Here is a 144179-nt window from a genome sequence, read left to right on the forward strand (position 1 = left end):
AACTTGGTACCTATTAACCATTTCATGCTCAGTCATCCATTCATCTATCAGTTCTCCGTGCATCAGATATGCACGAGTTTAGTATGTTTAGCATGTCAGTCATGAGATCAAGTTTCAGTTTTTCATCTTCAGTTCAGGTTCTATTGTCTTTTATCCCTTCTCAGTAAATTCTCATTCGAGGACAAATGTTCTCAAAGGGGAGATATTATAATACCCTGCATGTTTCTAAGCTAGGAAGTGAATAATTATTCCTACATATGAAATCTCCTATCCTGTGATTCATACTTGAGTACATGACTTATAATGAATACCATAGTAATAGGATAGCTTATGATGCATTAAGCATGTTCATATGCGTCACTTAAGGTAATACAAGCTAAGAGTTTTTGAATCCATCAAGTTGTAGTGTTTGATTTTACAACGGTCATCTTTGAATGAGTATAACTCGATGTTAATGTTGTATTTTGGCTGATTTAAACCACAAAATTTTAGAGAATCTAATTAGCTTTCCAACGATACCAATTTCGCCTTAATCCAATACCCGAGAAAAAAGTTGTGCCCATTTTCGCGAGAGACAGTAAGAATAGGCGATTGGTTAGGCGTCGCCCAACCTAGCTTAGGAAATCATTTGGGAGCCGCCTAAGTCAGTTCCAGGTGCCTAAAACACTCCATTTTGAGTTATTTTAAGGGTAATTAAGTCTTTTAACACTCCTTACAGGTCACTAAACTTAACCCTACGAAATATATAGCTTCTAAACATATTAAAACCCTATTATCATCTCAAAGTGCATCATCCAAAGTCACTAAAAGAGAAAAACAACTAGGGTTGCGTAACTAAGCTTGAAGATCCGATTTTAAGGAAATTCCTCCATCAATCATGAAGAATCTTCCTTCTAATGTATGCATGAGTTGATTTATGGACTCCTTTCATCAATGAAGCTCAAGAACCATCTTCTAAATTTTTTATTATGATGTTTATGTTATTGGTGGTTGATGTTCTTGTGGTTGGAGTTTGATGATGCCTAAGATGGGATCTTTGTATGTTTATTGTAAGGATATGGTGGTATTTAATGTATAAATATGTGAAATTGGTGGTTGAATATTTGTAATCTTGATGAATCTACGTATACCTAAGATGTGTATATAAGGGGTTTGTGAAAATACCTAAGGGAATAGAAATCATGCTTTTATGACATAATAAGTCCTAAATGACTATTCCATGTTCTAAGTTTATGTTGAACGTGATCCTCGTGCTATTGTCTTGAATTGAAGAAGTTGTACGAGATTCTCATGATATTGTTGCGGTATGGAATAACCATATTATTGAAGTCATGCAGGTATATACATGTTGTGTGCATTCCCGATTATGTGATAGTTTGTTGAGAATCATTCTTATTATGAAAGCCTTACTTATGATATTGTGAATTGTGGACTCAAATCTTGTGATCAACTCATGCCATGTGTGTCAGTTTCCTCCTATCGAGTACTAGAGGTACTTGTACCCGAAAACTATATTTGTGTGCCTAGAGCCATGTCATGTTTCACGATATCCGAACTCAAGCTATGATTCCACAGACTTCAGTCAGTCATGTGACTTAGGAAAACCTCATGATCTTAGTCAGTTGTCATATATCTATAACATTTTGGCAGTCAATGGAATTCAATAAGATTAAGTCATGCACAGTCAGTTATTCATGCCTAGTCCCTCTAGATGGGAGTAGAGGTTAGCACCGTGTGAACCCAAGGATGGGAACTCACCCGCCAGTTTAGGGTGTGATTCTTTGTATTCATCCTTATGTTCCAGAACTACGTAGCCAGCGAAAGTTAAGACATCTTAACTTGTCATATTAGGGTTGATAAGGTGGCTTAACCCGACAGTTTAGGGTTCCCACCATTCTCATTGAGTACCTGCCAGATAAGGGTCACCCACAGGCTGTCCTTACCAGTGGCACGGTATTGATATCCCTCCAGTCGGGCTAGAGATTGGATCCAAGCTTAGCCATAATAACATACATTGGTCATGTTGGTTAAACATTACTTCCCACAGTTTTAGTAACAGTCATGACTGTTATCAGTATACCGTGTATTAGCTTACAGGTCATGCTATCATGTATTTATGGTCCCAGTTTGTATATATGCATAAAACCCTTTATGTTCAGCCTACCTTTCTCGTATACTCAGTACTTTAGTTGTACTGACGCATTTGCACTATGGTTCTTTCTTTTCATATTACATCATAGGTTTCGAGACATGAGCTCCAGCCTAGCAGTAGCGATAGTATTCCATTCGCAGAGACACAGTGAGTCCTCATTGATTCGAGGATAATATGATTTGATACATTTATTTATTTCTTTAGTTCACTTTGACGGAGTTAGTTGGAGACATGTTCCTTTAACTCCTTATTCAAATAGTTTAGAGGCTTTCAAATTTATGTTCAGATTTACTTTCAGACTTAGCTTTTAGATTGAGTTGTTTTGGGTATTTTCACCCACATAATTTTATTCAATTTAACCTTATGGCCTTATAGTTCTATGTATTACGCATTATTATCTCATGATTTGCAGTATACAGGTTCAGATATCAGTCATGGGTTAGCTTGTGGTCCCTCGGGGTCATGACCACCAAGTAGCATTCTAGTTCAGCGAATTGGGGTGTTACACCATAACAGAGTAAGATTTTTAGATTTTGATTTCAAGGAAAGCATATCTTAAAGAGTTAAAAATTAGCTAAAAAAGAGTTAGGTGGTTACCTAAAGAAGGAATTTGAGTGCAAGGGCTCATTGCTGGAAACTATGTTTTGTCGATACGGGTTTATTATGTCCCCAAGAGGTACCATATGCAAGCCTAGTGCGCCTTGGCTTATTAGAGATAGAGACTCCAACCACTAAATCAAACTCAGGTAGGGGTCTTGGCTGCAAATTTAAGGGCGAACTCCATATAGCCCGTGGGATTGTAGAGTTGTAGGTTGTACAACCTAACTCAGAAGTAAGAAAAATAGTAGAGTCCTGATTTAGAGAAAGTGTTTTGAAATTTATCTAATTATGCCCATATGTTTTCAAATATTTTATGATGACATGCTTTTATGAAATGCTCTTACCTATGTTTTATAAAAATGTATTTTGTTTTTGGTTTGCTTTACATACCAGTACATTGGTATTGACCCCCTATATTTCAGTATGTTAGGATCAGTCTTGGGGTTTCGCTAACAAGTAGATTATTGTCAGACAATTGGAGTTGGTGACCCTCACTTATTTCAGAAGGCCTTGTATAATGTGATAATTTATTTGTTTTTAGTTCATGGTCTGACCAGGGGCCTTGTCCCGATTTTAGATAGATTTTGCTTTCAGTTGTCAGTAGAGATTTTGCAGACTTGTATAGATGGTTTTGAGTTTTTTTTAACTTATTTCATATTATTAGTTAATAAAATCAAATGACCATGTTTCTATCTGTGTTGTTTCTGCATTGTATAGTTTCTAAATTATGCATTTGATTGCCAGTTAGAAGGCCTCACGGACCCTCATGGTTCGGGATGCTCTTCGCGGCCAGAGCCTCAGTTTAGGTCATAACAAACATGGTATCAGAGCACAGTTCATGGTCTTAAGGTTTTTGTGAAGTCGTGTCTAGTAGAGTATTACTTATGGTTGTGTTATGTACCATACTTATAATCAAGAGGTTACTAGGCATTTAGGAGTTGTTTCTATTTCTTTCATACTCGAGTTCATTCTATAGCATGGTCCATAAGAAAGTTATCCAAATTTCCATAAGAAAGTTATCCAAATTTCCTTTCTTTTTCTAATTTCATGGGTCATGCCTCATTGTCGAGGCAATACAAGTCTAAGAGTCTAGATCTCCAACGATGTGGTTCTCTCTAATTGAGTTATCCATAAGATTATGAGATAGAACAAGGACTTAAAAGGAGTCCATTAGTGGTTCCAGTGGTATTGTTTTGAGTGTATACCTTTATCCTGATGAAATCATACTTTTTAGCTTGAGGTACGAAGTGTATTCAGTTCTACTTTCAAAATTCTTGATGCAGATAACTTGCATAAGGGTAATGATATGTAGCAGAATATTGAAACTGTATTTCCACCTGAGTAGTAGTATATGTGAAAGTGTTATGACCTATTAGTAGTGAGATCGTCCAAAAGTTGGTAACATGAAGTCACAAGGTTAGAAGGCAGAGTAAGGGTGACTTTTGCATAAATAAGTAGTTTTAGTGTTATAACCTTTTGATTGAGGGGTGGTTTTTCCTTTTATGGTGGTTGGCTAATGTTATGGAGAGATTTATAAATTGTATAGTAGTATGTGAAGGAACTGTTTGGCTATGATTATTATTTATTCAAATTGAGGAAAGAGCCTAGAGTGGATAGTTATGGTGATTATAGAAATTAGTTATAGTTTGTGAATAGAATTGGGTAGAGACTAATTGGTTTTTATGGAATTTGGTAATAGTGAGAATGTATAGATGGGTAAGTACACTTTAATACCCATACTTCTTTCCTAGCTTAAAATCATCTCAAGGATGTTACAACTTTCTTTGAAATACAAATGAAATTTTGTACAGGTGGTATTTTTAAGATTGTCACTTTTTATCACGTCGGAAATTGAATAAGCATACATCGATACCAAATTCATCAAAATCTTGTGTTCGATAAGGAAATTATGGCAAAAATACAGCCCAGGTGCAACGGTGCAGGGAGATGGACCACCGACCGAGTGAAGAACCGTCGTACGCCACCTTTGCTCCATGGTAGAATGTCTCATTTCTATCTCATTCCAATGGAGAGGTTCAATGGTCCGTTGCTGGGTCGACGGTCTATGACCCACTCAATATTTTAAGTCATTTTAATAGGGGTATTTTTGTCTTTTACCAACCTCTTATATATACCCAGTTATATCCAACCTCAGCCCATTTATTCACTATTATTTCACAACAACAAAAGTAGGGCTTTTCTCTCTATGATTAATCCCATGAACAAAATTCAAATCTTCTTTAAGAACTAAGAGATTCAAATCCCTCAAGTTCAAAATCATCAAGAAACTCAACCCAGGTATGCATAGTGTTCATTCATGGACTCCTTTCATCCATGAAGCCCCAAGAATCCCTTTTCTAAGTTCAAGTTTATGAATTTCCTTTATCTATTTTCATGATTGGGTTGCTCTTGTTCATGTTGATAATGAGTAATTGAATTCTATTCCACGTTGGGTGATAAAATTATATATGGGTTTGAGTAGTATAGATATAGATTCATGCAAACATGTCACTAAACTCTTGAATGGTGTAAATAGAATTGAATCATGATGTTTGATTATTGTATAATATTGTTTACACATACTATGCCTACCATGGGTTTTATTAAATTTCTAGAGGAAGGAAAATGCCCAACTAACATGATACCATGAAATCCCCATGTATGTGCAATTTTTGCATATCGCATGTTTTATGAAATTCATCAATAAATGTAATATGGATTATGATGTTAGGTAAGTGTTCAAGTAAGTCATGCTTGTCAGTTTCCTTCTGTCGAGTCTTGGGGTTATTTGTACCCGAAATATTAGTTGTGTGCTTAGAGCCATGTCATGTTTTTATGATACTCTCAGTCAAGCTATTCTCCCTAGATTTCAGACAGTCTTATGACTCAGGAAATCTCGATGATCTCATAAACTCATTCAGTTGTCTGATATCAGTAGTATTCCGTCAGTCAACAAAATTCTATAAGTCAGTTCTTGTCTAGTTCAGTAAATCATGTTCAGTTTCTATTCAAATGGGAGTTGAAATTAGCACCGAGTGAACCCAATGATGGAACTCACCTATTATTTAAGGGTGTGATTCTTAGAAGCAATCCTTGCATTCCAGAACTATGTAGTCAGCTAGGTTGAGACATCATATCCTGCTCTATGAAGGTAAATGAGGTGGCTTAACCTGGTATATGAGAGTTCTCACCATTCTCAATAAAGTTAGCTATTATATTAGGGTTACTCACTTATCGTCTTTACTAGTGGCACGGTATTGACACCTTTCCAATCAGGGCACAGATTGGACCCCAGTTCAGCTATTATAGCATATATGGGGCAGGTCGGTTAGATGACTAATTCCCACAGTTTCAGTATGTCTTAGTAAAAGAACTTAGATAGTTCTTTAGATTTCAGGAATGTTAGACATAGTAAACTGAGCTTAGTACAAAACTTAAAAAGTTCCATTAGAATTAGGACTGTCAGATACAGTCACTCATGTTATCAGTTGCCAGTATATCATGTTATCAGTATTCAGATTCAATAATCATGTTATCGCACTATCAGTATTAGTTATTACGTATCATGCATGTATTCTCACGTTCATGATAGTTAGTCTATTATTATTGTTCACGCATATAAATCCCATGCATTTAGCCTACCTCACGTACCTACTAGTACATTAAATCATACTAACGCATTCATGCTATGGTATTTTTAGACCATAGATTCAGAGACACGAGCTCTAGAGCATCAGTAGCATCCCAGTTCAGCAATCACAGTTAGAAGTGTGTCCTCATCTTTTGAGGACATGATCATTACTTTTGTGTCATTAATTAATTTATTAGTTGGAGTTAGTTAAGGACCTGTCCCATCAAATCCTCATTCAGATAGTTCAGTTATTTTTTACAGGCTTTCCAGACTATTATGTTCAGATAGTTATTACAGTTGTTTTGGGTATTTCATACCCTATTCAGATGTTATGTTTTTACTTTAGTTATTTGAACTTTATGGCCTTTAAGTTCATGTTTCTATATTTTACAATATATTATTGAGTATACAGGTACTAATATTAGTCATGGGTTAGCTTGTAGTCCTTCAGGGTCATGAGTCACCATGTAGCATTTCGGGTACCAGATTCGAGGCGTTACAAACTTGGATCAGAGCCGAAGATTCAATAGAGTCCTAGTAAATCTGAAAGACGCATCTAGTAGTTTTGTACATGGGTATGTTGCGCTCCACATTTTTGTGCATGAGGCTATGAGATGTGCTAGGAACAGTTTCTCATTCTTTCAGTATTCATGTCGTGCCAGTAAGCATAATCTCAAGTCAATCTCTTAGTCTAATTCGTCTCTTCTCCTTATTTTAGAATATGCCTCCCAAGAGAAAAATCAAGCTTGTCCAAGAATATCCCTTTGACAAACATGTTTTTGATGTGGAGTTTAGGGCCGTATTAACTACTCTTTCTCAGTCAGTTGCTACTTAGAATGAATGACCAAATGTCATTCCGACCAACCCAGTACCAATTTAGCTGTAGCCAGAATTTGGGACTTTACCCGAATGAATCCTCCATCTTTTCTCGGGTCTAAGGTAGATGAGGACCCTCAGGGATTCCTAGATTAGGTCCAGAATGTTATAGACATAATGGTGGTTACTTCTAGTGAGAGTGCTGAGCTAGTTGTATATCAGTTGCAGGATGTTGCTCATACTTAGTTCAAGTGGTAGAAATCAGAAAGGGCAGATGATGCAGGATTAGTTCAGTGGGAAGAGTTTTCTTTTGAATTCCTTAATAGGTTCTTTCCCCTAGAGCTTAGAGAAGCTAAGGTGCTAGAATTCATTAAGCTCAGGCAGGGAAATATGACGGTGAAAGAGTATTCTCTTAAGTTTACTCAATTAGGTATATATTCCCCTTATGTGGTTGCAGATAGCAGGGCAAAAAAGAGTAAGTTCATTTCAGGGGTGAATGATAGAATGGTTAATGAGTGCAGATCCGCCATGCTGAATAATGACATAACTTTTTCCAGGCTTATGACTCATGCTCAGCAGATAAAAGACCAAAAGATTAAGAAGAGGGAGAAGCAGAATAAGAGAGCTAGGACAAGTAGCTTTAATTTTAATCATTCCATGTCAGATGGGGGAAATCGTTCTTAGTTTCATACTAAGCCATCTATTCCAGCTCCTTCTTTAGCCAGTGCTCTAGTTTTTATGTTCAGAGATGGCAACAGAGATAAAGCGCCAGGATCTAAGTGGCAGGGAAGTGTTAGCAGTGCCCACACCTATCATCTTTGTTAGACTTGCATTTAGCACCATTAAGGTATTTGTAGAGCGGGTAGTGGTATCTGTTTTGGATATAGTAAGCTAGGCCACAGAGTTAGAGATTGTCCTCAGCCAGGTCCTTAGGGTTAGCAAAATCATCTCGCAGCTCAGTACAGTCTCCCAAACCAGCAGGGTGCCACCTCCAGTGCTACTAGTAAGAAATTCCTAAATCGTCTCTATGTTCTTCAATCCCAACAAGATCAAGAAAATTCTCCATATGTAGTTACTGCTATGTTATAGATCTTTTATGTTCATGTTTATGCTTTGCTAGATCTAGGTGTTTCCTTGTCTTTTGGTACTCCCTATATAGCAGGCAATTTTGGAACTAGTCCCAAAATTCTAATAGAGCTCTTTTTAGTTTCTACCCTAGTGGGTAAAACCATCATAGCCCGGCAGGTATATAGAAACTGCCCGATTATGATATTTCAGAAAGTCACTTCTGCAAACTTAGTCAAATTAGAGATGACTAATTCTTATATCATTCTCGACATGGATTGGATTCATTCCTGTTATGCCATAGTCAACTATAGAAATAGAATAGTCTAGTTTTAGTTTCCGAATGAACCCGTCCTTGAGTAGAAGAGTAGTGTATCCGCTTTCAGAGGTCAGTTTATTTCCTACCTTCGGGCAAGGAAAATGATATCTAAGGGATATGTCTATCATCTTGTGCGAGTTAAGGACTCTTATTCCAAAACTCCCAGTCTTGAGTTAGTTCTATTTACGAATGAATATTTAGATGTCTTTCCCGAAGATCTTCTAGGAATTCCCTCTGAAAGGGAAATAAACTTTGGTAGTGATCTTCTTCTAGATACTCAGCCTATAATTATTAAGCCATACAAAATGGCACCAGCAGAACTCAGAGAATTGATAGAACATTTAAAGGATCTCTTAGATAAAGGGTTCATTTGGACCAGTGTGCCCCCGTAGGGCGTACCAATCTTATTCATGCATAAGAAAGATGGTTCTCTTAAGATGTGCATTGATTACCGTCAACTCAATAATGTTACGGTCACGAATAGTATCCTCTTCCCAAAATCAATGACTTGTTTGACCAACTTTAGGGTGCCATTTATTTGTCCAAGATAGACCTCAGTTCTGGCAATCATCAACTCAGAGTTCAGAGAATGCGACATTCTTAAAATAGTTATCCATACTCGGTATGGTCACTTTGAATTGTTAGTTATGTCCTTTGGTCTTCCCAATGCCCCAGCCATTTTTATTGACTTGATGAACTGTGTGTTTAAGCAGTACTTAGACATGTTTGTCATAGTCTTCATAGATTATATTCTTGTCTATTTCCACAGTGATCGAGACCATGTAGACCATCTCAAAATAGTACTTTAGACTCTCAGAGATCATCAGCTATTCACTAAATAGTACTTTATTGATCTTATCATTTCTGATGATGGCATTAGAGTAGATCCTCAAAAGACCAAAGTAGTAAGAAACTAGCCTCGCCCTATCTCTCTATCAGATATTAGGATTTTCTTGGATCTGGCTGGCAATTACAGGCTATTTTTTGAAGGAATTTCTTTTATTGCATACCCTATGTCAAAATTGTATTAGAAGAAGGTTCGGTTTTACTGGTCAGATCCTTACGAGAAGAGTTTTCAGGAATTGAAGACTCAACTCACCTCAGCTCTAGTTCTAGCATTATCAGATGGTTTAGATGGGTTCGTAGTGTCTTATGATGCATCCAGAGTGGGCTTAGGTTGTGTCCTCATGCATCATGGTAAGGTCATATCCTACGCATCCAGACAGCTTAAACCCCATGAGAAGAATTATCCGACTCATGATCTTGAGCTAGCATTCGTAGTCTTTGCCTTGAATATTTGGAGGCATTATCTATATAGCATTCATGTAGGTGTGTTCACAGACAATAAGAGCCTTTAGTATGTCTTTTCTCAGAAAGATCTCAATCTTTGTTAGAGAAGGTGGTTAGAGCTCCAAAAGATTATGACATAAGTGTCCTTTATTATCTGGGCAAGGCCAATGTAGTGGCCGATGCTCTCGGTAGACTATCTATGGGTAGTGTTGCTCATGTTGAGGACAGTAAGAAGAAGTTATCCCAGGAAGTCCATCAGTTTTTCGACTACGCATTCACTTAGTCAATGTAGAGGAGGGTGACATATTGGTTTAGAGTAGTTCAGAATCATTTCTAGTTTCTAGGGTAAAAGAAAAACAAGATAGAGATCCCAGCCTTGTCAAGTTGAAAGAGTCAGTCTAGAATCAGAAGATAGAGGTTTTCACTCTAGGGGGAGATGGTGCTTTGCCTTGTCAGGGTTTTTTTTATGTTCGAGATATAGATGACTTAAGGCAGTGAATTCTTATAGAAGTGCATGGTCCGCATTACGCTATTCATCTAGGGGCCACTAAGATGTACTGCAACTTTTGGGAGGTCTATTAGTGGAGTGGGATAAAGAAAGATGTTGCAAAGTTTGTGGCTAAGTGCTCTATATGTCAGTAGGTTAAGATAGAGCATCAGAAGCCTAGTGGGCCTATGCAGGAGTTTATTATTCCTACCTGGAAGTGGAAAGAAGTGAATATGGACTTTATGATGGGTTTTCCTCGATCTCTTCAGCAACATGATTCAAATTGGGTCATCATAGATAGAATGACCAAATCATCTCATTTCCTTCCAGCACCTCTTTTTCAGCCGAGGATTATGCCAAACTTTATATCAAGGAGTTGGTTAGATTGCATTGTGTTCCATCATCTATTATCTCAAATAGAGGTACCCAGTACATCTCTTACTTCTGGAAAGCATTCAAAAAAGGTCTTGGTACCAAAGTTCATCTTAGTATAACCATCCATCCCCAGTTAGATAGTTAAGCAGAAAGGACCATTCAGACTTTAGAAGATATGCTAAGGGTGTATGCAATTGATTTCAAGGATAGTTGGGATGACCACTTTCCTTTGATTGAGTTTGTATACATCAACAACTATTATTCTAGTATTAAGATGGCTCCATTTGAAGCTCTCTATGGTAGGAGATGTAGATCTCTGATTGGTTGGTTCAAAGTTAGTGAGGCATCAGTCATAGGGCCTGACTTAGTATTCAACGCCTTATAAAAAGTCCAGTTGATTAGAGAAAGACACTGGGATGGTCTGAGCCGAAAGAAGTCTTATGAAGATATTCGTACAAAAGATCTCGAGTTGAATATTGGTGACTATGTCTATCTAAAGATCTCTCCTATGAAGGGAGTGAAGAGATTCGGCAAGAAGGGAAAGATCAGTCCTCGATACATGGGTCTCTTTATGATTCTCAGTCACTTTGGCAAAGTAGCTTATGAGCTCGAATTGCCTTCAGATCTAGCCTCAGTTCATCCAGTTTTCCATGTCTGTTTGCTCAAGAAGTGTATAGGTGACCCAACAGTTGTAGTCCCTATTTAGAGTATAGATGTTTAAAATAGCCTCTTTTACGAAGAGATCCCATTTGAAATCCTAGACTATCAAACTCGTAGACTATGGAACACAGAAGTCCCTAGAGTCAAAGTTCTTTGGCAAAATCAGTCTGTTGAGGGAGCTACTTGGGAAGCATAAGCAGACATGTGTACCAAGTATCCTCACCTCTTCTCCGCCAACTCAGATCAAGCTCAAGGTAATAGTTCTCCTTAAGCTTACTCAGTTTCACTTTAAGTATTCGTCACAAACTTGGTATCAAGTACTATTGCATTTTAGTCATGCATTCTTGTATCAGTTCAGTTATATAATTATGCATCAAACATTCATTCACATTGTGAGAAACTTAGCTCCTCAGAACACCCAGTCATGCATTCATGAACCAGTTACATATGCATCAGATAGGCATGTTAAGTATGATAAGTTCAGCTTATCAGTTGTGTCAGTCATGAGATTATGTTCCATTTATTTATGTTCAGTATGTACATCATTTTATGTTCTTCTCCTCACCCTCAGTCTCATTTGGGGATGAATGTTCTCAAGGGGGAGATATTAAAATACCCGTACCTTTTTCCTAGCTTGAAATCATCTTAAGGATGTTAGAACTTTCTTTGAAATAAGAATCCATTTTTATACACGTGGTATTTTTAATATTCTCACCTTCTATCATATGGAAAATAGAATAAGCTTTCCATTAATACTAATATAATCAAAATCCAGTTTTAGATGAGAAAGTTATGGCCTAAATACAACAGACAATAAAACCGCCCAAGAGCGATGTTGCAGGTCAATGAATAGTTAACGACAACCATCGCATCGAGGTAGTAAGTCAAATTTTCAGCTAAGTACGATAGAGAGGTCTGACAGACCATCGACCCAGCGACGGACTGTCGCACCCCATCGTTTCTCCAAGGTAGTAGGTACAGTTCTATCTCAGTTCGACGAAGAGGTCCGATGGACCATCGACCCAGCGATGGACCATTGTACCCTATCATCACATGACCTATTGAGTATTTCAAGTCATTTTAATAGGGTTATTTTGGTATTTTACCACCCACTTATATATACCTAGTTATATTCGACCTCAGGTCATTTATTCACTATTATTTCATAACAACAAGACTAGGGTTTTTCTCTCTAAGATTAATCTAAATAACAAAATCCAAATCTTCTTTAAGAACTAAGAGATTCAAATCCCTCAAGTTCAAAATCATCAAGAAACTCAACCCAGGTATGCATATTGTTCATTCGTGGACTTCTTTCATCCATGAAGCCCAAGAATCCCTTTTCTAAGTTCAAGTTTATGAATTTCCTTTATAAATTTTCATGGTTGGGCTGCTATTGTTCATGTTGATAATGAATAATTGAATTCTATTCCATGTTAGGTGATAAAATTATATCTGGGTTTGAGTAGTATAGATATAGATTCATGCAAACGTATGACTAAACCCTTGAATGGTGAAAATATAATTTAATTGTGATGTTTAATTGTTGTATAATGTTGTTTATACATACTATGCACACCGTGTGTTTTATTAAATGTCTAGAGAAAGGAAAATTCCCAACTAGCATGATACCATGATACGTGAACTTAGCTGAACAAGAGTGCATAAATATACTAACTTATCTGATTAACTGAATAACTGATAGCTGAATACTAGATTTGCAAAGCTAAACTATACTTAGTCTGAATAGCTGGGCTAAGATTTTTAAGTTTTATGTATAGGAGATAAGGACTAACTGAGTAGAATGAGGTATATGAGCATGGATTCATGAAGTCTGTATTATTTTTGAATGCGAGACTAAGAGTACGACATAGCTTTGAGGTATTCTATAAACTGGGGTACTGAAACACTGATAACTGAGTACTGACAACCTGAATGCTATAGTAAAGCATGTCTGGAACTAAACTGAGTTTCAAATCTAGTTACTGAACTAAAAATGACATTATAACTAAGCCTATAGCTAGTACAGAAGTACTGAATTCTAAGGCTAAGTAACTGGTAACTGAAGCCATAGTTCTATAGGACTATTTGAGTCCTTTACTGAATATTGATTTCTGAACTATCGCTATAACTGAGTTATAGACTGATACTAAAGTACTGAATTCAAGTACTGAACACTGATCACTGAGTTCTGGATACTGAAACTATAATTGAGTTGGAAACTGAGTTTTTGTTCACTACATGCTGGGGACTTACATAAGTCAAGGATCTAAATGTACACTTACACTTTGTACCTTCCCAACTTCTAAATACGACCCCTTGCTAGAGTTTACTTGAAAATTTATCATGAGATTCAAGCCTGTCTTCACAACTACACCCTCGTGCAAAGTAAGCATCAAAAATAATCTGCTCTTATCTAAACAATTGCTTATCACTACACTATTCCATAAGGAGAGCTAACTGGAGTAGTAAATCAGGAGGACCTAAAACATGAATAAATACAAATTAAACTTGACACATGACTGAAACTTGAGGGATAAAATATCAATAGTTTGGATTTACCAATAAGGTCTGAACTAAGGATATACATGACGTAGTCTAAATGTATCTAATCTGTAGGGGCATAGCATCAGTCATGAAAGCTAAGTACAATGGAAAGCATGATATGCGTACATGAGTCGTTAGCTGCATGACCTGAGTCTAGAGTTTCTGTACTTGTGGGATATGATTCGTAATACTGAGAGAGCTGGAACTTAACCGCTTATACAGGGAACTGAAGGCGAACATGATCCCATGGAAAGTATGTGAAAGTAGATTATTATTATGGAACATGACTCATACTATAGAGTAAAAGGGACTCCTTATGCTGGAAATTGAATTCATACATGATTATGGAAAAAAAGATACATGAGCATGATTCGTGACCATAGAGTTGGTATGCAATGCCTGAGTTGGATTCATGATAGCTGAAGTGAAAAACTCTTCACTGAGAAGAGAATGGGTCTGGAATTGTCTTCCCTTACCGCTTTCTACACATACTGGCTCTACTACTGGACTACTTAGATTACTGAGATTGATAATGAATACTGAGGTTGCTGAAGTTACTGAGCACTGAGATTACTGAGATTATTGGACTACTGAGATTACTGAGGTTGACTGTGAATACTGAGGTTGCCGAAGTTACTGAGCACTGAGATTACTTAGATTACTGGATTATTGAGATTACTGAGACTGACTGTGAATACTGAGGTTGCTGAAGTTACTGAGCACTGAGATTACTGAGATTACAGGACAATTGAGATTACTGAGATTGACTGTGAATACTGAGGTTGCTGATGTTAATGAGCACTGAGATTACTGAGATTACTAGACTACTGAGATTACTGAGATTGATTGAGTTTTCCTGAGTCACATGACTGTCTAAATTCTATAGATCATGGCTTGTCTGAGAGTATCATGAAAACATGACATGGCTCTAAGCACACAGCTATATTTTTTGGGTACAAGTACCCCCAGGACTCAATGGAAGAAACTGACACAACTTGAATTTCTTGAGTACACGACCATCAATAAAAATCCATAATACGTGAGTGGGGGATTTCATGAATTACATGGTCATCATAATATCTATCATGAATAGGAATGCTTATAATCAAGTCATAAATCTCATATTCTTATATCATGTGCATTCCGACAACATATACAATTCATAGCAATCGCATGGAAACCATTCAAGTGTAAGGGAATGGCAACATGTAACGTTTAGTTCATATTGTAATGATATGGGGATATAATACTTCATGTATTTATTAAACATCTCAGACATGGTAGGGAAAGCATGGATATATCTTGTGTACATAATTTATATCTCCATTATCATACATGCTTTATAGCACAACAATAACAACACATAATTTTCATGGAAATTCATATTGGAGTGTCTGACTAACATGAACTTGTTATTTAGATATCATGAAATCATGTAAATATGAAGTTCTAACATACTAGGCATTTTATCGAACACCTTGCATGCATTCTTTAAGCGATAGGTGGATTTCATTAAATTATACATCATGAACAACCAAATTTACATGTTTCCAACTCATATGATATCATGAAATTCAAAAAAACATATAAAGATTCTGTCTTGGGAATTACCCAATATCAACAACATGATCATCAACACCCAACAATATAGAAATCATACTTTTATAATGAAAAAGGGGAAAACAAACAAGCATCAACATGGGTATGATCATATAACCACAATCAACCATGCTTTCTTATTTTAAAGATTGATTCTTGAACTCAATGAACGAATTGAATCCATAGATGAACACTATGCACACCTTCGAAGGAAGATTCTTGGTGATTGACAAAGAAATTTTCTTGGAATCAGATCTTCAAGCTTGATTGTGCAACCCTAGTTGTTTTTATCCTATGGTGCTCTTGGATGATGAGCTTTGAGATGTTAATAGGGTTGTAATGTGTTTAGAAGCTATGTATTTGGTAGGGTTAAGTTTAGGGATGTGTAAGGAGTATTTAAAGACTTAATTAACTTTAAAATAATTCAATACGAAGTGTTTTTGACACTTGAAATTGGCTTAGGCAGTGCCCAAGTGATTGCCTGAGCTAGGTTAGGCGGCGCCTAACCAATCGCCTATGCTTACTGCCTCTCATGAAAATGGGCATAACTTTTCGCTTGGGTATTGGATTAAGGCAAAATTAGTATCGTTGGAAAGCTAATTCAATCATCCATAATTTGGTGGGTAGAAATATGCAGATATGCCACATTAACTTCAAGTTATACTCATTCAAATATGACCCTTGCAAAATCAAATACTAAAACTTGATGGATCCAAAAACTCTTAGCTTGTATTACCTTAAGTGACTCATATGAACAAGCTTAATGTATCATAAGCTATCTTATCACTAGGATACTCATTGTAAGTCATGCACTAAAATGCTACTCACAGGATAGGAGGTTTCATATGTAGGAAAAATAGTTCATCTCCTAGCTTAAAAACATACGGGGTATTACAGTTTGAAGGTCTATTAAAATTAGTTTTGACATTGAGAAAATTGTCAAAGTAAAGTTTTACCTTTTTCTTGAAGCTGTCAGAGTCATTAGTGTCATAAGAACGCTTACCAAAATATAACCAAAAGAATCTAATGAGACTTGAGGGTTTGATCAGTGATATCATAGTTAAAATGAGCAAGAGAGAAGGTCTTTTCTTTTCCCTTGAAATAAGAGATTTTTTTATTACCAGATAGGGGTTTTTAAAAGACTTAGCCATAAGAGAAGAGATCTAAAGAAGTGAGTTAAAGAGATGGAGGATTCAAGAGAAATATAAGTATGAGAAAAGAGAAGATAGAAATGAAGACACGCCTCAAAAAGTGAAAAGTTTCCAAAATTATTTTCCATACACAAAATCTGCGCCAGGCAGCAAAAGAGTAGAAGTAAGAAAGGATGCATACATCAATAAAATAAGATTTAACTAAATACACTTTTACACATAATCGAGAAGGGAAGGGAATAAGTTTAAAATGTTTTACAAAACTACCAGGATATTTTCTTATAAAGAAAAATCTTTCTTGTGACAATAGTTTCACAAAAAAATTTGCTAATTTAAATTCAGTGCTAAAAAAATTTATATCAATATCACCTTTTAAAATATGATCTCTAATAAAATAATACTTAATATCAATATGCTTTACTATAGTGTGATGCACTAGATGTTTAGCTAAACAAATAGCACTATAAATATCACACAAAATTTTCTTAGGTTGGAGAAAAATATCATAATCACTAATCTGATAAATCATCCAAAGAATTTGAGAACAACATATGCCAATTGAAATATTTTTAGACTCAGTAGTAGAGAGGAAAACACAGTTTTATTTTGTACTACTTAAAGATATGAGGGAACTTCCTATAAGTTGGCATGAGTCACTAGTACTTTTTCTATCATTGTTTTCACCTATATAATCTACATCTAAAAAAGCCTTTGGATCAAAAGTATTTAATTTAGGATCCCAAAGTCCAAGGGAAATTGTTTCAAATCTAATAATTCTTTTAATAGAAGTCAAATGATACTCCTTAGGAGCTGATTAGAATCTAGCACATTTGCAAATACTACACAAAATATCTTGTCAACTAGTAGTAAGATTGAGAAGAGATTCAATCATACCATGATATTAAGTTTTATCAATAGTTTTAAAATCATAATCAGATCCAAGCATAATGTAAACTCATAAGAGTGTTAGAGAATTTGTCAAACCTTATTCCAAATTTCTCAATAAGTTATTTGGTGTATTTACTTTGACAAATTACGGTTCCTTCAATTGACCGGTGTCTTTGCAATCTCAAGAACAAAGTTAACTCATCCATCATACTCATCTCAAATTTGCTTTGCATTGACTTAGAAAATTCCTTGCATAAGATAGCATTAGTACTTCTAAATATACATCAAAATAAATTTGAATAATTAGATTTCTAGTGGAGGTTCTTTTGATAAAAAAGGTGGTGTAAATTTTTCCTCTTGAAAAGTTTTGATCAATTAGTAAATTTCTCAGTCTATTGTACCAAGCCCGAGGAGTTTATTTTAGACCACAGAGAGGTTTTGAGAGTTTGAAAATAGGATATGGAACATTTGGATTTTCGAAACCTAAGGGTTGCTTTTCAAAAACTTATTTATCAATGAACCCATTTAAAAAGGCACTTTTGACATCCATTTGAAATAATTTAAAACCTTTGTAAGAATGGTAGGCAATTAAAATTCAAATTGATTCTAAACTTGCAACATGTGCGAAGGTTTCATCATAGTTGACATTTTTTTGTTGTGTGTAGCCTTGATCGACCAGATGGGCTTTATTTTACATAATTTACCTTATTTGTCCATTTTGGTTTTGAAAAACCACTTAGTTCCAATGATTGAAGCATTATTTGGTTTTGGAACAAGAGTACACCATTGTTGTTGTCAAATTGCTCAAGCTCTTCCAATGTTTTGACCCAATTGTCTTCTTGTAAAGCCTCATTGACTTTCTTTGGTTCAAATTGATATATAAGGACTACATTTGCATTTATTTACTGAAGCCCATATTTTCATACCTTTTTTTGTGTCACCAATGATAAACGTCTTTAAATAATTAGGTTTGCTTCTCTATTTATTTGGAACTGTTTATGTTAGAAATTAATCATTTGTAGCAGTAGTTGGCTGATCAGTCTTAGTGTCAATTGACTTTAAGGAATAGTCAGTTTCAGTGGATGTAGATTTACCTCTATTACCTATTTAATCTCAACATCTACAGACCTAACATTCTTTACAACATGGTTAGTATTATAAAAAATAACATGCACACACTCGTCAATGAAAAGAGTACGTTTATTGAAAACATAAAGAATAGTTTTATCACTTCGTGGATAAAACATTTGGTTAAAGTCCCTAATGTTGAGTCTCTTGTTGTTCTAAAGATCATAAGAAGGTTTTTTCAGGATCTGATGAGACACCTATTCAAAATGTTGTAGGTAGTACTAATAGCTTCTGCCCAAAATATTTGGGTAGAGAATAGTCACAGATCATAATTTGAGCCATGTCTTGTAAAAAACTATTTTTGTGTTCAACTATACCATTTTGTTGAGAGGATCATATATCAGAGAAGTTGTTAATGTAACCTTTATTGTTACAAAAGATTTCAAAATCTTTGTTCTCAAATTCTCCTCCCTGATCACTGATCACTTCTAATAGTAGAGATATAGTAACCTTTGTCTCGTTGAACATTTTCATAGAAAAATTCAAAATTCTTTAAAGTATCATCTTTGTTAGAAAGAAACATAACCCAAGTAAATCAAAAGTAGTCATCAATAATTATAAAGGCATACTTTTTATCGTTAATGCTAGCAGTTCCAGTAGGACAAGACAAATCCATATGGAGTGGCTGTAATAGTTTAGTAGTAGAGATAATATCTTTAATAAGAAATGAATTTTCAGTTTTCTTACCATGTTGATAAGCATCACAGATGTGAGTTTTTTTTTAAATCAACCTTTAGAAAACCAGTAACAAGTTCATGTTTGGCTAGTTTTTCAATTTGGCTCATGCTTGTGTGACCAAGCTTTATATGCCAAACCCAAGGATCTTCACGGTTGAAGGCAAGACTTATATGTACTTTTGTACTTTTTATAGTGTCTAGGATAATTTTTGAAAAGAATTTTCCTTCTATATCTTTCAATTATACATTTATCTTTTTTGAATCTCACCTCCAAACCATATCACATAACTAACATATGCAAGATGATGACTTATGCTCATCAGATTATACTTTAAGCTCTTAACCAAATAAAAATTAGTGATATCACATGATTCAATAAAAGAGATTGAACCAATATGTATTACTTTGTGTTTGGAGATGTCTTCAAAAACTGTATCTCCTCTATCAAAGTCAGCTACCGTTTTAAATAGACCTTTGTTTCCCGCCATATGATTTGAACATCAATTATTAAAATGCAATTTCCCTTTAGACTTTTAGTAGAGTTCTTGCAAAATAGATATATCACTTATTTTTTGGTATCCAAGTATTGTTCAATCCCTTTGGGTTAGTTCATGGATCTATAGACTCAATTTGGTCTCTAATTCCATTTGCTAGAATTTTTAGAATGAAATTTGCAATTATAGTATTTATTACTAGATTTGTGATAGTAGTAGAAAAATTAGAATACCATTTAGTGGTTGAGAAAGTATGATAGCTATTATGATTGAGATTGTTTCCTTAATTTGAATAACTAGAGTTAGTTTACCATAGAGCTCTTTCACATTTATAATATCTCTTATAATAGGTATTGTGACTGTGACTACTTTCTTTGGTCGACTTATTGGAGTTAGTTGTCCATTGAGATCTTTCTCGGCTATAATGTCTACTATCATTCTTGAATGACCACTATTAGATTTTTCATCTCAATTAGAGGAACAAGTCGACTGATTTGATCTTCAAATACTATGACCAGAAGATTTGTCAAAACTATTAATTTTGACTTTAATTCATCAACTTCTTCTTGCAAAAAGTCTTTTTTTAAAATTCACAAACTTCAAGTTTAAGTTCCCAGTATCTTTTTTCCCTAAGTAAATCCTTTTTTTCATCATGAGCTTTATTTAGATTAGCTATGACAAGATCTAGCAAGTTTTGTAATTAAGAGAATTCATTACTAGAATTAGTTCTTACCTGACTTGAATTCCTTAGAGGTTTCTCTCCTAGCTTCCGGGAAATCACAAGCAATATGATCATACCTGCCATAGTTATGGCACTTACCTTTATTCCTGTTGAAGTCAGTATTTTTCTTTCCTTTTGAGTAATTTCGTTTTACCCTTCTTTGATTTATGGATCTTCTATAATTATCAATAACAGTTCTGGTGATGAGTGAATGTTCATCTTCGTTGAAGTCACTTGCTTCATCATCGATAGCTTTAAAGGCCGCAATGATTTCTTATCGTCATGATATTGATCCTTCTTATTTAATGGTCCTTTACAAAGGGAATGAGATATCCTCTAACTTCATCATAGGTCATTTTATTTAGTTTTATACTTTCAAGAACCGCAACTTTAGAAAGACATTGAGGAGGCAAGCTTTTGATATTCTTGGTGATTTGATCCACTAAAAGGTAAGTTTTTCCTGCATACTCGAGTTCTCCAATCATTTTCCAAAATTGGAAAGTGTTTCTTCAATGGAGTCCCCATCTTTCATATTGAAGAATTCATATACAAAGACCAATAAACTTACAAGTGTTTGTTTGATCTTCTCAGTTTCTTCATATGTAACTTCAAATTTATCCAACATTTCCTTCGCAGTTTCACAGAAATAGATATTTTCATACTTTTCACTATTGAGAGCACTGTATAACATATTTTTGGCCTTTGAGTTGACCTGAATGATTTCCTTTTGTTCATCAGTATAGTCCTCCATAGTAGGAATGTTGTTAGTAGAAGCTTCTCCATTCTAAAGTTTCTTTTGATCCTTGTCTTTGTTTGTAGAGAAATGTAAATGATTACCAAGTTTGATAACCTTCTAGACTTTGACATCATAATATTTTGTAATGGTTTCCATCCTTATCTTTTAATGAGAAAAATGTATTCCTTTAAAGTAAGTAACTCTGATTTGAGAGGTTCCTTCTGAGAATAGAGCTCCAGTAACTGTTTGAGCCATCATTTTTCCTCACTTTTCTATTAAGCAAATAAATATGAGTCTATCTCTTTTACCAACTAGAAGTGGTAGGGGGTGAATTACTCTATTTTTAATTTATAGTTGAGTCACTTAGACTGATAGTCAACTATAGAAGCAGTAAAGTAAAGTTTAGAAAATAAAGTGTTGAAAAGGAATGACATCAAATATTTTATATTGGTTGATACCTCTAATAGGCCTTACTTGATATAAGCCAAATGGGCATCAATGCGTTTGATCACACAACTCTAGGCTGACATAAGGAGGTCTAAGCCATGATCACTCTAAGGATTCAATAATGTGCTTGGAGGACCTTCTTTGAACTCCCAATTAAATAATTCATATTTGGAAGATAGCGTGCAGCCGATTAAAGCCATGGCACAAGGAATAAAGAAAGTCCTTGTGGGTTATTACCAAAATAGCCACTTGATATCTATTTTTGTAATAGGTTATTTTTGCAAAGGCAAATACTATAAATAGGTGCCTTAGACATTTTATTTTCGTAGACTTTGATGAATTATAAATGATCACTCCTTTGTTAGTGATTCGTAAGCTTGGATTTGCTTGTGGAAAGTGTGGGATCGCTTGTGTTGATATTTCATTTAGAAACATGGGTTGCTTAAAAATTCAATTACCCTAAGGTCTACGTAAGATTTATGTGAGTTATTTGATATTGAATAGTGGATTAAGGGTTTGACATGCCCTATGTTTCCTATCCATTCTCTTCTTGTGTATATCCTATTGTTTTATCTATTTACATCTTTTTTTTATTTATTTCTTAGCTTAAGATCAATTTTTAGTTTGTTTTTGTATTATTTGGCATCATAGCAGAGATTGATTTCATTCCTAAAAAATCATTCTTGGGTTTGTTATTTTTAAAATCAACAAAAAAGGTCTCAAAAAATCCCCAAAAAGTCACTATTAATGTTTTTGTTCTTGGGTCAAATTTTGAGTTTTTAATTTTGTATTTTTCTAGTGTTTTTAGTGTTATATTTGTGTTCTCTAACACTATAGGAGTCTATGTTTCAAATTTGAGCTTAGTCGGAGTCATATCGAGTGAGCTACCATTATTGAAAACTTAGACTTGAAGAGAAGTAAAGTGGGTTGAAAAATCTCAAGAATTTGTGAATAATTTGAGATAAATGATGTTTGGGATGATTTCATAATGTTGCAAAAGTGCCTACAATAAAAATTTCAACTTATTCCGAGCTCCGGAGAAGAAGTTAGGAAAATTGGTGTTCTTAGTGTTCTCGGTCTTCATGGAGAAGCTTCTTTATCTTCAAGTTGAACTTTTCAGAAATTTTCTTGCTTGATCCAAAAACAAGGAAGAAAACAGAATTAAAAGTGTTTTTACAGAAACATCTAAGAATATTCCAAGGGTATTCCAAGAGAAAGGTACAAAAGGGGGACATTGGAGGGCAAAATTGCCTATTCACCTAAAAGAGGCAGCCAACTTGCTTTGCAAGTGCATCCCAGCTGCGTTGCAAGTGACCCAGACCTGCTCAATATTTTCAAACCACTAGAATAAGATCCTAACTGCGTCAAGGGTGTGCTACACCTGCTGGATCAGGTCCTAACGCATCCCCAGCGGAGATCAAGCATAGTTCAATGCAAATCAATCTTCCAAACACTTAAGGCTTTTTTATTCCATTTTGCTCAATGTTTGGTTCCTACATTTCATATTTTTTATTCTTAAATTCTTTTCTTTATTCTTAAACTACACATCAACTTGTAATTCATCTACTAAGTTGATTGATTAGTTCTTGAGTCCTATTTCTTTCATTGTTCAATTCCTTTCAAGTTTTTCTCTTTTCAATTCATTATGATTTCTTCCTTCAAGTCCTTAATTAATTTATATTTTGCATCTTTGAAACAAGAATTAATTCTAACCTCAAGCCACAACTGGTACCAAGCATTGTCATTGGAGTATAAATAGACTATCCATGTTTGCGACACTAATGGAGAGACAACACAAAGGTGTGAACTTTGAGAGGATATGAGGTTGATTTCCTAACATTCACTTATTTGTTGTTTTTGTTTGGTTTAGTATTTTTTTTATTAGGTACCATGATTGTGAACACCTCAAATGCTATCTTAGCGGCCCTTGAATCTCTTAACCATAAGATAGATAACATGTGTGGGAGGATGGATAACATGATAGAGTGTCTAAATTATCGTAACTCCAGTCTTCAAGCTCCCTTGAGTGGACATGCTCTAAATGAACTTCAAGGTAACCAAGCTAACTCGTACACTCTAGTAAATATGAAAGATCATGGTGGGTCTAGTAGAAAACAAAATATGAGTTATAGTTTATCTTTAGATGAGCCTAATGTCTCCTTACTTCATGATGATAATGTACAAGTTAAGAGCATGGATACACTAGTTGATCCTTATAATGACCTAATTGAATCTTCTAGTAAGATTAATTTGTGTCTACCTAGTGTTGAAGCCATTGTATTGAGTGATAGTACATTGTCTTGTGAAAATTATATGGACTAACTTGTGTGTGAACCTATTCCACTACTTGAGGATGTTTTTCATGTGGTAAATAAACCTTAAGTGAGTGATGATTTTTAAAATATTAGTCGATCGAACATGAGTGACCCTCTATTTGCCTTTGATGATGCTTATTCTCGTATAAAGAGTATAAATCTGTATATTGATGGTTCTCTTAGGGGGGGAGAGTGTTGCCTAAACCCATGTCTATGGTCACTCTACCCATTTGACCTCGGTGACCATGTGGAATGTGTCTGTTCTTATTCATCCCACTTGGTCCTTGTTTAAGATAATAGCAAACCATGGTTGAGGTTGTTGGAACTCATTCTTATGCTGAAGAGTCTTTCTTAAAGATTTCTAATCTACTTGAGAGATCAGAGTTGTGTAAGGGAACAATCTCCAACAATGATAAGTGTTATAGACGGGTTATATACTTATTGAGACATGGAACCTATGTGAGCCTTCATGAGTAGTTAATTGATTAGATGGTCCCTCTAGCCTTCTCGGTTGTCCAACTCTCTTGACTGGACAAGTAGCTTGTATATTATGGGGTTACACACCCTTGATTCATCATTCTGATGCTTGGTTATATCTTAAGTATGTGTAACCTCGGTATGGTGTTATGCTTGATTGTTCTAACTCTAAACCTCATGCCATAAAGATATTGTGTTTGTTTGTCCTTCCTTTGTTTTTTAAATATTCAGGTTGAAGGTTGAATCCTTTTCAAGAAGAGCAAGATGATATAAGACAAATGAGCATCAACATATTTGATTACACAACTCGAGGCCAACAAAAGAAGGTCCAAGCCATGATCACCCTAAGGATTCACGAATGTTCTTGGAGGACCTTCTTTGAACTACTTATTGAACAAAGCCTTATTTTGAAGATATCTTGTCGCCGAGGAAAGCCATGGTACTAGGAATAAATAGAGCCCTTATGGGTTATTTCCAAAATAGCCACTTTTGGGCTATTTTGTAATAGGTTATTTGTGCAAAGACGAATACTATAAATAGGTTCCTTAGACATTTCATTTTCTTAACTTTGATGAATTATGATGATTACTCCTTTGTGAGTGAGTGGCAAGCTTGGATTAGCTAGTGGCAAGTGTGGGATCGCTTGTGTTGATCTTTCGTTTAGAAATAAGGGTTTCTCGAGAATCCAATTCTCTTGTGGTGTATGTTAGATTTAGGTGCATAATTGAATATTTAATAGAGGATTAAGGGTTTTATATACCCTTTGTTTACTATCCATTCACTTCTTGTGTCTATCTTATTTTTTTATCGTTCTATATTTTTTTCTACATTTCTTAGCTTAGTTTTAATATCATAGGTTATTTGCGTATCATTACACAAGTACCCTTGTGTTACAAGGGATTCTACTAGTTCATTATGAATCTAATCAAAGTACATTGATTGAGTCAAGCTTTTTGGCTGTGACTCACACTCTTTTTCTTTCTTTCTCAATTTTTATACAATGTCTCACCAACTATGTGTTTTTCTCTTCTCTTATTAAATACACAGTAAGCATCATGGGAAAATAATGTTTATGTAAACTAGAGTAAGTAACTAGAGAAGTTTGAGACAAAAGTTCATCTCTTCTTTAATCTTTCAATGCTTATTAGTGATTGGACTACTATTGGCCATTAGAAAACCTACATTAAAAGGCAACCCAAGAGATTCACTCCTTTGAAAGGGATATGAGAATTTTACTTTCAAGAATAATATTGGATCAAATTACTCATCTTAAACTACCTGAAATACCTTTTCCTTTGGAGCAGTGACACATGTAATGCATAGTAAAAGGCTTGGTACTCCTTTCCTTGGATGAAAAATGTTGTAATTAATTCTTGAAGGAGAAAATATTTCTTTTTCTTTTTGGCTGAATCTTGATAGATCTTCCTTTTTTATTATTATCAAAGAATCCTTGATTAGTTCTTTTACCATATTCCTGTAAATAAGTCATTTATTAAACCAAACACTATCAAATTTGGAATTGGTTTTAAGAAAACATTGGTCCAAATCAGACCATGAACACCCAGAACTCAATATTTTACAACAAAGTTAATTTTAGAAGAATAAAATCAAATCCTTCTTGAAATTCTGAAACACCACTTCTTTTGAAACAAAATAAAAACACTAAAGCACCATTTATTTAGGAATTGAAGATATGCCATTCATAATATTACTTCCATCAGTGTCAACCATAATCCAGTTAAGCTCACTTTTCCTTTGAATCATAATGCATTCGATTCTTAGGGACATGCTAGTATTGGGGGTTGGGGAGAATTGAAACTTGTACCCAGGTTGATTTTCGGTAGTGTTAGAAACCTTGGGGGTTGCACCACACAATTTTTCCCCTTTTTGATGATGACAAACCAACCATGCAGTTTTGATAATAAATGCACATTCATCACATTTAATTAGTGTGATTACCGTCTGCAGATAAATGTTCTCCCTATCATCATGCTTTCTTCATCATTATATAATAGAGGGACGTGGTCCCTTGTAATAATTTGTAGCCAAAACAACCTTTGACTTCTTCCCTCTATCATCGTGTACATCAATTATATCATCATGTAACACAGTACTTAGTGCATTAGCACATGTCCCCCTATCAACATAAATCTCTTCAATCATCTATTGAGCATATCTTTTTCCATTATCATCATAAAATCATGCAACATAACATTTAGTGCATTAGCATACTTCCCCTATCAGCATGACTCTCTTCAATTATCCATTAAGCATATGTATTCCCCTTCTCATCATGCCATTCACATTCATCTGGTACCTGTCCTCCTACTATATGTTACTCAATATTCCCTATTTTAGCATAATTGAAAAGTAAGTACAGTAAACCAAGAGTAAATTAAGTACAAATTAGTTAAATCAGGCCACTAGGGCAATACTAACATAAAATAGCCAGAAAAAAGAACAAATGTAACACACAGAACAAGATTCATCCATTCATAATAGTCAGTACCAATAAAGTAAGCTAAAATAATCACCATAAAAGTAACTATCTTAAAAAGCCACATGATAACAAAGAGTTGAACTGATACGGGATTTTGTAAGAGAATAGAGATAGTAAGACTAGAGAGGAAAAAAGACTTGGGGAAAGGAACTTGAGCATCATCTCCATTCTTGCATTTCAGTAATATGGGCATCTAGCAACTTTTTGGTAACATTCTTCACTTTAGCATTCAATCCTTTAGATTACCAGTTAGTTTTGCAATGTTTGCTTATTGTTTTGCATTTACATCTGTAAGTTCATCAGTGACACCTGATTCCTTAGAAGATTATTTTTTATTCTAAAATTTTAGGTGCACTACTTCAGTATCTTTGATAGTCAACTTTATCCTTAACTTCTCTATTTCTATTTCCAACTTCTTTTGAACTACTGCTACCAACTCAGATACTTAAGCACTAATCTAGCCTTGCCCTTTATGCATTCATTCTCCACAAGTGTTGATTCTTTATCCAGATTGATAAGTTTCTATTGCACCTGGGCATTAAGACTTACACTATCTTTTGAGAATTCTTTGGTGTGATAAAATTGCCTTACCTTTAGCCATCCTTGGTGCCTGACATACTCTACTAACTCTTTAATTCCATGCTTCTCAAAAATCTCAGTATCATGAGTTCTTCCTGACAGAACCTTCTGAGTCATCAACATTTTATTAATTCTTTAATTTAAGACACATCTATACTTTGGTCTCATTACTTTCCTCTTACTTTCTAGTCCTAACTTTTCTCTTCTTGGGACTAGGTCCCTTAGAATTTCTTCCTTTAGTTGGCAGCTATGTGTTTCTTCCTTATTTAAACAAGGTTACTTTGAATTAGAGAACCTAAGGTAAAGTTTTCTATGTCTTTGGTTGTTGAAGGATCAGGTATTTGATGAGGGCATTACAATTAGATTTTTTTGGAGTTCTATCTACTTTAGGGTCCTTGGTTGGGTTTAAGAAAGTAGTAATGTTAGTCAATTAGTTTTATGAGAGAAGGAGAGTGAGAAGGAATAGTTTGGTTTAGGGGACACAAAGAGTGATGAGTTGTGACTAAGAATGAGAAGCATCTTGATTTAGCAACTTAAAGAGGTGACCATTGTCATAAACATATGTTCCTTTTGAAATGACATGTCTGATACTAATAAGAGTAACTCTTCGTTTTGCAAAATAACTTGACAAATTTTATTTAGATAGGAAAACACATAGATTTCTAGGCCATATTTTGTGATTATTAAAGAATACTATAGAGATACTAACTTGAGATATGACACCAGGTCCATCTCCTTTGAGTGAATCTTCAAGTTTGTGTTTTATCACATTTATTCACTTCCTAAGCTCTTCTCATGAGTTTATACCTGCAAGGGTATAGTACTGAGTTAGACTCACATTCACCTATTTTACCAAGAATACTTCTCTCCTAAGCAGAGCCAATTGAGTAGAAACACTGAATCACAAGATAGGTCAGTTTGATGAGATCAATCCTGCTTTAGCCTTTTGCCTCTTCACATTCTTTTTATTCCACATTCTATTGTTAATGTATGTCTAAGGATCAGATCCCAGACTTGAATTTGTTCACACTACTAAAGTTTTTTCATCTGAGATTAGTTTCCTAGGAACCAGGCCCCTGAGTATTTTGACATGACCCCTTCTTATTGATCTTTAACTTAATGTTAAGATTAATGAATGGAACTTTGAATCATTCTCATTCTCATTTGAAGTCTTTAGCCTTTTTCCTATTCATCTTCATCAGTATCACCCATCTTTCTTTAACTCAAAAAGTTTTCCTTTTTGTCATAGAGATTTTTAGATATATTCTACGATGTAATCGATGCTTTGAAATCTATTATTTTACCTGATACACTTCCATCTTAGAGTGTCTTGAGAGAGAAAATACAGTCAAACCTTTAAACATTAAGCTTTATGATCACATATAACTATAATTCTTTTCCTCATACCTGGGACCATGGTCACTTGTCATATTTGGGAACCCACTTGAGCCTAGGGTTCTATTAGTAGGACAATGGAGTGATCAAATCCTTCTTGGTCAATCTAGATAGAAAGTTCTTATTAATACTTTTCAAGGACATAAAATTCCTTAGATAGAAGTTCTCTTGATTGATATATCTATTATTGAACAATCTTGTTTTATTCCAACTCTGACAGTGTTCCTTCAGGTGTCCATCTCATCCACAATGCGTACAAAGAGGCTTGTGGACCTTGTTCTTAGTATCAGGAACAACCTTCTCTTGAGACCCACCAACTTTGGCTCTTTCTTGATAACTAATACCCTTCCCATTATTAGCACCTTGACTAGTTACATTAAAAATGATCGATGAGGATGTAGTCCATTGTAGGGATTTTTTAAGTTCTTCCTGCAGATGGACCAGCTCCTTCTCAAATTCCTTATTCTTCTCAAGTGTGGAAATAAGATGCTTTTAGGAATCTTTTTAGCTTCTCTTCAAGCTCAATTTGAAGCTGTAAGGTTTTATTTTTCCCTTTATTATCAAAAGAATCTACCTTCTTAGGTTGGCTTACCAAACTCAGATTGTTAGATTTTAACGTAGCACACTGTTCTTCTATTTAAAAAATCTGGAGGGTTAAGGCAATTAATTCATGCTCCTAGTTCTCTACCTTTTCTTGTAGGCCATTTTTCTCAGTACTCAATTTGTACACTATATCAATTAATACATTTTCTAGCATTTTTAACTTTCTATCAGAATAATTTTCAAGATTTCTTTTAATGTCAGAGATAGTTACCTTATTTTCTTCTTTATTTTCAATGTCTTCTATAAAGGCAAACAAGAAATCAAAGGTCACTTTCACATCTTCTACTGCAAGCATGGAAATATTCACATTCTTCTTACCTTCACCAGATTCACTGGAAGAGTCTCCCCACATTGCTAGAACATTCCTTATTTCATCCTCTGCTACAGCTTTTTTACTTAATTTTACAAGGATTGGGTCCTTATTCTTTCCTTTGTCACTACCGATCTTGAGATATTCCTGATAGTCCAATTTGCGCATTTGATAATCTTTAATGAACTGCTCAGGACTTCTACTTTTATGAAAGACTTCCATACTGACTCATTTTCTACTGTTGTTTCCACTTTCCTAGAACCGCCCACTTTTTCTCATAGCATTAACAATTCTTTTTCCAATTAGGTAACATCAGTGTCCTCTTCATTTGGGTCATATTTTAAAGCTTTCAATGCTAGATATTTTTTTCTTTTAACATCCTTCTTATCAAGCTATTGTTGTTTTTTGAGATCTTGAGTCTTCAGATTCCCATTGTGTTCATCCATGGTGAGAGTTTTCAAGTTTCTAGCCCCAGTTATAACATCCACATTCTTTCTTAGGATTTTGGAAAAACCCTAAGAATTTTTCTTCACGTGTTTGTATAAAGGAATTACTTCTCCTAAGCAGTGCAACTCATTATTGATAGAAGTAACCCTAGTATGCATCTCTTAAATGGTTTCTCACTCTTTCATTGCAAAGGTTTCATACTATGTGATCAGCATGTCAACTTTGGAATCCTTTACATCAGTGTTTCCTTTATAAACAGTCATCAAGCAATCCCAGATATCCCTAGCAATTTCACAAAATGAAATCTTGTTATATTCATTTGGTCCTATGCCACAGACAAGCTGTTTCTTTGCCTTGTAGTTCTTCTCAATTTTTTTCCTGTCTTCTTTACTGAATTCCCTCCAGCTTTTGATAAAAAAAGTTGTTACTTCTCATTCTTTGACTTCTTTAACAGGAACATGAGGACCATCAATGATTATCTCAATCAGTTCTCTATCTTCATCCATAATGAAGTAAATCATCCTGCTTTTCCACTAGCCATAATATTACCTATTGAATCTTGGTGGTCTAGTGGTGGATTTCCCTTTTTCTAGATTAGTTGGAGTAGTTATATTAACCCGGATACTCTAGGTGTGAATTTTTTAGAATCACCTGGCTTTGATACCAATTATTCAAATCATTGGTGGTTTCATAACACAGTGAGGGAACAGGTCGATCAAAGTCAATTAAAGGCAAACTACATACAAATAACCTGGAAGTAAGAGACAGTGCAGCAAGAGTAAAAACATAAGATTTCTACTTGGAAACCTAAGATGGGAAAACCCATGGCTTTCCTACACAAGCACCAATGAAATCTACTATAATCAACCTCCTGAGTACAGTCTAGATATTAGCCTACCTCTAGTCTTCTTTTGCTTATAGCAACTGTACTATAAGCTCATCTTGGTAACTCTACCATGGACCCTTTCAACACTGATTAACTTTAATCGGTCTCAAATCTTAGGCAACTGTACCTAAGCAACTCCCTTAACAAAATAAAATACTACTCTTATAACATGAGTTGTTCAGTCACAAATCATTACTCACTTAAGAAAAATTTCAGCTTAAGCACTCATACAGATAAGAACTTGAGTAGTGTTAAAATGGGGGTTTATTGGCCTTTTTTCAATCTTTCTAATTGCAAAAAAATAATTGAAGTAGAGTTGTCTCTTTAATTTTATAGTTGTATGATGATCAGGGCTTAAAAGATCATTGGTTCAACTGTCTAAATCAGTACAAAATAGCACTTGCAGGTTTGTTATACAAGAGGAAAAAAAATTGTAGACACTGCATGCCAGCTGTACCTTGAAAATCCAGGGTCCTGGTCCCTAACAGTTAGCTTCTCATCATTAAAACAAGATATAACAAGTAAAAGACAGTCAATTTTCTTACAGATTAGTGAAGTTTAGAATAAACATAGTCACTAGGATTTTTATATTAGTAGTGATCACCAATATGGTGCCTATTTCAATCCCCTTGAGTTGCAAGATTTCCTTTAGAGATTCTTGAAGATCTTGTGGGTATAGAGTTATTGTTTCTTGATTTCGACTAATTTGAAATTAGATTTATAGCTTGACACAGCCTCTACCTGTATAATCTATACTGACTGTTAGAGTTGTGACCCAAATTTTTTTTTATTTGATCCTGAAAGTTTCATGGTGCTACCCATGTTAAAGATTTTCAAGGAGGTCTATGGTGGTAACATATGGATCAAGCTGATTAGCCCGATCCTAGATCCTACCACTAATCCTAATGGGGTATGGGGGCGAAGCCTCCGTGGAATAGACCCTTATAGTTTTAGGCCTAGGACCTGTTTGTATGCACATACTATATGAGTGCGATTTAGTGGTTTATTTTCATTATTTAGGAAAATCATCCTTCTCCACTTTGTATTCTCTCTCCATTATAGTGAAATCTCCTCTGCCTCTGCTCATGGATTTTCCTACAAGGGTTTCTACGTATATCTGTGTGTTGTTTTTATTTTTCTTTTACTTGTGGTTTGCTTAATCTTTCTGAATCATAACAAACTGGTATCATATCCTATTCAATTATTTTCTCAGGGATGGCAACCATGAAGTATGATATTTTACTATTGGATTGGAACACTAAATTTTTGTTTTGGAAGGTTAAGATGCGGGCTATGATCATGTAGATGGAGTTGGATGATGCTCTATTAGGGTTTAATATGATACTCTTATCATGGACAGATGAGGACAAGATGAAGTATCTTAGGAATAAGCCGAGGAATCAAGGAGACGGTCTCATTGTTCAAGGAAGGAATCTTGAGAGAAACTCTAGGGGTGATGATAGAGACAAATCAAAATCCAAAAATCGAAACAAAACCTATAATTACTACAGAAGAAGGGTTATATCAAATTCGAGTGTTGGAAATTATAGAATATAGAGAATAGAGAAACTCCAAAACCAAAAGAAAACAAATCAGAGAAATCTAGTGAATCAAGTTTTGTTAAAGACGGTGATAGTGATAAAGAAATCTTGGTAGATTCTGATGGTAACTCCAAAACCTGTGATTATTGGATTCTCTATTCAGCTTGAACATTTCATATGTGTCGCAATTGGGATTAGTTTACAACATATGAAACAACCTCTAAAGGTGCTTTGTTGAGGGAAAATAACACACCTTGTAAGATAGTTGGTATTAGAATAATAAGAATTAAGATGTTTGATAAGGTTGTGAGGACACTAGGTGATGTGTGGTATGTCCAATACTTGAAGAGAAATTTTATTTCCTAGAGTACCCTTGATTTGAACGGATATAGGTACATTAGTGAAGGTGGAGAAAAGGTTACTAAAGGGGATCATGTTGTAATGAAGGGATAGAGAAAGTCTACAAATTTGTATGCCTTACATGGCTCTATAGTTATAGGCGATGCAACTGTTTATACCTCCTCTCTATCTGAATATGACATTGCTACAGAATTTCCTATATGCCTGGGGTATATAAGTGAAAATGAGATAGGATTAACTAAGAAACAAAGGACTTCTTGATGGCCAGAGTATTACCAAATTCAAGTTCTATGAGCACTGCATTTTTGTGAAGTAGAAGAGAGTCAAATTCATTAAAGGCATCCACTTAACTAAAGGAACACCTGATTACATTCATTCTAATCTCTGGGGTCCTACTAGAGTACCTTCTAGAGGAGGTGTGAAGTACCTTTTAACTAATATTGATGATTATTCCTGAAAGGTTTAGGTGTTCTTCTTGAAGCAACATAATGAAGTGTTGCCTATTTTCAAGGAGTGAAAGATTATGATTGAAAATCAAATAGGGAAATAGGTAAAATTCCTTTGGACTGATAATGGTTTAGAGTTATGTTGTAACAAATTTAATGCTCTGTGTAAGTAAAAAGGAATTGTAAGAAACTTGACAGTTCATCATACTCCACAGCAGAATGGTATGGTCGAATGAATGAATAGAACTATAATGGAAAAGGTGCATTCTATGCTCTCTAATCCTGGTTTACCTTAGTATTTTTGGGTTGAAGCTGCGTCCACAACTTGCCTTTTTATTAACCGCCCTTCCTCAGTCACGATTGATAAAAAGACTCCATAAGAGGTATGGTCTTGTACTTCTCCTAGTTATTCTGATTTGAGGATATTTGAATGTCATGCTTATGCTTATATTTAAATTGGAAAGTTGGAACCTAGATCTTTCAAGTGCTTATTTATGGGTTATAAGCCTAGTGTTAAAGGTTATAAGCTTTTGTGTCTAGAAAACAAAATGGTTAATTAGCAGGGATGTTGTTTTTGATTAAACTGCCATGCTTCAGGATCCCTCCAAATCTAGTGCTTTTCCCTCATATAAGCTTTGTCACATGAATCAGCCAAAGTCAAGCACCCACGTTGAACTGCAGATTAAAGCAGAGTCTTCACTAGTGCATATTTCTCAGTCTATCCTGGAGATACGGAGTGGTATTATTTTTTCTTCACCACCAGCGACACCATAATATTTTGTTACTAAAGACAGGCCTAGAATAAATATTAGACCTCCTCAAAAGTATGTTGAAGATGATTTGGTTTCTTATGCATTGAATGTAGTAGCAGGTATTGATTCCAGTGAAGAACCTTCTTCTTACTCAGAGGCAGTTAGCTGTGATGATTTTGGCTGATGGATGATTGCTATGCTTGAGGATACAGAATCACTTTATTAGAATAACAGATGGGATTTGGTGAGATTGACTAAAGATAAGAAAGTTATCCATTGCAAGTGGGGATTTAAAAAGAAAGAAGGAATATTAGGAGCTGAAAATGCTAGATACAAAGCAAGACTAGTTATTGAAGACTACAGTCAGGTTCTAGGTATTGACTTCACAAATGTGTTTTCTCCATTTTTTAAGTATAGCTCGATTCGAGCTTTTCTTGATATTATAGCCATGCATAATATTGAGCTTGAGCAGTTGGATGTCAAAACTACATTCTTACATGGAGAACTTGAGGAGCACATTTATATGGAGCAACCATAGGGCTTTGTAGTTTCAAGAAGGAGGACTATGTATGCCTGTTGAAAAAGTCTCTTTATGGCTTAAAATAGTCTCCCAGAAAATAGTATAACAGGTTTGACTCCTTTATGACATCTTATATGTTTCAGAGGAGTGTTTATAATAGTTGTATCTACTTCAATGAGGTAAGTGATGGTTCGTTCGTGTATCTTCTCTTGTATATTGATGATATGTTGATTACAACAAAGGATATGAGAGAGATAATAAAATTCAAAGCCCAGCTTAGCAAGGAGTTTGATATAAAGGATTTAGGAGAAACAAAGAAGATTCTTGGTATTAAAATTATGAGGGATAGAGAGAAGTGTAAGTTGTACTAAAGTCAAAAAAGGTATATTGAGAAAGTGCTTCACAAGTTTAATATGCAAAATGCCAAGTCTGTCAGTCTCCATTGGTAGCTTACTTCAAACTCTCGTCCACTTTATCTCCAAAAATATATGTTGAGCGTGACTATATGTCTCGAGTTCCATACTCTAGTGTCATCGGTTCTCTTATGTATGCATTGGTGTGTTCCGACCCAGATTTATCATATGTCGTTAGTGCAGTTAGTAGATACATAGAAAATACTAGAAAAGAACATTAGAAAGCAGTTTAGTGGATATTTAGATACTTGCATGGATCTGCTAATATTTATTTACCGTTTGGACGGAATATAGATGGAGTAATCGTGTATGTTTATTCTGATTTTGCAGGAGACCATGATAAAAGGAGATCCCTTATAGGCTATGTTTTAACCATTGGTTGTTGTTCTTTAAGTTGGAAAGATACCTTACAGACTATGGTTGCTTTGTCAACTACTGAAGCAGAGTACATGACTATTGCAGAGGCTTTTAAGGAGGGTTTTTTGTTAAAGGGTCTGTTCAGTGAACATAGCAAAGCCTTATAGGTTATTACGGTTTTTTACGATAGTCAGAGTGCTATGTTCCTTACATAAGATCAGATGTTTCTCGAGAGAACAAAGCACATCGATGTTCGGTATCATTTTATGCGTGAAATTATTGCTCGTGGTGATAGTGTGGCAAGGAATATTAGTACCCATGATAACCCCACTAATATGATGACCAAGACACTACCAAGTGCCAAGTTTGAGCAATGGTTGGACTTGGTTGGTGTTAACTGTTAAGATATGCTCTTAGGGGCTTTTGTGGAAGAGGTGGAGAGTTTTTTAAAAATAGATTTGAGTTCTAAATTAGAATTTGAGACAAGGTGGAGATTGTTAGAGTTGTGACACAAATTTTGTTGCTTCGGCCCTGAAAGTTTTGGGTGCTACCCATGTTTCTGATTTTCAATGGGGTATGTGGTGGTAGGGTAGGGATCGGCTCAATACCAGATCCCACCACTGATTCCAATTAGGTTCGGGTGCGAAGCCTCGCGGTATAGACCTTTATGTTTTTAGTCCTAGGACCTATTTGTAAGAACGTACTATATAAGTGCGATTTAGTGGGTTATTTTCATTAGTCAGAACATTCAGCCTTCTCCGCTTTGTACTCTCTCTCCATTATAGTGAAACCTCCTCTTCCTCTGCCCATGATTTTTTTGACAAGCGTTTTCACGTAAATCTGTGTGTTGTTCTTGTTTTTCTTTTACTTGTGGTTTGCTTAATCTTTCTGAATCATAACACTGACTTTTTTCTCACAATTGTAGACTCGAAAGAATATAGAGTTTTATGAACAATAAAATTTGGACAATATATGATATGGTAAGAACTTGAAAGACATGTAATTGGCTCAAAACATACCAAACATATTCCAAAAATAGTCCACTAATTCAAAGAACTGAGGACCCTTTTAGAGAACACTCTCGAATTCAAGAATACAATACAAGAACAACAATATTACTAGGTGTTTGACACCTTTTCAGCCAACAAAAATCTAAGTTAAAAACACAAGATTAAATCACATTGAGAAAAACATCAACAACAACAAAAATGGTTTCACAATACAAGATACAAAATGGAGACAACATGAAGGTATAATGTTAAGAATCCAAGAATGGTAAATCTTGGACCCTTAACACTACATACAAAAATAATTCTCTCTTACAAAGACACAAGATCAAAATCCACCTCTCTAGCATCAATATTTCCAAGCAATCAACAACAAAGAGAATCCACCCTATTGTTGTCTCCTAGTTTTGGTTTTGCCTCATTAAGAGAACAGAGGACTTTGTATTTTTGCAAGTGTTTCTCACTTCAAAATCAATAATAATCTAAGTAAATAAAACCCTACATTGTTCTTTATATAACTATTACAAGAAATAAGTTAAAATGAATAAAAGGGCCTTCAAAGAGTGGGCTGCCCATCAGGTGTAAGTTATGGGCTGATTTTTGTGTGTTTTGGGCCTCTTCTACACTTAAATTGCATACACCAAGTATCAAGACCAACGCGCACCCTTATAAGTCCATATCCGTTATTAATCTTATATCATCCTCTCAATCTTGAGAGGAATTTGCCCATAAATTCACGGGTTCATCTCGTTAAATTGGCTACTTCAAAAGAAACCACTCAAAACACTCTACAAAACATGAAGAGACCGAAATATCAACAATAACAAGGGATGTATCAAAAACATCCCATAATAGATACAAAAAAAATAGTCCATAAGCTAACCAAACCCGAGAGCATAATGACAAAAAGTCTCGGATCCAACATCTTCATTTTGACCCTCGGCTTCCTCTCCTTCTTGTATTGGCCTTCAATATTATCTGACTCAAGTCTCCTTATATCATATAAGCATCATCGTAGACTCCATATCCTTCATGTATTTCTCTACCATGTTCCTCTACTTGGATATGTCAGTTTTGGGAAAGGGAAGCTTCGGTTGAGAGGCTCGATTTAGTAACATGGAGCTTCGGTTGTGGAGCTTGGATGGGAGGACATTGGCTTCCAAGTCCTCCTTGTTGGAATTTATCAACTTGCGGGGGAAGTGGTCTATCTTGTTCTTGGTTTTAAGGGTTATTTGGAGCTTGTCTTGTGGCATTATGTTGTGGTCTTGGAGGATTGGTCATGGGAAGTAATGTTTTGGGAGTAAAAGCACGGGAGTTCATTTCACTCTCTATTTGATCCAACCTCTCATTCATAGTTACCACATCCGAGTTAATTTTTTCAAGACCACACTTGCCCTAGCAAGGTCTTGGGACAAAGCATCAAGGAGGGATAATATGGTTTTAATTATGCCCAAGAAGTTACCTACAAAAAAACAAACAAGTTAGATGTGCAAGAATGGTCCTCACACTCCCTCTCTATTGTTTTGTCGCTCGGATTTTTTGTTTTACTTTGATCTCACAAGTGTCGTAACCTTGCTTGCACTCTGTGAGGAATTTAGGGGTGGACCACGTATTAAAATGACTCAAAAGAATAAGACACACAAAGAAACGTATACACGAAGGACAGTTTCAAAACTAACTTACAATCCAGTACTAGCTTGTAAGTTAGTAATGGAATCAACAAAAGAAACTCATGGAACAACACAATGAAATAAAAAGATCAAAATTTGAGCCAAAATTGATGCGTGAACAGTGTATATGGTGATGTGGTTGTCCATGTGGCAGTCCACTAGTGGTTCGGTTCTTGACCAATTTTAATTTTTATGGAAAAAGGTTGAGATGTGATGTAAAGTCTTTTTGGTGGTTGGGGGTCTTTCAAGATTTAACAAATACTACACCTTGTCTTTCACCTTTTAAAGATCTAAGTTCACTTTAATATTAACGAGGTGATGAATATGGTGAAGAACTTCAAGAACACAACAACCACAACAATAACAACCAACAACAATCTCCTAAGAACAACAAGTCTAGCACAACAAGGTCAACAATCTCACGGCCAAGACCACAAGTATAGCAACAACAATTGGCTAAGTCCACTTTGAGTTGTGTTTTCGATTTTACAAAAGGTGAAGGTTATGGTGAAAAAAAAAGAACACAACAACAATATTTCAAGATCTACAACAACACCACAACACAAGGACTTCAAATCGGTCAAGGCTAGAACAAAAACAACATCCAATCGGCCACACTTTGTTCACAACAACAATATTAACAATTTAAGCTCAAGTTTGGATCGGCTCAATGTGTTAGTGAGGAAAAAAATAACACTACAAACACACAAGTCAAGTAAAAGACTCCTAGACCTATGCTCAAAAACAAATCTCGGCCAAGACAATAATAATGGACAGATTGCAATTTTTTGAAAATTTTCAGCTTTTCAACAATTTTTTTTTCTAACAAGAAAGCCTAAGATTGATCTTACAGGAAAAAGATCTTTCCATGATTTGTTACCAAATGATACGGTAAGAACTTTTAATACACTAAATTGGCTCAAAATAGTCCAAACACACTCAAAAAACAGTCTACTAATTCAAAGAACCGAGGACCTTTTTGAAGACCACTCTCGGATTCAAGAATGCAATAAAAGAAGGACAATATTACTAGGTATTTGACACCTTTGCAGCCAACAACAAACTAAGTTAACAATACAAGATTAAACCACAATGATAACAACATAAACAACAACAAAAACGGCTTCACAATACAAGAGACAAAATGGATACAAGATTATAGAAAGAAAAGGATAGATAGATAGACCACATGAAGGTATAGTGTTAAGAACCCAAGAAAGGTAACTCTTAGACCCTTAACACTACATACAAAAATAAACCTATCTTTTACAAAGACACAAGATAGGAATCCACCTCTCTAGCATCAATGTTTCCAAGCAATGAACAACAAAGAGAATCCACCCTATTGTTGTCTCCTAGTTTCGGTTTTGCCTCATCAAAAAAAGAGAGGACTTTTTGTATTTCAAGCATTTCTCACTTCAAAATCCATAATAATCTAAGTAAATAAAACCGTACAATGTTCTTTATATAACTAATTCAAGATATAAGTTAAAATGACCAAAAGGGCCTTCAAAGAGTGGGTTGCCCATCAAGTGTAAGTTTTGGGCCTCTTCTACATTTAAATTGCACACACCAAGTCTCGAGACGAACGTGCACCCTTATAAGTCCATATCCATGATTATTCTTGTATCAATATACAATCTCAAATGAAATGGTTAATTTTCTTCTGTTGGAGTGGATGGCAATATACAAGTAAAGTCTTTGGATACTGCTCTTCCTCTATAAGGAAAACCCAAGTGTGTTTCACTCAATCAAGGGTTTTTGTTGATTCCTTGATTGAGTGTACACACCTATGCATGTCTGTATCCAATTTGTCCGTGTGAGTGACATGATCTTCTTCAATTCTTGGTCTTTGACTTATCCTTCAATTCTGCGTGTACAGAATGCTTCATTGATCAATCTTCAATTCTTATTCTTCTTCCATAGGTCTAATATGTGAGAAGTTCCAATTTATGATTCCTTCCATCTTTGTGTTCTTTTTTAATCCTTAATTCATCCTTAATTCTTCCAGCTGCTAGTTACTCTTTTTGCCTGCAACGATGCTTTGGATCAATTGTCATTACTAAACTAATTTATATTTACCTGGAGGCTAACAGCTCGAACTATCAAATATATCTTTTCAGTTACATTGTAGAACACTCAATTGATCCATTTCTACCTATTAATGAGATTCGTTTTTGCACAATTGTTTACTCAAATTCCCCTTTTATTGGCCATATGTATTAAAAAGGGTATTAAATTTAAAGTTGCTTACCTTTCTTTTCAACCAAGGGTGTGGAAATAAGGTCATGTCCTCCGAAAAGCTTTTCAAATCACCTCTTTGTTGTAGGTTCAGTACTTTCACCGCCATAACTTTATCAAAAAACTCAAACTGTCCTCTGTATATTGAACCAAACCTTCTGTACCAGCCATATTATCCTCAGAAAATTCACCGGTTGCCTTAAATATATCTTGGTAAGTTTTATTTGCTGCCAAAATGGATCATTGGATAGAGTAGGTTTGTCATCATCAAAATTTTCAGACTGACTTCCTCTTGAGGACCGTACACTAAGATCTCTCTTTCTCGAGTTCCTAATTACTATACAGCAAGCTGCAAAAGAACACAAAAGGAAAAATAAAAATGTAACTGTAATAATAATTGCTACTTTTGTCCTTGAACTAGTGTGTTTCTTTGATGATGCATCTTTAGCATGTAGGAAATTGTTGTTTGGAGGACCTCTACATACTTCATGATTCCCTAAAATTGAAACAGCGTTTGTATTTGCAAAGATCTCTTCGTTTGGTACTTTGCCTTCAAGTTCATTGAATAAAATATAGAGTTTCTTAAGATATGGAAGTTTCCCAACAAACTCTGGTGTTCCTCCTGATATGTTGTTGTGTGACAAATCATTTCTTTCTAAACCTCGTAAACCTTACAAGGATTCAAAAATTTCTCCTCGAAATAGTTTATTGTTCGCTATGAAGCGTCTTAGCTGATACAGTTGCATAGGGTACTTGGAATTACCCCTGATAATTTGTTATGTAAGATATCCATTTCCTTAAGATTTATCAACTTTCAAGTTTTACCTGGAAAAAAACCGGTCAAAGAATTATTTTCTAACGCTAAAGCAATCGAAAGAGAAGAAAGATCTACAAGCTCTTTTGGTATGGAACCAACAGGATAATTTCCTGTAAGGTTTAGCACTGATTGCACTGTCTGAGATCTGGAGGTATGGATCCTTTTTGTTCATTGTCCTCAATGTGAAAGTAGATAGAGATTTCAAGCTACCAATAGAAGATGGAACCATTCCTAGTAGCTAGTTTCCATTCAATTCCAGTCCTTGAAGGCGTCGAAGATGACCTAAGGACTCCGGAATACTGCCTCTCAAGCTGTTATTATCCAGTGATAAAAGGGACAAATTAACAAAGTTTTCAAGTCCGGTAGCAAGAGAACCAACTATCATATAATGAACTAAACCAAATATTGCGAGACTCGTGGAAAGGTTGTCGATTGTTTTAGGAAATTCGCCTCCCAAAAAAATATCTTCAAAGCTAAAAACTTGCAGACTTGTGCAGTTAACTAGGAAATCAAGAAACATCAAATCCCCACTTATGTTTCTCCCGAGACTATTAATTTCAAAGTTGATCATGTACAACCCCTGCAATTGTCCTAAACTTGTACGGACTTTTCCAGTGAGATTATTGTAAGACAATTTAATTACACCATGCTTTGAAGCATTTGATAATGAAACATGAATTAGTTCCGTGAACTCGTTCACAGCACCAGCAAACACCTCAACATTTGGAAGAATAAGTCCTATATTTAATGGAAGTTCTTCATACAACAAGTTTTGAGTAACAGACAAAAACTTAATAGAGAATATATTAGAAAAAGATCAAGGAATTGTACCATTCAACAGATTTCCATAAACGTGGAAGATTTGCAAGTTTGACAAATAGCCAGTATCTCTAGGTATTGGTCGTTGTAGATTGTTAATTACAAGGGAAAGACCTCGAAGAGATGACATATTTTAAATCTGAAGAGTTACAGTGGGTTGCTCCTCAAATATGGGACCTGTTCCCAAATGAACTCAATCACAAGAACTAGGAGGAAGATTAAACTATAAAGTATATGGAGAAAGAAAATTGCAGAAACAAGAGTTTTAAGAAGAAACTACTTGCTCAAGGGAAAAAAACCAGGACCTGCCTCTAGAATTTCTAAGATCCACAATATCCAAGCAAACTTCTTGATTACAGACTCTAGACCTCAGGATTAAACTCTTTATACTTTATCTCCTCGTAATAAATCTATTATAAGGAAAAGTATAGCAACTCCACTACATCCACACACCAGTAGTTAACTGGAAACCAAAGCAAACTCTAGCTTGAAAATCACCTAACTCTAGATGGTTACAAAGAAAGGATATTTACACCATAAAACCTACTACCAATCATAAGCAATAGTTGGATAACGTTTAAGAGCATATTACAAAGAACAAAATACAACAAGGAAATAAAATACAACTTTATGAGCTATCAGTTTCCTATTGCAAAATGGTGTCTTTGATTTATTCTTTTGAGAGATATTTTTATTGTTTGAATATGGAAGCATGATTTTCTTGTTCAAAAAGACGATCAATACATATGTATGCCACAAGAAAACCTAACAACGATCTCATTGATTGGGACTAAAAAGTAGTAACAACTTTTTCATGAATCTTTGTACTTTTTTCCAACTTTGACCATTGACTGTGATAGTGACAAATGAGCCAATTTATTTCCTAAGAGGTAGCATCTTTTGTCATCACATAATCTCCAGGAAACAGTTCCCAACATATAGTTTGTCAATCATCAAAACTAAGGACATAACAATTTTCCCCTTTTTAATTATGACAAACTCATGCAAGCACTTAGTATCTTCAAGCATCTATACAACACATACAACACATAGTGTACACTGCAGGACTCACCAATAACAAGTTACATAGTTCCCCTATCACTAATACCTCTACCTTATTACTGATACCTTTACCTTATTCTACCTGTCTGTGAGCAACACTAATTACACAATAATGCACAGTTGAATTTCAACTTCCCTCTTTTGGCATCATCAAAGAGGCTAAGAAGTAAACCAAGCATATACAAGAAGACTTATATTAACTCATGGACATTGAGGCAACACTTACATGGGAAGGGATTATTAGATAGGGAGGAGAGAAAAATAGCACCAAGGGACCTCATGGAGGAATCAGGAGAAAGTATCAAACACTATTCCGTGTTAGGAAAAGAAGAAACAACAAAAATAACTCTTCAGAAACCCAACTTACTAGGGTTAGGCATAGGAGGCCCACCCTATATATTTAGATGTACCAATATAAGATTTTTTTTTCAAACATACACACATACCCTCTAACTAGGAATTCCCAAGCAATCAAAAGTGCTTCAGTAGCTACACTCTATACTCCTAAAATATGCAAGTGACATTATAGAGTGTTACAAGTTACATGGCACTGCTGCTGTGAAATGAAATTATGGCCATTGGTCTCGAATAGAGAGTGATACGATATGTACCTGGTCTCTACATGATGGTCTGAGTACACATAGGTACACAACACTTGAGCTATTTTACCCTTCTTTCTATTTTTTCCTCACTTTCATTGGTGTATATCTATAAAAGATATAAGACTGAGTTAGACATAGGTGAAATTATCCGACCTAGATACCTGCTTACCAAGACATAGCTATAGTAAAAAGATGAAAAAGATCAACATGCATTCAACTTGGTCTCATCAGCCCTAGTCTTGACCTTTTTCTTTGGAAAAGTTCTCTACCAAGTGCTTTGGTAAAGATGTCAGCAATCTGATCTTCTATGTTGCAAAAAAACATCTTGATCAAACCCTATTCCATATTATCTCTCAAAAAGTGATGTCTAACATTAATATTTTTGTTCTTTTATGTTGAACTAGATTTTTTGCCTTATTGATAGCACTAGTGTTGTCACAGTATAAGGGTACACAATCTAAAACAATGTCAAAGTCTTCTAGTTGTTGTTTAATCCATAGTAGCTGAGCACAACATGATACAACTGCAATATATTCAGCTTTAGTAGTTGAGAGTGACATTATGTTATAATTTTTGGTACCCAAGAGATCAAGCATGATCCTAGGAAATGAGCCATTCTAGAGGTTCTCTTTATATCAACCAAGTACCCAGCATAATCAACATCAACATATCCAACCAAGTCAAATTTATCACCAATAGGGTAGAATAGAACCAGGTCAGGGGTCTCTTTAAGATATTTCAAAATCCTCTTGGTTGCCTTCAAATAAGATTCCTTTAGACTTTCTTGAAACATATCACACATACTAGCACTGAATACAATGCCAAGTCTTCTATCTATTCGGTAGAGTAGTGAGCCAATGATCCCTCGATACATAGTCTCAATTTCAAAGGGATAAAGTTCATCCTGGTTAAATTTAGAGGAGGTTCCTATAGGGGTATCAATAGGCTTCGCATCCTCCATATGGAACCTCTAAAGAAATTCTTGAATGTACTTCCATTGGCAAATATTATTCCCAGTAGAACTCAACTTAATTTGTAATCAAAGGAAGAATTTGAGTTCTCCCATTGTTATCATCTCAAACTCACTACTCATTAGTAAGGAAAATTCATCACAAGGGGAGGTGGTAGTGGCTCCAAATATGATATCATCTATATATACATGACCAATGAGAAATTTCATCCTCTATATTTGAGAAATTATGTGTTGTCAATCATTTCTCTTTTGAATTCATTGTCAAGCAAGAATTTAGATAGTATTTCATACCAAGCTCTAGGAGCTTGCTTCAATCCATACAGGGTTTTGTCCAATTTGAACACATGATTAGGAAAATCAATATTTTTCAAAACCTAAAGGCTTCTTGTTAAACACTTCTTCTTTGAGATAACCATTTAGAAAGTCTCTTTTGACATCCATCGGGAATAATTTGAATTATATATAAGAGCCAAATGCAATGAGAATTTGAATTGCCTCTATTCTAGCAACTGGAGCAAATATTTCATCATAATCTATCTCTTTTTCTTGGTTATAGCCTTACACAAAAATCCTAGCCTTGTTTCTTATAGTATTCATATGTTCATCTACTTTATTCCTATAAACCCACCTGGTCCTTATGATAGTTCTATCTAAGGGCCTTGGAACAAGGTGTCAAACTTTGTTTCTATCATATTAGTGGAGTTCTTCTTGAATAGCATTTATTCAATCTGAATTCTTCAATGCTTTCTTCACATTCTTGGGTTCAATTTGTGACAAGAATGCATAAATCACAAAGGTTCTTGGCTCTATTCCTTGTTTGTATGCCTAAGTTCAGAGAGGATAATAGATTATCAAGAGTATGTGAGGATTGATGCCTCTAATTGGATCTGAAAAAAGTAGGTTGACTAGTATTAGGACCAGTTTCTATTGAGGTATTACCCTTAGGAGATTGATCATTTTTTCACTGGATGTGGGATCAAGATCTGAAGGAATAGCTTATGATGTGACATTATTCTGCTAATATATTGCATCTTCATCTTTAGTTTCTGATTATAGACCCTGAGATACAACATCATCATCACTTTCATAGCTTTTTTAAAACCTCTATGTGGTTTCCTGACACAATATCATCCTCATTAGAAGAGATACCTTTGGTGATATTTTTAGCTTGATCAAATACAACATGAACACTTTCTTCTACACATTATGTCCTTTTGTTGTAGACCTTGGAGGATTTGCTAGTAGAAAGGTAACATAAAATATTCCTTCATCACATCTTAGATCAAATTTTCCAAGATCCTCTATGCCATTATTTAGTACAAACACTTACAACTAAAATGTTTGAAATAGCTCAGCTGAGGCTTTCTTTTGGTCAGAAGTTCATAGGGGGTTTTGTTTAGAATAGATCTTACAATACACCAGAAGGCCATATAGCAGGCTGTATAGATTACTTTTGTCTAGAAGTTATGAGCAATCTCAGCATATATCAGTAGAGTCCTTCCAATAGCCACAAGAGTTCTATTTATTCTTTCTACAACACAATTTTTGTTGGGGTGTTCTAGGAGATGAGAAATTGTAATTGATTCCTAGTTCAATGTAGAATTGATTGAACTTAGTATTCTTAAATTCCATTCCATGATCAGACTTAATTGTTGCAATTTTCTCGTCATACTTTACTTACACTTGCTTGGCAAAACCCTTAAACATATAAAAAGTTTCATCTTTTGATTCCAGAAAGAAGGCCAGGTGAATTTAAAGTAGTCATTAATAACAACCAAAATATAATTCTTTTCTCCTTTCCCTGTAAGCTTTATAGGTTACCACAGATCCATGTGTAGAAGTTGCATGGTCCTGGATATACTCACTTCCCTTTTTGGCTTGAAGGGAGACTTTGTCTACTTTTCTTTTGCATATGAATCATGTACCTTAGAGCTGAAAAATTTGCATTTGACAGACCTCAAACTAGGTTCTTCTTCACCATTTTGTTTAGTATTTTGTAGCTAACATGACCAATCCTTCTATATCGTGTATTAGATATATCTTCTTGAACACTAAGGCATTCCATGTTTTTGGACTTATAGGAACTCAAATCAGCAAAATACATATTTTTGTTTCTCCAAGTTGTCAATATTTCTTTACCATCTCTAAGTCAAAAGACAGTGCATTTTTCAAGTCTGAATCTGACTTTATTTCCTTTATCACAAATTTAGGCAACACTCAGTAGACTGAACTTGAGTCCATCTACGAAATGGACATCACCAATTTCCTCCCTTAAACTGCTCCCAATTATCCCAATTAGAACTATATAACCTGTGTTACCATCACCAAAGGAGACAATTCCTCCTTAATGGGTCTTAAGCAAGGGGAAGTCTTCAATTCTTCCAGTCATGTTCTTTGAATAGCCACTATCCATGATCCAGTGGTGGCTTCTTTCTCTAGATTTTCCCTAGAAAAGATCAGAGATCAGTTTTGGAAACGTATTTTATTTGAGATCCTAGTGAGGTGACAATGGAAATATTAGTTTCTTTCTTTTCCAGCTGGGTAAGTTTACATCTCTTCCCTTTTGGAAGGAAGATCCCTTCATTCCCTTCAGAGAAGAAGCTCTAACAGGACATGACTCCTTAATGAGTCCATTTTTTCCATATTTAACAAACACCAAGTTATCCTTGACTAAGACGTATATGCTGAAAGGATTGTAAGCAGGATAAACGCTATACAACCCAAGCCCTCTTCTACTACTTGACCCTAGACAGACAGACTTGTCAATGTCTGAGATGAGATAGTCCATTTTAAGGCCTTTTTAAGCTCAACCTTAACTTTAACAAAGTGCCTCTCAAGTGAGGCAGTTATTTATTCATTAGCCTTGGTCAATTTCTCTTCTATATGAAGTTGGATTTGGTAATTTTCATTTTTCCCTTTTGAATTAACTCTACATATTTCATTCAGCTATTCAGTTTTTCACATAGGTACTCTTTTCAACAGACAGGGATTGACTAGTTTCTTGAAGTTCAGTTACTAGCATAGTCAATTTAACCACTTCTTCTTCACATTTTTTTCAGTTCATCTTAAAGTATTCCGTATCTCTAGTGAGATCATTTATAGCATTAATTAGTACAACAATAAGAGACATTAGCCCATTAAGAGAATAATTATTAAAGTTTTCTTTGATGTCTAGGGGTGTTACCTTATCATCTTCATCCTCATCTAAGTTTTCCATCAAGTTAAAGAGAGAGTCATACACTTGAACATCATCCTCTATCGCTATCATGGATACATCTTCATGCTGCTCAGACTCATCAGCTTCATAAAGAGAATCACCCGGAGTAGCTAGGACTTATATTGCAACCCTGTCAGCTTCAGCTTTTCTGCTATACTTTCCTTGAGCCTTGTTCCTACCTCTTTCTTTCTCATTACTTTGTTTGGCATATTCTATCTTGTGAATAGGAAAATTTTGTAATGTAGTGACCAAAATTTCCAAACATATGACGTATATCATCCACCTTCCCATCTATGATATATCTTCTAGATTCTTTTTTTCTCGGATGGCTTCTGACATCTTTAAGGCATTGATAATTCGCTTAGAGATATAAGAGATCTCTTCATCTTCAGAATCTAGGTTTCTGTCGTAGCCTTAAGAACCAAATTCTTTTCCACTTTAGGCTCATCCTTTAACCTTCTAAAGTTTTTTAACATCTTATATCTTTTGAGATTGCAAATAAGCTCATCCATAGCCATTAATTTAGATCCTTGGAATCAGTAACCACATTAACCCTGCTCTCACTCCTTTTAAGGAGAATGCTCAAGATTCTCCTAGATTTCTTGTGGGTTGGAATATATTCACCAAGATAATGCAGCTTATTGGTTACTATAGTGAACCTTATGTGCATCTTTTTAATAGACTCTCCCTCTTTCATAATGAATGTATTATCTTTATTTGTCCGCATATCCACCTTAGACTACTTAACCTGAGTAGTTCCTTCATAGGCTATCGGAAGATAATCCTAGATCTCCTTAGCAGTTTTCTAGAAGGAGATCCTATTGTACTCATTAGGACCAATACAACACATAAGTAATTTTTTGGCCTTGTGTCTGCATCATCAAAGTCCTTCTTGGTCTTCGGAATTTCTAAGGTCACATCACTAATCTTCACTACCTTTGTAGGATCAAAAGGGCCATCCCATAACTCTGAATCTTCAGCCATAATAAAGTCATGCATCCTTGTGTTCCATAACCCATAATATTCACCATTGAATCTTGGTGGTCTAATTGTTGACTGGCCTTCTTCTACAATTGGAGGAGTTGTCATTTCTCAAGATCCTTCTAAGGTGTGAGTTTTTGTAGAAAGAACCTGCTCTGATACCAAATGAAGAGTTGCAGTGGATGGCTCCTCAACTCTAGGACATGTTCCCAAATGAACTCAATCATTAAGAATTAGGAGGAAACTTAAACTATAAAGTACGTGGAGAAAGAAAATGGAAGACACAAGAGTTTTAAGTGGAAACTCTTTGCTAAAGGGAGAAAACCCAGGACCTGCCTCCAGAATTATAAGCTCTACTATATCCAAGTAAACTTCTTCAATACAGACTCCTGACATCAGGATTAAACTCGTAATCCTTTCTCTCCTGGTAATAACATTATTACAAGGAAAAGTGCAACAACTATGTTACGCCCCATACACCAGCTAACTCTAATGGGTAACCCAAGCTAACTCTAGTTGGAAAATCACTTAACTCAAGATGATTACAAAGGAAGGAGATTTGCACCATAACACCTACTAACAATCATAAGCAACAGTAGGCTAACGTTTAAGAACATATTTGTAACATTCTAAAAGTGGGTCCCGGGATGTCACACGGTGCTCAAGACTACGAGTAGCCTTAAGCTAACCTTTTAAGGCTTCTACTAAATCTAAAGCTTATAATAGAGAAATTTAGACATATAATCGAAGACAAAATGCAGAATTCTGTATGAGCTAAGCTGAAACTGTCTGAATATAACATCTAAAAATATTAGACTTAAAGTCTAGTAAAGAAATACTAAAAATTTTAACTATATCTAGGAGTCTGACAAGCCTCTACTACTAATAACTAGAGAGTCACTGGGAAAAACCCCCAACTAACTCAAACTATCTGAAAATACTGAATCATCTATACTAATAAGTTGAAAAGTTAAATGACTAAGTCTCCGAACTATGAGGACTCACCAACTGACGGGTGTAGATAGAGATGCTTGAAATCACTCACGCTGCTGAAACTGAGCACCTGAAACTAAATTATGAGAAAATGTAGCACATAGACATATATATGGATCAGTACTTCTAGATTGTACTGAGTATATGGGGGTAAATGCATAAGTAAATCAATATCTCAACACAACTACAGCTAACTCGAGATCCTGGGTAGGGTAGTTCTTTTAGTAAGGCTTAAGTTGTCTAGAGGCATAGACTATAACTTTACCTCTCTGCATCAAAACACAACACAAACTTATTTTAGAAGAATCAAAATATACAACAAACCCATCTGTACCATCAAGTAATGCTAAGACTGAGGCTGAAGTGAGTCGAGCCTTCAACTTCTGAAAACTCTTCTCATAGGAATCTGACCACTGGACCTTAACTTTCTTTTGGGTCAATCTAGACATAGGGGATGTAAATGACAAAAAACCCTCAACAAAATGTGTATAATAGCTAGCTAAACCTAAGAAACTTCTAATGTCTGATGGAGAAACAAGTCTAGGCCCGTTTCTTAATGCTTGTTTCTTTTGGGGATCAACTCTAATACCATCTCTGGAAATAATATGGCAAAGGACAGCTATTGATCTTAGCTAAAATTCTCATTTGCTAAATTTTGTGAACAACTGGTGATCTCTAAGAGTTTGCAACACAATTCTAAGGTAGTTTGCATGGTCATCCTCACTACGAGAATAGACACGAATATCATCTATAAAGACTATGATAAATATGTCCAAATATTATTTGAACACTCAGTTCATCTAGTCCATGAAGGATTTTGGGGCATTTGTTAGCTTGAAGGACATAAATAGAAACTCAAAATGACCATAACGAGTTCTGGAAGCTGTCTTTGGAATATCACATTCCTTTACTCTAAGCAGATGAGAACTGAATCTAAGGTCTATCTTAGAGAAATAACTTGCACCTTGGAGTTGGTCTAATAAGTCATCAATCCTAGGAAGAGAATATTTATTTTTGACTAAGACTTTATTCAGCTGATGATAGTCCATGCATATTCTCAAAAAAACATTTTTTTGTACGAATAGGACGGGAGCGCCCCATGGAGAGACACTAGGCCTTATGAAACCTTTATCTAATAGATCTTTAAGTTGCTTTTTTAACTCCTTAATCTTGGATGGAGCCATATGATATGGAGGAATAGAGATAGGCTGAGTATCTAGGAAAGGTCAATACCTAATTCTATTTCCTTATCGGAAAGTACCCCTGGCAAATCTTCGAGAAAGACAACAAAAAACTCATTGACTATAATAACTGACTGAACTATTAGAATCTTAGACTTAGTATCTTTAACTCAAAGTATATGATAGACACACCCTTTTGAGATAAACTTTCTAGCTTTAAGATAGGATATGAAATAAATCTTGGGAGACACTGAACTACCTTCCCACCCAAAGACTGGCTCATCTAAAAATAGAAACTTCACCACTTGGGTGCGACAATCTATGGATACATAATATGAATGGATCTAATCCATACTAAGAATAAGGTCAAAGTCAACCATATATAAATCTATTAAATCGGCTGACATGACTTTATGAAGGACAGTAATAGGACACTTTCAATAGATCTATTTAGCAACAACTGACTCACCCAATGCGGTAGAAACTAAGAAGGGCTTGGAGATTTTTTCGGATGTATTTCAAAAGTTTTTACAACTAATGCGGTCACCTAAGAGAAACTCAACCCGAGGTATAACAACACTAAACATCAAGATGAAAGACACGAAGCATACCAATAACTACTTTTGTTGAATCCTCTTGATCCTGACGAGATGGTGAAGCACAAAATTGATTCTGGCGTTGACCACAACTAGTACTTGATGATGCACCCTGAGAAGAGACTGGACGACCTATGGAAGCTAGTGCACTAGTAGCTTGAGTCTGGGGATGAGCATCCCTATTTCCCTTCTTAGCATGCGGACACTCTCTAATTCTATGACCTAACTTACCACAACCATAACAGGTTTTCAGTCCAAACAAGCACTCACCATGATGATTCTTACCACACATAGCACATAGAAGATAACTGTGGTTTTTGCTCACACTATTTTGAGATCTGGACATAGAACTCTTACCTCACTACTCCTGTCTAGCTCTAGGAATGGGAGCGCTAGCTGAAGATGGCTCTAGCATAGATGAATGATTTTGAAAGTATGAATGATTTCCCCCTTCATACTTTGTCTGTCCATACTTAACCTGCCCGGTTCTAGCTTTCTTATTTCCCCTCTCTTTCCTTAAACTTTTCTACCTCAATCTGTTAAGCTTGAATCATCAATCTAGAAAGATCCATGTCCCCAATAAGCATAGCAGCCCTACACTTCTTGACTACAAAACCAGATACTCTAATAACAAACTTACTCATACTTGCCCTAGTGTCAACCAACGTATCAAGGGTATACATAGACAATTTGTTAAGCTTAAGGCAGTACTATTTCACTGTCATTGAGATTTACCTTATGTTTAAAAACTCCTCTACCTTATCTTCTCTTATTTTATGCGGAAAGAACCTTTCTAGCAACGCATCTTGAAAAACCTACCAACTCATAAGAGTTACATTCTTACCTCTACCATTCTTTCACATGACCACTTAATCATATGCTACATCCTTCAATTTATAGGATGACAACTCGACACTCTACTCTTCAAAACCATTCATAATCTGGGTGATCTTCTTCACCTCATCTAAATAAAGATGTGGGTCCTCACCTAATTTTGACCAAAGAACTATGGCGGATTTATACTTATGAAGTCTAAGATTTTGGTTGTTGATAAATCACCATTCTATTGAAGTGGGACTGCCGCCTAATGGTTTCCCTAAACATTGATAGTCCCAGCTTGGGCCAATGCCTGAAAGGCAACCCAAAATTCAGCATGGGATATATTCTTATTCAGAGGGTTAGTAGGCTAGGGTGGCTGCTATCATTTTTCCAAGTGTTAGCTCAATGAGGAGGCATATTCATATATCACATAAGAGCAAGAGTTAAAAGTAGATAAAGATACTATAAGAACGATAGATCAGAAAAGATAAAAATGATGATTCCCTAAAAACATCTCGTAACCTCTTACTCATAAATGTGGTGCACATCACACCCATGATAAAAACTCTATGGAACGTAGATTGTCTAAATCTCTAGGACTCTTATAACCTTAAGCTGTGATACCAAGTTTGTAATGCCCCAGAAAGGGGTCCCAGGATGTCACAGATGCTCAATACTATGAGTAGCCTCAAGTTATCCCTGTAAGCCTTCTACTAAATCTAAATCTTATAATAGAGAAATTTAGACGTTTAATTAAAGCTAAAATATGGAATTTTGTATGAGCTAAGCTGAAATTGTATGAACATAACATCTGAAAATATTTGACTGAAAGTCTGATAAAGAAATACTTAAAGTTTGATCTATGTCTATCAATCGGACAAGCCTCCACTACTAATGACTAGAGAGTTACTAAGACAAACCCCTCAGCTAACTCGAACTATCTGAAAATACTGAATCATCTATAATAATAGGATGAAAATCTGAATTACTAAGTCCCCGAATTATGAGGACTTACAAACTATCGGGATGTAGATGAGATGCTCAAAATCACTCACGCTACTGAAACTAAGAACCTGATCCTACATTATGAGACAATGTAGCAGATAGACGTATATATGGATCAGTACTTATGGATTGTACTGAGTATATGGGGGCGAATGCACAAGTAAATCAATATCTCTATATTATTTTAATTTTATAAAAGAATGGATGCTAAATGTAGATGACTCACATAATCTAGAATGTCTGAAAGCTGAAAAATCATAAGCATAAGTAGAAAAACATATTCCATAGATCTAGTGAGTCATAACATTTAGTTTCTAAAAGTTGTACTTTTGTTCTATCTTAAAATCATGCCATCTAACTGTAGAAAGGACTCATTTTTATATATGAAATCTGAAAGCAGACATATGTATTTAATGCCTCATATAAAGTAATATTTGAATAAAATTTGAGAGCCTTGGCACTTAGTTTCTAAAATCTTTTTTGTTATTCTTTACTCTTTTTTGTAAGCTATAAGGAAATACTTTTAAAAACTATTCTAAAAGTCCTTACTATTAGGAAGGTTCTTCTAATCGATATACACTATGTGAGCTATCAGAGTGTCCAACGTCTAGTTGCCTTATGGGAAAATCTCACATTGGGAGAGGTGTCATACTCTTGCCAAGGAGTATAACCTAATCTAAGTTATCACATCTATATTTGTCATCCATATAGAAATGTGAATAATCTGATAATCCGTACCTACGTTGTCTCGTAGATCTGGGGCATGTAAACATACCCAACTCAATGCTAAATACTACTCCCTTTCATTTTTATGCTCATTCTGTAGGAAATCCACTTTAACACTAGTATAAATGGTTTAAAATGAAAACGAACTGTATATCTATTAATTTAAACTATAAATAAAACTGTAAAGTAAATTCCATGTCTAAACGGAGATCAAAAGATTAAATCTTTATTAAAATCTAAAATCACTATTCATGGGATGCTTAAAGCATAGTCATTCTTGAAATATCAACATTAAAACTAGGGCTCAATAACCCATGCATCTATTTTATGTCAAATCATCATAAAACTCATGCTAATTAATGAAAATATTGATAATTCAAGTCCAAATCTAAAAATAATTGCAATATGCATGAAAATAAAATAGTAGACATGCAATTCAATATCTAAATCACTTGAAATCTCATAATCTTGTAAATAACAATATTAGATTTGAACCCTAATTTGAAACTCATGTAAATTCTTGTAATCTTGTAATTAAAAGCTAGTTTTGGGCACAAGGAAGAAAGAATTATCCTTGCTGAAAAACCCCACATACCTTAATTGATGCAATGAGAACACTTGATTTTGGATTCCTATTTGTGCTTTTGAAAAAGGATACTTGATTATATTGAATTGGAAACCTTGAATTTTGAGTTTCCTTGGATAAAGAACGGTGGAATTTGGATTTCTTGGGAATTAAGTTTTGATGTTCAAGGGTTTTCTTTGAGAGAAAGTTAATGAAAAGTGAGCATATAATGGTTGGAATAGGATTAATTCAGCGTTATTCACGAATTGGGGGCTGAGGAAAACACTAGATTGCCTTTTAAAAATTAAGTTCAAAAATTGAAATCCTAATTTTGGGCCCCACCGTGATGCGAGCTATCATGGTAGCTCACTGGATAAGGGACCATTGCCATTTTGGGTGGTGGCATCATGGGACGTCATCACGTTGCACCACTGGAAAAAGTAAGAGTTCCATTTGACACTCCACCGCGACACAGTGTTTATCTAATTAGGAATTTTGTCGCGATACAGGATAATCGCGTTGAGCTACTGGAATGGGACGAATCGGTACTAAAATTTCTCCGTGATACGGGCTAATCATAGTGCTTCACTGGAATTGGAAAATTGCAATTTTTCTTTCACCGCGGTGCGGTGCCTATCGAAATTCCCTACTATTTTCGCTAGAATCACCATAACTTCTCAACCGAGTATCGAATTAGGGAGAAATTGGTATCGTTGGAAAGCTGGGACAGTTATCTACACATTAGTTGGACTAGATCTTGAAAATTCTACATGTATCAAGAGTTATTCATTTTTCAAGTTTACCCTTTACATTTAGAGTTAAACTGAGCTAGGAAAAGTATGAGGTATTATATTATCCCCCTGGGTACATTTACCCTTGAATGAGACTAGTTAAACTAAAAATACTAAGGGAATGGGGCTATATGCTGGCAATGCACAATTGAAACAAGCTATATAACTGAAATCTAAAACATACTGAGTGACTGAACTAATCTGCGAATGCATGAATTTACATGAGGATAACTATATTGCTGAATCTGAGACTGAAAAAGAACTGAATTAAGAAAGACTATTACCTTAGGCTGAATCTGTGTTCGTGGAGAAAAGATGAGGATACTTGGTACGCATGTCTTCTTTTGTTTCTCAAGTAGCACCCTCAACGGACTGATTTTACCATAGAACTTTGACCAAGGGAACTTCTTTGTTCCTTAGCCTATGCATCTAATAATCAAGAATCTCTACTGGAACTTATTTGTGTGAGAGGCTATTCTAAATATCTGTACCTTCTAGACGGACTATAACAGTTGAATCGTCTATGCACTTCTTTAATAAGGACATATGGAACAATGGGTGAACTGATGACAAGTCTGCAGGTAGCTCAAGCTCATAGGCTACCTTCCTAACATGACTCAAAATACTGTAGGGGCCTACATACCAGGGACTAAGATTCCCTTTTTCTCCAAATCTCTTCACCCTCTTTATGGGTAAAACCTTCAAATACACTAGATTATATACTTTAAACTCAAGATCTTTCCTTCTTACATTTTTATACGTTTTTTTGAAGAATCTGAGATGCTTTTAATCTCTCTTGAATAAACTAAATTTTCCCTATTACTTCAAACACCATATCTTGTCGAATCAAAGCAGCCTCACCCATTTCAAACATACCAACTAGTGATCTACACCTTGGACCATAAAGATATTTAAATGGGGTCATCTGAATACCAGAATGGTAACTATTACTGTAGGGAAGCTCGATCAACGACAAGTGGTCATACCAACTGCCTTTGAAATTAAGAACACATGCCCTAAACATATCCTTTAAAGTATGAATGGTCCTCTCTGCTTGATCATCTATCTATGGATGAAAAACTAAATTAGGATAAACTTGGGTACCAAGACCCTTCTAAAAGGCTTTCCAAAATTGAGAGGTAAATTAAGTACACCTATCTGAAATGATGGAAAAGGGCACTCCCTACAATCTAATCAACTCTCTGATATATAGCTTAGCATAATCGTCAACTGTGTAGGACATGTGAACTAGCAAGAAATAAGATGATTTGGTCAATTTGTCTACACTAACCCATATCAAATCATGTTGTTGATGCGAATGGGTAATCCAGTCATAAAGTCAATTTTCATCTCTTCCTACTTCCAAGTGAGAATACCAAACTCCTGCAATGTGCTACTAGGTCTTTGGTGCTGAACCTTAACCTGTTGAGAAGTTTCACACTTGGCTCCAAATTCAACTATAACTTTCTTCATTCCACTCCACCAATTGATTTCTCGTAGATCATAGTACATCCTTGTGGCTCCTAGATAAATGGAGTAACGCGCACCATGCACTTCTGCCATGACTAGCTTCCTCAAATTATCAACATAAGGCACATATAATCAAATCTAGTATCTCAACATACCATCTCCCCCTTGGGAGAAAACCTCTACCTTTTGGACCTTAACTAAACCCTTCATCTTGACCAAACTAGGATCCTTATCCTGATTCTCTTTGACTTCAGACACTAGAGAAGATTATGAACTACCCAAAATCTAAACATTCTCTTCAGCTGAGTCAACCAACTCACACCCAATCTTGCTAACTGATGAACTTCGCAAACTAGTTCTCTCTTATCATTCTCCACATGAGCAACATGCCCATAGATAATCTACTAAGGACATATACAATTACATTGGCATTGCTCAGATGATGCAACACACTTATATCATAATTCTTCAACAATCCTAACCACCTTTTCTGATGAATATTTAACTCCCTTAGAGTAAAAACATTTTACAAACTTTTGTGATCCATAAACATATCAATATGAACCCTATAAATGGATGGTTCAGACCTTAGAGGATATGTTAAGGAATTGTGTTATTATCTTTAAGGATAGTTGGGATGACCACTTACCTTTGATTGAGTTTTCCTACAACAATAGTTATCACTCCAGTATTTAAATAGCTCCATTTAAGGCTATCTATGGGAGGAGATGTATATCTCCTGTTGGTTGGTTTGAATTAGGTAAGTCTTTTTTTGTAGGGCCAAATTTAGTATTTGAGGCGACGGAGAAAGTTCATCTAATTTGAGAGAGGCTGAAGATAGCCTAAAGTCGTCAGAAATTTTTTACCAATGTGAGAAGAAAAGATCTTGAGTTTGATATTGGTGACTTGGTTTATTTTAAAATTTCTCTTATAAGAGGAGTGAAAAGATTTTATAAGAAGGGGAAGCTCAGTCCCTGCTATGTTGGCCTATACAAAATTTTTAGTCATTTTTGGAAGGTATCTTATATGTTAGAGTTGCCTGTAGATTCGGCATTAATACATTTGGTGTTCCATGTTTCCTTTATAAAGAAATGCATTGATGATTCACTTTCTGTTGTTTCATTAGAAAGTATGGATTTTAAGGTTAGTATTTCCTACAAAGAAATTCCAGTTGAGATTCCTTATCGTAAGATTCATAAGTTAGGAATAAAGAAGTTTCTTTGGTTAATGTCCTATGTCAAAATCAGTCCATTGAGGAAGCCACTTGGGAGGTAAAAGTAGATATACGAGCAAAATATCCCCATAATTTTCCTACCAATTCATAGTCAGCTTGAGGTGATGGTTTCTCTTAGATTAACTCTTTCTCATTCTCTATCTTAGCTATATAAATATCCTTATGTCATAGCATTTCTTCATGAAACTCATCTTAGTCCATGTATCTTATTTACAAATTAGTTACTTAATCATGATTAAACGCATAATTATTTAGTGTATGATCTCAGCGTTCTTAGTGATTCAGCTTTAATAGTTCCATTTTAGGATAAATGATCACAAAGAGGAGATAATGTAACACCCCATAATTGTAACAATTAAATAATCCATTCAAAATGACCTTTAGGACCTCCATTTCTATGGTAGACCATGTTTAGATGTTATGGGTTCAGTTGTGAGGGATTTTAGGCCTTAAAAATGAGTATGTACCGCATGCTAGACCTTGTGCTAAGAACGTGCATCGCATGTAAAACACAAATAGCCACTTGATGGGATGTGATTTTTGCAAGCACCTCACACCCTCAGGTGTTCTTTTGGAATGTGTCGCCCACCCTCAGGTGTGCTTTTGCTGTGCGCCACCCAGCAAAGGCACAGTGCCAAAAATTGCTCTGTTTTATCTTAATTTGAGGGCGTTAACGTCTTTTCACACCCCTAAACCATTTCAAATCATTCTTAAATGAATTAAGGGGTTTTAAAATATGTTATTTTCACCCTCTTAAAACTATACATTTAGTACATGACATAAAACCCTTTCCCTCTTCCCAAGAACAAAATTCATGTTTCATCTCTCAAGAACTCAAGAAGTTAAGTTCCAATTTCGATCTTTCTTAAAGAATTCATCCAATCGAGGTATGTAGAGTTTATGAACAAGGATATTCTTTCATTCTTGTGCCTAAAAACATGTTTTAAAGATAAATTTACATAAATTGAAAGTAGGGTTCATACCTAATTCTTATTCTCCTAAGTTTATAATTTCATTATGTGATTCAAAATTGGATTTGTACAAAAAATACCCTTTATTCATGTTTTGAGTTATATTATTTCAACAATGGTATGATCTCATTATCTTGACTTGAAATTTGATGCGTTGATGACGAATTTCAATGTAAGGTTTTAAGCACGATAGTGTATTACAAGTTATATGAAAGAAAGCATGAGATTTATGGCTTAATTATAAGAACTAAGTTTACATGGAAGTTTGATCTTTTGATCTGACAAGACTTGAAATCCACAACTTTGTTCCTTCTGATTATAATTTAAGCAAAGAGAAGCATAAATATTTTTCAGTATATAAACACTCATGCTATTTTAAGGTGGATTTCTTAAGTATAAGCACATATATAAACTTTAGGAGTAGTATTTAGCACAAAGAAAGGAATGCGGATAAGAATATCCTTAATTTTCTAAAACTACAAGCCAACGTAGGTTAAGCTTTTTCCTAATATGGATGAAGTAAAGTATAGTAATTACTAAGTTAAGATTTTATTCCAATGGCAAGGATAGAACAACTCTCTAAAATGTGGGTAAGAAATTGGACTCCAAGGTATCTCACATGGTTTATGTCGATTAGAAGAATTCCCATAAGAAAGAAAAAAGTAAAGCTTTTAGGAACTGAGTGTTATCGCTCGCTAAGTTTACTCTTATACTTCATTATTCGTGTTTATAATTTTGGAGTCTCCTATTGCTACTCAAGTTCAAGGTGATTCATTTGCACTTAGCATGCATCTTTTGAGAGTCTATATGTATATTCAGTTAGTGTTTTACTTATGCATTCACCTCCACATACGTAGTAAATTTTAGAAGTACTAATCCACATATATTTCTATGTGCTACATTGTCTCATAATGTAGATTATGGTGCTCATTTCTAGAAGCATGATTTACTACTGGCATCATCACCTACATCTCGACTTTTAGTGAGTCTTCATAGTTCGAGGATTTAGTTTCTCAGATATTTATTTATTTTTGAAAGTGTTTTAGTTATGTGATTTCTACTTATGTTCCAGTTAGTTGGCGCCTGTCCCAGTTGCTCTCTAGTAGTAAAGGTTTGTCAGGCGAATATGTTTTAAGTTCAAAGAGTTGTTTAAAGATTTCCAAGTTAAAGAATTTTACTAAGACACGAAGTAGTTTACCTCTAAGTTTTTATAAATGTTAGTTCACTTCTCATGTGAGTTTTAATCCAAATCGATATCATGGATTAGCTTAAGGCTATTTCTAGGCTTAAACACTATGTGACATCCAGGGGGTACTTCCGTGGTGTTACAATCTACTTCTTCGGGCATTAATATCAGTCTTAGTCCACTTTAAGGACATTTTCTTTTAAATTTTCTTGAATAAAGCCAACTGCAAGCCTAACTTTTTCAATACCAATCTCAAAAAATTCAAGACCGCCTTTTACAATTAAATTGTATGTATGACAACCACACTTAACATGAAATATTTTGAATAATGATGGGGAAATTTTAATTTTTAACAAGTCAATAATAGCCTTGTTGTTAGATACATTATCAAAAGATATACAAAAACTCTTTAATCAATACCATAATATTTTGAAACTTTTGTAATAGATTAAGAAATAAATTTTCTGGTGTATCTACGGTGTTCATTATATAAAATTCTAAAATACATTATTGCATAACAAAATGACTATCTTTCGAATAACAAGTAATCGTTAAATAATCATTTTTATTAACAAGAGGAATAAGATCACAAGTTAGAGAAACTCTACCTGGAAGATTTTTATTATAATGTAGACAGATAATAAATAAATTATGCGTGGAGTCTAAAAATATTGGACTGACAAGTACTTTTAGGAATACCTTCAAACATAGGATAAGAAATTGCTTGAATATAATGAATAAAATTTTCAAAAGAAGCAAAAGACAAAGGCAAACAATCCATAAATTGTATCCCTAGTCACCCATTTTGAGCCTTCAACATTACAAGCCTTAACGCATCTCAATTTTATTCTTCTTTTGAAACTTACCTTTTTTGAACTTAAAAATTGTAACTTGAGGATAAGAGACTAAGTTGGGGGTGCTAAAAGTAGGAAGAGGTAATATTGGGTCATGGAAAGTAAGTGGATGCCTAAGTGCTAAGAAAAGAAAGAAAAAGAGATAGTACGAGAGAAAGGAATACGTAAAAGAAGCAAAGACATAGATTGCAAGAGAAATAAATGATATGAAAATGCCTTCAAAGATATGGTGAAGAAAGATGGAAAAAGTAGGAATGTGTGAATTTGGAAAACAAATAAAGTGTCCCATGGTCAAAAAGTTTGGTTGAATAGTGTGAAAGTGACTAGATGTTCAAGGACGGTTTAGTCACTCCATTCCAAAATTATATCCTATCCCCGAACCTACGTTACAAGAATAAAAAAGTCCTTCGAGATCTTCAAAGAAGAATATTCATAGTAGTAGTGATGGAAAATAAGGGCAAGCATATGGTATAACACTCGTTTGCATGAAGAGATTCTTTATTAGTGTATGTGTTGCACCAATATCCTTCGTTGCTTAATAGAAAAATTGGTGAGTTAGATTTTCTTCTTATGAGGAGACATGTAAACAAATTAAGGTGAGTGACATTGTCATTTTCCCAAGAAAGAGGAAAAAAGTATATCAATAGAGAGTCACTTTTAGAGAGTGGGTAATTGTTGAATTATTGTTCTTTGAATTCCTTTATGCCTTTAAAATGGTGTTTCATTTTGAGGGAAGTTGTGAAAATAGATTGACCCATTAATGTGTGAAAATTGTTAGTTCAAATCAAGTTCAAAGTCATTGTTATCATTAGGTGGCACAAATTGGCTCACAAGTGCATTGTCTCATGTAGTAAGAAGTGGTTTTGCTTGTGGACAAGCAAAGATTTAAGTTAGGGGTGCTGATGAGTGGTGAATTTACCACTCATTGGCGTTTGAATTAGCACACACTACTATGCTCTAAAGGTATGAATACAACTATTTTGTGATTTAAATTCACTATTTCTCATGTCTTGTAGGTGCATAGTTGCTGAGACAAAAAAAAGCAAAACAAGCTAAAAAACAAGCAAAAAGTGAAGAGAAGTGCAAAAGATGGAAAAACCCATGCAGACTGGGCCTCAGTACTGCGATTGTAGAATGGACACCAGAATTGCGGTAAGTCAAGATAGTCAGCGGGCAGCGATCACGTGAAGATTTTAGCGCTATGATCGTGGTATAGTGGGAGATTAGCCTAGGAGCAAATTTGTTATTGCATATAGCTAACCCCAAATTCTCAAATAAGGCTCAAAACCCTTATTATCCATCCATCCATCCATCTTCCATCTTACACATTATCCATCCTTAGTTTAGGGTTTTAGAATTTTTTGGAGCTTGGAGCATAAATTTGTACTAATATAAGGAAGAAGTAATTGGAGGAACTCCAAAGTGTAGATTTGGCTTTGTTTATTGAAGATTCATTTGAGTTTAAAGTGTTGTTTGTACTCTCTTTATTTTCTTATGCACAATTTTGATGGACATCTTGATATATTTGATTTCATTATCCTCATAATGTGCTAGATTTCCCTTTTAGGGTTATGCTTGATTAGGGTGCAAATTTGAGTGGGTTGTGATGTATTTGTGTAAATTTTCATTTGTTAATGGTGGATTTCACTATAGCTTTGGTTTATCAGTTTGGATTGATGGGTAAAAGCCCCAAAAAGTCAAAATGGGTTTAATGGATGAAAATCCCAAATTATTGAAAGCTTAAACCATCCTTGAAAGAGAGGTTTGAGTGAACTTTTGGAACCCTTATCATCCTTTAAAGGGGGATATGGGAACCAAGGCAATAGCGGATAATTTATGGGCATAGTTTTCTAATTTTCACTATCATAGACATAAGGGTGATTATGAGGTTGACTATACCATAGGTATCATCCTAGAAATAGGGATACCCAATTGAGGTATTGGGTAGCTTTAATATACACACTCGTTAGGTTCTTGAAATGGTCAATGAGTGAAATATTTGATATTTTATTGACAAACTAGCCTCAAGAACTTTCAACCTAGCATACCACATCATCAACAATCAGAATTTTTACTAAATCTTCACGTAGCTATGCATAATTTTCCCCTAGGAAAGCATAATTCCAAAATTTGCGCCTAATCTATTAGGCTCTAATTACTCTTGGTCTCGAATTAGCCCCTTAGAAGCGCAAGAATTTCATTCAAATTTAAAAAGATTGAAAAACGCCAAAACTATTTTGAACCAAAGGTTTGAACTTAGCTAGTAGCTATCATTTTGAATTTACTCAATCGCCACTCATATTGTTCCACCCGGATTCGACATCGTCTATTAGTTGGGTAAATATTGACGATGATCACCCTGTACTTAAATTGAATGTGTAAGTTTAGCGTTATCTTTTATCTACTAGGTAGGACCTATTCGGGAGGGGGGGTCACAACCCATTTATTTACTATATCTCATATCTCAATGTTAATTACAATACCAACTCTCCTCTCTAGCTTATGTTCACAAGAGGATTTCATAAAAGTGTCTCATTTTCTTTTAAAAATAGAATTTCTCAAAGGTAACAATGTCTCCTTAATGTACATGTATGAAATAAGGATGTAATGATAACATTCAATTTACTATGATGATATCTAATCAATCCAATATGAGTATATATTCATGTGAGACCAAAAATCAATTCAATATGTTCATAATTCATGATTATAAACTCATGTTAGGCACCATCTGAATAAATATGCATCCAAGACATCATTAATATCATATAAACCTCTAACATGGGTGTTTCTATCATGATAAAAGAAACCAATACTTAGTTAAGGCCAGTATCAACAAATTTAACTCCCATAAGCATCATATCTAAAATAAAGACATTCTAGTGCACATATAAGGCCAATGATGGCAAATAAATTCCGTAGACGAGCATCATACAATATCAAATATCACAAATCCACAACACCATAATATAAGCACCCCAATAGGAATACAGCAACAATAATCTCAAAATATAAACTCCAAATTAATTTACCCCAACTCATAGCATAGTTTATGTTTTTATTAAGTGCCTAGCTTAATCTGAAAGAAATTATATCACAACCTATCTCTAATTGATAAAATCTTGGTCTAAAGTGCTTTTACTTGGAGACTTTTCTTTTTGAACAACCTCAGAATCAACTTTCATATTAAAATATTTTATCTACGTGTTAAAAGAAATCCAATGGTGTCCACATTGCCCATATTTGGACCAGATCAAAAATGGATTCAAAAAATGAGTACGAAATTGAAAGAGGTAAAACCAAAATTATATTTTAAAAACACATTACCTAAGGTTAAAGGAATCTACTGGTGAAAATCCACGTGAAATGGGTATAAATAAGGTCCAAAATCATAGAAAAAATCTTTTTAAACTTTACCGATAAAAACCTCAATTTTCTATTTTGAAATCATGAAGAAAAATAATGGGGGTAAAGGTTTTGAGCTTGCCCAAGCTCAAATGCTGAGGAACTCCTCAAGAATCACCTAACTTAAAGCTCAAAGGTTCAAAAATAGAGGAAAACATGAAAAAACAAATTTATACTATTCAGTGAATAGTTGCTTGTGAACTTGTTAAACCTTCGTATTTATGAGGATCAACAGTTATCAGTCCATTATTTTGGTCTTCGTGTTCATGGGCAAGGCTTCACAGTCGTGAAGGCTGATGATTCAAGCTTTCACATTCACGAAGAAGGACTTTATTGCCCCGCGACCACCACCTCGAGATCGTGATATATGGTACTTCCTTCTACGCATTTAGCCAAGGGCCCACATTCGCAAAGAAGGATCCATGCACCTAATATCATCTAGGCACACCTGATTTTGCATGGTTTAAAATTCTCCAAATAGACCCTCAAGATTCATTTAAAACCCAATAGAAGTAAATCATATATGCTACTAGGGTAATTTCAATGTTTCAGATTCAATGACGATATCATATTTTTGATAAAACATTGTATTCACAAAATTAACTCCCCGAGGATTCTTTTCGCTATTTTCCAAATGAAGAGTTGAAATGAGATATAAGATCCCTAAAATTCAACCAACCCCATTATTGACCTAAATTTAGTATTTCGAATCTTGCTTGCGTAGTTCATTATATCACTCAACACTTATAACAACAAATATTGACTGAATTTAACTATTTGATTTTTCATGCAACTAAAATCACAAACCCACACAACTCATTTCTATCATATTGAAAATTGTGCCAACCATCTCAGACCCTTAAAATCAACATGTAATAACTACGGAGAAATACAAAAAGATCGAAACAAATAGAAATTGAAAATTCATAAATTCAGGCTATTACAAATGATTACCTACATATATACATTTATCACCAAATGCATATCATAATAGAAATGTAATTTTACCTATAAATATTTAGTGAGGTTTAACATAATAATGAAAACTAGAGGAGAATAATTTTTAATGTTTTTTTACTAAAAACATTTAATGTGAAAAAATAAATTTAATCTAATAATTAGTGTACTATTGATATACGGTGGATGTAACCTTTGGGCTATGCATATCATATTTAAATATTTAACCTATATAACCATACTATGAGTACAACCATAAGAATTTTAAAAGTTTAACCCATCAAATATAAATTATGAATCTGCCTCTCACTATTATGACACTTAAGATTATCAAAGATTATGTTATTGTTTTAATGTTTTTTCTTCATTTTGAAATACAAATATATCTGAATTGAAATAATAAAATTCTATTCTAATTATTTTTTTTACATAAAAGTGAAGATATTCAAATTGTTTTATCTTGGCATTTGAATGTTCAATAATAAGAAGGGAAAAAGTTACTATTTTATTACATAAGTATATGAATCTTTTCGTACTTGCGAAGAGCGAGTACATGATATTTTTTGTAATTGCAAAGCGTGAGCCTGCTCACTAGTAAATTAATAATGTAGAATTACTAATTCTTTTAAAAAAAAAAACCAATAACACATACTTATTAATAGATTGTCTAATCAACTATGTAATGAATGTCCTCAGTGAGTTAAGCTAATACATTTTAAACAAAGTTTCTTATAAGTTTTTCTTATACATTAGGGTCATTTGTTTGATAGCCAGTTAGATTTAGGTGGATATTCATTGTAAAGACTTGATTTATGAAATTTTAATTTTTATATGATTTGACCATTTTTTCCTTTTATATAGTTGTTACATGCTGATTTGGAGTGTGGCGATGGTTGGCATCATTTCCAATGCCTTCAGAAGGTTTTGAGAGAGCTTGAGACTCTTAGAGGGTTTAAAAGACACTGTGTGACTTTGGTAAAAATTTGATATACTAAGGGCCATATGGTGATTTGGACAGTGCCATTAGATCCAAGATGCCATATTTGACTTAGTAGCGAGATTAATTTGGGTTTGGAACCTTTAGTTTTCTTTTCGACCCTCAATTTTAAAACTAGTGAAATTTACTTTGAAGGGGTCCCAAAGGCTAATTTGTTGAAAAAGACTTTTTTTCCAAAAATTTGACATTACCATTGAGTCTAGAACGTCGAAAATGGCCTAGTAGAATATATGGTTTGTATCCATGGGGTTCCAAATGAATCCCAAGGATCAATTCATAAATATTTCAACCTGCATTTTAGTTGAATTATTAATACATGGTGTAGGCCATTTCCTTCTTCATAATGTGGACCTCTGACCACAAACATGGAGAATGATATTTTCTCTCATTGCGATCGCGAAGAGGGATTCATGATTGCGAATAACAATTGGTATCCGGGGTGGGAATCCCTTCTTTATGAATTCAATAGGCTATCGGGGATACGAAGGCTAATATTTTGGCCAAGTCAACATTGTCCATTGCGATTGGGATTTTACTCAGTTTTTAGACCTCCAAGCTTCACGAAAGACAATTTTGCTAGGATTTCTTCATCATTTTTGTGTGGGTAATCTCTAGACTCATCTTTTAAATATTGATTATGTCTTCAAAAACACCTTTTAATCTCGATTTTTAAATGAATTTATGAAATTTTTCCAGTAAAGCTTAAAAATAATTTTTCATATATTCTGACCTTATTTTCGTGTGGCTTTTCAGCTATAGACTCCTATAACCTTGTGGAGTGTGTTTCTAAAATAAAATTTTCATTTTATTACTTTGTTTTCGAACGTATTTTTCAAATTCATTTTGGACATGACTTTAATATGGCCAAGATTGATATCAATACCTTTTTTTTAATGCGTAGATGTTATATTCATATGTTTTAGTTGATTTTAAGACCGTTCAAAGAGAAAAGATTCATATTGAATGACTTTAGGCTGGGATTTTAATTCTTTGAGGTAGGTTATGACTTAAATTTCTTTAGACTACACTATGTAGTGAATAACTAAGTAGACCATGATACTGTTTGGGGAAAATAACTATGGAAATTGTATTTTGATTTTAATATTACTGTTGTGTGCTCGTGTATGGGCTTGTATTCTTGCTATTGATGAATTGTGATATTATATATTGTATGTTGCCCTTGTGGAGGCTTTCACATCATTGATCATATTTGTGCATTTAAATTCCTTTATTCTTAGGGTGGTGCTCGTGCGGAAGCTTGAATAGTTATTATAGGCCTTATTGATCATTGTTTACCTTTATCATGATGGAAATACCCGAGTTATGGGTTGATATGCTATTAATGATGTCTTACATGTTGTTTTTTGATGATGACAAACTAGGACTGATATCATGAAATGTTGACATATTTAGAAGATTTCTAGGCTTATTTATACACACATTTAATGGATATATTATCTTCACGTTGATTTGATGGTGAGAATTATATCCTTATTCCATGCATACATATTTAAGATATACAAATACCATTAAGTAACATGTTATGAAAAAAATGAGATACTTTCATAAAGACCATGATCTGTAAAGACAAGCCAGAGAGGTGGGTGGATACTTTGAGATAGTATATGGGTTGCGAACCCCTAGTGTGTCCTAGTTTGGGAGAATATATCCTCGATAGGTGCATACAATAGTTCATGTGAAGTATTTCAAACTATTTACATCAACATTCATTGCATTACATTTGTAAATTCATCTTCTGTGTTTCATTTATATGTTTTCTAGACGTGTAATCAGTTTCTATGTACCTTTTTGTATACCTTATTTGATTTGATTATTGTGTGTGTGTGTATATATATATATATATATATATATATACACACATATATATTAGAATTGTTAGTGCAGACGATGTGAGCTACTATTTTGGTACTTTTCTATTTATAGATAACGTGCTCATAATACTTTCTTTATATGTATTATTTTCTACTTTACTCAATAGGTATATGATACCTACTGAGTACAACTACACCATACTCACTCCTACAGTGACTCTAGGTGATGAACTTAGTACGAGTACGTGATGCTTCGGTTGAGTTCCTGCGGGAATGGTTAGATCTTTGAGGTACTGGTGCTCCATGAAATTTGGAGAGGATTCTAGATCTCATCATATCTTACTGTCTTTACTTGATTTTAGAGATAGGTATTGTATTTTTCATGTTTCCTAAGTTATATTTAGATGCTCTACTCTTATGACACCAGATGTTGGGAGTTTTATGGTATTTATTTCAAACTTATGCTAAGCTTGTTCATGTGTTGACCTGACTTCATTCTACAAGTATCATTTATTCTTGGTTTAGCTAATTTTCTTATTCTTCTTTCTTTTTTAGACCATTGCCTTACCTACTAAGGTTGGATCAAGCAGATTTCATCATTACCTCAATTTTTGGGTCGTGAAATTGGTAGTACTGTATTAGTTATCTCATCTTGTACTCTATATAACATATACACTAATTTTCTCATAATTTATATATAAGTTAGTTATTTGAGTTTGTATTATAAATCAGACGTCATACTAATGTCATACATGAATAAATAATTTCTTAAATAATAAGAAATCATGTATAAGTTATACAAAATTTGGTACGTGAATAACTTGCTTGTTTACTAGTTATAAACGACCCTTAAATTTATGGTTTTATAAAATCTTTCAGTTAATTACGGTGTTGGGTATGAACAATATGAATGACAAGGAATCCACATGACAACTAAAATGAGCCCCCATAAAGAACTTGAGTTTTATCTGGAATATTGCACTGAAGTATAGAGACATGAAAAATTGGATGGACTGCTAAAAAGTTTAGAGGTAAGGCCAACTCATATGCAAACTCCCTAAAAGTAGAAAGAATCTCAAATAGTCCAATGTTCCTCATGCTAAGCTTGTCTCTCTTTCCATACCTCATTACGCCATTTATGAACGACACGTGAAGGAAGACTCGATCATCATTCCCAATCTTCATGGCACGAAGCCTACGGCTAGTATAATTTTTTTTGTGTGCCTATTTTGAGTTCCCCAAAGCCTGTCTTGAATCACACAAACTCTGTTCAAGGATTCATAACGCAATTTAGTGCCATAGGGTGTAACCTCTGAAGTCTCAAAATAACCAACAGTAGATCGACAACACCTACCATACAACCCTTCTAAAGCAGCCATTTGAATACTCCAATGGTGGTAATTATTATAAGCAAACTCTACTAAAGACAAATTTTGCTCCTACTTAACCACAAAGTCCATACTTATGCATAGAGCGTATCCTTCAAAACCAGAATAGTCCACTCCCATTGGCCGTTGATCTGGGATTCAAAAGTCATGCTAAGGTCAACATAAGTACCTAGCTCCTCTAGAAAAGTATGCCAAAAGGTAGAATAGAACACTGAGAGTCTATCTGAAATAATAGACATGAGTATCTCATAGAGAAAAACTATCTCACAAACATAAATACTGGCCAACTTCTCCACACTAAAGAAAATCTGAATTGGTACAAAATGGGCAAATTCAACCAACTAATCCATCATCACCCAAGTGCTATTAGGACCATGATAAGTACGAGGTAATCCATTCATGAAGTCTATAGTGATCCTCTCATACTTGCACTCAAGAATGGGTATTATTTGAAACAAACCACCATGTATCTAATGATTTTTATTTACTGACAGATAACACAAGTAATGAGTTAAGAAATCTGCCACCCCACCAAAATAGTTATTTTAAATAACGATACGTCTTGGTCACACATAGATGGTTAGAATATCTTGAATCATGTGAATACTCTAAAATCAATCTTACTAGTTCCAAACTCTTGGTGTATTAAACTCATCCTCCAATCCTTAATTTGTTAGAATCAAGAGATATTTCCCTAGTCTCAACACTCAACAATGTGTCTTGAATCACCCTCAAATAATCATGATCAAATTGGAGAGCTCCTATCTACTCCATCAAGGAGGAGAAAGAATTAAAAAAGGCTCACGCTCGGGTATCAAAATATCAATCCTAACCCTCTAGTTAGGTATGGATTTAACCTCATATATAAAGGCCACTCCTGGGTCAAGGTATGAGCTTCGACTTTTAGCTGAAGGCATCTGTAACCATATTAGCCTTGCTCAAAAGATACAAAATAGTGTGATCGTAATCCATAAGTAACTCAAGACAACACCACTGACTTATATAGGGATCTCACTTCTAAAAAGGTGTTGAATCCTATAATGGTCCGAGAAAATCTTGCAAAGAACTACATATAAGTAAAGATGCCATAACTTTAACACAAACACTATGGCTACCAACTCCTAATCATGGGTTTGGTAATTTCTCTTATAAGGATTCAAGTAATGATAGAAATAAAAAATTACCTTAACCTATTAAATCAACACGATACTCAAACCAACGCATAAGCATTACAAAATATAGTAAAACCCATACCCTTCTTGGGAAAAGTCAAGATAAGAGCCTAAGTCAGCAACTCTTTGAGCTGTTGAAAGCTCGTTAAAATAGACATAACATATAAGAAACCTTTTATCAAAAGCGAATAATATCCTACTAAACAAATGAAACTCCAAATTATACGATAGGAGAAGTAGTTCTATTCTAGTCATTAATTAATGCTATCTTGGTTGAATTAACCATAATATAATTCTTTGTCACCATATGGCCCAAGAAAGAGATATAATAGAACAAAAACTTACACTTCAAAAACTTATCATAAAACTTATCATCATGGAACCTATGAATTACAATCCTCAATTTCTTCACATGGTCAGCCTCACTCTTGGAATAAAGCAAGATGAAATCTATAAATACAATCACAAAGGAGTTGACATACAGTTGAAATACTCGGTTACTCAACTCCATGAATGCTATTAGGACATTGGTCAACCTAAATGACACGATAAAGAACTTATAATGATCATATCGAGTCTAAAAAGACATCTTTAGAATATTCAAAGTCGTAATCTTTAACTAGTGATACCTAGATCTTAAATCAATCTAGGAAAACACCGAAGATCACTAAAGTTGGTAAAAAAATCATCAATTCAAAAAAGAGGATCCTTGTTATTGACTATCACTTTGTTCAACTACCTATAATTAATGCATATATGCATAGAACCATTCTTCCTTTTTATGAACAAGACTAGAGCACCCTAAGAAGATACACTAGGCATAATAAATCCCTTACTCAACAAATCTTGTAATTGCTATTTTATTTTCTTCAACTTAGTTAGGGCCATCCTATATGAAGGAATAAAAATTAGCTTGGTTCCTGAAACCACATCAATAGAAAAATTACTATTATGATATGGAGGTATACTAGGAAAATCTAATGAAAACATATCTATTAACTCATGAAAAACCTGAATAGAATCTATAAGAGGCGGTGAGGCAATACTAGTATCACAATCGAAGGCCAAATATTATAAATACCCTCTCTCTACTATGCAATAAGTATGTTAAAATTTATAACTACCTTCAGAACCACATTAAGTGTAAACATCCAAGATAACCTCAACACACCCGATGTTGCTAAGGTTATGGTCTTAGCATAATAGTCTAAAATAGTATAATATGGAGCTAACCAATTGATACCCAAGATAATATCAAAATAAACCATATTTAGGTCAATCAAGTCTACGTAAGTCTCACATCCTATAAAGGTCACCACATAAGATTGGTACACCTGATCCACCACTAAAGGATCTCCCACGGAGGTAGAAACACAAAGACGTATAGAAAAAGGCTCTCATGCAACATAAAAAATAGAAATAAAATATGTATACACATAGGAGAATATAGACCTACGGTCATATAATTTGGAAGTAGATCTATATCAAACTAGGATGGTACCTTTAATAATTGTATCAGAAGCCTTTGCCTTGATTCTCCAAGGGATAACATAACATTAACCACACACACTCTTGGACTGAGTAACCCTAAGATTAACTTCCTACTACTAACTCTACCCATATCATCTCTAGCATTAGCTCTAACACTCTGTGAACCACCTCTTACTATAAATATAAAAGTAGGGCAAAGCTGAAGTTAAGAACTCTATTGAGTGGATCCATACATAGATCTAAGAAATCCTTGGCCACATAGCCAAAATTATCACACAAAAAGTATCTCTATATCTTACTTGATCTGAGAAGGTATGAATGAACTAGAATGGCCACTATGGCCTAAAGAATTGTAACACCTCAAAAATCCAAGCCTAGATTAGAACCATGCATTGAGTGTACATAGAAATAGAAATTCATGTTTGGATAGTATGAGAAGTGATTTATACATAAATTAAGGACACAAATAACTCCTAGATTTTAGCTAAGTCAAAACCTCTCTTACTGATTAACTTCTTGTGAAGTATCTTGGTATAGTCAACTTTAAATTAGCATAACATCTATATTATGAAGTGTTTTTTAGATAAATACCCACCAAATGATAGATATTTTAATTATTATTCCAATACATCTAGTTTTTACTTAATATTATATCGGAGTAAGAATTTATACTCAATTTACAAAAAGGTGTCTGCCAGATCATGATGGCTCAAGCAAAGAACCATCATACCAGCGATGGCCTATCAGGCCAAGTGATTAGTCTTATGTATTAAGAATAAAATTTGATCGTTTTATGAAGGTTTAAGTGATAGTCCATCACCCAAACCATTAGACAAGATTGCTATGCGCTATTATGATATTTTTAAAAGGGTGTTTTGATTTTTTCCACTCTTTAACACCAAAAAATACCATTAAAGCTATCCTAAAACAACCTAGGTTTTGTCCCTTGAAAATTTCCTAAGCTTTGAGCTCACTGTCAAAGTAATAACTTAACCATATGAATCGTATGGAGTGGTTACGGGTCAAGGAACCTAGTCACTAGGAGATCAGTGAATGGTGGTTGGGATTCTGTGGTGGTAATGACTTGGTGTTATGGGTTTTTAGGTGTGGTGATGGGTTTTTCCATCATCTAATCATAAACTTAGTAACTTGACTTGGCTATGAGTGAGAGTGAATCACTAAGAGTCATGAGGATAGGTTACGAGTTATAGTGTAAAGTCGTGTGTTCTGTAGTGTCAATCCCTTTGGATTCTTCCTTGGATACAATTAAGAGTCGTATGGTCATGTCATAGTGCAGTGAGGGAGTCGTATAGTATATATTGTGTGGGGGTCCAACTTACTATCTTGATGACGACTTAATAGTACGTGTCATATGTTGTGGTCACGAGTCACGGAGTTGATTCATAGCCTCTTGTGATATTTTTTATAGTTTAAGTTGAGGGAATTTTGGACATTTCTCCATTGTAACTCCACTTGAAACCATGACTTAAAATGCTTTTTGGGACTTTATTAATCAATTATACCTAATCAAACACTCTTAAAAATCTCTCAAACTCTTTGTTCCAGCAAGAGTATAGGGTTTCTTCAAGGCAATCAATTAAGAGATTTCAAGAGTGTTTCTCTCTGCACTCCTTGGTGTCTAATTCATTTGACTCTTTCCTCATTGTTATTTTTACTAAAGGCATATGTTTTAATGTATAGTTTTCATGATGTTGTCATGGTTTTAAAAAAGGTAGGGGGTTTGGTTGTTCCTGTATAAATATTGTTTATCATGGGTTACTTATTATTTTTTCCTTGTTTTATTTATGGTTTTGCTAATGTGGTGCATGGGAATGGTTATTTAATCGAAGGGTCATGGTTGATCCCAAAATTGGTTGATTTTAGTTTTGGAAATGGTTTGCCTTCTATTTGTTTGTAAAATTGCCTATGAAAGAACTTTTGTCACATAGTCTGACTACTCTTTTGAATCTTTCCATTGAATAAATGGTTAAAGGAATGTGAATTGGTTATTTATGATTTTAGATGGTTTGGAAAGGCCTTGATGGCTATGCTCTTGATTTAATTGGAAACTTTGTAGTCAACTAGTTTAATGGTTTTGGTATTGCATAAAAGGATAGACTTACAAGCTCTAATTTTAGTATGACAATACCAATGTTAATTCCTAATTAAAAGACTCCTTGGTAAATGGTTTGGTTATGTGTAAAAGTTTCAATTGGGCCTAAATGGGGTTGAATAGAAAAGCCGTAAAAGGTGGAGGTACCGAAGGGATCGACATTGGAAAATCACATTTACCGATGTGAGGTTGGCCTTGGTGGCCGTGTACATGATGTTACACTTTATATTTTGGGTGATGTAGTATTTATCCGAGGTTTTTTTCTCCGATTATGTGGCTAACACATACTGGGGCCCTTTTAGCAGGGGGAGCTGAACCCATATAACCCGTGGCTGGTTTTAGGAAAATAGAGCTAGAGAACCCAGGTTAAGGTCTTAAATGCATGTTAAGCCTTGTTCCCTATCCTGGCATGATATATATATATATATATATATATATATATGTATACATGAGATTACATATGGTTACTTGATTTGATTTTGAATAATAACATTATTTTATTTTTATCCCTGAGTTATGTGATAATGTTTACCCTGCTAACCATCAGGCAATGTATCCCCACATGATGTAGGAATCTGCCATACTACCATACCTCCTACTTAGTGACTTAGATTTGGGGACAACTTTGGGTAAGATTTAAAGTGGTGAGCTTCCATACTCCGAAAGGCTCTATTTCATATTCTGGACTTTTTTTTACTTCTATTATTTCTTTGGTTTAGTTTTGGCTATGGTCGGGGGTATGTCCAGACCGAATGATACTGATTTTGGTTAGAGGCTTTGTCAAACTACAATAGGCATGGGCGGTATTGGTATTGGTGTCAGCCTTGCTATTGTTATTGGCATCGGGGTTGGCACCGGTTGGATATTTGGTTGAGTTTACTTAATATTAATTATAGACTTTATTTATTAACTTTAAATTATTATTATCTTATCTTGTCATATGTTCTAAATTCATTCGACATGAGGGGTAATGTGGTTAATGATTGGGTATTGGGGTGGTATCCAGTCCTAGTTGGACTTGAGATGGCTCGTACAACTAGCACCTGGTTTAGGTTATCTCAGATTGGTATTAGATCCCTAGGGTCATGGTTAATTGGGAGTCCAACAAATAAATATCAAGTAGAGTCTCTTTTAAGGATGTGTAGTGTGCCACACTCATAAGGAAGAGGCGACAAGGTATTTAGGAATGCTTCTCTTTATTGTTTTTCCATTTTAAATCTATAGAGTCTAAGGTCCTAAAATCTTCTCTCATACTATTTGGTCTTTTCAAATCATACCTACCCGATGATTTGAAGCTTATGAACACTATTCTGTCCCACTTTGGGACTATGTTAATGGTACACTCTCTGCCTATGGGGTCCAAACACGGTCTAGGGATCCAGATCCTAATTACCCTCCTGGAGTACCACTAATCCCTGCCAACCCTCCTCGATCTCCTCAAGAAGTTATTATAAATGCTGAGTTTCATCAGTTTATACATTTGTTTGCTTAATTTATAGCTTATTAAGATAAGTATGGTGCTTTTATTACTCCATCTTTTTAGATAAAAAAGGTTGGGTAGTTTACGAGGTTGAATACTCTAACCTTCACTTGTGTTAAGGTCGAGGAGAATCCTTATGGTTTTCTAAATGAGATACAAAAGATCTTTCATAGTATGCATACTACTAATGTGGAGGGTATGGAGTTTTCAGTTAAGGGGTGATGATGCTGAGTCATCCATATGGGATGATTTATATAGTGCTTTCCTTGACCACTTCTTTTCTCACAAGATAAGGGAGGAAAAGGAGGAAAAGTTTGTTAACCTAAGGCAAGGAAAGATGTCAGTCAAGGAGTATGCCTTGAAGTTTCTCTAGTTATACCGATATGCTTTGGAGTTTGTTTTTAGCATGAGGGATAGAATGAGGAAGTTCTCTTTTGGGTTGTCTCAAGATTTGATTTTTGAGAGTAAGGCTTGTTTGATGAACAACTACATGCATATCTCTAGGTTGGTTGTGTACATACAACAAGTTAAGAAAGAGAAGAGGAGGAAGGTAGAGATAGACAAAAAGTAGAGCAAGAAGTTTAGGTTTTCTGTGCAGGATGGTGGACAACAACATAATAGCAGGGATGGTGGAAAGTAGTCCAAGGAGAAGTGGGGCAACATTGAGTCTTACTCGATGGCTAGTGGTCCCTACCTAAATCCATTGGGAGTTTTCATGGTGGCAATATATATAGGGTATAGGGTGCCTAATTTTAGGCTAATAGGGCCTAGTCAGCTCCATTGTATTATCCCTACTAATTTTATGGTCAATTGAATTAGGGTTATAGTGATGAAAGAAAGGACAAGTGCTTTAATTATGGTCAGGCAAGGTACATAATTAGAAGTTGTCTAGTGGCCAAGTTTTATTCTGGGGAAAAGAAGGTTCTTGTTGTATACTTATCAGCTATGGCACCAAAGGGTGCACCATCTAGGTCCGACACTAGTTAGAATATATACATATATATATATCAACACTATCTCTCACTATTTGCCAGGAGTCTGAGGCATTGCCTAATGTCATGACTGGTACATTGAAACTCTTTTCTTGTGATGTCTACTATTTTCTTGATCTGGGGTCCATTCTCTTCTATATAACCCCATTTGTGGTTGTTCATTATTTTTTATCTCGAGTGTATTTTGGACCCTTTTTCTATTTCTACCCTGGTAAGTGAGTTTTTGGTGACTAAAAGAGCCTATAGGGGTTGTGTGGTATCTATGGGTGGTCGGGAGACCTTGGTGCATCTATTTTAATTAGATATGGCTAATTTCGATGTCTTATTGAGGATGGATTGGTTGCACATGTGCTATGCTTTTTTAGATTGTTGGACCCATAATATCATCTTTAATTTCCCTAATAAGCTGGTTATTAAGTGGAAAGGTAGATCCCTAGCTCCTCAGGGAAGGTTCATATCATATCTTAAAGCTCAGAGATTAATCTCCAAGGGGTGTCTCTATCATCTGGTTTAGGTTAAAGATTCTATCTCAGAGAGTCCTTCTTTGTATTCCATTTTTGTAGTGAATGAATTTTCTAAGGTCTTCCCTGATGACCTTTCTAGTGTTCCTATTTATAGGGAGATTGATTTTTGTATTGATCTTATTTTAGGCCCTCGTCTTATCTCTATTCCTACATATAGAATGGCTCCGAATGAGTTGAAAGAGCTTAAGGAGCAACTAAAGAATCTTCTAGATAATGGTTTTATCTATCCCAGTGTATCTCTGTAGGGTGAATCAATGTTATTAGTGCGTAAGAAGGATGGTTCCCTCTGAATATGTATTTATTACCGGCAATTGAATAACGTGATAGTGAATAATAAGTACCCTCTTTTAAGGATAGATGATTTATTTGAGAAGCTTCAAGGTGCTAAGTTTTCTTAAAGATTGATCTTCAGTCTAGGTATCACCAGCTAAAGATTAGGGAGAAGGATAACCCTAAGACTGCTTTTTGAACCTAATATGTGCAGTTTGTATTCCTGGTTATGTCTTTTAGGTTAACCAATGCCCAGGTGGCATTTATGGATATGATTAATAAAGTTTTTTATCAGTTTTAGATTTGTTCATCGTTTTGTTCATAAACAATATTCTAGTGTACTCTAAGAGAGAGGTGGATCATTCTGATCACCTCTACTTTGTGTTGAAGACCCTAAAAAAGTAGTAGTTGTATGCCAACTTTTTGAAATATGAATTCTAGTTGCACGTTATCACTTTTCTAGATCATTCCATTTCAAGTGAAGGGATCATGATGGATCTATATAAAGTTGCAGAGATGAATAAGTGTCCTAGACCCACGACTCTAATCGATATTTGGAGCTCTATGGGTTTACCCAGATATTACTAGAGGTTTGTAGAATATTTTTCTTCTATAGCTTCCAAATTGACTAAGTTGAATTAGAAGAAGGTAAAGTTCTTATGGTCTTATGCTTATAAGGGTAGTTTTAAAAAGCTAAAGAATAAGTTGACTTCAGCTCCAGTTCTAACTTTGCCTGAAGGCACTGATGGTTTTATAGTCTATTTAGTTGCATCCCATGTAGGGCTTGGTTGTAAATTAATACAGCATAGTAAGGTGATAGCTTATGCCTCCAAATAGCTAAAGGTGCATTGAGAAAAATTATCTGGCTCATGACTTGGAGCTTTTGGCTGTGGTGTTCTCATAGAAAATATGGCATCACTATCAATATGGAGTGCATGTAGATATCTTTTATGATCATAAGAGCCTGCAGTATGTGTTAACTTCAAAAATGTTGAACCTCATACAGAGAAGATGGCTTGAAATACTTAAGGATTATGAAAAAAGTCTTCACTACTACCTAGGTAAAGATAACATAGTTGTTGATACTCTTATCAAGTTATCCATGGAGATTCTACGCATGGGGATGAGGTAAAGCAGTGAATTAGTGAAAAATGTTCACCATTTGGCTAACCATGGAGTTTGCCTCTTGAACTCTGAGGATAGTGGTATGCTTATTTAGGAGGTGGTGTAATCATCCTTGGGTGCTGAGGTAAAGGAGGAGCAGGTGTTGGACCCTGTCTTGGTAAGGATATAGGGTGATGTAGGTGGGAAGAAGGTAATGGAATTTGAGATTAGTGGTAATAGTACCCTATGGTACTAAAGAAGTTTATATGTTCCTAATATAGATGGTTTGCAAGAGAGGATCTTGGTTGAGGTGCATGATTCATGCTATCCTATTCATCATGGTTCAAATAAAATATATCAATACCTTAAGGAGATGTACTGATGGAACAATATGAAACGGGATGTGGCTAGTTTTATGGTTAAGTGCATGATGTGTCAATAAGTGAAAGTTGAGCACATAAGGCCGAGAGGGTTGTATCAAGAGGTTGAGTTGCCTATATCCAAGTGGGTGTGATTAACATGGATTTCATTACCTGTCTTCCTCAGTCTCGAAATTAGTTTGATTTGATTTTGGTCATCGTGGATAGGATGACTAAATTTTCACACTTTCTACCTGTGAGGACTAATTTCTCAACTGAGGATTATGCGACGTTATACCTCCTAGAGATTGTAAAGTTGGATAGGATTCTTATTTCTATTATTTTGTATAGTGGTACATAGTTTTCATCAAATATTTGGCGGTCAATATAGAAAGGTTTGGGGACCAAGGTGAGTCTTAGTACGACTTTCCACCCGCAATCGGATGGGTAAGTAGAAAGGATTATTTAGACATTGGAAGATATGCTTAGAGCTTATGTGATTGAGTATAGTGACAGTTGGGTTGAGCACTTTCCTCTTATATAGTTTGCGTATAATAATATCTACCACTCTAGCATTAGGATGGCTTTATTTGAGGCCTTGTAAGGTAGGAGGTGTAGGTCCTATTTTGGATATTTGAGGTATGGTGAAGCAGAGATGTTTGGTCTATATTTGGTTCACCATGCTATGTAAAAGGTGAAGGAGATTTGGTATAGGCTTAAAGCCACCCAAAGTCGCCAAAAGTCCTATGCAGATATGTGGCATAGGAAGTTAGAGTTTGAGATTAGGGATAGGGTGTTCTTGAAGGTTTCTCCCATGAAAAGAGTGATGCAATTTGGGAAGAAGGGAAGCCTAGTCCCTGATATATTGGTCCATATGTGGTTTAGAGAAAGGTTAGCAATGTTGTGTGTGAGTTGGAGTTGCCCTTTAGTTTGAGCTCCATTCACTCGGTGTTCTATGTTTCTATGTTGAGAAAGTGTGTAAGTGATTCATCGCAAATTATGCCTATTAAGGATATTGGTTATTCACATTCTTTATCTTATGAAAAGGTCCTAGTTGAGATCTTGGATTGGTAGGTTTGACAGTAACGGACCAAGGACGTATCCTTGGTTAAGGTTCTATGGAGAAACCACAAGGTTGAGGAGGCTACTTGGGAAGATGAAGAGTAGATAAAGTCCAAGTAACCACTCCTATTTCCAATTTTTGAAATCATGCTTAAGGTATGTGTTTCTCTTAACATCTTTGTCTTATGTCTTTGTTAAAGGTAGATTGTAAAACATATATTTTTCTTAAAGATAAGAGTAGAGAGGTTTGGTGGTTTAATCATGCTTGTCGCTGCCTTGTCCCATCATTCGAGGATGAATGATCCTAGTGGGGGAGAATTGAAACACCCTGGGTTTTGGCCCTTTGAAATTTCCTGAGCTTTAAGCTCACTGTCCAAGTAACGACTTAACATAATTAGTCGCATGGTGTGGGTACAAATCAGGTGACCTAGTCTTTAGAAGACCAGTGAATGGTGGTTAGGATTCTGTAGTGGTAACGACTTTGTGTCATGGATCGTTAGGTGTGGTGATGGGTTGGTCCTTCATCTAATTAGAAACTTAGTAACTTGACTTGGCTCTAAGTTTTAGTGGCTCACTAAGATCTGTGAGGATAAGTTATGGGTCATAGTGTGAATTCGTATGTTGTCCAGGGTGAATCCCTTTGGATACAATTTAGACCATAAGAGTCGTATGGTCATGTCATGCGTGGAGTGAGGGAGTCGTACAGTGGATATTGTGTAGGCGTCCAACTCACTGTCCTTGTTATTACTCGATGGTACAAGTCGTATGTTTTGGTCATGAGTCACGGGGTCGCCTCGTAGCCTCGAGCAATGATTTTTATAATTTAAGTTGGGGGCATTTTCTACATTTCCCCATTGTAACTCCCTTTGACACCACGACTTAAAACATCTTTTGGGACTTTATTAACCTATTATTCCTAATCAAACACTCTTAAAAATTTCTTAAACTCTTTGTTCAAGCAAGAGGTTAGGTTTTCTTCAAGGCAATCAATTAGGGACTTTAAAGAGTGATTCTCTTTGTATTCCTTATTGTCTAAGGCATGTGACTCTTCCATCATTGTTATTTTACTAAAGGAATGTGGTTTAACGTATGGTTTTCATGATATTATTATGGTTTTGAAATAAAGGTTGGGAGTTTTGGTTGTTCATGTATGAATATTTTTCTCATGGTATAATTATGGTTTTTCCTTGTTTTATTTATGGTTTTGCACATGTGGGTGCATGGGAATGGTGGTTTAATCAAGGGGTCATAGTTGAGCCCCAAATTGGTTGATTTTGGTTTTGGAAATGGTATACACTCTACATGTTTGTGAAATTTTCTATGAAAGAACTTTTGTCGCATTGTTTGACTACGCTTTTGAATTTTGCATCGCATAAATGCTTAAAGGAACATGAATTGGTTATGGATGCTTTTAAATGGTTTAAAAAGTGTTGGGTATCCATGGTTTTGATATAATTGGAAAGTTTGGAGTCAACTTGGTTTAATGGTTTTTGTATGGCATAAACAGATAGAATTGCAAGCTCTAATTTTGGTATGAAAATAACAATGGTTAATTTCTAATTAAAAGATTCCTTGGTAAATGTTTTGGTTATGTAAAAAGGTTTAATTGGGCTTAAAGAGGGTTTAGTACAAAAGCCGTGGAAGCTGGATATCCCGACGGCACCGATATTGGAAACTCACGTTTGCCGATGTGAGGATGGCCTTGGAGGCCATCTGCATGATGTCACACATTATATTTTTTGGGATGTACTAGTCATCTTAGGTTCTCTTTCTCCAATCGTATGGCTAACATGCACTGAGGTCCTTTCATTAGGGGGAGCTGAACTTATGTAGCCCATGGGTGGTTTTAGGATGACAGAGCTACACAACCCAGTTTAAGGTTTTAAATGTATGCTAAACCTTTTTCCCTATCTCGGCATGATATATATATATATACGTATATATGTGATTTCATATGGTTATTTGATTTGGTTTTGAATAATGACATTATTTTATCTTTATCCCTGAGTTACATGCTAGTGTAGTTAGCGATCGGGTATTGGGGGTGGTCTTCGATCTTGGTTAGACTTGAGATGCTCAACACCACTAGGCCTGGGTCGTGTCATATCTAAAGGCTGGAATATAATGTTAAAACTCCCAAATTCTCCATTAGCTCAAAATTTAATCAACACATAAAGTGAAAATAGAAAAAGATGCAATTTTCTTCTCCTAAGGCAAATATTACGGTTCTTGAATTTCAAGATTCTAATCTAAAGATTTCATAAAGGTTTTCAACCTCAAGCTTTTGGGATTTCATCAATGGGTATCCTTTCACATGTTGAGTCCCAAATTTAATTGAATTTCTCAAATTTAATTCACCCTTGAAGCTTAGGTTTCCATGTAAAGTGCAAATTCCTTTACCTTCATTTTATTCTTTGAATAAACAATTAAAATATGTTCTGCCATAACTCTGAGCGTATTTGCATAATCATGACTATGAAATCTCATTATATTGATAAATTTTTTATTTTTGGTTGGAGTTATAAAATTCCTTACTACATTCAAATTGTGGCATTGCCATGGTTAGTCCATTCTTTAGAGATTGTGGGTTATAAACACCTAGTGACCTAGGATTTCATGCATACACCTATGAGTGCTAGATCCCCAAACTTACATATTATTGAATACTTTCATATTATGCATTTATTTTTATTTTTAGAATATTAATGTTCTTAAGCATTTTTGGTTATCAACGTCATTTAATTAGGGGTAGTACTTAGCATCTAGCCGACACAAGTATAAAATCTCACAGTCAGTTAGGTTGAGACCTTTAGTAGAAGTCCCTAAGTCCAAGAACTATGGTGCCACCATAGGTTTTAAAGGGTCACCCATCAGACCAGGCTTGCTACATTAGTCTCAATGAATAATAGTTTACTATATTTATTTCAATCAGTGTTAGTACCCTTGGCAAGATACTTAACACTCATCCAACTAGGTTTATAGGTTGGACAATAGTTAGCTTAGATTGGGGTATGCAGGTTAATGGTATCTCCCAAAGTCCACAATTTATAGTTCAGATTCAATACTTGGATTCAGTTGTTCAGCTTATCATACAATGCATATTCATTTCTTGATCTTGCATTTGTTTATCATATCACATGCATCATGTTCAACCTATATCAGTTATTTCCCATCTTACAAACTCAGTACATTTAAAGTATTGATCACATACTTTTCGTTGTACTATATTATTTTATAATATAGATTCTAACGTTCAGCATCTGGATCACGCTTAGTACGATTATGCACCATATAAGCAGTAGTGTTTGGTGAGTCCTCATCATTCGAGGGCCATTTATCAACATTTACTGTTAGTATTATTCTAGTTTAAAATAGTTGGAATTAGTTAGTGTCTTATCCCAACAACTAATGTGATTTAGAGGCTTTCATACATACATTAATATTTCCAGCATATTGATTATATAGGATAGTTTCTAATTTTACATCTCATATTGATTTTGCTTTTATTATGATCCTGTCATTTTAGTTTAGTTTCAGCTCACTATCACCTTATTTGCTTTAGTATTCTTAGTCATGGGTTAGCTTGAGGTCACTTATGATTCTGAGCACCGTGTTGTGACTAGGGGGTAGTCTCGAGTCGTTACAAGCTTTGTATCTAAGTATTAATCTTAAAGTGTGCTAGAGTGTTTAAAAGTCACATTATGTAGATTATTTTCATAGGTGTGAAAAGGGCCACACTTATGAGTGAGAGCCTTTGAAACATCTTTAAAAAAGTTTCACTTCTTTCATATTCATATCGTATGATAAAGTGTGAACTCTATTAAAAAATTCATCTTGTTCTCTATACAATTGCAGAGTATGCCTTATAGATGGAGGAATGGAACTAGAAAGAACCACCACCAGCTCTAGCAAACCCTTTCAATGAACAAGTCTTTCAAGTTGAGTTTAGGGCTACTTTCATTGTGATAGGTATGTCCTTGACCACCCAAAACAACCATCAGGTTTTTGCACTAGCTAAACCAGTAGTGAATAAAATAGTAGCTAAAGTTTGAGACTTCAATTGAATAAATCCTTTGGTATTATTTTGGTCTAAGTCTTAAGAGGATCCATAATATTTCTTTTATAGAATTTAGAAAATTACTAAAATCATGGGTATCAATCAAACTGAAAGTGCTGATTTGGTTTCTTATCAATTCCAAGGAGCTGCGAACACCTAGTTTAAATAATAGAAGGATGATAGAGCTATGGAAGTAGGGTCAATAGAGTGAAATGAGTTTGTCACTGTATTTTAGAAAAGGTTCTTCCCACTAGAGTTAAGGGAAGCCAAGGTGCAAGATTTAATAAATCTAAAATAAGGAACTATGAGTGCGAAGAAGTATTCTCTTAAGTTTACCTAGTTGGCAAAATATGCTCTGGGTATGGTTGCTGACTTTAGGGATCGAATGAGCAAATTTGTGTCAGGTGTTTTTGAGGATGCGGTGAAAGAGTGTAGAACTGCTATGTTGGTTAAACATATTGACATCTCCAGAATAAAGAAGAGAAAATCAATGAGCAGGAAAGGGAGAGTAAGAGGGCTAGAACATAAAACTTTAATTTCTCTTAGTAAAGGTAGATAGAGGTAGTCGTTCTCAGTTCCTTCAAAAATCTTTAACTTCAACCTAATCTATTGTTAATGCTCAAGTGACAAAATTCAGGCAAGAGAATAAACATGGAGCACTAGGATTTAAGTCCCAAGTTAGTGTGAATAGTATTCATACTAACCTAGTTTGCAAGAAATATGGTAGAAACCATAAGGATAAGTGTATAGAGGGTAGTGATGCTTTTTAAGGGTATGGTAAGTCAGGAAACAGAATGAGGGAATCTCCACTGATTTAACATAGAGGTAGGGATGCTTATCAGTAAAGTCAATCTAACTCTTTAGCAGCTCTAGCAAGTCACCCGACTTAGTAGGGTGCCTCATTTAGTGTAGCTAGCAGATAATGTCAGAATAGGTTCTATTCCTTTCAACTCAACAGGATTAGAAGGGTTCTCCTGATGTGGTCACTGGTACATTGCAAGTTTTTCATATTAATATTTATGCATTGTTAGATCCCAGAGCTACACTTTCCTTTATGACTCTTTATATTGTAGTAAACTTTGATTTCAACCTCGAGATCCTGTCAAAACATTTCTCAGTCTCTACTCTAGTCGATAATTCAATTATATCCAGACAGATATATAAAAATTACCAAATCATAGTATCCCAAAAAGTTACCTTAGTCAGTCTTGTAGAGTTAGAGATTACAGATGTTGATGTTATTCCTGGAATTTATTATCTCCACTCTTGCTATACCTCAGTTGATTATATAACTAGAGTAGTCCAATTTTAATTACCGAATAAGCAGTTATAGAATAGAAGGGTAGTACCTCAGTGCCTATAAGTTGACTCATCTCTTACCTTATGGCAAGAAAAATAATTTCCAAAGAGTGCATTTATCATCTTGTTTAGGTTAAGGATTCAAAGTTTGATACCCCACCTTTTGACTCAATTCTTGTGGTAAGTAAATTTCAAAAAATATTTTTTGACAATCTATCCAAAGTTCCTTCTGAGTGGGAAATTGACTTTGGAATAAATCTCCTTCCTAATACGTAACCCACTTTTAATCCACCCCATTAATGACCAGCTTAAGAAATTTAAAGGAACAGTTGAAACATATAATAGACAAGGGTTTTATCAGGCCTAACATGAATTTACAGGGCTGCTCTAATTTTTTTATGGGTCAAGAATATGGTTCTCTCAGAATGTGCAATGACTACCACTAGTTGAACAAGATTAGTGTCAAGAATAAGTATCTCCTTCCTTGTATTGATGATTTGTTTAACCAACTTCATGTTGCCAAGTGTTTCTCAATGATAGACTTCAAATCCAGCTATCATCAGCTTAGTCAGAGAATGTGACATTATGAAGACAACCCTCAAAACTCGGTATGGTTACTTCAAACTTTTTATTATGTCTGTTGGATCAGTGAATTCTGCTATAACTTATATGGACTTGATGAACAGAGTAATTAAGAAGTATTTAGACATGTTTGTTATAGTCTTTATAGATAAAATCCTCATTTATTCTCAGTGGTGAGGATGAACATGTAGACTATTTGAGAATTGTCTTGCAGTCTCTCAAAGATTACCAACTATTTGCAAAGTTCAATAAGTGTGAGTTTTTCTTGCAATCAGTAGCATTCCTTGGTCATATCATTTCTGGTAAAGGCATTTGTGTTGATCCTTAAAAGAATGAAGTAGTGAGGAACTATCCTAGACCTATCTTTCCACCAAATATTAGAAGTTTCTTAAGTTTAGCTGGTTACTACAAATGGGTTATTAAAAGATCTTCCTCTATTTCTTTTCCCATATCTAGATTTACTCAAAAAAAAGTTGAATTCCAGTGGTCCATTCTTGTAAGAAGAGTTTTTAGGAGTTAAACACTCGACTCACCTTTACTCCAGTTTTGACTCTACTAAAAGTTCAGATGAGTTTGTAGTTTATTGTAATGTTTTAATAGTTGGACTTAGTTGTGTGTTTGTGCAACGGGCCAAGGTTATAGTATATGACTCTAGATGACTCAAACCTTATGAGAAAAACTATTTGGCTCATGCTTTTGAATTGGCTACAGTTATTTTTCCCTTAAAGATTTGGAGGCATTATCTTCATAGGGTTCATTTGATGTGTTTACTAATGACAAGTGTCTTAAGTAGGTGTTCATTAGAGAAGGTGGCTAGAGTTGTTAAAAGATTATGATATAAGTGTCTTATACCATCCGGGTAAAGCCAATATTCTGGCTGATGATCTTAGTAGATTATTTATGTGGAGTGCTTTTTAGATTTAGGATGAGAAGAAAGAGTTAGTTTGTGAGGTTCACCATCATGCTAGATTAAGATTTCTGTTAGTTGATTCAACCGAAGGTAATATCTTGCTTCAAAATATCTTGGAATCCTTATTGATAGTCGAGGTAAAAGAAAAGCAAGATAGTGATCTCATTTTACTTATGTAAAAAGGAGTTTTCTAGAGTTATAAGGTTGAGGTTTTCTCTAAATGAGAAGTTAGTGTTCATTGTTGTTAGGGCAGATTATGTGTTCTAGATATAGATGACTTGATTCATAGATGTTAGCAGAAGCTCAGGGTTCTTAATATTCTATTCAGCCAAGGGCCCCTAAGATGTACCATAATTTACAAGAATTCTATTGGTGGAACAAAATAAAAAATGATATCGCATAATTTATGGCTAAGTGTAAATTGCCAGAAAGATAAGGTTGAGCACTAGAGACCTGGTGGGATGCTTGGAAGTGGGAAGTGGTGAATATGTACTTCCTTATAGGGTTGTTTCATACTCATCGATTACATAATTCTATTTGGGTTATCACGCATCAAATGACTAAGTCAACCTATTTCATGCCAGCCAACACTTCAAATTCTATCAAGGATTATGTTAGACTCTATATTAGAGATTTAGTGAAATTACATGGAGTCCTTTTGACCATCATTTTAGATAAGGGTATTCAATTTACCTTCTAGTTTTTAAAGACCTTTCAGAACGGTCTTGGTACCTAGATTCATCTTAATAATGCTTTTCATCCAAAAATAGATGGCCAGGCAAAAAAGACCATTCAAACCCTATAGGATATGTTGAGAACATGCATGATTAAATTCAAGGGTAGTTGGGATGACTATTTACCGTTGATTGAGTTTTCTTATAATAATAGCTATCACTCTAATGTTTAGATGACCCTGTTTGAAGCACATTATTATATGAGGCTTACATCTCATATTTTTTAGTTTAAAGTTGGTGAAGCTACCTTAATAGGGCAAGATTTAGTTCAAGAGACTATGGAGGAAGTTCAGCTGATTAGAGAAAGCCTAAAAATTACTTGAAACCATAAAAAATCCTTTGCTGATAAGAGGAGAAGGGATCTTGAGTTTGATAATGGTGATCTTTTCTACTTCAAGGTTTTTTCCATAAAAGTGGTAAAGAGATTTTGTAGGAAAGGAAAGCTTAGTCCCCTCTGAGTTGGTCCACATAAACTTTTGGGCCTCTATGGCATGGTAGCCTATAAGATGGAATTGCCTGTAGATTTAGCATTAGTGCATATAGTCTTCTATATTTCCTTATTAAATAAACGCATTGGTGGTCTAGCATCACTTGCTTCTTTAGAGAGTGAGGGTGTCAGGACAGTCTTTCTTCTGAAGAGATCCTAGTTGAAGTCCTTGACCAGCAGGTTCGTAAGTTGAGAAATATGAAGGTGGCTTTAGTAAAGGTTCTGCAGTGAAATCAGTCAGTTAAGAGAGATACTTGGGAAATAGAGGCAAATATGATGACTAGTACCCCCATATTCACTCCTCTAACTCAGTTCTAGCTTAAGGTAATAGTTTCCCATTAACTAATTAATTATTTCCATCTCATGTAACCCAGTTATTCTCATGTCGTAACATGCACTCATGAGTACGATCCATTCCATGTTTTAGTTATATACTTAGTTATCATGTCAATATTCAGATCTTAGGAATTTATTATGGGAATTGCATCCCTATTCCTAACATTTTAGCTTAGTTAGTTTTCGTTTGGAGATGAATGCCAAGGGTGAGATATTGTAACACCTCATAAATTCAAGCCTAGATTAGAACCATACTTTGATCGCAAATAGAAATAAAACATATTGTTTTGAAAGTATGAGAAGTTATTTAGACATGTATTAAGGCTAAAATAACTCCTAACTCATAGATAAGTCAAAGCCTCCCTTACCGATTGACTTCTTGTCAAGTATCTTGGTCTAGTCAAATTTAAATGTGTATAACTTATTTATTATGAAGTTTTTTTTTTATAATGACCAATTAAATGATATATATTTGAATTATCTTTCCATCCATCCATTTTTTCCATAATCCGATATTGGAGTTAAATATTATGCTCGATTTACCAAAAAGGTGTCTGTCTGCTAGAGTGTGATGGCCCAAGTGATAGAACATCGACCAATGATATCCCATTAGGTGAAACCATTAGACTTAAGTAGTAAGACCCAAATTTGGTAATTTTGAACCGTTGGAGTGATGGAAGGGAGTGATGGTCTATTACCCAAATTATAAGCCAGGATTGTTCTGCACTGTTATAACATTTTGGAAGGGTTTTCTTGTATTTTTCCACTCTTTTAACACTAACATAATGTCATTTAATCTATCCTAAAACTAGAATATAAGCATTAAATGCCTAAAATTCTCTATTAACTCAAAATCCAATCAACACATAGAGAGAAAAGAGAGAAAAAAGCCATTTTCTTATCCCAAGGCAAAAATTAGGGTTTTTGAATTTCAAGCTTCAAATCAAAAGATTTCATCAAGGTTTTCAAACTCGAGTATGTGGGATTTTATCAATGGGATCCCTTTCACAAATTGATTCAAAAATTCAACTCAATTTGTTAGGTTTAATTCACAATTCAAGTTGAGGGTTTCCATGTAAAGTGAATTCTTTTAGCTTATAATTTCTTGCTTTGAGTAAACCATGAATAGATGTTTACCAACAACTTTGAGCACATTTCCATACTCATGATTGTGAAATCTCATTATATTGATACATTACGTATTTTGGGGTTGAGTAAAATTCCTTATTATGTTGGGATTATGGTATTCCCATGATTAGTTGCATGTTTCAGAGATGGTGGGTTATAAACACCCGCTGACCTAGTATTTCATGCATACATTTATAATTCCTAGATCCTCCATCTTATATGTTATTTAATACTTTTGTATTATGCATTTATTTTTTGTTTTTAGAATATTACTATTCTTGAGCATTTTCAGTTATCAGCATCATTCAGTTGGAAGTACTACTTAGCATCGAGTGGGTGTAGGAATAAATTCTCATCTGATTGTTAGGTTGAGACATTTAGTAGAAGTACCTAAGTCCTATAACTACCGCACCACTATTGGTTCTAAAGGGTTAGTCATCAGACTAGGCTTTACACCTTAGGCTTTTTGGACATCAGTTTAGTGGATCATGTCAGTCAGTGTTCATACCTTTGCAAAGATATTGGACACCTATCCAACTGGTGTTACAGGTTGGACCCCTTTTAGCTGAAATTGGATATGGCAGTTAATGGTAGCTCGCACAGTCCATAATTCATAGTTCATATTCAAATACTTGCATAACCTTGTATTCAGCTGTTAAGCTTATCATACAATACATGTTTCTACATGGTCTTACATTAGTTTATCATGTCATATGCAATATGTTCAACCTATATTAGTTATTTCCCGTCTCACATACTCAGTACATTTAAAATAATGATCACATACTTTTCTTTGTGCTATATTATCTTTAATATAGGTTGTGACGTTCAGCATCTAGATCGTGCTTAGTACGATTATGCACCACGTTAGCGATAGTTTTTGGTGAGTCCTTATTATTTAAGGGTCACTTATCAATATTTATTTTTAGTATTATTCTATCTCCAGACAGATAGAGTTAGTTAGGAGCTTGTCCCAACAACTCATATGATTTAGAGGCTTTCAGACATACAGCTATATTTTTAGCATATTGATTATGTCAGGCCATCTCTATTTTTACATCTGGTATTGATATTGTTTTTATTATGGTCCTATCATCTTAGTTTAGTTTCTGCTTAGTATCTCATTATTTTCTTTAGTATTGTTAGTGTTTTGCCAGGAAATGGGTTAGCTTAGGGTCACTTGTGACTCTGAGTACCGTGTTGCAACTAAGGTATAGTCTTGGGGTGCGACAAAAACTAATCCTGATACCTCTCTGTATGACCTGATACCTAACTACTAGAAATTGCAATACCTAATGGTATTCCACCTAATACCTGCAATGCATCCTAAATAGGTCTACTATGATAACAATTGGAACTTCTAATAGAGAAGTCCCTACCTCGAGTGACGTGCTCATTAAACTCACCCTAGTGATGCACCTTCTTGGCATGTCCCTAAGTAGCCTTGATAATAACTTATTCATCTTGACAAGCTTAATAATACTCTAGAAATAAGCCCTTGAAACTACTGTTGGGTAATAGCCAACTGTAATGCCCCAAAAAGTTCCAAGTTAAAATTTGTCCCTAAAAGTATCAAGCATGGGATTCTAGAGTGAATTATACTCAATTCCCTATGGAATTCTTTAAATTTTAACTTTTCATTAGGTAGGTGATTGAATAAGCTTTCCGTTGATATAAGATTTGTCCAAAACGGACACCCGGTGAGGGTGTTAAGGCTATTTTATTTGCTAGTCATAAAACATCATCATTCAGGTGTTTAGCGCATCGCGGAAGATCAAAATTTTGCATTCGTAAATTTCCAGTGAGACTCCGCGATTGTGGCGCATCGCGGAGTGAGACAATTTCCCAATTGGCAATTTCCAGTGAGCCACCGCAATTGGGGCGCGTCGCGGTGGCCCATAAAATTAGGCACCAGTTTTATTTTTTACTCTGTCTCATTAAGGTTAAAAATGGTACTTATCCAACTCCTTATCATCTCTAACACGGGGTTTAATCCCAAGAACACCAATGTACGTTTATTTTCATCTAAATCTCACAAGAAACTCCATTAGGGTTTTAGACTAAAAATCCTCATAGCTCAAGATTTAACCGTGGGTTTTAGAAAATAATGAAAGATTTGGAATCCTCGCATCGTAGGCTCAAAGAATCATCCATCTACTTTCTGAAACAGAGGTACGTGGAGTTGTCCGAAATTTCATGGGCATGATTTTTGAAAATAATTTACACAAGATCTTACTATCTACACGTATACACATGTTTTTACAAGTGGGGTTGTGTTTTAATATCAATAACATGTTTTGTGATATGGTTTTGAAAGAAATATTGAAATATCATGGGGTTGTTGGCTTGCATATATTTCAATTATTGAATTGTCAACATATGATCTGAATTTCGAAAAGGTGAGATGTATATGAATTGTAAATTCTTTAAATCCCCCATGATAATGTTTTATACCCCACACTATATTTGTGTTAAACCATCGAGAGCATGAGTTTTCGCAATTGACATGATATTACTCATAAATGATAAAATTTCTTGAAACTATTACATGTTGAGAACCATGGTGCATTTGTTTGATGTGTGTGAAAGTTTTATATATGTGCATGTTGTAAATGGCATGAAAAGTTGTTGAATTGATGTGGTACTGTGACTTGCAAGTCAATGGTATGACGATACCATATAAATGTATGCCATGACAGAGTTAGAGTTTAATTTAAGAGAGTTAGATGGTTACCCAAAGAAAGTACGAGTTGAAAGACTTTATGCTAGAAACCGTGATTTGCCGATACGTAATTATGGTACCATGCTTTGTGATCTTGTGCACCTTGATTCATGCCATCCCAAATTGGGACTATGGTTAGGTTCCCTACTTTGTGATTTTGTGCACTACCATAACATATTAACATGATTAGGGATTTTGGCACCCTCCTGTGTGATCTTGCGTGTCCCCCTTATAGATACTCCAGTCCTTGCGGTAAACTTGGATTGGGGGCTTGACCGCCGAGCCAAGGGAGGATTCGATATATCTCATAGAATTACAGATTGTAGGGTGTACCATCTAGCTAAAAAGTAAGACAAAGAGTGAGTCATGGTTTCAAAGAAATGTTTCAAAGTCTTTAAAATGCCCATGTGATTTCTTACTATATGATATGTTTATGAACTATTTTATATTTCTCTTATATATTTTTATTAGAAATGACTATTTTGGATTAGCTCTACATACCAGTACACCTGTATTGACCCCCTCCCCCTCCAACCTCTCAGATTTTGAGGCACGGTCTAGGGGTCAAGATAAGTAGTAGATAATTTAGACAACAGAAGAGATTGTGCAGTGGTGATCCTTCAATATTCTGGAAGGCCTAATATCTTACAGATATTCATCAGTGTAGAGTTTTGTTCTACTGGGGGCCTTGTACCAGACTTCAGATAGTATTGTTTAAGATTTAGTAGAGATTTTGAAGACTGAGTCAAATGTTATTTAGATACTATTGGAGTTTTCATTCATTGTTAAACTTATTTCAGAGTATAACTAAGTTTTCGTATTTAATTTATAATTTTGCATTTTTCTTTTATTATATGAATGTTGTATAGGATTACCAGATAGAGTGGGACATTTGGGCCTTCATGGGTTAGATGTTCGTCATGGCCAGGCCCTAGTTTGGGTCGTGACAAACTTGGTATCAGAGCACGGTTCATGATCCCAGGGTGTCGACAAAGTCGTATAGGGTTGAGTCTTATTTATGGGTGTGTAGCGCGCCACACTTATAAGAAGGATGCTACTAGGTGATTAGGAAAATGTTTCCCCTCTTTGTGATTTAGTTCGTGCTTTAGAGTCTTAATTAGAACTGACCCCTAATCAGTGATCCATCGTATTTCAAAAAATAGTCATACCACTTCGTCGTTCCAGTAACCAGGATACTCAGGATGATAAAGTCCGCCCAAATCATGGCATGTGGGCCTGTAACCGAGCCTACACCCCAGAACTTGTCCTACTTTAGGAGTACTTCCAGTCCCGACCAGTCCTTCTCGAGCTCCGGGGACAAATGTTTATCGTCCCCAGTCTTCTCACAGGGACATATCGAATGCAGAATTCAGGCAGTCCATTCGCATACTTACATTATTAGTAGCCAAATAGACTCAGAGGTCAGAAGATATTGGGTCTTCATCTATCACTTCTGAGGCTACAAAGGTGGTCCAATTCTTGAGAGTGAACCCGCTCAAATTTTCTGGCACTATAGTAGAAAAGGACCCCAGGAGTTCATAGATGAAATGGAGAATATTTTTAGAGTTATGCATATGGATTAAGTGGAAGGGGTTGAGTTAGCATCGTACCAACTTAAGGATGTAGCGTACCAATGGTACAATGAGTGGGAGGATGTGAAAAAGGGAAGTACTGAGCCCATAGTTTGGGATGAGTTCATAGGATCTTTTCTTGACTGATTCTTTCCTCTAGAGTTGAGGAAATCCAAAGTAGAGGAATTCATGAATCTTAAATAAGGGAAGATGAGTGTCCATGAGTACATTCTGAAGTTTAATCAACTGGCTTGTTATGCACTAGAAATGATAGGAAATATGATGGCCCGAATGAGAAAATTTGCATCCAGCCTTTTCGATGATCTAGCACTTGAATGTCAAGGGGATATGCAAAATAGGGAGGTGGACTTTTCTAGATTATCATTCCACATACAACAGGTAGAAGAGAAAAAAAAGAAAATGTTTGAATCTAGAGAAAATGATAGGCAGGCAAAGAGAGCCAGAATAGTGGATCAGAACCACAGTCAGCAACAGAGTGGTAACTGAGGTGGTAAATGGCAAAAGAAGAAGTTTTGGGGAAAGACGCAGTCTGCAGCTAGCACCCCAACGCCCATACCCCCAGTTGATAGGCTATCTCAGAGTTTTCAGACTAGTAAGGTACCTAGAGCACAGGATACCTAGTCGCAGGGCAATATGGTGCAACCTTCCAGATCTTTTCCCTATTGTAACACCTATAGGAAGAATCATCCTGGAAAGTGTTAATTAGAGAGGAGAAATTGTTATTCTTACGGTCAGGTGGGACACCTTTAAAGATTTTGCCATGATACAGGAGGTAATATTGGGGGGGCCAAGTTACAGGCGGATTCTTCTGCACCAGCACCTCAGAAGGGAGCAACTTCAGCTGCCGAGAGCAGTTGCAACCGGCTATATGCTTTGACCAACCGCTATGAGGCAGAGGCCTCTCCAGATGTGGTCACCGATATGTTACAAATCTTTTCCCATAATGTATATATTTTTCATGATCCTGGGTCTACCTTATGCTATGTGACCCCATATATGGCTGTTGTTTTTGGGTTTAAGCTCGAATTCTTTACTAATCCTTTCTCTATTTCCACTTCGGTGGGTGATTCTTTTGTGGCTAGGAGGATATATAAAAATTGCATAGTATCTATTCTTAGCCAGGATACTGTAGCAGATCTTATAGAGGTTGATATAGTTGATTTTGATGATATCCTAGGGATCGACTGGCTCTATTAGTGTTATGCTACACTAGACTATAGAACTCGAAAGGTTACCTTTTCTTTTCCGAATGAGCCAGCAATAGATTGGGAAGGGTACTCTTTAGCACCTAGGGGGCACTTCATATCTTATCTTAGGGTCATAAAGTATTTCCAAAGGTTACTTGTATCATCTTATTTGGGTTAAAGATTCTAACACCGAAAGATTTCTTCATCAGTTTGTTCCTGTAGTGAATGAATTCCCAAAAGTTTTTCCAGATGATCTCCCAAGAATTCCACCTGATAGGGAGATAGATTTTGGCATTGATATATTGCCAGATACCCATCCTATTTCTAATCTGCCATATAGAATGGCTCTTGTAGAGTTAAAAGAGTTGAAAGAACAACTAGCAGATCTCCTAGATAAAGGTTTTATCAGATCTAGTGTTTCTTCTTAGGGTGACCTATACTTTTCATGTGGAAGAAAGATGGTTCCCTGCGTATGTTCATAGATTACCGCCAGTTGAATAAGGTCACAGTGAAAAATAGATATCCTCTCCCTAGAATCGATGACCTTTTTGATCAGCTTTAGGGTACTAAGTGTTTTTCTAAAATAGACCTTCTTTCGAGCTATCACCAATTGAAAGGTAGGGAGTCAGACATTCCTAAAATAGCTTTCCAAACTAGATATGGTCATTATAAATTCTTGGTCATGTCCTTTGGGTTGACTAATGCTCCTACAACTTTCATGGACCTAATGAATAGGGTTGTCCATCAGTTCCTAGACCTATTTGTCATAGTTTTTATCGATGAGATCTTGATCTACTCCAAAAGTTAGGAGCACCATGCCAATTACCTCTAGATTATTCTTCAGAATCTCAAAGACCATAAGTTGTATACGAAATTCTCCAATTGTGAATTCTAGGTGAATGCTATTACTTTCTTAGGGCATATTGTGTCTAGTAAGGGACTTTGGGTTGATCCCCAAAAGGTTGAGGCACTGACGAAATGGACCATACCCACAACTCCTACCGACATTCGGAGCTTCTTTGTTTTAGTGGGTTTTAACAGAAGATTCGTACAGAGTTTTTCTTCCATAGCTGCACCACTTACTAAGTTGACTCAGAAAAAGGTGAATGTTTTTATGGCCTGACTCTTGTGAGAGTAGTTTTGAGAAGCTAAAACACAAGTTGACTAATGCTCCTATTTGGTAAGGTAGTGGCTTATGCATCTACACAGTTGAAGGTACATGAGTGGAACTACCCTACTCATGACTTGGAATTAGTGGTTATGGGTTTTGCACTTAAGATCTGGTGGCACTATTTGTATGGGGTGCATATTGATATATTTACTAACCACAAGAGGCTATAGAATGTTTTCTTCCAGAAAGATTGAATCTCAGGCAGAGACGATGGTTGGAAATTTTATAGGACTATGAAATGAGCCTGGTCTACCATCTGGGTAAAGCAAATGTGGTAGCTGATGCCTTCAGCAGATTCTCTATTGGTAGCCTATCTTATGTAGAGGAAGTGAAGAGAGACATGGTAAAGGTTGTTCATTGACTTAGAAATATTGAAGTGCGACTCTTAGATTCCGAAGATAGAGGGGTGGTGGTGCATGCTATAGCTAAATCATCCCTTGGTGCAGAAGTTAAAGAAAAGCAGGCCAGAGATCCCATTTCGATGTATATAAAGAGTGATGTGGGTTAGCAGAAGGTGATGTTGTTTGAGATTGGTGGTGATGGCATTTTGAGATATCCGGGTAGGTTGTGCATGCTAGATGTAGATAGTCTGAGGCAGATAATCCTTGACGAAGCTTATACTTTGAGGTATGTTGTTCACCCAGGCTCTACTAAGATATACCATGATCTGAAATCTATGTATTGGTGGAATAATATTAAACGTGATGTGGCTGACTTTATGTCCAACTATTTGAATTGTCAACAAGTTAAAGTAGAGCATTTGAGGCTAGGTGGTTCTTCCCAAGAGATAGCTTTACCCTTGTGGAAGTGGGAGATGATTAATATGGACTTCATTACATGGCTTCTGAGGTCCCGAAACTAGTATGATTCCATATGGGTAATTGTAGATTGGCAATTATATCAGCCCACTTTCTACCTATCAGGACTAACTACTTAGGAGAGGATTATGCCAAGCTGTTCATTACCGAAAATGCTTGTTTGCAAGGGGCACCTGTGTCCATCATATCAATACTAGGTACACAATTTTCTTCTCAGTTTTGGAGATTTTTTCAGAGAGGCTTAGGTTCCCAAGTGAACTAAGCACTACTGTCCACCCTCAGACTGATAGGCAGGCTGAGCGCACCATTCAGACCCTTGAGGACATATTGAGGGCCTGTGTGATTAGTTTTAAAGGAAGTTGGGTGGAGAGCTTTCCCCTAATAGAGTTCATATATAATAATAGTTTCCATTCCAGTATTAAGATGGCACGATTTGAGGCATTGTATGGAAGAAGATATAGGTCAGCAATAGGGTTGTATGAAGTAGGTGAGATGCAGATTTTTGGGCTTGATCTTTTTCATCAGGCAATGGAGGATGTGAAAGTCATCAGAGAATGACGTAAGACAGCCCAAAGTCGTCAGAAGTCCTACACTGATATTAGGAGAAGAGGTTTAGAGTTTGAGGTTGGAGATTAGGTGTTTCTCAAGATTTCTCCTATTAAGGGAGTCATGCGGTTTGGAAAGAAGGGTAAGCTGAGTCCTCACTACATAGGACCATATCAGATTTTGAGAAGGGTAGGTGCAGTTGCGTATGAGTTATAATTGCCTGCCAGTTTGGGTTCTGTTCATTCGGTATTTCATATATCTATGTTTGAGAAGTGTATTGGAGACCATTCTTTAGTGTTACCTGTCAAAGAAATCAAAGTGACAGACTACTTATCCTATGAAGAAAAGCCTGTAGAAATTTTGGATCGCCAAGTTACAAAATTGGGAAATAAAGAGATTGCCTCAGTTAAAGTGTTGTAGAGAAACCAAAAAATTGAAGAAGCAACTTGGGAATCCGAAGTTTACATGAGAGCTAGGTACCCAAACCTTTTTGACCCAGTGGATAATGAAATGGAAGGTACAATCCTTGCCTTATTCTTTCTATGCCTTAGTATACTTGAATTCATGCTTGTCTGTGTTCACCGTCAACATTCGGGGACAAATGTTCCCAAGGGGGGATAATGTAACGCCCCAAAAATTTCCATGCTAAAATTTGTCCCTAAAAGTATAAAGAATGGGCCTCTAGTGTGAATTATACTCAACTCCCTATGGAATTGTTTAAATTTTACCTTTTTATTGCATAGGTGACTGAATAAGCTTTCCTTTGATATAAGATTTGTCCAAAACGGACACCTAGTGAGAGAGTTATGGCTATTTTATGTGCTCAACATAAAACATCGTCATTCAGGTGTTTAGCACGTCACAGAGGACCCCAATTTAACATTTATCAATTTCCAGTGAGACTCTACAATCGTGGCGTGTCGCAGAGCAAGAAAATTTCCCAATTGGCAATTTCTAGCGAGCCACCGTAATTGTAGCGCGTCATGGTGGCCCATAAAATTAGGCACCAGTTATATTCTTACTCTATCTCATTAGGTGTAAAAATAGTACTTCTCCAACTACTTATCATCTCTAACATGGGGTTTAATCCAAAGAACACCAAAGTATGTTTATTTTCATCAAAATCTCACAAGAAACTCCACTAGGGTTTCAAACTAAAAATCCTCATAGCACAAGATTTAACCGTGGGTTTTAGAAGATAATGGGAGATTTGGAATCCTCGCATCGTAGGCTCCATGAATCATCCATTTACTTTTTGAAATAGAGGTACGTGGGGTTGTCCCAAATTTTATGGGCATGATTTTTAAAAAGAATTTACACAAGACCTTACTATCTATATGTATACATATGTTTTTATAAGTGGGGTTTTGTTTTAATATCAATAAAATGACTTGTGATATGGTTTTGAAAGAAATATTGAAATATCATAGGGTTGTTGGCTTGCATATATTTCAATTATTGAATTATGAACATGTGATCTGAATTTCGATAAGGTGCGATGTATATGAATTTTGAATTCTTTAAATCCCCCATGATAATTTTTATACCACACACTATACTTGTGTTAAACCATCAAGAGCATGAGTTTTTGTAATTGAAATGATGTTACTCATAAATGATAAAATTTCTTGAAACTATTACATGTTGAGAACCATGGTGCTTATGTTTGATGTGTGTGAAAGTTTTATATATGTGTATGTTGTAAATGGCATGAAAAGTTGGAGAATCGATGCATTACTGTGACTTTCAAGTCAATGGTATGGCGATACCATATAAATGTATACCATGACAGAGTTAGAGTTTGATTTAAGATAGTTAGATAGTTACCCGAAGAAAGTACGAGTTGAAAAACTCTATGCTAGAAACCGTGATTTGTCGACATGGGATTATGTTACCATGCTTTGTGATCTTGTCTACCTTGATTTGTGTCATCCCAAATTGGGACTATGGTTAGGTGCCCTGCTTTGTGATCTTGTGGACTACCATGAGATGTTGACTTGATTAGGAATTTTGGCACCCTGTTGTGTGATCTTGCGTGTCCCCCTCATAGATACTCCAATCCTTGCGGTAAACTTGGCTTAGGGGCTTGACCGCCTAGTCAAGGGCGGATTCCATATAGCCCATGGAATTACAGATTGTAGGGTGTACCATAGAGCTAAAAATTAAGACAAAGAGTGAGTCATGATTTCAATGAAATGTTTGAAAGTCTTTAAAATGCCCATATGATTTTTTACTATATGATATGTTTATGAACTGTTTGAAATTGCTCAAATATATGTTAATTATAAATGACGATTTTGGATTATGTCTATGTACCAGTACATCTATATTGAACCCCTTCCCCTTCAACCTCTCAGGTTCTGAGGCACTGTCTAGGGATCAAGATAAGAAGTAGATAATTCAGACAGCATAAGAGATTGTGCAGTGGTGAGCTTTCCATATTCCGGAAGGCCTTATGTCTTACAGATATTAATCATTCTACAGTTTTGGTATACTGGAGTCCTTGTCCCAGACTTCAGATAGTATTGTTTGAGATTTAGCAGATATTTCGCAGACTAAGTCAGATGTTATTTAGATATTGTTGTAGTTTTCCTTCATTGTTAAACTAATTTAAGAGTATGACCATGTTTCCGTATTCGATTTATAATTCTGCATTTTCCTTTTATTATATGAATGTTGTGCATGATTACCTAATAGAGTGGGACATCCGGGCCTTCATGTGTCGGATATCTGTCACAGCCAGGACCTATTTCGGGTCGTCACACCAACTGATAAGCACCAATTAACCTTTTCACAAACTTTTGAATCCTCTTAGACTTGGTGGAGATATTAGAGGCTGAATATTTGGATAACATGTGAAAGCAATCATTATACTTTGTAATTGTCATGGATCCCTTCTCCAAGTGATCAAACTCATCATGCAATCTATATATCTCAAACTACACGGGGCAAATCTCTAAAAGAAAGCCTCAAGAAACTATGACCAATACATAGCAGGAAAACTTAAAGGCCAAGAACTGGAGAACAACCTCTACCAATCCATAGCCATATCCATCAACTGATAGGTAGTATAAAAAATTTCGTAATACTCAAAGGATCAAAGATTATCTAACATCTCCTGGCAATCATCAAAATCTTGTAGTCATCCTCTTCAATGACTCCACTAAAATTAGGTGGACCCAATCTAATAAACCTCTCTAATCTCTTCTAATGATCAGAAGACATAACTATACCTAAATAAACTCTTAGATAGTAAGTCTGAAATGCAACGAATAATATGTGGGCGTACTATAGAAGATGGTTGTACCTTATAAGTAGGAATACCCTAAGAAAATGTTAGAACTGATGGTAGAACATTACTTAAAGTCTAAGAAATTTAGGTGCAGTAGAAGAAACACCCTCCAAGTGACTCAAAAGACAAATCAAAACACCTTAAAGCACTGGGGTGTCAACCAAACCTTGTAGGACCATGATGTCCCCGCATACCCTATATAATAACCATCTGTAGAATACATAATCTTAGTCTTGGTAGAGACCTCTATATCACATCCTTTAGTTGGGGTAACTCCTTAATTTCATCCTCTACCTATGGGCCATCCACAACTCGTGCCTCTGTCTCTATTCTGGTCTCCATCCTTAGATGCTGACTCAGCATCCCTAGACTATTGATAATGCTCAAATTACACTCTTGAATGGGTGTAAGAGATCGTTGTCAATATAAAACACAACTAGGTTAGGGTCGAATCCCACAGGGAATCGGGTGTGAACTTTAATTTGTTTAAGAAAGATTTTACTGGTAGTTTACTGTTTCCAAAGGATGGGGTTTTAAGTTCACGGTGTGTTAAATATCACTTTCAATACATCAATGTTTGTAATCAAGATAAATAGGAAACCAGAGCTATGTTCACCAAAGGTTTCAGGAATTGATAGATACTAGGTAATGCTAGAGATTCTCAGAATGAGTAGAACAACAGAATATCCCTGATCGTTATACTATCTGACTTATCTCTCGACCTCACTGGAAAATTTATTATCTAATTATCTCAAACTTATATAACTTTTATATTTCCAATAGGATGTTATCTCAGGTAGATTAATCCAGTTACGACATTAATCATTAAACAGAAGGTTGGTAGCTTCCGAGTCCCTGTTGATAATGAATGTCCTCTAGTGTATTTCTCTGTTAGAAGCAAATAAAACCTAAGGCATAACCTAATGTTTTCAAACACTATATTTTAGTTAAAACAACATAATCTCAAGATGTTTTACTACTCTTTGAATCCGTTAAACACCTAGTATCATATCAAACCCTAATCCATGGATCCCATAACTCCGGCTAATGAAATTAGCCGCTCATGATTTGATGAACGACATAACAAGTTGAATTCATGATTATATTGATAAACTTATGAATGGATAGAAAACAACAAGTAGTTTCTCCGATTTGATCATAAGGTAGAAACCCCAAAAATAGTTGATATGAAAACACAAGAATATTTTATGAAAGAGAGCAAAAATACGTGTCTCTCCTCTTAGAGTTGATGTCTGATAGACAAATTATTAATGAATCAAAAACCTTAAAAGATGCTATTTACACTAAAGCCTGATTAAGGAAATAAAATAACAAAATTAATAAAATTGTCTGTAATAGGTGACGCCCAGGCTGACGCCACATCAAGAAGTTGACGCCCTATCACGGATGGCATTAGAGAGGCTTCAGTTGCCTTCAGGTTCTGTCTTAGGCTTACGATGTGTCTGACAATGTGGCTAACACTACGTCATCTGACACCGTATCACTGACATCATCAGATATCTTCATCCCGTGCTAAGTTTCTGCTTAAGGATGACGTCATTGTTGATGCCTTATCACGACTTCGATGCCACATCACTGGCGTCGTCAGAACTGCTCCTCAAAGTGCAACTCCCTAGTTAAGGTTGACACCAATGCGGATAGGCTATCACGAGGCTGATGACTTATCACGGAGGTCGTCAGCCATGTTTTCTTCTATTTTTCTTAGATGTTCAACTCTTTTGCTCTATTATTATTTATTATCATTTCTTCAGCGTTGTTCTGCAATATCATGTGCAAACACATCAAAACAACAAGAGTTATTTCAGATTAACAATTATTTTGAGATAAAAAACATTAAATGTGTTAGCTTTTTCACACACATCAACACCCTCAACTTAAAACAATTGCTTGTACTCAAGAAACAACTAACAAGAGAATACAACGAACATTCAGTAGTCAACAATGAATTTAGCTCAAAAGTCAGTTTACCATTTCCAAGGTCAACCAACTCAAAACTACTGTTCAATTTATTGAAAAGAAATAATGTAATACAAAGGCTACTACCCATGGCAACAACTAAGTACAAACAATCATGCATGTATCAATGTACACTACCCAAACAAGTAAGTAACTTAGCAAGATACTAGTGTTCCCTCACAACGAAGGAATTCCCCTCTTTTTCTCATGTAAGACATCAAAAATATAAAAACGGGGATCATCACAAAAACTCTCACTCTCAGAATGATGTTGAAACTAGTGTATGCCAAATGCCATATGCTTTCCCTTATCATCATTACCAAGGTTTCCAGATAGGTACGCTTGGATAACTATAGGTCTTTCTTTGGCTTGTAACGTAGGCTAGGAATGGTATGATATTATATGGAATTTATAGTGAGTAACCTCCTTAGTACTACGTTAAATTGTGGGGTCCACTTATTAACCTCTTTTTCTCTTTTCTTCTTTTCTTTTCTTTTTCTCTTTTTTTTTTCACTTTTTCTATTTTCTTGATCACACTTTCAGGATGGGTGCACTTCTTTTTATTCAAGAAGAGTTTCTTTTCTTGTTCCTTTTCACCAACACCCAACCTTTTATTCTTTTTATTTGATTCTTTCTCTTCTACTCTACCCTTTTTCATACCCAACTTATATCACGTACCCCTATGATAGCCACCTTCAACTTAGGCTGTTTGCCTACATTAAGGTGCACAGTGTCTAAGGAGGACCAGGGCAAAACAGGTTCATTATGATTTAAAAAGGGAAGGTGATAGGTATCATAGAAAGAAAAATGGTCAATTAAGGCTCAAACCGAGATCAAGGGATATCATGCATTAGAGGAAGGTCATTTAGGCTAATAGTGACTTAAATTCAAAAATGGCCTATGATCCTTTCCTAACCCCTATCTTTCAACTATGATGAGACGAATCGGGTAAGTTTCAGATTTGACACTACAAGGAGAACTCGGTATAGTCTCAAACACACATAGAACACAAGTAAAATCACTGGCTACTACCTATCTGGTTTATGCAATTTTTCAGTAGTGATGATCAGGTAACTAAACTAATGCCATGAGGAAATGCACAGTGGTCACACTAAGGTGCAATTCATACAGTCATGCAAAACAAACCTTCAGAGAGTTCTTCAAAATCACAAAATCAGTTAACTGCCTGTAGAACATATACTACTCTTAGTTATTCACAGAATATGCTACAAAAACATGCTACCTTACACCCTCAACTTACAATCAAAATAAACTGAAACTAAGGTTTAGGGCATACCTAGCGTCACTCAAGTCTCAAATAATTGGTCTTCGACCCTACAACAGTTTTATCCTCATCAGGAGCTTCTTTTTGCTACGGTTCAGCTATTCTGCTAGGTGACGCTTATATAGCTCTCGCTCAGTGCTTCTTCCCATTTCTAGTTATCCTCTCAGGACACTTACATTGCCCTTTTCTGATCCATTTTCTCCTATTCTGTCAACTTACCATCTGCCTGTAGTGTCTTCTCTGCCTTCTTCTTCTTTACCTTTTTCTCGGCCTTGCTCCCATTCTCATCATCTTCTTATCTCTTTTTCTTACCTTTTTCAGCTTCTTTGTCTTTCTTTTTTTTTTTACTGGCTCTATAGTGATATCTAGGATTGGAGGTTCATCCTCAGATTCCTTAGCTATCTGTCCTACAGGTATCATAAACTGGTGTTGTTGTACTACCACCATATCAGCTTTTACCTTATCTAGGGCCACTCTGAATTTAACAAGCTCTATTCCAATCAGCTCTTGTGCCCTTGCATCAAAATCATTCTCCAGATCTGAAACCCATGCAGGCAAAGTAGCAAAGGGATCAAGAGCATTCCAAATTCTTTTATCTATAGCAGCAGCAAACTACTGAGCAAAGGTACGTAGCTGCAGCTCACACCATCTAGCCTGTTTGGCTATTTTTCTGGTATCAATAGGTTGGGATGCATCTTTTGCTGGTGCTGTAGGAACTGATGGACCTGGTTCATCATCAGGAACTAAGCCTGCCTGAGTAGCCTCAGAATCTTGTACCTCAACTTCAGATATAGAACTAGGGCCTGCAAAAGATGGGTTCATCTCAACCCTCACCCCTCTATTAAGTGTCTACCTTGGCTGATTTTCCTTATAGCGAATAGGGTTGTGGGTCTTGGTGGTATACAAAGTCTCATCAATCCCAGCAATATGGGGTACCTCTGCCTCTATGCATAGCCTGGTAATCAGACAAGGGAATGTATAAGCTGTGTCAGACCTCATTACCCGAATCTTGATCTCTTCAGCAATAATCTCCCGAAAATGCACCTTAAGGTTGGCCAAAAAACATGCGACCAATATTTATCGATCATCACCTAGAATATTTTCTTTGTCGATCGGCATCAAATGGGTGCGCATAACACCCCATCAAAATTTTGCCTCTTGAATCAAAGAAGCCTTGTAAATATTCTCACTAGGTTGGGTTAGCCATAAAGGGTCTTCTTTGTACAGAAACCCAGTCCAAAGGCACCTTCTTCGCCTAAACCCATTGCGGTGGAGGATAGTGATAATACTGAGACTACCATCCCAGCTGAGACTAAATCTGATTAGCTTGGCAGCTATCTTTCGGGTCCCAGTTCAATCTAAATCCGACCCGGCCCAGGTGTAAAACCCTTCAGGTTCCTATTTTATTTTATTTCCTTTTTCAAGTATTATTTTATTTCCTTAGTAGGATATTTACTTTATTTCAAAACACTCCCAAGTATACAAGGAAACCTCTTTCCCGATAGTTGTGGGATTGCAAGGAAAAGACTCTGATTTTCCTTGCAATCCCACAACTATAAGGAAAGAGGTTTCCTTGTATACTTGGGAGTATTTTGAAATGAAGTAAATATCCTACTAGGGAAATAAAATAATACTTAAAGAAGGAAATAAAATAAAGTGGGAACCTGAAGGGTTTTACACCTAGGCCGGGTCGGATTTGGATCTAATTGGGACCAGATTTCTCTGAATGACACAATGGATGACGCCAACTCATGATAAGCCGTCAGAAATGTGATAGCATATCACAGAGGTCATTAGCCTTAACAGAGAAAGTCTCACCTTCTGATCTTTCTAATAACGTTAGTGATAAGCCTTCACAGTTGTGATAGCCTATCACGAATATCGTCAAGACCACTTGACTTGCAATCTTTAATTTTTACCATGACCTTTTTGTACCCGCTCAGTTCCTTCCTATTACTACCTAATTGAGTGCAAACAAAATAGATGAAAATCAAATTTTGGATTGCCTCCCAATAGCGCCTGATTTAGTGTCGCAGCACGACTTGGTTATCTCGACAACTCAAACTTTGTCAAGATGCCGTATCACTACCTTATTACCATATTTCTTGAATACATCCATAATCAAAAAGATGTGCATCTCCTCCAACTGCTTCATAAGAGGTTGCATTTTAAATCTGGCCTCCTTGTTCCCACATCTAAACTTTAGCTCATTGAGCTCCATATCAACTAATACTCTCCCCGTGGCTAATAATGGTCAAGCTAAGATGATGGGTACCTCAAAATGAACATCACAATCCAGAATCAAAAAGTCTGCAGGAAAAATAAAATCATCCACCTTTACCCGCACATCCTGCAATCTACCAACCGGTCGCTTACCCGATCTATCTTCCATAACAAGACACATTATTATGGGGGTAGGGTCCCCCAATCCAAGAATCTTGTAGATGTCAAGCGGCATCAAATTTAAAGTTTCTCCTATGTCACATAAAGCTTTGGTAAACTTTATGGACCCAACTGTGCACGGTATGGTAAATGCTCTAGGATTAGACTTTTTCTACACTAAGGATTGTGAAGAACAGTACCACAATGATGGATGTTGTCCACCATCTCACAACTTACGTTCCGCTTCTTTGTTAGTAATTCCTTCATAAATTTAGCATAGTTTAGGATTTGGTCAAGTGCCTCCATCAATGGCACATTCACTGTCAGCTGTTTCATTATTGCCATGAACTTGCTAAATTTCTCATTATCTTTTTTATTTTTCAACCCTTGAGAAAATGGAGGTGGTGGTCTTGGCATTTATTTCAATACCACTTCCTCTTTCTTGTTATCTTCTTTCTATGACATGTCAACAAAGCCATCCAGCTTCTCAGACTCAACTGGATTGCTTCCTTCTTTTTTATCAATACTTACTTCCTTCTCCACAGCATTACCCATAGAAGGGCCAGATAATATCTTACCCCTACGAGTGGTAATCGCCATATAAGAACCATCAGTCCGTGGGTTTTGAACCGTATGACTAGGTAAAGTGCCAGTTTTTCTCTGATTCAAAGTAGCCGAAAGTTGGCTCATCTACTACTCCAACTGCTTAATAGAAGCTGAGTGTGAGCTAACCAACTGACTGAGGGTAGGAAACTCACTTTTCATCTTAGTTTCCCTCGAGTTGGTTACCTCCACTTACTTCAATAGCTTTTTCATCATGTCCTTTATGGACATCTTGCCAGAACTAGTTGTTGCGGCATCCTTATTTCTAGGAGTAATATACAAACCACTCCTGTCATTATGTTTCTCCAATGTCCCTGCTCCCTATCTTTATAATCAGGTTTTTCATAGAAAGTCCGACCTTGGTTCCCTTGGCTATTGCCTCAAAAACCCCCCTGATTACTCATATAGTTTGCCTCAGTATTATCACATGCAGATAAAATACCCTGAGAGTTCACAGCCTTGACTATTTCAGTCTTGCCGGATAGCAAGTACTTAGCCAGCAAGTCCATTTGCATCTTCAAATGAGCCATGTCCTGATCTTGCTCCTCATCCCTTCTATGTTGCTCTGCAGTAATACCACCATCGATATTAGGGCTAGCTACTAAAGAATCGCTAGTGTACCAATCTCTACTCCACCTGGTCATTCTATTCAGTATATCAGAAGCATCCAAAAAAAGAGGTCAATGAATGAACCACCTGCAGCGCTGTCAAAAATTGGCTTTATCAAAGAGTTGAAAACTCTGTACAAAGTCTCCATCATGTGCAAGTATGTCATATTGTGGTTCAGATACTGTGCAAGTTCTTCTTAAACCTTTCCCAGGTCTCATGCAGTGTTTCAGTCAAAAGTTTTTTGAAGTTGCTAATCTCGTCCCTCAACTGTACCCTTCTTGAGGGTGGAAAGAACCATTCTAGGAACACATCTTTCAACTGTCTCCAGTTCGTTATAGAGTCGAGCTCTAACTCATTTAACCACATTGTTGCCTCTCCAGACAGAGACAATGGAAATAACCTCAACCTGATCGCATTCTGGCTCACTCCCAGATTGTCAAAGGATTTGCAGATGGAGATGAAGTTCACCAAATCCATGTTCGGATCATCACCAGGAAAGCCACCAAATAACCCTTTCAAATTCAGGAGTTGGATCATGGTACTTGTTATGCTGAACTTTTAACCTGGTGCCAACGGTGGAGAAATGATAGCACCCGTTGCACCACCTCCATCCATTCCCTCATCATCTTCGTCATCCTCATATTGAATAGGCTGTTGACCATACGTTCCTTGGACTGGACAATTTCTTTTGATGTTTCGCTGCACTATTGCAGCAACTTGCTCATCTCTTTTTGGGTTTTGAGGATTCAGTAATTCCTTATCACCCAAGTCTTCATCATCAGGGTTTTGGTGACGTGATTATTCACCCAAATTTTGCACATTTACCTGAGCCCTATCTGAAGCAGCTAGTCTTTATGCTTCCTGTTGTTTAGCCATTCTCCCAATTAGTTTAGGTTCCGGATTGATTGGTAATAGAGGTTCTCTGACACTTCTCGTGCTTGGCATAAACAACATAGTACCGACAATAAACAAAAATAACAAATAAACATAAATCATAAAAACTTAACTATCATCAAATTTTCGCACACAAAATTTTTAGTCTACAATCGTATTCCCCGGCAATGGGGCCATTTTTGATAACTCTCAAATTACACTCCTGAATGGGTGTAAGCGATCATTGTCAATATAAAACCCAATTAGGTTGGGGTCGAATCCCACAGGGAATAGGGTGTGAACTTTGATTTGTTTGTGTAGTTTACTTTTTCTAAAAGATGGGGGTTTATGTTCACAGTGTGTTAAATTTCACTTTCAATAATTTAGTGTTTGTAATCAAGATAAATGGGAAACCATAGCTATGTTCACCAAGGGTTTCGGGAATTGACAGATACTAGGTAATGCTAGAGATTCTCAGAATGAGTAGAACAACGGAATATCCCTGACGATTATACTATCTGACTTATCTCTCGACCTCACCAAACAATTTATTATCTAATTCTCTCAAACTTAAAGAACATTTCTATTTCCAATAGGAAGTTATCTCAGGTAGATTAATCCAATTATGGTATTAATCATTAAACAGAAGGTTAACAACTTCCGAGTCCCTATTGATAATTTAAGTCCTCTAGTCTATTTCTCTGTTAGAAGCAAATAAAACCTATGGCATAACCTAATGTTTGCAACCACTAGAGTTTAGTTCAAATAAGAATCTCAAGATGTTTTACTACTCACTGAATCCATTAAACACCTTGTATCATATCAAACCCTAATCCATGGATCCCATAACTCCGGCTAATGAATTTAGCCGCACATGATTTGATGACCGAAATAACAAGTTGAATTCATGATTATAATGATAAACTTACGAATGGATAGAAAACAACAAGTGTTCCTCCAATTTAATCACAAGGTAGACACCCCAAAAATAGTTAATGCAAAAACACAAGAATATTTTATGAAAGAGAGCAAAAATATGTGTCTCTCCTCTTAGAGTTGATGTCTGATAGATGAATTATTAATGAATCAAAAACCCAAAAAGATGCTAGTTATACTAAATCCTAATGAAGGAAATAAAATAACAAAATTAATAAAATTGTCCGGAATAGGTGAGGCTCAGGCTGACACCGCATGAAGAAGTTGACGCCCAATCACGGATGGCGTCATAGAGGCTTTAGTTGCCTTCAGGTTTTATCTTAGGATGATGATGTGGCTGACGCCGCATCAGGCACATGATGGCGTATCACCAACGTCGTCAGATATCTTCTTCCCATGCTAACCTTCTACTTAAGGTTGACACCATTCTTGACGCCTTATCACGACTTTGATGTCACGTCACCGGTGTCATCAGAACTGCTTCTCAAACTGCAACTCCCTAGTTATGGCTGACGCCAATGCTGATAGGCTATCATGAGGATGACGACTTATCACGGAGGTTGTCAGCCTTGTTTTCTTCTATTTTGCTCAGATTTTCAACTCTTTTGCTCCATTGATGTTTATTCTCATTTCTTTAGCCTTTTTCTGTAATATCATGAGCAAACACATCAAAACAATAAGATTTTCTTCAGAATTCACAATTATTTTGAGTTAAAAAGCATTAAATGTGTTAACTTTTGCTCACACATCACATATCGAGATCTATTCCTCACTATCTATGCAGAAAAGAGTGGAATACAACTTAGAACATTGGATAATAACATCCTCATCACTTGGAATAAAGATAGAGAAGTTTTTCCTTAAGATATCTTATAGCCTCACAAAGATAGAGACGAATTTATAATAGACATGTTTCTCTTACGTTTATGTAACCGGTGAACTTGATTGTTCAGATATAAATTAGTCATGACCTAAAAATTAGTCATTATGGCAATTATTACCACTCATCCTTGATAAATAAGACAATCACCCAAACTGATAAAGGAAAAATTAAATTGAGAATTACATAAACCAAAGCAAGACTTCTAGAATCAAGTTAATCTAATACAAAACATAATTCAAACAAAGTTTGAAAGAAAACTCTCAAGTACAAAAAATTGGCATCATAGTGTAAGATCATCTAGTTTATAATAATACATATTCGTCTCTTAAAACTAAATAAGGACATAAAGTAAAATAAAAGGAGACCCAAAGTTAGCTCTAAAATCCACATTGCACCCAGTACCTCAAACACCGCTCCAATCTATATAAAATTATCTCACTCATCTAGTTCTCATACTTGGGTCTATACCAAAAGGGTATAGTAGGGCAAGTACAGTCCACTTGTTGTAATACCCTATACTTCTACCAAGCTTGAAAGTCATTCCAGAATGTTAGAAACTTTATTTGGAAGATGAATCCACTTTTGTACCCATGGTAACTTCAAGATTTTCACTTTTTTTCACGTGGGAAGTCAAATAAGATTTCCATCAATACCAATTTCATCAAAATCAGATGTCAGACAAAAGAGTTATGGCCGAAATACAGAAGAGAGTAAAATCATCTAGGTGCGACGGTGTAGGCTAATGGATCGTCGAACAAAAAACGGACTGTCGACCGCGACAATCGCATCAAGGCAGTGAGCCAAATCTCTGGATAAGTACGATGGTGACATCCAACGGATCATCGGACTGGCGATAGATCATAGCACCCCACCATCGCACAAAAGCAGTAGGTCCCAATTCTGGTCCCAGTCAATGGTAAGTCAAACTGACTATCAGACTAGCGATGCACTGTCACACCCCACCATCACATGTTTTACTTAGTTATTTTAGATCAGTTTAATAGTGGTATTTTGGTATTTTACCACCCACTTATATATACTCAGTTATCTCCGACCTCAGTTCATTAATTCATTATTCTTTTACAACAAAAAATTAGGGTTTCTCTCAAGGATCAATCCCCAAGAACAAGGAAGCCTAGGTTCTTAATTCCATGCTAAGAATTCAAGTTTTCCTCCACAAATCTTCAAGAAATCTCAACCCAAGTATGCATAGTTTTCATTTATGGACTCTTTTCGTTCATGAAGCCCAAGAATCCTTTTTTTAAGTTCAAGTTTATAGATTTCCTTTATGAATTTCATGGTTGGGCTACTCTTGTTCATGTTTATAATGAGTAATTGAATTATATTCCATGATTGGGTGATAAATTTTATGTGGGTTTGATTATTATAGATATAAATTCATGCAAACCAATGATTAAACCACTTAATGTTGAAACTAGAATTGAATCGTGATGTTTAATTGTTGTATAATGTTGTTTACACATAATACGCCTACCATATGTTTGATTAAATTCCTAGTTGAAAGAAAATGTCCAACAAGCATAATATCATAAAATCCCCATGTGTGTACAAGTTTATGCATATCACATGTTTAATGAAATGCTTCAATAAATGTATTATGGGTTATGGTGATTATTATGTGTTCAAATAAGTCATGCTTTGTTACTTTCTTCCATCGAGTCCTGGGGGTACTTGTACCCAAAATATTAGTTGAGTGCCTAGAGCCATGGCCTGCTTTTACGATACACTTAGTTAAGCCATGATCCATAGAACTTAGTCAGCCATGTGACTCAGAAAAACTCAGAAATCTCAGTAATCTCAGTAGTTCAGTAATCTAAGTGATCTCAGTACTCATTAGTCTCAGTAACATCAGTATTCCTAATCAATCTCGGTAACTTCAATACTCTCAGTCAGTCCTCATAACTCAGTAGCATTCCATTAGTGACAAAAGTTTGTAAACTCAGTCTAGCTCCGCTAAACAATTCCATTAGTATCAGTTTAGTTTAGTCAATCAGCTCAGATCAATTAATCAGTTTTGTGTCTATTTAGTTGGGAGTAAGATTCATCACCGAGTGAACCCAAGGATGGGGACTCACCTGTTATTCAGTGTAAGGTGTAATCCTTAGAAGCAATCCTTGTGTTATAGAACTACATAGACAGCGAAGGTTGAGATGCACCCTACGCATTTAGGGATTATATATACATCTCATTTAGGTTACCTACCAGGAGGGGCTAACGGAAGAACTCCATGTCAGGGAGGGTATACACAGTAGGTCTTTACCCTTGATATGATATTGATACTCTTCTAGCTGGGGTTATAGGTCGGAACCTACCAGTTCAGTTCTGGGGTATGTCGGTTAGATTATTACTTCCCACAATCTCAGTTTTAGTCTCAGTCTCAATAAAAAAGATTAGATAGTTCTTCAGATTTCAGGACTATTAGATACAGTCAACTCAGATACAGTATGGAACTCAGCTAGTTCTATTAGATTCAAGATGGTCAGATACAGTCACTTATAATATTCGTTTTATCAGTTGTTAGAACTCATGTTATTAGCATTCAGCTTCAGAACTGTCAGATACAGTCAACCAGACCAGTTCTTCATAATCAAAACTGTTAAACATAGTTATTCATGTATCAGTAACATAGTATCAGTCCCTCAGTAGTCAGTAATATAGTATCAAAATTTCTCACTCATCAGTGACTTAGATGTAAATATTAGTAAACTCAATAGTGAGAACTCTGTATTCAGTCCTATCTCGATCTCAGTTTCAGTGATGTAGTAATGCATGTATTCTCACGTTTTTGTTAGTCAGTCAGTTAGATTTTTCATAAGTATAAACTTCTTGAATTAAGACCACCTTACTTGCATACCATTATATTCAAAGTACTGACGTATTTGTGTTATGGTGTGTTAAACCATAGGTTTGAAGCACGAGCTCCAGAGCATCATTAGCATCCCGATTAAGCAGTCAAAGTCAGCTATGAGTCGTCATTCTTTGAGAATATGATGATTACATTACTATTTTAATTTTTAGTTTATTTCAGTATTTGGAGTTAGTTAGGGACATGTCCCATCAACTCCTTACTTAGACTGTTTAGAGCTTACAGTAAGGAGTTAGTTAGTTTCAGCTTTTACGTATTCTGCATATAATTTCAGTATATTATTTAGTGCTCAGTTACAAATATCACTCATGGGTTAGCTTATGATCTTTCAAGGTCATAGGCATTGTGTAGCATTCTAGGTACCAGATTCGGGGAGTTACAAACTTGGTATCAGAGCCTAACATTCAATAATGTCATAGGAAGTCTAAAAAGTCACATCTAGTAGAGTCTTGTACATGGGTGTATTATGAACCACACTTATGTGTAGGAGGCTATGAGATTTTTCATGAAGAGTTCCCCTTCTTTCAGTATTCATGTCGTGTCAGTGAGCATAGGATCAAAGTGAAACTCTCAGTCTAATCTAATTCTTCCTTTCATTTATAGAACATGCCTTCTAAAAGGACTAATAAAAAGGAAACTAAAAATTAGTCAGCGCCTCAGCCCATCCAGCCAGATTCTCTGGATAATTATATTTCTCATACAGAATTCAGGACTGCATTCACTACTATATCTAGTTCATTCGCAACTCAGAATGAATGGCCAGCTGTTATTCCAGCCAACCTAGTGGAAAATCTGCTGTAGTCAGAATTAGAAACTTCACCTGAATAAATCCTCCTTTATTCACCAGTTCCAAGTTTATAGAGGATCCACAGGAGTTCCTCGATTAGGTTCAAAAAGTCACAGACATCATGGGAGTGAATTCCAGTGAGACCATATAGTTAGCCACCTATCAGCTATAAGATATAGCCCATACGTGGTATAAACAGTAGAAGGTAGACACTGGTACAGATACAAAGCCTATAGAGTAGGATGAGTTTGCTATAACTTTCTTAGATAGGTTCTTTCCCATAGAGCAGGAGGAGGCTAAAGAGTAAGAGTTCATAAATCTAAGACGAGGTACAATGAGCGTAAAAGAATACTCCCTTAAGTTCATTCAGTTAGCCAGGTATGTTCGCCATGTTGTAGCAGACAGTAGATCCAGAATGAGTAAATTTTGTGTCAAGGTATCAGGTAGAGTGGTTAAAGAGTGTAGGACAATGATGTTGATTAGTGATATGGACATATCTAGGCTTATGATCTATGCCCAATAGATGGAGGAGTAGAAGCTTAAGAAGAAGGAGAGAGAAAATAAGAGATCCAGAATAGGTAGTTATAGTTTTGCTTAGCATGGGTCACAGGGTGGTAACCGTTCTCTGTTGTGTCAGAAATGTTTAGGCTCAGTTCACTCTTCAGCTAGTGCCTCAGTAACAAAATCCAGAAATGACCATAGGAATGGGGCATCAGGCTCCAAGGCAAGAATAGTGAGATCAGGATTCTTACTCATCTGCTTTGCGAATAGTGTGGTAAGTTTCATAAGGATGTGTGTAGAGTTGACAGTGGTGTGTATTTCATATGTGGTGAGTTAGGTCACAAGGTCTGACATTGTTGTAAACCTGGTCCTCGAAGTCAGTATAGTCGTTCTTCAGCTCAGTTCGGTAGCCCTAATCAGCAGGGTGTTAATTCCAGAGCTACTAGTGGGCTATACCCAAATAGAGTCCATGCCCTTCAGTCTTGATAGAATCAGGAAAGTCCTCCTGATGCAGCCACTAGTAAGTTACAAATCCCTTATTTTTGTGTTTATGTTTCTTTATATTCAGGAGTATCAGTTTGCTTAGTATTACGAATCATGTTCTATGAAAACAGAAATTTCAGACATAGGTCATACAGCTCATGAATCAGGCCCTCATGTCATATTTTGCCATAAGTTCAGTCCAAATGACTCATGCTATACTCCTAGTGATTGTCCCATATGTTCAGTCCAAATGAATCATGATATACTCCTAGTGATTATTCAAACTCAGATTACATCATCTATACCCCTCAGTTTAAATTTCTTGATAAATCAATAATGTGGGTATTCTATTCCTCAGGCCTTAGTCGAGTGTTGAGGTTAATATATTATTTGTTTGAGCTTCGGATCCTTGCATATGTCAATTCTCCCCAAGTAGTTATCAGTATTAAGTCTCAATACTTCAATATCGGTCTAAACCTTAAATATCAGAACCCAACATTCAGTTTTTGTAAGAATCTCAGTTATAGTGTTAGTTATAATGCCAACTTCAGTTCAGTAATTAGATCAGAAACTCAGTTTAGTTCCAGACTTACTTGACCAACACTACAATTATCAGTAACTCAGTCAGTAGTATTTTAGCACCTCAGTCTATAAAATGTTTCCAAATCATGTTAGACGCCTAACCTTGCATTCTTGAGGTGATGCAGTTTTGCTCATTCATGCTCAATTATCTCATGTTATCCAGTGAATCATTACCTTCTATGCATAATATTTTATAGCTTAGTCTAGTTATTCGAACTAAGTACAGACTGGTCTCACATGCCCAATATTTAGCTATCAGTTATTCAGTTAATCAGATAAGTTAGTATATTTATGCATTCGTGCTCAGCTCCTCGTAAATCTTTCAGTAGTCTCAGTTGTAGTGCATGAAGCTTAGTTACTTCATCTTAGATGATGTTCATAGGCCACAACTCATCTTACGAAATCTCAATCAGGTTATGATTTTCTTACTCAACATCTTATAAAGACAAATTCATACAGTTTGGTTTCTATGTCCCCAGCTATGCACCCTAGATGAAATCTCATGAAAGGATGTAACCATTCTAAGATAAACCAATCAGTTAGGTTCAAACATAGTTCGTTTCATATATCAGGCCTTAGGTTTCATATCTTAAATAAACAGCCATGATTCAGTTCCTAGGTGCCTTGCACATCACCTTAGTTTCCCTCAGTAGCTTAACCAAGACAGTATTCCTAGAGGGACCTAGTTTCCTAGGGGGAGATATGCTATGATCCCCCGAACTTTTATAATATAAGCATCCTATTCTCTCTTCACATAATGAATCCAGTTTGGAATAGGGTATACTCATAAGTTGACCCTTAAGTTTGAATCTCAATCGTAAGCCATGTATGTAAAGGCTCAGTTCAGTTCACGAAATACAGTTTATATGTATTATATTTCAGTTTCAGTCATGTTCTCAGGTTCCCATTCATACATACTTCTGGCATAATCATGGGGTCATCAATACTTTTCAGTTACATAACAATTTTTCTTGAACTTACTCAGTTCTATGTTCAAATTACCATTACAAACTTGGTACCAAGTACCTTCGCATATTCAGCCATGCATTCATATATCAGTTCAGTCATGCAATTATGCATTAGACATGCATTCTCACTATGAGAAATTCAGTTCATTAGAACATTCAGTCATGCAGTCATAAGTTAATTAGTCAAGCATCAGACATGCATGAATTCAACTTATCAGTCATGCATAAGAAAAACATGTTTAGTATGTTATATTCATCTCTTCAGTCATGTCTATCATGAAATCATGTTTTTCGAGTGTATGTATTGTACGTACTATAGTTGATCTTTTCCCCCAACTCATTTAGCTCCATACGAGGATGAATGTTCCCAAGCGGGAGATATTGTAATACCCCATACTTCTACCTATCTTGAAATTCATAACAAAATGTTAGAAACCTCCTTTTGTACCCATAGTATCTTTAAGATTTTCATTGATACAAATTTCATCAAAATCCAATGTCAGACGACAGAGTTATGGCTGAAATACAGAAGGCAGTAAAACCGCCCAGGTGTGATGGGGCTGGCCAACAGACCGTCGGATAAGCGACGGACTATCGACCATAACCGTCGCATCGAGATAGTGAGCCAGCTCTCTAGATTAGTATAATGGTGAGTTCCAACAGACCATCAGAGTAGAGACGGAATGTCGCACCCCATCATCACACGAAAACAATAGGTCCCAGTTTTGGTGCCAGTCGATGGTGAGTTCGACGGATCGTCGGACTAGCGACGGACCATCGCTCCCCACCATTGCATATTCCGCTCAATTATTTTAGATTATTTTAACAGGGGTATTTTGGTTTTTTACCACCTGCTTATACATACCAGTTATATTCGACATCAGCTCATTAGTTCATTATTCTTTTACAATAACAAATTAGGGTTTCTCTCAAGGATCAATCCACCAGAATAAGGAACCATAGATTCTTAATTTCAAGCCAAGAATTCAAAATTTTCTCCATAGGTCTTCAAGAAATCTCAACTCAGGTATGCATAGTGTTCATTCATGGAGTCCATTCCTTCATGAAGCCCAAGAATCCCTTTTCTAAGTTCAAGTTTATAGATTTGCTTTATAAATTTCATGATTGGCCTACTCTTGTTCATATTGATAATGAGTAATTAAATTCTATTCTATGATTGGGTGATAAATTTTATGTGGGTTTGATTAGTATAGATATAGATTCATGAAAACCTATGACTAAACCCTTGAATGATGAAACTAGAATTGAATTATGATGTTTAATTGTTGTATAATGTTGTTTACACATACTATGCCTACCATGTGTTTGATTAAATGCCTAGATGAAGGAAAATGCCCAACTAGCATGATATCATGAAATCCCCATGTGTGTACAAGTTTATGCATAGCACATGTTTGATGAAATGCTTCAATAAATTTATTATGGATTATGGTGATTTTTATGCGTTCAAGTAAGCCATGCTTTTTAAGATTCTTCCATTGAATCTGTGGGGTACTTGTTCTCGAAAAGTTAGTTGTGTGCCTAGATCCATGTCATTTTTTGATGAAACTCACAGTCAAGCCATGATCCATAGAACTCAGTCAGTCATATGACTTAAGAAAACTCAGAAATCTCAGTAATCTAAGTGATCTCAGTACTCAATATTCTCGATAACCTCAGTATTCCCAATCAATCTCAGAAACTTCAGTACTCTCAGTCTGTCCTCATAACTCAGTAGCATTTCGTTAGTCACGAAACTCAGTAAACTCAGTTTAGCTCCACTAAACAATACCAATAGTATCAGCTCTTTTTAGTCAAATAGTTTAGATCAGTTAATCAATTTAGTGTCTATTTGGTTGGGAGTAGGATTCAGCACCGAGTTAACCCATGGATGGGGACTCACCTATTATTTAGTGTAGGGTGTTATCCTTAGACGCAATCCTTGTGTTCTAGAACTACATAGCTAGCGTAGGTTAAGATAGACCCTAAACGTTTAGAGACTAAATATACATCTCATTTGGGCTACCTACCAGGAGGTGTTGATGAAAGAGCTCCTTATCAGAGAGGGTATACTCACAGTAGGTCTTTACCCGTGGCATAGTATTGACACCCTTCTAGATAGGGATACAGGTTGGACCTTACCAGTTCAGTTTTGGGACATGTCGGTTAGACGATTACTTCCCACAGTCTTAGTTTTTGTCTCAGTCTTAGTAGAAGAACTCAGATAGTTCTTCAGATTTCAAAACTATCAGATACAGTTACCTCAAATACAGTACGGAACTCAGCTAGTTCAATCAGATTCAGGACTATCAGATACTGTCACTCATGATATCTATTATATCAGTTGTCAGAACTCATGTATTAGTATTCAGCTTCGGGACTATCAAATATAGTCAACCAAACCAGTTATTCATAATCAGAACTATCAGACACAATTATTTATGTATCAGTAACATAGAATTAGTCCCTTAGTACTCAGTAATATTGTATCATCCTTTCTCACTCATCAGTTATTCAGATGTCAATATCAGTAAACTCCATAGTCAGAACTCAGTATTCAGTCCTATCACGTTCCCAGTTACAGTTACGTAGTCATTCATTTATTCTTACGTTCATGTTAGTCAGTCAGTTAGTTTTGTTCATGCATATAAACTCCTTCAATTCAGCCTACCTTACTTGCATACCAGTATGTTCAAAGTACTAACGTATTTACGTTAATACCATAGGTTTAGAAGCACGAGCTCCAGAGCATCAGTAGCATCCTGGTTCAGTAGTCAGAGTCAGCTGTGAGTCCTCATCTTTTGAGGACATGATGATTACATTTCTATTTTGGTTTTCAGTTTATTTTAGTAGTTGGAGTTAGTTGAGGACATATCCCATCAACTCCTTACTCAGACAGTTTAGAGGCTTTAAGACTATAGCATGTCAGACAGATATTTCAGATTTTTATTGGTATTGTTATACTATTTTTAGAAATTGTTTTATCATATGTTTGTTCAATTTAAACCTTATGGCCTTACAGCTTTTACGTATTCCGCATATAATTCTAGTATATTATTCAATGCTCAGTTACAGATATCAGTCATGAGTTAGCTTGTGGTCCTTCGGGGTCATAGGCACCGTGAAGCATTCCGAGTACTAGATTCGAGGAGTTACACTTATACCCAGTAGATATCATTGGACGACTAAGAAAAGTAGTAAATAATATAAGTAAAAAAAGCTATAAGCATGTCACCTTCAAGCAGAAAAGTCCCAAACGGTAGCTCACACCATCTCTACTAATAGTTTTTATATATATAAATAAAAACAAAAATAGCACAAACATATTCAAAATTGTACTAGAACTAAACATAAGTCAAGGAAACTAAGGAAATTAAGAAAGATGTGTATGTGAATGCAATGCAATCTAATGTGGATGGGATGAATGTTGAAGCTGTCACATAACTTTCTGGAGACACCCACGGAGCTCACAGCTCCTAGATAGGACCCATGTGGGGTTCAAAATCTATATACTATATCTCATATCTCAATATCAACTCATCTATCCAAGTCATGTTCATAGAGAGGGTTTTCATAAAAATGTCTCATTTTTCTTTCAAAATAGTGTTTATCAATGGTATCAGTATCTCATGAATGAATATATATATATATATAGGGAAGTATATATATATATATATATATGGAATGAGGAAGAAATTCTCACAATCAACTCAATATGAAGATTTCTAATCCATCTTACTCATATATATGTAATTAAGTCCAGAAAATTTGTCAATGTGTCCACAATTCATGATCATCAAATCTTATTAGGAAATATTCAAATAAATATTCATGTAGAACGTCATTAATATCATATCAACCCCTAACTGGGTTATTTTTCTTATGATAAAGGAGATTGATGCCCGTATAAGGCCTATATTACAAAATTAAGCCCCTCACGGGGATCAATCGATGAAAAAGGCACTAAATGAATAGACAAGGCTAATGATGTCAAATAAAGCCCCCACATGAGCAACACAAAATATCAGATTTCACAAGTCAATAACAATAGAATATTAGCTCTCACACGAACACAGAACAGTAATAATAATCTCAACATATAAACCCCAAAGTTATTTTCTCCAACTTATTGCATGCTTTACTTATTTATTAACTATCCAATTCAATATAAAAGAAGTTAAGCCATAACCTAATTCCAATGTAAAGTGATTCATCTTGGGTCCTTCTCTTTACGAACGATCTCAGAATCAACTACTACATTCAAATATTATATCTACACATATAAAGAAATCTAACGATACACATATTGCCTTTATTTAAGCTAGGTCCAAAATGGGTTCGAACTCGATAAAACAAGAATTTAAAAAAAAACATTCCCCAAGGTTATTGGAGTCTAAAAAAGAAAATCAAAGAGAAATATGTTTAAAATGAGGTCCGAATCAAAGAAAACCCCTTTTTAATCTTTTCTGATAAAAGCTCCAAATTTCCATTTTGAAATCTTCATTTAAAGAATTTTTGGTGATATCATAGATGTAAAATAACGGGAATAAATTTTTGGAGCTTACCCAAGTCAAATGGTGAAGAAACCCTCAAGAATTGCCCAAACCTAAAGCTCAGAAGTCCAAAAATGAAGTAAAAATATGGAAAAAAGAATATATACTGATAAAAATTTGGCCTCTTAAGCAATCATCACTTAAGCGACGGGTGTTCGTTAAAGCGGTCTGTCCTATGTGGCTACGCCCACTAAAGTGGTCAAGTGTCTGCTTTAGTGGAAGGAGACTGGTCAACTATGATAGCAAAAATTATGTTTTGAAGCTTAAGTGGCGACACCAACAACTTTGCTAAGTTGCAAAGTTGTCGGTCGACCTCTCAAGATTTGTTTAAAATCCTGTGAATGCAAATAAACTATGCTACTAGGATATTTTTGATGTTCTTGACTCAATGACGACATTGGATTTAAAAAAAAGATTATTTTCAAAATAGTAACCCATGAGATTCCATTTCAGTATTTTTCAAATGAAGGATCAAATGAGATATAAAGGTCCCAAAACTAAACCAACCCCGCTGTCAATTCAAATTAGATATTCTAAATCTGTTGGCAAAGTCCAAATTACCATATGATACTTAGAACAATGACGGCCAACCAAGGTAAACTATATGGCTTCTCAATCCTCTAAAAGCACAAACTCACACAAAAATTTTCCAATTGCATCGAGAACTATGCCAACCATCTCCAAACTCCAAAAACAACTTGTAAAAACTAGGGGAAGGCAAAAATGGTTAACATATATAAGAATGAAAATTTATAAATTCAGGTCATTACAATGATAACTCAAAAATCATATCCTATAGTTATTTTCGCCAACCCATTGTATGCTTTAGTTATTCATTAACTACCCAGCCTAGTTTGAAGAAATTTAAGACATAACCTACCTAAATATGAAAAAATATAAACCTAAGGTCCTTCAACGCAGACCCTTTCCCTTCCGATCAACCTCAAAGCCAACTTCAACATTCAAATATAGTGTTTATACATTACCAAAAAGCGAGCGATACCCATATTATCCACATTTAAGTCAGGTCAAAAGTAGATTCAAAAAATAAGTTCGAAAACTAAAAGAGGTAAAAATAGAATTTTATTTTAGAAATACATCTCCAATGGTTAAGGGAATCTACAGTTTAAAACCCACACAAAAATGAGTTAAAATAATGTTTCAAATAAAAAAAATCATTTTCAAGCTTTTTCAAAAAAAATCCTTAAAATCTTATTTTTAAATAAAGATTAAAAGTTGTTTTTTGAAGATATAATTGATACAAAATAATGGGAAGATAAATAGGATCTTACTCTAGTAAGAATAGTGAGAAAATCCTAAGAAATTGCGTCTTCCCATAGCTTGAAGGTCCAAAAATTGAATAGAATAACTAAATTGAGGTTTATATACTATTTTGTAATAGATCCTTGCGATCGCGAGGGTTAAGGTAGACTCGGCCAAAAGATTAGCCATTATGTTTGTGGCCAAGGCTTCGCATTTGCAAAAGCTGATGAATCAAGCCTTTGTATTCTTGATAGACTTTTCACGTCCGCAAAGTTAGATGAATCAAACCATAACCATCTACCCTTCATGATTTCGATGACCACTCTCATGATGACGATGAAATAACCATCCCTACTCTATATTTTCAGTCAGTGGATCGCATTCGTGAAGAAGGTTCCATGCACCAGATATCAGTTGTGCACAAGTTTGATTTGCATGTTACAAAATCTCCAAACGAACCCTTAAGATTCATTAGGGATCCAATAAAATAAACTTTATATGCTGATAGTCTATTTTTCATGTTCCCAACTCAATAGAGACGATGGATTTTCAAAAAAGAATTTTTTCAATAAATACATCCTCGGGGCCCCTTTTAGGTAAACTTTAAAATAAAAGGTCGACATGAAAATGAAGGTTTCAAATTCGAACCAACCTTGCTACTAACTCAAATTTAACATTTCGTACCTAATGGTAGTGTCCAAATTACCATCTGGATCTTAGAACAACAAATTATGATCAAAGTCAATTATATGGCTTTTAAAGTCTCTAAAAATACAAACTCTCCATAAACATTCCCAAATGCATCAGGAACCATGTCGACCATCTCCACACTCCAAAATTAACATATAGATACTATAAGGAAGGGGAAAATAGTCAAATCATATCAAAAGCAAAATTTCACAAACTAGGTCATCATAACATCCACTACTGATATTCTAGTTTATCCTCAAACTAAAAATGCAAGAAAGCACCTAAATCAGAAAAGAGCTAAAGGTAATTACTATGTATACTAATCGATCTCCAAAGTAGCCTCCTCAAAAAATGGTGTCTCCATTAACCACATGAATATCTCTAGAATACAAACTCCTAATATTTTTGGATAAAATGGATAACATAAGACTCGCACAAAATACAATGTCAAAACATATATACATGAAAAATTAAATGAATGGCTAAAATTCTTGGAGGTAAGGCCATCTATTAATAAACCACCCTAACTGTCTAAAGAATCTTAAATGGCCTAATATGTCTAAAGCTAAGCTGCCCCTCTTCCTGAACCCCATCACACTCTTCATAGGTGATACCCAAATGAATACTTAATGACCAATCCTAAACTTCAAGGCATAAAATTTGTCATTTTCATAACTTATTAGCCAACTCTGTGCTACACAAAGCCTCTCTTAAATCACCCAACTCTATCAAAAGTATCATAAAGCGAGTCAATACTACAGTGTATAACGTCTGAAGCCTTGAACCAACCCATAGGAGATCGATAATGTATACCATACATATGCATCAAAAGTACCATCTAAATACTCAAATGGTAGATCTTATTTAAAAACCCACTTGTAGGGCTAAATGTTCCCCTTATTAACATCCAAAGTCCATAACACAAGCATAAAGAATATCCTGTAAAACCTAAATAGTCCATTCTAACTGACCGTCATTTTATGGGTGGAAAGTTTTGTGAAAGTCAACCTGAGTACCATCTCTTTCTAACATATTTGCCAACGTTAAAAGTGAACATTAAGCCTCTTTTATAAATAATGGACACAACTATCCTATAAATACAAACTATCTCTTGAACGTAAATACATAACAATATCTCAGCATTGAAGAAAATCTAAATAGGCACAACATGAGCTAATTTGGTCAATCAATTCATAATGACTTAAATGCTATCAAAACCATGAGAAGTACGAGGCAACCCACTCGAAAAGTGCATTGTGATCCACTCCCACTTCTACTTAGGAATGGTTAATCTCTAAAGAAAACCAACAAATCTTAAATTCTCATCCTTACCAACAAATATTAAATGCTCATCCTTTAATCACTAGAAACATAATTAATAAGCTACCAAGTCCACCACATCTTTCTTTATAACGTGCCACCACTAATGCTACTTTAAATCATGGTACATCTTGGTTACCTCTAGATGCATAGAATATCCAGTACAATGCACCTCCTCTAAAATCAAATCTCAAGACCTCTAATTCTCAAACACAAACACGAAATCCAATCCTCTAAACTCTATTGAAATCAAGAGATGCCGCCTTAGCCTCGTCACACAACACCTTTTCTAGAATTACCCTTAAACTATCATCATCAAACTAGTGACCCAATCTACTCAATTTTAGTATGCCATACTTTTCTTAACTCAATTTGATGATTAGAATTTCAAGTGTTAGCTTCAAGAAAGAATGACTTTCCATACATGTGAGATTTTTTAGTTTTAGATGCTCCAATGTGTAGGAAATTGAATTAGCTTTCCAACTATATAAGATTCGACTAAATACAATAATCGAGTAAGAAGTTATGGCTACTTTAAGTTCCTATTGTAAAACACTGTGATTTCGGCGTGTAGCGCGTTGCGGAGAAGTGAAAAATCATAATTGTCAAATTCTAGTAACATAACTCTATAATGGTACACTGCAGAGGAGTCCTATTTCATATTTGGAAATTTCCAGTGGGACTACGTAATATTGGCGCATTGGACTAGTGACCAAAATGGCAATCCAAAGAGGCACCACAATTTTGGCATGTTGCAGTAAACGTCTAGTTCCCACTCGTCCTTATCCAGTAAGCCACCATGATAGTGGAGCATCGCAGTGGCCTAGTAAATTGGGATTTTGTTCATTTTTTTAGTTCGGAGTTTAAAGTTTAATAGGGGCATTTTAGTCTATCCCAAAAGCCCCAATCTAACTTAAACAAAGAATTACGCCTATACCAAAGAACTTTTTGCTTGTTTAATCAATTATCTCTCAAAAGAAAACCCTAAAGATCAAACTTTCTCTCTAAGAAAACCCAATTTCACCATTGATTCTTCAAACAAATTCAATATTAAGGATTCCCAATTCAAGAACTCTAAGAATTCATCTTCAAAAGCATCAATAGGGATCCAAGATTCAAGTCTTAGCATTTAGTTCATCAATTGAAGTATGTGGGGTTTTTCAATAAGGATAATTCTTTCATCCTTGTGCCCAAAACTTATTTTAATTACAAACTTACTGAATTTTGTATGATTTCCAATGAAATTGAAGTTAGGGTTTATACTCAATATTTCTATTTATAAGGTTACGAGATTTCAAGTGATTTAGAATTTGAGTTGCATGTTTATCTTCATATTTTCATGCATATTGCAGAAATTTCCATATTTTAAATTAAATTTATCAATGTTTACATTATAAAGCATGAACATTATGATATTTTAATGCGAGTTTGATGGATAGGTCATTAAGCCCTAATTAAAGATTGTTATTTTAAGATTGTTTGTGCTATGATCACCCTATCATAAGATTATTCTAAGATTTTTGATAAAGATTTGAACTTTTAGTCCTAAGCTAAGATAAACAATCCACATTATTCATATGACTTGAGAATTAAAGAAAAGAAAGAGCATAATTGGTTGTCTTATAGACCCTTGTTCTATTTTGAAGTAGATTTCCTAAGATCCTGAACATAAGAATGGGAGTAGTATTTATCACCGAGATGGGTATGTTACCAAGGTTTCATGCCGCAGAACTGCGTGCCACCATAAGATTAAGATTATTCCCACTTCTACGTGGCTGACTAAGATAGTGATCACTTAAGATAAGAAGTTCTATTCTGATGGAAAGGGTAGAAGAGCTCTCCCCAACATGGTTTAGACATCGGACTCCATTAATACTTACATGGTTTATGTCAGTTAGAAGAACATCCCAAGAGAAGTTTTTTACTCTTAAAATAATATATTGGTTTAAAGACATAAGATAAAAGCATATGTTTTGAAAACTATGGATTTTAAAATTCTTAAAGTTTTGAGATAAAGTCTTATAGTTGACTAGATAATGTAGTGGTTTGTTGAAAGAACAAATTTTAGAACTGAATATAATGGATCGCAAGATTTACATTATATGCTTTATTGTTCATGATTTATGATGTTCAGTTTTTCGATTACTCAAGAATGTGTGAGTCATTTACATTTAGCATGCATGATTTTATAAATTGTGATGATATTGTTTACTTATTGCATTCACCCGAATATGCTCAGTACATCCTCAAATTACTGATCCATATTTACATCTATGTGATACATTGTCTCATAATGTATGTTCAGGTGTTCAGTCTCAGCAGCGTGAGTGATTTTTGAGCATCTCATCTACATCTCTGCAGTTGGTGAGTCATAATAGTTTGGGGTCTTAGCCATTTCGATTTCCAATTTATTAGTAGATGATTCAGTATATATTTTAAATAGTTTTAGCCAGCTGGGGCCCATTCCAGTTACTCTCTAGATTTAGTCAGTAGAGGCTTGTCGGACAACTAGATTTAGTTTTAAATTTTTAGCTGCAGTATTCAGATTTTAAGTATTTTCTTTAGCATCCTGGTGAGATTAGTATGTTTAGATATACTTAGATAATTTAGATAGTTTTTTGCACTTATTATGATTTTACCTTTATTTTTCCCTATTTTGAGATTCAGATTCAGTAGAAGGTAGCCATGGTTAGCTCAGGACTACTTGTAGTTTGAAGCACCATGTGGTGCCCCAGGAACTCAAATTTTAGGGTTTTACAAACTTGGTATTAGAGCCTAAGGTTCAGAGAGTCCAAGGGAGTCAGCTACATAGAGTCTTGATCATCAGTGTGAAAAGCGGCACATCTATGAGCAAGTAGATATAGAACATTTGAGGAACTCATCTCTTCTTTCATGATCTATCAAGAATTTAGTGTCTTTATATGTTTCTAACTCATGCTTTCATTCGACAGAAAATGCCTTCTCATCGAGCTAAAGCACATATAAATGATAACTAGCCACCTCAACCCGTAGATCCTTTGAATGAGAATGTGTCATATGTAGAGTTTCGGGCTACCTTTTAGGAACTAGCCCAATCTGTGACCGCTAATGTTTAGGGTAACCATCAGGTGCAGTCCCACTTCAGCAAGATAGGGACTCAACCATAGCTAGAATTTCAGATTTTATGAGAATGAACCCGTAGAAATTCTTTGGATCAAAGGCAGGTGAGAACCCACAATTTTATATAGATTAGGTGAAGAAGATCTCCCAAATTATGTATTTTTCTAAGGATGAGAGTGTAGAATTGGCATCCTACAAGTTGAAGAATGAATTATATAATTGAGTAGTGATGTGGAAGAAAAGTAGAGGGGAGAATGTAGCTCCCATAACTTTCCACATGTTTCAGGATGCATTCTTAAAAAAGTTCTTCCCCCATGAGATGAGGAAAGCTAAGATAGAAGAGTTCATGAACCTGGGGTAGGGCTCAATATCAGTGAAGAAGTATTGCCTCAAGTTCAACTAGTTGTCTAAGTATGCCCCTGATTAAATGGCTGACCCTAGGTCAAGCATTAGTAAGTTTATGACTGGTGTATCTGGGTTGGTAGTTAAGAAGTGTAGGACTGCTATGCTTATTATGGACATGGATCTTTCTAGGTTGATAATGCATGCTAAGTGGATTGAGGTAGAGAACTTAAAGAAAAGAGAGAGAGTAAATAAGAATGCAAAAACAGGACAGTTTAAGTATGGCCAGTCTAAGTCTCAAGGAGAAAATCATTTGCAGTTTTAGAATAATTCATCTATGCATACACCTTCTTCAACCAGTTCTCCTACACCAAGAAATAGGCAAGCATAGTGGGGTAAGTCTTGTATGTATAGATCTCAAAATAGTGTGAGTGGTAGGCCCAGTTATCCTCCATGTGCTAAGTTTCGTAAGATCCATCTGGTTGAGTTTTTGTAGGGTCGAAATGGTTGTTACGGTTATGGCCAGCCGGGTTATGGAATCAAACAGTGCCTGCATGCTAGGCAGGGAAACATGGATATTTGTCCCTAGACTCAGACTGTTAGTGCACCAGCTCCTTTAGGTCGCCCAGATTCTCCTCAAGGTGCACCATCCAATACCGGTGGTAGTCAGCGCTAAAATTGAATTTATGCTTTACCATCCTACAAAGAGAAGAAAGATTCACCAGATGTTGTTACTGGTATGCTTCGTGTCTTTCATTTTGATATTTATGCGTTGTTAGACCCTGGGTCAATTTTATCTTATGTGAACCCATTAGTTGCAGTAGATTTTGAGATAGGTTCTGAAAAGATCCCTGAGCCCTTCTTGGTTTCTACCCCAGTAGGTGAGTCAGTTCTTGCTAAACAGATCTATTGAAAGTGTCCTATCATTTTCCCTCAAAAAGTAATGTTAGAAGACTTAATAGAGATAGATATGGTGGACTTTGATCTTATTCATGGTATAGATTGACTCCATTATTGTTATGGCTCTAATGATTATCGCACCCGAGCGGTGAAGTTTTAGTTTTTAGATGAGCCAGTCTTTGAGCTGTTAGGTAATTCTTTGTCACCCGAAATTCATTTCATATCTTATCTTAAAGATAGATAGTTAATTTCCACAGGGTGTATCTATCATCTAGTTTGAGTTAAAGACACTAAGTTTGAGACTCCAACAATTCAATCCATCCTAGTGGTCAATGAATTTCCTGAGTTTTTTCCAGAAGATCTCCCAGGGGTACCTCTCGATAGAGAGATAGAATTCCGTATTGACCTTCTTTCAGATACCATCCCATATCCATTCCTCCTTATTATATGGCTCTAGCCAAACTTAAATATTTAAAGGACCATCCTAAAGATCTTTTAGATAAAGGTTTCATAAGGCCTAGTATTTCTCCATGGGGCGTTCTCACCCTATTCATGCAAAAAAAAGATGGTTCTTTGTGTATGTGCATTGACTACCTCTGTTGAATAAGGTCACAGTCAAGAACAAATACCCTCTTCCTAGAATTGACGACCTATTTGATCAAATCCAAGGTGAAAGTTATTTCTCAAAGATAGACCTTAGATTCGGATACCATCAGCTTAAAGTAAGGGAATATGATATTCTAAAGATAGCTTTTAGAACCCGTTATGGTCATTTTAAGTTTCTAGTCATGTCTTTTGGGCTAACTAATGCTTCAACATCTTTCATGGACCTCATGAATCAATTATTCAAACATTATCTAAATATGTTTGTCATAGTATTCATAGATGATATTCTTGTATACTCCCATAATGGGGATAACCATGTAAATCATCTTAGAATTGTCTTGGAAACTCTTAGAGATCATCAATTCTTCACCAAATTCAGAAAGTGTAAATTTTGGATAAGATCAATAGCCTTTGTCGGTCATATTATTTCCACCGATGGCATTAGAGTTGATCCCCAAAAGACTGAAGTAGTAAGAAAACTGGCCTAGGCCCATTTCTCCTTCAAACATTAGAAGTTTCTTAGATTTAGCTGGATATAACCACTATTTTTTTGAAGGTTTATCATCTATTGAATCTCCCATGTCTAGATTTACCCAAAAAAATGTTATGTTCCTATGGTCAGATTCTTGCAAGAAGAGTTTTAAGGATTTGATGAGTCGACTCACTTCAGCCCCAGTCATAGCGTTACCTGATGGTACAAAAGTTTTTGTTGTTTATTTTTATGCCTCCAAAATTATTTTAGGTTGTGTGTTGATGAAGAGAGGTAAGGTCATAGCATATGCCTATAGATAACTTAAACCACATGAGAAGAATTATCCAACCCATGATCTTGAGTTAGATGGAGTTTTTTTTCCTTTGAAAATTTGGAGACATTATCTGTATGTTGTGCATATGGATGTGTTTACGAATCACAAAAGCTTCCATTATGTGTTTACTTAGAGAGATTTGAATCTCTATCAGAGAAGGTGATTAAAGTTGCTGAAGGATTATGATATGAGCATGTTGTATTATCCAGGCAAAGCCAATGTAGTGTTAGACACCCTTAGTAGTTTGTCTATAGGCATTGTTGTACATGTGGAGAAAGATAAGAAAGAGTTAGTTCAAAAAGATCATCGTATGGATAGATTGGGTGTTACGTTAGTTGATTCAGCTGAAGGGAATGTTAGGGTTCAAAGTAGTTTCGAATCTTCCCTAGTTTCAGAAGTGATGGAGAAGTAAGATATGGATACTAGTTTGGTCAAACTGAAGAAGTTAGTTAAAGACCTAAAGGTAGAGGTTTTCTTCCAAGGGGAAGATGGTATGTTGAGATACCAAAGTAGATTGTGTGTCCCATGCATTGATGATTTGATGCAAGGAATTATGGCAGAAGCGCATGGTGTGCATTATTCTATTCATCCCGGTTCTACCAAGATGTGCCACTATTTGTGGGAAATCTATTGGTGGAGTGGTATGAAGAGAGATATAGCAGAGTTTGTAGCTAAGTGTGAAACTTGTCAACAATTTAAGGTAGAGAACCAAAGACCTGGTGGTATGTTGCAAGATTTTGTTATATCCACTTGGAAGTAGGAAGAGCTGAATATGGATTTTGTGACTGGTTTATCCCATTTGTGACTAAGTCAGCACATTTCTTGCTATTTCATACGTCCTATACAGCTGAAGATTATGCTAAGCTATACATCAAAGAGTTAGTTAGACTACATGGAGTTCCTTTGTCTATCATTACAGATAGGGGTACTTAGTTCACTTCCATGTTTTGGAGAGCTTTTCATAAGGGTCTTGGTACCTAAGTCCATCTTAGTTTAGCTTTCCACTCTCAGACAGATGTCCAAGTAGAGAGGACTATCCAAACTCTTGAAGATATGTTTAGGGCATGTGCTCTTGATTTCAAATGTAATTGGGATGAACATTTGCCATTGATTGAGTTCTCTTATAATGACAGATACCATTCTAGCATATAGATGGCCCCATTTGAGGCTCTTTATGAAAGGAGATATAGATCACCCATAGGTTGGTTTGAAGTGGGTGAGGCCACTTTACTTGGGCCTGATGCAGTGTTTGAAGCAATGGAGAAAGTTTAGTTGATTAGAGAAAGATTGAAAACATCCCAAAGTCGTCAAAAATCATATGCAGATGGGAGAAGAAGGGACCTTGAGTTTGAGGTTGGTGATTTAGTGTATCTGAAGATTTCACCCATGAAAGCGGTGAAGAGATTTGGCAAAAAAGGGAAGCTTAGTCCCCAGTATGTTGGCCCTTTTAAATTCGGAGTCGTGTTGGCAAAGTAGCTTATGAGCTTTAGTAGCCCACAGACTTGTCAGTCGTTCATCCTATATTCCACGTCTCTATTCTTAAAAAGTGCATCGGTGGCTCCACTGTTGTAGTCCATTAGAAAGTTCAGATATTCAAAATAGCCTTTTATACAAAGAGATTCTAGTTGAGATTTTAGATCATCAGATTCGTAGACTAAGGAACAAAGAAGTTCCCTTGGTCAATGTTCTTTGGCGGAATCAGTCTATTGAGGACACCACTTCGTAAGCAAAAAAAGATATGCGAGCCAAGTGCCCTTACCTCTTCTCCATAATTTTAGATTCAGTCGAAGTTAATACTCTTCCTTAATTCAGTATCTTTGCAGCTTCAGATTCAGCTATCTAGTTGTCCTCAAGTAAGTTCATGCACTCACAAAATTACTCAGAAACTCAGAATGATTTAGATTCACTTTCGCAATTTATTTCAGTTGTGCCTGTTGTCATATATCCTCAGATTCCTCAGTATTATTAGTCTAAATAGAAATATTCGAGGAAGAATGTTTCCAACGGGGAGATATCGTAATACCCCATACTTTTCTTAACTTTATTTGATGACTAAAATGTCAAGCATTAGCTTCAAGAAAGAATGACTTTCCATGCATGTGAGATTTTCCATTTTTAGACCTTCCAATGCGTAGGAAATTGAATTAGCTTTCCAATGTATAAGATTCACCTAAATATAATAGCAAAGTAATAAGTTATGGATACTTTAAGCTCCATTCATAAAACATCATGATTTGGGCACGTAGCACATCGCGGAGAAGTGAAAAATCACAATTGTCAAATTCTAGTGACACAACGCGATAATGGTACACCACAGAGGAGTCCTATTTCACATTTGGCAATTTCCAGTGCGCCTACACAATATTGGCACGTCACAACAGTGGCCAAAATGGCAATCCAAAGAGGCACCGCGATTATGGCGCATCGCGGTAAACGTCCAGTTCCCACTCATATTTTTCCAGTGAGTCACCGCGATAGTGGAGCATTGCAGTGGCCTAGTAAATTGTGTTTTTGTTCATTTTTTTAGTTCTGATTTAAATTTTAATTGGGGTATTTTGGTCAATCCCCAAAGTCCCAATCTGTCTTAAACAAAGAATTGTGTCTATACCAAAGCACTTTCTGCTTGTTTAATCAATTATCTCTCAAAAGAAAATCGTAAAGCTTAAAATTTCTCTCCAAGAAAACCTTATTTCTCCATTAATTATCCGAAGAAATTCAAGATTAAGGATACCCAATTCAATAACTCTAAGAATTCATCTTCAAAAGCATCAATATGGATCCAAGATTCAAGTCTTAGCATTTAGTTCATCAATTGAGGTATGTAGGGTTTTTCAACAAGGATAATTCTTTCATCCTTATGACGAAAACATATTTTAATTACAAACTTACTGAATTTTATGTGATTTCCCATGAAATTGATGTTAGGGTTTATACCCAATATTGCTATTTATAAGGTTACGAGATTTCAAGTGATTTAGAAGTTGAGTTGCATGTTTATGTTCATATTTTCATGCATATTGCAAAAATTTCCATATTTTAAATTAATTTATCAATGTCTACATTATCAAGCATGAACATTATGATCTTTTAATGTGAGTTTGATACATGGGTCATTAAGCCCTAATTAAAGATTGTTATTTCAAGATTGTTTGTTCTATGTGCACCCTATGATAAGATTATGCTATGATTTTTGATAAAGATTTGAAATTTTGGTCCTAAGATTAGATAAAGAATCCACATTGTTCATATGACTTGAGATTTAAAGAAAAGAATGAGCATAATTGGTTATATTATAGACCTTTGTTCTATTTTGAAGTGGATTTCCTAAGATCCTGAACATAAGAATGGGAGTAGTATTTATCACCGAGATGGGTATGTTACCAAGGTTTCATGCCCCAGAACTATGTGACACCATAAGATTAAGATTATTCCCACTTCCACGTGAATGACTAAGATAGTGATCACTTAAGATAAGAAGGTTTATTCTGATGGAAAGGGTAGAAAAGCTCTCCCCAACATAGGAAAGACATTGGACTCCATGAATGCTTACATGGTTTATGTCAATTAAAATAATCTCCCAAAAGAATTCCTTTACTCTTGAAACAATCTGTTGGTTTAAAGACTTAAGATATAAGCATATGTTTTGGAAACAATGGGTTTTAAGATTTTTAAAATTTATGAGATGAAGTATTCTCCTTATATTTGACCAGATAATGTAGTGGTTTGTAGAAAGAAGAGATTTTAGAACTGAATGTAATGGCTCACAAGATTTACATTATATGATTTATTGTTCATGATTTATGATGTTCAGTTTTCAGATTACTCAAGCCTGTGTGAGTCATTTACGTTTAGCATGCATAATTTTATAAATTGTGATGATATCGTTTACTTATTGTATTCACCCCTATATGCTCAGTACATCATCAAAGTATTGATCCACATGTACATCTATGTGCTACATTGTCTCATAATGTAGGTTCAGGTGCTCAGTTCTAGCAACGTGACTAATTTCTGAGCATCTCATCTACATCTTTGCAGTTGGTGAGTCCTCATTGTTTGGGGACTTAGCTATTTAGATTTCCAGTTTATTATTAGATGATTGAGTATAATTTCAAACAGTTTGAGCTAGTTGGGGCCTATCCTACTGACTCTCTAGATTTATTCAGTAGAGGCTGGTCGAACTACTAGAGTTAGTTTTAGATTTTAGTATTTGCTTTATCAGACTGATGAGATTAGTATTTTCAGATATATTCAGACATTGTTCCCTATTTTGAGATTCAGATTTTGTAGAAGACAACCAGGGTTAGCTCAGGACTACTCGTAGTTCGGAGCACCATGTGGTGCCCCGAGAACTCAAATTTTGGGGCATTCAATCAATCAAAGAATATCTAGCATCACCAAATGCTACAATATGCCTAGGTGTTGAAATATCAAGTCTAACAAAATGAATGATGCTCTAAGGTTAAAGGCCACTCCTACGTCAAGAGATGATCTAAACTTCCCATACTAGTTGACTTTGGCTCAAGGCATTGTAACGCCCTGGGAGTACACCCTGGAGCCACACGGTCCTTATAGTCAAAAGTAACTACAAGCTAACCCATGAGTGGGTACCTACTGTGAGCATTGAACAAATTAATAATAAAGAATACACATGTGCGGAAACCAAAGTTTGATACACCATAAAGTTTAAACACTAAAAAATATATCTCTGAATTAATATTCCTAAAAATTAAATGTCTGAAAACAATACTGTAAAGACTATCAATAACAACTAATAACATACTAAATGTCTGAATGTTTTTGAAAGCCTCTAACTTTCTGAATATGGAGTTGATGGGACAAGTTCCCAACTAACTTCAGTTGATTACCAAACTAAATCACTGAAATAAACATTAAAGGTCCTCTAAATATGAGGACACACCACTGATATTGCTTCTGGTGCGGTAGAAGGTCTAAGTGTGGTCAGGAACTTGAGTATCTGAACCTAGGATATGAGACATCATAGCATAAGAAATGAGTATGCGGTTAATACTTTTAATGTACTTGTATACTAAATGAGGTTAGACTGATATGCATGACTTATATGCATGAGTAATAACTGGCTGAATAAATAACATGAGATAACTACTGAATAGTATGCGAGAAAGCTGTTGAATCTGAGAGTGCATAACCAATAATAACACATGATACTGGGATAGTCTATTAATTGAATTACATAAATACCGATACTGATTAACTAATAACTGTATTCCATGGTCAAGAAAACCTAAAATAGAACTCTGAACTAAATACTAGATTGAGACAGTGGGAGGTATCATCTAACCAATATGATCTAATATAAGCTAATTGGGGTCTAACCTGTGACACCAGTTGGAAAGGTGCCAGTACCGTGGCACGAGTACTAACACTAGCTGCATGGATCCACTGAACCGAAGTCCCAAAGGACTAAAAATTCACCCTCTACTAGCAAATGCTCTAGTGAGATATATGTCAACCCTCAACTGGCAGGTTAACATCTCTAACCTATATTGGATACATTATTCTTGAATGCATCAACTTTTACTAAATATCACACCCTCAACTGGCAGGTGATCCCCCATCCCTGGATTCGCTCGGGGCTAAATCCTTTCCCAACTAAACTGACTCAGAATACTAAACTGGTCTAAACTTGACTGATAGGATAACCGACCAAACTAATAATGCTCATGTATGCCTGAAAACCATTCTAAAAGTACTAAGACTAAGTAAACTGCTAAATCTTGGGTATTCATAACCCCTAGGAGTCGATAAAATTAATATTAAAAGCATACCAAAGCTTCAAAAGAATAATAATTACTCATTACTCTAAATTCATCTCTTAGGCATTTTATGAAACACTTGAAATTCATGAACTCGGGCATGGGGATGATTAAAACATGTTGGAGTAACATAATCATAACTCTAAAACCATACATTGGGGAATTTAACATGGAATTTAATGCTTCAAATGTGTAAAAGCTACTTTCCAACTAAAAACACCTGTAAACATCATGGATTATAGAAATTCCCAAAAGCTTCATAAACTTAACTCATTGTAAATATATGAATTCATGATTTAGAATAAAAAATAGGTACTTGGACTTCTTAGGTGAAAAGGTCCCGTGGATGAACATTTAACATACCTTAAGGTTTTAATCTTTCAAGAGAATTGACGTTCCTTATCGTTCTTGTGTTGTGAAGCTTAAATTCTTGAGTTTTCTTGGAGAAATAATAGTTGTACTTGAAGAATTTTGGGTGATAGCTAGGGTATAATTTGAAGAGAAATTGAGAAAATAGGACATATAATGCCTTAACTGATGATAAATCCCATGTTTTTACGAAATGGGGCCATGGGAGAGGATGAGACTAGCCTTTTGAAATTAAAATTCATAACTTGAATGCTGATTGAGACCTTAACGTGATGTGTCAAGGCCTCCTTTGCTATTCTACTGCGACGCAACCCAATCGCGGTTACTTGCTGTTTTAAAAATCAAAATATGGTCCAAACCTTGTTCGAAAAAATTTAAAACTTACATTAGACATGATAATTACAACCTTGAACATGAATCAACTCAAAAACTTACACCTCAGAGTCAGGAAGTTTACTTTAAAACTTATCAAATTTAAGAGGCTAAAAATAAAACAAAGTGTCCAACACTTAGCTAAATTTTTCAGGTTTTAAGCCCTTGAACAAGCACTATGGGCTAAATTGAGCTAAGACAAATATAGGTTATTACAATATCTCCCCCTTGGGCACAATCATCCTCGAATGAGACTGATTAAGTTGAGGAAATGCAGAGGTACTAAGATTACATGCTGAATATTTATAACTGATAACATGATTACATGACTGAGTCAGAAACATGGTGACTGATTGAACTGATTCATGAATGAATGCAATGACATAAAGATGACTACATGGCTGGGACTGAGAATGGAAGAAAGATAATCTAAGAAAAACTATTACCTTGAGTTGAGTCTGACTCTTCGAAGAAGAGGTGAGGGTACTTGGTTCGCATATCTACTTTTCCTTCCCAAGTGGCTCCCTCTATGGACTGATTCTGCCAAAGAACTTTGACCATAGGAACCTCTTTATTCCTCAATCTATGAATCTGATGATCAAGGATTTCAACTGGGAGTTCTTTGTAAAAAAAGTTGTTATGAACATCTAAGTTATCTAAAGGGACAATGACAGTTGGGTTACCAATAACTTTTTTAACAAGGACACATGGAACACTGGATGCATTAAAGCTAAATCTACGGGCAACTCAATCTCCTACACTACCTTCCAATAATGGATTAAGATCCTGTAAGGGCCTAAATATCGGGAACTGCATATCCTCTTTTTGCCAAATTTCTTCACTCCTTTCATAAGAGAGATTTTCAAGTAAACCAGATCACCAAACTCAAACTTAAGATCTCTCCTCTTCACATCTGTATAAGATTTTTGTCGGCTTTGGGTTATTTTAAGACTTTGTCTGATTAGCTGAAATTTCTCTAATGCATCAAACCTTGAATTTAGCCCTACCAATGTAGTCTCACCTTTCTCAAACTAACCAATAGGATATCTACACCTCCTCCCATAGAGAACCTCAAATGGAGCCATTTGAATAGTGGAATAATAGTTATTATTGTAATCAAACTCAATCAATGGCAAGTGATCATCCCAACTTCCCTTAAAGTTGATAACACAAACTCTCAACATATTCTCTAAAGTCTGAATAGTACTTTCTACCTGACCATCTATCTGAGGCTAAAAGGCTATACTAAGACTAACTTGGGCACCAAGACCCTTCTTCAAAGCTTTCCAAAAATGATAGGTAAAAGTAGTACCTCTATTTGAAATGATGGACTACAGGACTCCAAGCAATCTGACAAACTCCCTAATATAGAGATTTGCATAATCCTCAGCTGAATACAAAGTATGGACTAGTAAGAAATGGGTTGATTTAGTTATTCTATCCATAATAACACAAATAGAATTATTCTAGAGATATAAGCGAGGCAACCCTATCACAAAATGCATATTCATCTCTACCACTTCTACGTGGGGATGCTGAACTCCTGTATAGGTCAACTAGGACTTTCGCGCTCAACCTTAACCTATTGAAAATTAGCACACTTGGATACAAACTCTGTAATATCCTTTTCATGCCTCTCTACCAATAGATTTCCCACAAATCACAATACATCTTAGTAGCGCATGGGTGAATTGAGTAATGCGCACCATGCTCTTCTACAAGAATTTTCCATCTCAAACCATCTACACATGCCGTACACAGTCTACCCATAAGAGAAAACCTCTACTTGCTAATCTCTGACTAATCCTTCAACTTAACTAGACTGGGATCCATATCTTGTTTTTCTTTCACTTCGAAAACCAAAAAAGATTTTGAACTATTTTAAACCCATACACTACCCTCAACTGAGTTAAACAAACGAATGCCTCACCTAGCCAACTGATGAACCACTTGAACCAACTTTTTGTTATCATTCTCAACATTAGCAACAGTATCCATAAACAATCTACTAAGGGTAGCTGCCACGACATTGGCCTTACTCAGATGATAAAAAACATCATAATCTTTCAAAAATTCCAACCACATTCTCTAGCAAATATTTCTCTCTTCGCGAAAACACATACTACAAAATTTTATGATCCGTGAATACATCAACATTCACCACATACAGATAATGCCTACAAATTTCCAAGGAAAACATAATAGTTGCTAACACAAGGTCATGGGTAGGATATTTATTTTCATGCGGCTTAAGCTGTCTAGAGGCATAGGCTATGACCTTATCTTTCTGCATCAACACACAGCCCAAACTAACTCAAGAAGCATCACAGTAAACAACAAACCCATCTGAACCATCTGGCATGGTCAAAACTAGGGCTGAGGTAAGTCGAGTCTTCAACTCCTAAAAACTCTTCTTACAGGAATCTGACAACAAAACTTGACTTTCTTGTGAGTCAATATAGACATGGGGGATGAAATAGATGAAAACCCTTCAACAAATCATCTCTAATAGTTAGCCAAACCCAAGAAACTCCTGATATCTAATGGAGAAATAGTTTTGGTCTAATTTCTCATTGCTTTGGTCTTTTGAAAGTCAACTCTAATGCAATCACCAAAAATAATATAGCCAAGGAAAGCTACTAATCTTAGCCAAAACTTTCACTTACTGATAGGCTCTATAAGAGTTTGCAATACTATTCTGAGGTGGTCTACATGATTGTTTTCATTACGGGAATAGATAAGGATGTCATCTATAAAGACTATGATGAACATGTCCAAGTACTATTTGAACTCTCTATTCATCCAATCCATGAAAGCTGTTGGGGAATTTGTAATACCGAAAGACATGACTAAAAATTTGATGCGACCATATCGAGTTTTGAAAGTAATTTCTGAATGTCACGTTCTCTGACTCTAAGCCAATGATAATAAGATCTGAGGTCTATGTTAGAAAAGTAACTGGGACCCTAAAGTTTGTCAAAAAAGTCATCGATTATGGGCAGTAGGTATTTATTATTGATAGTGACTTTGTTAAACTAACGATAATCGATACACATATGAAGAAAACCATCTTTCTTTTGCACGAAAAGGACAGAAGCACCCTATGTGGAAACACTGGGCCTAATGAATCCCTTATCTAAGAGATCTTTCAACTATTCTTTTAACTCCCTAAACTCAGCTGGAGCCACTCTGTAGGATAGAATAAAGATAGGTTGGGTATCTGGAAGAAGGTTTATTTCAAAGTCAATTTCCATTAAGGGAGGAACTTTAGGATGATTTTCGGAAAACACATCAGGAAATTCCCTCACTACTGAAACTAAATAGAGACTAGGAGTCTCAGAATTAGAGTATTCAACCCAAATAAGATGGTAGACACACCCCTTGGATATCATTTTTCACGCTCTAAGGTATGAAACAAGCTAACCCCTAGGTGCTAAAATACCGTCCCTCAATTCTAGGATCGGTTCATTCAGAAACTAAGAATGAAAACTTGTAATACCCCAATTTTTATAACTGGAAAGATACACGGTAATCATGACCCTGAGGGACGATAAGATAACCCATGACTGATAACTGTACTTGTATATTGCTTAACATACATGTAATATGCGGAAAACATAAACAATAGACCATAAGGTTCAACTAAAATAATTATAACATCCATATGGGTGAAAAATACCAAAGATAACTGAAGTCTGAATCAAAACTGAACTAAATCTGAACTGTATCTGAAAGCCTCAAAGTACTGACTAAATAATCTGAACTGTATCTCTAACTAACTCCATAAACTAAAAACTAACTGAAATAATAAATGAATCAAATTATATCATCCTCGAATGAAGAGAACTCACAGTAGCTCTGTATACTGAAATGTGACTTCTACTGCTGGTCTGGAACTTGTGTCTCTGAACTTATGATGTAACATAAAGAGAAAGCACCATAGCGCAAGTATGTTAGTACAACAGGAGTACTGAGTATACGAGTGAGGTAGGCTAAATAAAAAGGATTTGCATACATGAGCAATGCTAAATGACCGACTAATATGAACGTGAGAGTGCAACATACATACCTAATAACTGGAAATGTAAATATGTAATAGTGGATCTGTACACTAATACCTAATTTACTGATTTCTAATATGACTAAAACTATGGTTCTGTCAACATGGATGACTGTGTCTGACAGTCCTGGGATACTGATATCTGAAGAACTATCTGAGTTTCTTTACTGAGACACAGCCTAAAACTATGGGAGGTAGTTGTTTAACTGATATTCCCCAATAATACATATAGCTAAGTTGGGGTCCAATCTCTACCCCGACTGGAGAGGTGTCAATACCGTGCTACTGGTAAGGACAGTTGTGAGTGACCCTCAAATGGCAAGTACTTAAATGAGAAAGGTGGGAAGCCTAAACTGATAGGTTAAGCCATCTCATCAACTCTAGTCTAACAGGTTAAGATATCTCAACCTACACTAGCTATGTAGTTATGGAACACAAGGATGACTGCTATGAATGACACTCTAAACTGGCAGGTGAGTTCCCATCCTTGGGTTCACTCGGTGCTAAGTTCTACTCCCATCTGAAATGACTGAACATGATTTAATTGACTGTACAAAAACTGAGTAACTGACTTCCGTTGACTGGCGGAATAACACTACTATCTTAGATTTTGCTGAGATCATGAGATTTCGGAGGTTTCCTGAGTCACATGACTAATTGGCTTGATAGAGATTATTGGGGTAACGTGACTTGGCTCTAGGCGCACAACTATATTTTTTGGGTAGAATACCCCCATGACTCGATGGAAGAAAACTGACACATATGACATAACTTGATCACGAGATTTGAGTCCACAATTCATAATATCGTATATAAGGGATTTCATACTAAGCATGGTTATCAACAATGTATTGAATGGAAAGGATTTAATATCATATGGAAGTACTTGCACAACCTTAATGTGATGTTCATTGTATAATCATACTAGCAAGACATATCAATAGCATGGAAGTTTAGGTAGAATCATCTTAAGAGTTGACATAGCTTGTCATTTAAATACTCTGGGGTCATAGGAACATCATTTTTAGCATTCTTGGCATTCTTAAAAACACCTTGCATGCACACTTTGGGGCATAGGTTTTCTCAACAGTTTTAATCATCTTAAACCACTCTAATACATGGGTTTTAACTACAAGCATGCATACATCTTGGAAGTCAACTCATATTATTATCTTGAAGCTTAAACAATGATCATTAACACGAACAACATCACATAACAACAAGAAAATCAAAGTTTCTTATTTAAAAGCATGGTTCTTGAACTCTATGAACAAAAGGGGTCCATAGATGAACACTACGCATACCAAACTCAGGGTTCTTGATGTTTTTAAACTTGAAGGATTTGAAATCCTTTGATTCTTGAAAAACATTGGGTCTTGTTCTTGGAGATTAAATTTAGAGAGAACCCTATTTTTTGTATATGAAATAATAATGAGCATAATAGCTGAATTCGAACTTATCTGGGTATATGTAGGTGAATGATAAGTGAAAAAATACCCCTGTAAAATGACCTAGAAATAAACTTAACGTAGCATGTGACGGTTTGACTAATGGTCCATCACTTATCCCATCAGATATGGACCAAAAATGGGGTTCACTGGATAAGAGTTAATGGCCTGGATGATGGTCCGTCACAAGTTTGATGATCCATTAACTCATCGATCAATCCTTATCCAGTATGTTGCTCAACTGCCTTGGCTATGAAGGTCAAAGTGGCGGTCTGTCAACTTGGCCGTCATACCTGGGTATTTCTGACAGTTCCAAGTAAAACGTCCATAACTTTCTCGTCTGATGTCGGATTTGGAAAAAATTAGTACCGTTGGACAACTAACTCAATTTTCCTCGTGATAGAAAGTAAAAATCTCAAATATACCATATGTACAAAGATAGGTTTGCATTTTAAAGTAATTTCTAGCATCCTTGAGATGATTTCTAGCTAGGAAAAAGGCACGGGTATTACAATATCTCCCCTTTGAGAATATTCATCCTCAAATAAAGCTGAATGAGAGGGAAAATAATAATCCGAATATGATCTTATGACTAACAAACTAAATGCATTACACTGAGCTGATGTATGTGTTACTGATTTATTAATGCATAACTGAGGTCCTCGCAATGAGAATTCATATCTGATACATAATTATTTACTCGACTGATACATGTATGCATGACTGATTATAAAACAATACTTGATACCGAATTTGTGATGGAATATTAACTTGAAATGAAATATCAAGTTTATTGAATACTGAACATGAAACTAAATAAGCTTAAGGAGGACTATTACCTTGAGCTTGATCTGTGTTGGTGGAGAAAAGGTGAGTATACATGGTACGCATGTCTTGTTCTTCTTCCCAAGTAGCTCTCTCAACGGACTAATTTCACCAAAGAACTTTGACTAGAGGGACTTCTTTGTTCCTCAGCCTATGAATCTGATAGTGTAAAATTTCGACTGGACTCTCTTCATAAGAGAGGCTATCCTGAACATCAAGGTTCTGAATAGGGACTACAACTACAAGGTCACCTATGTACTTCTTGAGCAAAGAGACATGGAAGACCGATTGAACTGAGCCTAGATCTGAAGGCAATTCAAGCTTATAAGCTACCTTGCCGAAGCGACTGAGAATCCTGAAGAGATTGACATAGTGGGGACTGAGTTTCCCTTTCTTACCGAACCTCTTCACTCCATTCGTGGGAGAGGTTTTGAGATAGACATAGTCATTGACCTCAAATTCAAGATCCTTTCTATGAACATCTGCATAAGCCTTCTATCG

General features: G+C 35.5%; 1 protein-coding gene across 1 annotated transcript; it reads right to left on the minus strand.

The window, feature by feature from the left end:
• Window positions 1–41657: 41657 nt before the first annotated feature.
• LOC124889606 (putative receptor-like protein kinase At3g47110) lies at window positions 41658–105555 on the minus strand. Its single transcript, XM_047401570.1, has 3 exons — window positions 105363–105555; window positions 105193–105272; window positions 41658–42209 (listed from the first exon to the last, which is right to left on the minus strand). Exons 1-3 carry the CDS (start codon window positions 105553–105555, stop codon window positions 41658–41660), a joined length of 825 nt encoding a protein of 274 aa, XP_047257526.1.
• Window positions 105556–144179: the final 38624 nt, after the last annotated feature.

Source organism: Capsicum annuum, chromosome 12 (assembly GCF_002878395.1).
Source record: "Capsicum annuum cultivar UCD-10X-F1 chromosome 12, UCD10Xv1.1, whole genome shotgun sequence".
Lineage (NCBI taxonomy): Eukaryota > Viridiplantae > Streptophyta > Magnoliopsida > Solanales > Solanaceae > Capsicum > Capsicum annuum.

Excerpts from the sequence above, each read along its gene's own strand:
- LOC124889606 (XM_047401570.1), bottom strand. The coding sequence starts at position 105,555 with ATGAACCCATCTTTTGCAGGCCCTAGTTCTATATCTGAAGTTGAGGTA. Across the intron at positions 105,273-105,362 it reads ATGGTGTGAGCTGCAGCTAC|ATCTGGAGAATGATTTTGAT; the intron begins GTACCTTTGCTC and ends CATGGGTTTCAG. Across the intron at positions 42,210-105,192 it reads TCAGAGTGGCCCTAGATAAG|TTTTTGTCTGTTACTCAAAA; the intron begins GTAAAAGCTGAT and ends TTCTCTATTAAG.